Here is a 140,804-nt window from a genome sequence, read left to right on the forward strand (position 1 = left end):
CAATTAAGTTTGCAGAAGTTTTAATGTACTTATATTTAAAAGATAAATAAAAAAAATGTTTTATGTGTGCTTTTTAGATTGTATTACATAGTCGTATTTATACGATAAAGAAAAACTTCCTAGTACTGGTTGGAGGGGGTTATGGTGGGGTTAGGGGGGGGGGTAAAATGTATTTTTTTCATATTTCATGGAAAATATCATTAATATCGAAAAGTATTGTATGTACGAATTAAAGTAGACACAATTTCCTACAAAAAAGTTTATATGCATTTTTGTCATAAAACATACTATGTATGAGTTATGAGCTTCAAAAAGAGATTTTTAAAATATTTTTATTTACAGTTTTAATATATCGGGCTTATAATTTATACTAAAAGCATTTGAAATTATTTCCGTATGTCAGAGAATGATATTTAACACGATTTTTATAGTTGGAGTGATACACTAAAATCACATTTTATCTCATAGCAACCTATTCGTTCCCAATTTGAATAAACATTATGTGTACAATTACAAAGACTGACTTAAATTGATCTATTTTAGCCCAAACACCATTTAAAAACGTCGAATTTGGAAGAAAAATGAAAATATCCGCGTATTTACCCGCGGGTAGGTAAATATTGGGTATTTACCCGGTAAATACCCACCGTCGGGTATTTACCTGGGTAGTTACCCATCTCTAGGCGGACCGTATGCTTGTTTGCCACCTAAGTAGTATAAAACAAATCCTCTTCCCTTGTATCCACCTTCATATTTACTTCCGTCCGTCTTTACAGTTTTTTTGTAACATAGATTTCTAATACACTAACGAATATAAACGTTATACGTAGGAGCTAACTATGCACAGCTAAATACACTAGGAAATAATTTTAAAAAATATACCTCTAATAAAAAAGAAATAAAACAAAAACGAAACAAAACAAGCTGTTAGAAATAAAACAAAACCACAATATTTGCAATAAATCCTTTTTTTTAATGTTAATTAGCTCTTTATTTCCCTGTCCCAATTTTGACGACAAAAGGTTAACTTAAACATGGCAACAATTTTCTATGGAAATTGTTTTGTACCATTTTAACGTTCCAATCCACATTTACCGGTAACAGTGAAATGAACGACATTTGTTGTTGAGATAAAGTTTAAAATTGAATTAGGTACTATTTCATATGGATTTCTTCGACTTGGCCTGCTTGTTTACAATTCATAACTTTTCGTTGATTCTCATAATTACCGTAGGTACCTATACATATTAGAATTATTTATTTATTAGATTAGATTAGATTAGATTTCTTTATTTCATGATAAAAATTACACTATAAATTTGTTACATGCCAAAGTTATGTTTATCTTCTCATCATGATCGTCAAAAATTACATTATGAATTGAAAATAATAAAATGAATAGTTTCTCCCAATAAGGATCATCATTTACAAAGAGAAATACACAAAGCACAATAAAATTAACAAATGAAATAAAATCAGAAATGAAATACACAAAGCACAATAGAATTAACAAATGAAATAAAATCCGAAGTCAGTGTAATCAAATGCATGCTATCACAAATTCAATTCCATGTACTCATTTACAGAGTACAGAGGGTTATCTAACAAAAGGTTTCTCAATTTGCGCTTAAATGCTTCGTCACATGGCTCATTCCTAAGATCGGCAGGTAAGTGTTCGAAGTAAGTAGGGCCGATGACACGCGGGTTCTTTTTTGAAAGTGCCATGCGACGGGGGACTGTTCTCAGACGGCCTGTAGCTCGAAGCTGTTTGCCCGGACAGGCAACGCGAGCAAATTGAGATATATTTTGCTTAACAAATAACAGTATATCAAACATATATTGTGAGTAGTGCGTCATTATACGTTGAGAAATAAAGAGCTCTCTGCATTTAAACTTTATTGCACAGTAAAAAAACGTACAAAAGGCGAACTTAATGCTGATGCTTAATTATCAATAAATTGTCTTTAAAGATAAAGATATTATGTTTATTTGCAAAAATGTAGTGTTTCGATCGGTATTTAGCTTCAAAGATTGTCGACGTAACCTGCGGGCCTGACACACTAGCGCGATAAACTATTCGTAAGTGGGAAGGGGAGCTTATCACACAAAATGTTACGTATAGGCAGATGCCCGATTCTGACTTTTGTAAGTTGTTACGGGGTCGATTTGTTTTGATACGATCTTACAAAGTGTCGTGTCAAAACAATAACAAATTATTGACCTAAAACTATCTTCGTGTCTACGTGCAGCGTCTTCTCTAAATACTGAAAAACGTATCGGTTGGAAAACAAAAATGTCGGCCAATCAGTAGCCATTAATTATTATTAATATTTGTAGGTATAATTACCATCAATGTTCCTTTATTTATCTTCCTTCTTAAGTTAGGTTTTGTACAATATGAGTATAAAAGTAAAAAAAAAAAAAAAACACTTACAAAACAATATAAAACATATAAACACATTATAAAAAACCTAACCTAGGGTGCCGCCAGCAGCGGGGCAGGGCCCAAGCTGCCGGTTAATTACCATTAATTAATTATTATTATACTTGTAGGTCCTGAGCGATTTAATACTTTTTTCTCAAACATGGTATGAAATATTGATGTTATGTGCCTTATAATTGGCAGCGAAGTATGACGTTGCAGGTGCGGCTAGGACGATTGATAGATAATGGAATTTCATACAAACCTTGCAGGCCAAGGCCGGCAAAGTCCTCTTTTTTAATTTCCAAACACAGATAATTGTGACATAACATCCAGGTATTTAGCCAATTAAAAAAAAAACTATAAGGGGCTTTATAGACGTGCCGACTGCAACTGGTACGGGCCCTAGACAATATTTGATTTTGGGTGCGTTTTCATACAAAAAAAAATTTTTTCGTTTTTTTTTAAATTTTTTTTTAACTTTTTATTTTTTTATAAGCGTATACGGGGTTTCAAAGGGAAACGATTAATTTTGCGCTACGACGCACCGTTTAGGAGATACAGCCATCCAAAGTTACTATTTTCAGTAGACTTTATTTATTTCATACCATGTTTGAGAAAAGCACTATACATACCTCGGCGGGAAATGTCCCGGCCTCTGTAGTAATGTACTATTTTTGTATTACCGATTTCCACAGTCGCAAATTAGCCATAATTTTAAATTCTTAGAAGTATACTAATATTATAAATAAGGGAAGACTGGCTAACTTTGGAGGAGGCCTTTACCTGCAGAGGGGTTCTTGCAAAACCAATTTAAAAAAATAAATAATAATAAAAATAAATAGGTATATAGTTTATTAAGTAAAAAATTTAGTCACTTGTATGCAAGAAATAAAAGGCTTTTTTATTTTTTTTATTTTTTATTTTTATTAATATTATAAATGGGAAAGTGTGTGTGTCTGTTTGTTTGTCCGTCCTTCACGTCAAAACCACAAACCACATATATACAGACTAGTTCGTCCCGTACAACAAAATGCGACCGTCAAAACGAAACTCTATTGATTCCAGTGAGAATGATAGATGTCACTCATAGTGCCATTTGGCATTGATCTAAATTTAATAAATTTTGAAATGTGGCTAATTTTTAAATTTACATGTTAAGATCTAATTTTATTGACATCTTCTTCTATCTTAAATATATAAAAGAAGAAGCTGACTGACTGACTGACTGACTGACTGACTGACTGACATATCAACGCACAGCCGAAACCGCTGGTCCTAGAGATTTCAAATTTGGCACGTAGGTTCCTTATGTAGTGTAGAGGAGCACTAAGAAAGGATTTTCCAAAATTCACCTCCTAAGGGGGTCAAATGGGGGTTCAAAGTTTGTATGGGGAAACAAGATTAGTTTGACTATTTTATTCGAAACTTCACAGGAAGATTCCTTAAGACATATGACTGAATACGTGTTTCAGGTTTTTTGAAAATTTAATCCCTAAAAGGGTGAAAAGGGGGTGATAAAGTCAAAAAATCAATATGGGTATCGTTTTTATGATTTATCGGGTCGCTGATCACGATAAATACAACGTTTTTAAAATCTAACGAGGCGGAAGTGAAATACCTTCTCCCCTGTTGTGGTGCAATGGGGTTTAAATATCAAAAATATATATAAAAGAAGATATTGACTGACTGACTGACATATCAACGCACAGCCGAAACCGCTGGTCCTAGAGATTTCAAATTTGGCACGTAGGTTCCTTATGTAGTGTAGAGGAGCACTAAGAAAGGATTTTCCAAAATTCACCTCCTAAGGGGGTCAAATGGGCGTTCAAAGTTTGTATGGGGAAACAAGATTAGTTTGACTATTTTATTCGAAACTTCACAGGAAGATTCCTTAAGACATATGACTGAATACGTGTTTCAGGTTTTTTGAAAATTTAACCCCTAAAAGGGTGAAAAGGGGGTGATAAAGTCAAAAAATCAATATGGGTATCGTTTTTATGGTTTATCGGGTCGCTGATCAGGATAAATACAACGTTTTTAAAATCTAACGAGGCGGAAGTGAAATACCTTCTCCCCTGTTGTGGTGCAATGGGGTTTAAATATCAAAAATATATATAAAAGAAGATATTGACTGACTGACTGACATATCAACGCACAGCCGAAACCGCTGGTCCTAGAGATGTCAAATTTGGCACGTAGGTTCCTTATATAGTGTAGAGGAGCACTAAGAAAGGATTTTTTTTAAATTCGCCTGCTAAAGGGCTCAAATGGGGGTTCAAAGTTTGTATGGGGAAACAAGATTAGTTTGACTATTTTATACTAAACTTCACAGGAGGATTCCTAGGAGGATTCATAAGAGGAGCACTAAGAAAGGATTTTTCAAAGTTCACCTCCTAGCATGATAATTTGACAGGGACAGGGACAGGGACAGGGACAACTTCACAGGAGGATTCCTAAAGACATATGACTAAATACATGTTTCAGGTTTTTTGAAAATTTGACCCCTAAAGGAGGTAAAGTCAAAAACACAATATGGGTATCGTTTTTATGGTTTATCGGGTCGCTGATCACGATAAATACAACGATTTTAAAATCTAATGAGGTGGAAAAGATATTTTCTCCCCTGTTGTTGTGCAATGGGGTTAAAATATCCAAAATAGCCATAAGTGTAGGTTTAGTTTTTATCTATATTTCTGGTTCAAGATTTCAAATTGACACGGAAGTTCCTTATAGGAAGGATTTTTCAAAGTTCACCTCCTAGCATGATAATTTGACAGGGGCAAGGACAGGGACAGGGACAGGGACGGGGACGGGGACGGGATAGGGTTAGGGTTAGGGTTAGGGATAGGGATAGGGATAGGGATAGGGATAGGGATGGGGATAGGGATGGGGAGGGGATGGGGATAGGGATAGGGATGGGGATAGGGATAGGGATGGGGATAGGGATAGGGATAGGGATGGGGATAGGGATTGGGATGGGGATGGGGATAGGGATAGGGATGGGGATGGGGATAGGGATGGGGATGGGGATGGGGATGGGGATGGGGATGGGGATGGGGATGGGGATGGGGATGGGGGGATGGGGATGGGGATGGGGATGGCGATGGCGATGGGATGGGGATGGCGATGGCGATGGCGATGGGATGGGGATGGGGATGGGGATGGCGATGGGATGGGGATGGGATGGGGATGGGGATGGGGATGGCGGATGGGATAGGGATAGGGATAGGGATGGGGATGGGGATGGGGATGGGGATGGGGATGGGGATGGGGATGGGGATACGGATACGGATACGGATACGGATACGGATACGGATACGGATACGGATACGGATACGGATACGGATACGGATACGGATACGGATACGGATACGGATACGGATACGGATACGGATACGGATACGGATACGGATAGGGATAGGGATAGGGATAGGGATAGGGATAGGGATAGGGATAGGGATAGGAATTGGGATAAAAATAGGGGACGGGGATAGGGATAGGGGAGGGACAGGGACGGGACGGGGATGGGTACGGGGACAAGGATACAGATAGGGACGGGGATAAGAATAGGGATTGGGGTCGGAAATTATTCCGGTCGGTAATCGCTATCTAGGCAGTGTAAAATGCAGGTGGCTCAGCGGGAAGGGATTAGTAAGTAGGCATCGGCGAGTATCCTGCATCCGTGATAACTATTATATACAATGTGCTGTAAGAAGATCGTTGTTTGCTTGCCTTTTATATGTTTACATTTGCAGTAAGTATAAGCAAAATGGAAAAAATTGTAAGCGATAATGCAAGGAAGTACTTTTTACCCTACCGACCATAGCGTCGAGATACTGGCTATGTGGGTTGTATGAAGTTTCCCCAGTATAAATATTTATATAGGTAAAATACATACATATTCGTACCTACTACCTACGCTGTGGTCGCTGTGTAACAATTCTACAATCATTGCAAGAATTTCTTTTAAAACAATAGTAATATGTGTAAGGTACAGTCAGCCAAAAAACAGTGTAAGGTTCTTGGCTGACCGTACAGCAAATAGATCAGTTACAATGGCCCCCAGTCGAGAATTGCCCCGCTTTACCTTAATCGAAATAATCGCGGACAGATGTACCTACAAAGAAACCTACGGATCCCAATGAAAATCTTATTTTTTTGTAAACGTTTCAATAAGAATACTTTTATTACGCGGGCGAAGCCGCGGGTAAAAGCTAGTATAGTAATAACAAAAAAACAAAAAATCACTGGTATCTAAGCGGTTAAGATTTCAAATTTACCTGAACAATTTGACAAAATAGACGTTTAGCACATACAAATATGGTCGAATATTGAATATATAATAACCGAAGCCAAAAATTGGAACCGTGTACAATGAGAAGTAAACATTGTGAAAAAATTAATGGAATCTTGTGTTATTTTACTATATTAGACAATTTTGGACGATTGTGGTTATAACATTATCGCCAATAACATTAATATTGTTGTTTTCAGTGAGAAATTAACAAACTGGTGACTAAAACGGCGTTTCGTGCCATCACTCATGAAATCATTTTCCAACGAATAAAGGCAAGAAATTGGTTCTAGCTGGGCATTTTCTAGAGATTGAAGACATTATTCCACCATTTGTACTTATGTGCAATAAAGTATAAATAAATCATTGGCTTTTGAAATTGTTGATATGTCATTTTCATAGGATAACTGAAGGTATTATATCATTCAGGGACAGGGTACAGGGTTTATTGTAAAATAAAAAGAAACTAGCTATAATAACTTTTAATTATAATATACATTACAAAAACTTGTTTCATTTACTTGAAAATATTGGAGGTTTACCATATCACAACAAATATATAGTCATCAATGCGATGAAATAAGTTCTCAGGAAATTTATTTAAAATGTGATAAGCCTTTGGTGGATGGCCTGCTTCTGCTTTTCTTGTTTTCGTGCTCCTTCATCCCATTGAAACTTTGATATTTACGCATTTTTGTCAATCCGTTTCGATTTGTACACAGGAGCAGACATGAGGAAACAACTCAAATGATTTTGGAACATACTCGTAAATGGGATTGGCTTCCACATCGTAAATTCAATTCAATATTTTGTATCAAATGATTAAGGCCATTTCTCAAAATTTTGGCACCGACAGGTGAAAGATTTGCTTTTTTTTTAAATGTCGCATTTTAAAAAAAAATTGTAGGGATCGTTTGAATGCATCTCAAACATTTCAAAAATGTCAAAGGCACCGATATCAATTAATTATTTTAGAAGTTATAATCGATTAAAATTCAGGTGAACGACATCATGATCAGGTGAAGGATAAATATACACAGGTTATCGACAACAGCAGCAGGTTAACGACAAATTAATACAAATTTGTATGACACATTTGACAAGTTAACGACAAACGACAAGCGTCGCTAACCTGCGTCCGTAGTCGATCACCTGTAGTTTGGTGGTCATTCACCTGATATGGACGTCATTCACCTGCCCATCAGCATTATAATAGTTTTTAACCGCCGCCCAAATCTCAAGGAAGGGAGTCATTAATATTTTATACCCGACCTTTAAATAAAATTATAATATAATAGCTACTCTGAAGTATAATGAAGTGACTTCACTTCAAGCAATCACTTGCTTACTTACACGGTATTTAGACTATAATTAATATTTCATTTTTTAAAGGGGGCAAAAAACAAATGAAAAAATTAAAATATGTAAATAAATCACAGAAGAGTTACTTTTAATTATAAAAATATAAGGATACTCATTATTATTATTATCATAATACTCATATTCTAGATTATGTTTTAATACTCATTATCATTACTTATTGATCCGATTGATCGCCCCTCGTAATGGTTCATCTGGCTTATGACAAGTGATCGACGTGTCGGTTTCCTGTCACTGAGTCGTTCACCTGGCTTTATCGCACAGGTGAAGGACACACACCACAAAAAAGCAACAATCCTTTGAGAAATGCAGCCTAAACCGATATAACAGTAATACTTTTCTCATTTAACGCACAAAACAAATATTGAAGGTGTAAAAAAGTATTATTACGATTGTTAAATTTATCATTATTGTCATCACCCTGTCCCAAAATGTCGTTCACTTGCCTATTTTAGCCAGGTGAACGATGCACAGGTGACCGACAAAATGCCAGTTATTTCGCCAAAACTCAAAAAGTATTTGCCAAACGAACTAAATATTTAGGCGCCTAAAAATAAGCAACAAAATACGAAACATATGTTACAGTTAATGCATTATCTCAAACAATAACCAGTTTATGATTGACAGAATAACGACTACTTACCCGTTACAAAGTCCCGTTCGAGGTAATTAAAAATTTCTATTTTCTAATCAAGGCGTAGTGAGCACGTGCCGTTGCTTACAGGTGATGGCCGATACTGGCGGCTTCGATTCATGTGGGGTGGGGCGTCAGAGGTGGAGTAGGGATCGCACAGTGCTTGCGAGTTTGTCTCGACAGGTCAACGACAAAAACGGCCGTGGACAAACTTTAAAGCCAAATAACTTGGAACATAAGTGTAATATTACTATCAGATACTCTAGTTTTAAAAGTTAAGGATATATGCAAATAAAATACAGCAATAAAGGTAAGTAAAGTTAATAATTTGTGTACTTTTAACAACTCGAAACATGAGTACTCCGCGTTGGGACACGGAAGGTGAACGACAAAACTTAGTTACAATTATTATTTATTTCATTAATATAAAATAAATCGATTTCAAAGCATCAGGCCTCTATGTAAAAACTGTCTTTTAATATGTATTGATAATTTATTTATGAAGATATTGTATACTAAAAAAAAAGTTCTAATATAAACGTACTGACAGGTGGGGGTGGCAAAATTTTGAGAAATGACCTTATGCACTTTAAATAAAACTTCAGAGGTTAGATGACACTTTTCTTCTTACGGCAATCCACTTAAATGGTGGTTTCGTTTCCACCACGGTCTTGGAAATAGCTAGAATTTCGTCGCTATTTTTCTTGGTGTTATTACAATTCACCATAACAAATTTTACTAGGCCCATATTAAATTTATCTCGAAAATGTTTACTGCAATATGGATTTGACAGCGTAAGTCAGCGACAGGAATGTCAATTTTGGCCGTAGTGAGCGCTGTGATCCTTTTAGTTACCCCCTCCACCCGCTTTGCACCCTGCACCATGCCAATACAGTACAGACTTGTCATCCCATACATCCGTCTCACGTTTTTCTCTTCAATCATTTGACAGGTGCAACTTACTAACTTAAGTATTTACTTTTCAGCAGGAACATCGAAACGCCTGATACATTAGTGAAAGCTAGATGATGGCGAATTTCGGGCCAATTGTCAAGGCACGTTATGGTCTCGGTTGAAATTGGTTTGCTTAGAGAATAGAGAATAGAATAGAGAATTTATTTGCATACCAGGGTGAATTTCTCAGCGCAAAAAAAATGCGGCGGAGCTGAAATTGACAGTGTGGACTAATTGTATCATAGTGCTATTTTTTTCCTGAAAACCTAACACATATTATTATCTTAAGCCAAATCGCAAATTGTTATAAAAGCTATTGATATTTATTTAGAATTTTTTTAATGGCGCAATTATAATTTTGGTGGAGTGTCCTGAATCCATTTTGCTTGACTAATTTGTATGGTACATCAATGACATCCATTGATTTAACTCAAACACCACAAATTATTCCTCGTTATTAGTGTACGTATGTTATAATAAAATAATAGTAAGGAATTGTCCATAATTAGATACTTTAAACTAAGCATTAATAGTTGTCCGGGTAAATTTGTAAATTTTGGTGGTAAACATTGAAAATGGCTTTATGGTCGAACGAAATGCAACAAGGCTTAGAAACGTGTAGTAGCCTGTTAGTTAAGTTCTGTTCTTGCCCTGAACTATGACGTACGTGTCGTACGTCACTGGATCTGACCAGCAAACACGTAAGTACCTAATTTTGGTGTATTAAAATATTTTTTCATGCAATTTTGGTGGTATATCTAACTAATGACAAACAAGTAGTTATGTTTACGTAAACTGTTTTTAAAGCATGTTTATGGTTTCTTTAAAAAGTAATAAACTTGAAAGTGACGTGAATGAAATAGTTTATTTTTAAAATTTTTATTATGCAATGGTTCTAATTTTGGTGCATCAATTTTGGTGGTTTTGGTGGTAATTGGAAAGCCACCAAAATTGCTTAATGCCACCAAAATTGATACTTACGAGTATCCTGAGCTAAAACGAAGTATTTTATTTATTTGCTGTCATATATTTATACTTTTAGTTTACAATAATAATTGACTAAGTTGATTAAATACCAGTAACAACGAAAAACTTAAAAATAAACTATAATTTCACTTTTTGTAATAGAAAATAATTCATTTTTAGAATGGCTAACCAAAAAAGAAACAATCTAGAGAGGAGGTCCTTGAAAAGAAGAAACTTGCTGAGCGGAAACGAATAAGGAGAATTATGAGTAATCCCGAGAAAGCAGCAGATTTGCGAAGAAAAGAAGGGGAACGGTATCATCGTTAAAAAGCCCAAGGTAAGATTTTACCTCTAAGCAGCATGCAGCCTCGTGAAAGACGAAGAAAAAGGAATAGACAGAATTTCAGAGCATATTATAAAAGAAAAAAAAGGAAGGCTTCGTAATGAGCACAAGTATTAGCACCAGCAAGTGGGATTCCCACTTCGCCCCTGCCTGGTCCTTCTACGCCACAAAATCCTTGTCTCAGTCGCTCTCGTTCTCCGAGTCCTGAGCTTGACACAAACATCTCACGTCGACTACGCTCCCAAGCTGTCCATCGCAATGTGTCCAATAACCCATAGTTTCTGTGTTGTCAAATTCTTTATAGTCCATAATTTTATTTTTGCAGTTCAAACATATTCGTTGCAAGTTACAGTAATGACCTCACAACACAAACTTTTGTGTCTAGTAGGTACTGCTTTTATTGATGATAATTTTCATTTTTAATGCGGATTCTAACAACTCCATGTTCGCATGTATTTGACATAGACAGGTGTAAAGATTAGTCAGTTCTGCTTTTACAACCCAAAAGGGTTTCATTCTAGCGAAAGTTACGTACCTAACTGACTGGAGGATAGCCTGATTTTAAATAACTTTGGTGTAATTTTTTTATTGACGCATTCAGATATCTTTTTTGTTTTTTTTAGTCTCTTTTTCTTTAGTCAAAGTCTTCTTCTTTCTCGCAGTGTATACATTTGTGATGCTTTAGTTCTTTGATACCTTCGAATTATTTTTTTTATACTACGTTATAAAATGAAAAATATCATCAATAAAAGCAGTACCTACTATTCACGTTACGAAAAGTTTGTGTTGTGAGGTCATTACTGTCACTTGCAACGAAAATGTTTGAACTGCAAAAATAAAATTATGGACTATAAAGAATTTGACAACACAGAAACTATGGGTTATTGGACACATTACGATGGACAGCTTGGGAGTGTAGCCGACGTGAGATGTTTGTGTCAAGCTCAGGACTCGGAGAACGAGAGCGACTGAGACAAGGATTTTGTGGCGTAGAAGGACCAGGCGGGGCGAAGTGGGAATCCCACTTGCTGGTGCTAATACTTGTGCTCATTACAAAGCCTTCCTTTTTTTTTCTTTTATAATATGCTCTGAAATTCTGTCTATTCCTTTTTCTTCGTCTTTCACGAGGCTGCATGCTGCTTAGAGGTAAAATCTTACCTTGGGTTTTTAGGGTTCCGTAGTCAACTAGGAACCCTTATAGTTTCGCCATGTCTGTCTGTCCGTCCGTCCGTCCGTCCGTCCGCAGATAATCTCAGAAACCGTTAGCACTAGAAAGCTGAAATTTGGTACCAATATGTATATCAATCACGCCGACAAAGTGCAAAAATTAAAAATGGAAAAAAATTTTTTATTTGGGTACCCCCCCTACATGTAAAGTGGGGGCTGATATTTTTTTCATTCCAACCCCAACGTGTGATATATTGTTGGATAGGTATTTAAAAATGAATAAGGGTTTTCTAAGATAGTTTTTTGATAATATTAATATTTTCGGAAATAATCGCTCCTAAAGGAAAAAAAAGTGCGTCCCCCCCCCTCTAACTTTTGAACCATATGTTTAAAAAATATGAAAAAAATCACAAAAGTAGAACTTTATAAATACTTTCTAGGAAAATTGTTTTGAACTTGATAGGTTCAGTAGTTTTTGAGAAAAATACTGAAAACTACGGAACCCTACACTGAGCGTGGCCCGACACGCTCTTGGCCGGTTTTTTAACGATAATACCGATCCCTTTCTTTTCTTCGCAAATCTGCTGCTTTCTCGGGATCACTCATAATTCTCCTTTTTCGTTTCCGCTCAGCAAGTTTCTTCTTTTCAAGGACCTCCTCTCTCGATTGTTTCTTTTTTTGGTTAGCCATTCTAAAAGTGAATTATTTTCTATTACAAACAGTGAAATTATAGTTTATTTCTAGTATAGTCTCATACCTACACATCGATTTTAGCGACTTTGTTATAATCAGATAATCACTATAATAAAACGGATCATAAAACATCTGTCTTTGTTTCATTTTATAACTGATTAAATATAAATATACTACTAATGTGCAGAAATATCTAATTTTGGCGTGAATGAACAATTTTGGTGGCCAGTAAACCTAATTTTGGTGGGTGTACGCAATTTTGGTGGCAACCAAATTATTAAAACCATAATATCTCCAAAAATACTATGTGTATTACGGGGGCATTACTACACAATATACATTGGGACTAGTTACGTATAATCCATACATAATTTAGACATAAACTACAAAAATAAAAAATACCACCAAAATTAGTCAAATTTGGAACCTGTTGAAATTCACCCACCACATACAATACATATGTATTACATACATGGACCCCGATAAGGGTGTAGCAAAATACAGATGTGTCACTTAGGTACTAACAATACTAATAATTATACAGTTTGCTTATTTATAATATGTATGATCAGATGTACTATAAAATTACATTGTATCATCATCTAAAAAATCTGCTATTTTGTAGTAACATTTATCCACCAGTATAGATTTAAGTCGGCTTATAAATACTGAGTCTAGTTTTTCAGTTTTTAAGTGTGTGGGGATTTTATTATAGATATTGATGGCTCTGTAATATGGTCCGTTTTTAAATATTTCTAATTTAGGTTCTGGTAGTTCTAGATACTGATGGCGGCGAGGATTTTGACAAAATTTAAATAAATGCAGGTTTTTTCTAACAAATGATGCAACTTCCAGAATATACAGGGAAGGGAGAGTCAACAGGTTTAAGTTTTTGAAATGGGGTCTGCAGCTCTGGGGTTGATGTATGTTTGCTAGGATTCTAATACATTATTTTTTGCATAATAAAAACGTTTTGTATATCAGTGCTATGGCCCCACAGGAGGAGTCCATAGCGTAGCCAGGCGACTGCCTGCGAGTGATCACTAGTTCACTAGTTCAAATCCTGGCGGAGAGACACAAGTGAAGATAACAGTTTTTTTGGGTTTTATTTTTATTTTATTGTTTTTGATTTTTTTTTGCATAAGTTTTAACGATAATTCTGAATTTGAACGTACATTCCAGGATAGGAAAAATATGCTAGGTAAAATATTACAACTCTAAGTGCGTTTTCACATTATCCTATCCGCGATATCGGATGAAGGAAGAATTTTAAAGGCGAAAATCAAAGATGGCGGCTTAAATATATGGGATATCGATATCGGTCCTACATCTGATATCGGATCGGATAATGTGAAAACGCACTAAGACGGAAGTATTACTTTCTGATTATTTCATTTTTAGTAGTATAAAAATGTTTTACCACAAACAACTACATAATATCAGCACGACAGAGTCAGACGGCACTATGATCAGAATGAGACAAAAGTTGTCAAAATGATTTACGGATTTTTTAGATATTGTATATTAAAGGGGAATAAAACAATATATTAATAGGCCAATTATATTCACCAAATTCTTTGAAAAGTTTCTTCATTACCATAGGTACTAAGTGTTGGTCCAGATTGATAAAACATTGAATATTGGTAGTTCGGGGTGTAAAAACATGTCAAACCTGAGATATGAAATATTAGTACTTATTTTCCCATCAAATATAATGAATAAAAATAAATTAAACAAAGTATTAAAAAAATACAAAAAGATTCACAAAAAAGCCAGTGGTCTCCGGCGAGATTCGAACCTCTGACGCTTAAGTTATCGCAGCTAAAAAGCAGTATCTTTGACCGCCACACCAAACTTCTACCTAATCAGAGTGACGAAATTAGGTAACTTATAGGTATAATATGAGTAGTAAGTCATGAAGACTTTTAGCGACAAATTGAATGAATATTAAATGTTTTGTTACTTAAAAATGCAACGTTGCCAGACTGCAGACTGCAACGTCGCATAACTCTAGTTTGGTCGTAAACTGATTTAGACCTTACTACTACTACTTCACTGGCTCAGCGACCCAAAAAGGATCTTGGCCTCCGACACAAGAGATCGCCACTCTGCCCTATCCTGCACCACTTCACGCCAGTTGGGTACACCAAGTGCGGACAGGTCTTTCAGGGCTTCCTCGCACCAGCGATATCTGGGACGCCCACGCGGACGTTTTCCACCCGGGCGTCCCACATATGCTCTTCTCACACTACGATCCTCTCCCATCCTTTCCAGGTGGCCAAGCCAGCGGAGTCGTGTGGCTTTGATCTCGCCAATTATATTAGGCACCGCCATTAGCTCTTCCAGTTCTCTATTTCTCCTGCGCCTCCAGGTTCCATCTCCCTCTTTGATTGGCCCTAGAATCTTCCGCCAGATTTTCCTTTCCGCCACTAAAAGCTTGTTCTCTTCTTTCTGTGTCAGTATTTATTTATTTATTTTTTTCCGAGTTTGGAGCCAATTAAACCGAATAAGAACAGGTGTTGGAAACTGTGCTTACCACTGGAATAAATGGGGATGGTGTGACTCCCCCCAGTGCGAGTGTGGTAGCCCCGAGCAGACGGTCGAACACATAGTCCTGGAATGTCCCCTCACCAAATTCGAAGGACGAGTTGAAGACCTCATAAACCTCAGCGAAACGGCAATTGAGTATCTGAAGAGCACATTCATCAATCTCTAGTTTAAGATTTAATACTTAAGGAAACCATTATGTAATTGAAATCCAGTAAGACGTATAAATGCCATACGATAAATAAAATAAAAATAAATATCTGTGTCAGTGTCCAAGTTTCACACCCATACATCAAAATTGGTCTAATAACAGTCTTGTAGACTCGAATTTTGGTTGGTCTACTGATCAGCTTGGACACTAACACTCGGTGGAGCGCTGCCGAGCATCTTAGGGCGTTCTGGATCCGAATATCTATCTCCTCTTCCCTTTGGTTGGTATCAGTCAGATTTAGACCTTAGTAAATTATTATTAAAAATCAATTCAGAAATAGAAGATGATGGCTACACGGCGCTGGACTGATGGATGCGTTTTGTTATATAAAAAGAGTAGGTACATAATTCTGAAAATATTTTTATCTTCTTGCTATAAACTAAAAATCATCTTGATATTCATCAATTATCATCATTTTGATATTTTGATATTCGTATATAATTAATAACCTAGATACAAAAAGAACATAATATGTAAATGATACTTCGATATTTTACCAGTATCGAAACGCAGTATGTTGGCCATGACAGCCAGTGACAGTACTAGTACTGAGGGCTTATTGCTGTCACCTGGGTTAACACATTGCGGACATCTTTCTCTTTTACTCCTATCCAGGCATATAGAGTGACATATATAGCCACATAGCGCAAACTCTGGTGTTTGTGGAAAACCTCCTAGCTAGACTTGTCATTCATTCATTGTAAAACGATTATGACTCCAAAGACTAATGTTTAAGTGATTTTCAGTCTTATGTCAAAGCTGATTAAGACGTCGATGGCGGCAAAGCTTTTGTAAATACATATATTGAATCACGGAATTAAGCAACACAAGGCAATTTTTGTTATGTATTTATATTCCGCGTTTTGTTTAAGCCGTGAATTATATCGTTTTTCATAACAATGCGTAAATAATTTACACCTTAGTCTGTAACGTATACCTACGCAAAGGTTCCTGAGCGAAACCAAAATCGACAATATCCGCCTACACTCAAAAAAAATCTTTACTTATTTATTAATTATATTATAAAGCAACATCTGTTGACGGTTTGTAATTGTCGATATTAATATATCTAGACTAACTTTCAATGTGGTACATGCAACTGGACAACTGTCACTGTACATTTGTAATCCTTATTACAAGGGCATAACGTCTAGCGATGGTTAGCTAAGACAGAGTATTGCTGTTAGTAGGTACGATGGGTACGATGTTGAACCTTAGGTTACCTTCAATCAATACTAATACTGAAAGACAAGTTTTAAACTTATTGCATTACATGTGTCTAACAAAATTTCAATGAAATGGGTTGTGAATCTAATACTAAAAAAATCAATATTTAAAAAGAGAGGGTTGAAAAGGGTATAAAAGAATAAAAAAAAAAAGATTTTCACTGCCGAGGATCGAACCCACGACGTCGGGGCCGCGTCCATCGTCTTACGCTACTATAACTGAGCTATTTAAGCGATAGTAAGGGTGGCGAAATATTTACTAACTTTCAATATGGTACATGCATGGCGTTACGAGTCCTAAAACTCATTATATTCTTTTAAAGATTTATGTCTCGAAAATGACACTTAATGCCATCTAACAGTGATCTCAAGGCAACAAGAAATTTGTAGTAACGCCATCTACATTTGCCGTGCTTTTAGGCGGTCGCATTTTTTTGTATGGGACGGATATATCTACTAAATCCATAATCTCTGTCAAAACGGAGCGACGAATTGTCGTGATTTTTTAAGTGGAGATAGTTGAAGGGATGGAGAGTAATATAGGCTACTTTTCGTCTCTTTCTTACGCGAGCGAAGCCGCGGGCAAAAGCTAGTACTCCATAAATTTATTTATCTGCTTTCATAAAAGGGATGGTGAATGTGTCAAAGTGTGCAGTTTGCGGCAACCGGAAATCGGAAATCCGACAAAACGGGTACACCGGAAAAGTAAAACCGCTTTTCCTGCCTTTATATATCTTAAAAATAGTTCTTTACTCAAAAGTTTCTCTGAATATCCGGAAAAGCTCAAGAATTTTCCAAGAAAATGATGAAACAACGCCGGGTGAAATCATTTCCCATGTTTCACGTGCCCATAACCGACTGACCGAATATAAGCCTTATTTCAAAGGCTTAAACAATGCCTAGGATCAGTGAAACACGTACGTTCGTCACTCTGGTCGCGTGGATAATAAAAATAGGCGCATGTCACTCGCGTCGTAATGCAGTGGCGGGAGCGCGCAGGCGCGAGGGGGTTGCCAGGTGCGGCGATCGATAAACCTAGAATGTGTATACGATTGACTTATGCAGGAATTAATAGTACTTTATGCAATGAGGACGGAAATTAAATGTCAAGCACGTGAGTAAATTATATCGCAACGTCTTGCCGGAGCGATTTAAAGACTAACCCTTATTCATAAACCCTTTCTATCACACGAATGCACCCGGAAAGGTGGGCCAAAATGATTACAGACTGGGACCCGCGAAACACCATAGACGGGGCAGGCCGGGGTTCAGGCAGACCAAAAAGGAGATGGCGGGACGACCTGGACGCATTCTACCCAAAATGGTGTCAAAATGGCGACAACAGGGTCGAGTGGAGAAAGCGAGGGGAGGCCTTTTGCCCAGCAGTGGGACACAAAAGAGGCTAGTTAAAAAAAAAACACACCAATACGTCGGAAAGGGACAAACGAATAGGGATTGCAATCCGGTCTGATTCCCAATCCGGCCGGATCCGGCCGGATTTCGACCCCTGTTGTATATCCGGGTGCCTCAGGAGGATGGCAATTAATTAATACACAAATCACTTCTGAGAAACACACCAATATATTTTATATTAATTAATATAAAATATTACATTTCACTAGTTGTACAAAACTTGACTGAAGAGAGCATGTCAGCTAGAGAATATTCATACCGCGCAAGCGTGAACATTTAAATTAGGAAACTCAATATACTACACTCTTCCCCGCATAACAAATAAAAGTTACAAATTTAGTAATTAATGAATAAACAATGTTTAACTTTCAAACTAACAAATACTTAACTATCTAACAACATAAATCTTGTTTTAAAAGTAGGTCTTGGGATAGAGGATTCCAGATTTCTCTTCTCCCCTACATAAGTTTTGGTGGTGATACACACACCCATAGATGTTAAAAATGCTGACAAAAATATGGCATAATATTTAGTTCTAAATTCCGAAAATAACTGCTAATTCTTCTTTATCAAAACCACAATATTTACTATAAGCAAAATAGCTGTTATATATTTCAAAAACAATAGAGATTCCATCTTAATGAATTTTATATCCAAAAACTCCAATATTTTTTTGTAAAAATTTCCATTTTTGAGGTTTCAGTCTTATCTCTGAATCCTTTAATATTGAAAGTACAGCCTCTAAGGTATTGTACATATCAGTTAATTTTTTATTACACATATATATGTTTTCCATAAAAGCAATCAATTGCGTGTTTATGTTGTCAGTCAGGTTTTGTGAAACTGGATCCAACGGTGCTATTAAGTAGGCTTCTTTAAAATCTAGCTCACAGTAGTATACACTACTTTCAAGGGTCTGAAATATGCTATAAATATTTTCTAACAGCGTATCAATTTCATTTTTTTCTTGTTCCCTGAACTTATTTTTAATTCCTTGCACTGGATCACAAGTTTCATTCACCTTCTGATAACATATCTTATTTTCTAACTCTAGAGGCCACCGCCCAAAAGCCATTAACCAGCTTCTACCTAAAATAGTGGGTTTATCATTGCCCACGACATAGACATCAACCTGTTTTGTCATTACATTCCAACAAACATTAACATTTTTTACCATACCCACTGGTTGTGATAAACTTTGGTCAAAGTTTTTAAATGTAACATTACTTCTCTCACAAGGTTTACCTGGAAATAATGTATTATGTGTCTCAATTGTTATTGTGCTAACCTCAGAACCAGTATCTAACTCTAATTGAACAGGCTGTCCTTCAACAAATAAGGTAACATACTGTGGAGGCACTTTCTTATCATCAAAATTATTAAAAGAATACATACAGTACATCTCCCTGTCATCCTCAGCTTTAAACAATTTTTGTATGTCCTCGCCGATGTTGTCCTCACCAACCACGTCTACAGTTTTTGTTTGCCGCACACTACACACTCTAAAAATATGGCCCTGTTTACCGCACTCAGAGCAGAACTTATTTTTTAATGAACACTCAGACCTCACATGATTATCTTTACCACAAACAAAACATCTTATACCATTCTTCATAGCTGCATCTGCTTGTGTTGGCCTACTCCAACCATGCCTTTGTTTCGTTGATTGCACTTTGGATGTAGAAGTAGCATTCTGCTGACTAGCATAAAACATATCTTTCACTCCATGTGATAATTCGACGTGTTCATGTTCCACCTTTGACTGTTTTAAGGCGGCTTCTACCGTTCTAGCCAATACAATTAATTTCTCTAAAGAAACATCACCATTCTTCATAAGTTCAAATTTGATCAAAGGTTTGTTGACCCCATCAATAAACTTTTCTTTAACTTGGTCATCTATATCTTTGAACTCACAGCGTTTAGCTAATTTCTTTAACTCAATAACATAGTCTTCTATAGATTCATCTTTAGTTTGATTCCGTGAGCGAAATGCCGCTCTGTCCAAAATCTTGCATGATGATTTGGCATATCTGTTCTCCAATAAGTTAATCAAATCCTTGTATGACTTATTTATGGGCTTATCAGGCGCGCATAAATGATTGAGGGTTTGTAAAACCTTCGTAGTTAAATTTGTAATCAGTAATGGTGTCTGTTTCGTAGCCTCGATATCATTTAACGTAATAACACATTCTAATTGTTGTTCAAATAATTCAAAATTATCTCCATTGAATAATTCTATTCTCCCTATAAAATTATTCATTTTGACCGGTACTTTAATTGGGATTCTCCTAAGCGATTCAAACTTTTCAGTATCGTCTTCTTTCGAGTCCAAAATTGTCCGTAATTTTCCACTTTTGGTCAACTCACGAAGCGATTGTCTAAGTGATTCCACAGTTTCTTGATCAATATCCGATATTCCAATATCCTGAAATAAAATGACTAGCTCTTCCTTTTTTAATTGTTGTATCCAGCTAGTTTTATTTTGATTAATTTGCTCAATGAATTGCTGAACCACCATTTGAAAGTTTTCGCAATGACATTATTTTCAAACAAATGTGTCAAAGATGTCAACAATGAACGAACAGAATGAATGAATTTTATGATGAATGAATGAGAAACTGTCAATTCCAAGTAAATTCTGATTGATTTTGTTATCCAATCTGTGGTTCACCGTGCTCTTCCCGGGATATTCAAATAATCAGATTTATGATGGCTGTCAATTTTTTCACAAAGCTATGCAATTTTGATAACGCGTTTTATAAATTTTCCGGTTTTCTCGTCGCCAAATTGTTGTATATCCGGGTGCCTCAGGAGGATGGCAATTAATTAATACACAAATCACTTCTGAGAAACACACCAATATATTTTATATTAATTAATATAAAATATTACATTTCACTAGTTGTACAAAACTTGACTGAAGAGAGCATGTCAGCTAGAGAATATTCATACCGCGCAAGCGTGAACATTTAAATTAGGAAACTCAATATACTACAACCCCAATCCGGCGGATCCGGCCGGATCCGGCCGGATTGGCCTTGAGGACTAAAAGTACCCAAATAGTGCCTTTTTTGCATGTTTTCACCATAATATGACAAGTATGATGGTATTTTGCATCACGATTAATAAACTAACAGTTTAAAGGCTTAGAAATTAACTTGTTTACCAGTTAACAAGTAAATTTTACTATAATAATCAGTCGCAAATCAAATTATTTCGTTCTTTTGAAACTTTGATAGGATAACAAAATTATTATTAGTGTAACGATTTACAGTAATAGGTACCTATAGAGCTTTTAAGATACGATAAAGAGTGGACATTATAACATACCTACAAACATACATGCGTTATAAGATCAGTATTTAAAAAAAACCTGTATTGTGTTATTTTACAGTTAACTTTACTCACATGAAAAGAAGAACAAAAAAAAGTATCACAATCATATTAAGTAAGCATAACTATTAAAAGTCAGCGTTAACCTTTTCTCAGTCTCTATAAAAATATCCAGTATCGGTTAAGAAAAACTACAGTAACTAAATTAAAGCCAGCAAGAGTAATTGACCTTAGTGAGTATTATTTGCTATTGCTGAATCAACAATCTTACTGGTTACCTTTTAAAAATGTTAATTTTTAAGCTTTGAATTTTATTATTCTCGTAGCAATATGCTCTCATACTTCTCATATTATGCTGAAAACATGTTGTTGATCTTGAAGTCCTACGTCACCACAGAGGTGCAAAGGGCCTTCACGAGCTCGCGCCACGCTTTCCTATCTTCAGCTACCTCGTGGTCTCGCTCCAGCTCGAACCGGTCGCTCGTAGTCCATCCTCAACGGACCGTTTCCATGAGTTTCCAGGGCGCTCGGAGCCACGACTTGTATTTTGCGGTTTTCAGCCGAAAGCAATGGTTGCGTTATTTCATTCCCCTCTTTGAATAGTGTGCCATCCATGTTCCTTTTTTGTCGCGGTTAGCTGCTATATAGGTACTCCATAGGTCTCGATTTCGGATAGTGTCCCGTCAAGGCGGGAGCTGCGGCCACAACGGCAGAACAAAATAAGCGGCGCAAATATGCCGCCCTCGGCGAGGGCTATATATTTGCGCCGTTCGGCGTCGAAACTCTAGGACCGTGGGGGCCCAGCGCGAAATCTCTTTTTAAAGAGATATCCCAGCGCCTCGTGGATGCCTCAGGTGACCAGAGAGCTAGCAGCTACTTCGGCCAGAGATTAAGTCTGGCCATCCAAAGAGGTAACGCTGCCAGCCTTCTGGGCACCACAACATATAGTGACGACTTGGGGAGCATTTTTTATTTATAAGTTAATTTTAAGTTTGTACATAGTTTAGTTTAGTTAATGTATTTTCTTTAGTGTATATATTTCAATTTGTTTTTTGTTTTTATATTTCATTTTGTTTCGTTAAATAAAGCCTATCTATTAGTGACTAAAAAATTACAAGAGGTATTTTAGTTTATCCATAAGCTTTCAAAATTAATAGATATACTCAATTATTAAAAAAATAAATATTAAACTAACAAAAAAAAATCTGAACTATGAACTAATACACAATAAACTAACTTTATTACCCCAGAGTTTCGTTGCGCATACCATCTTTACGCCGATGATCTACAGTTCTACGACCAGTGCAAAGTGACCGATGTGTTGGCTACCATAGAGAAGTTAAACGAGGACCTCTCTCATATACAGCAATGGTCGGGAAAGTTTGGCCTGTTTGTAAATCCCGCAAAGTGCCAGGCCATTATCATCGGTAGCTCTAAACAACTTGCCAAGCTAGATCTACAGACGATAGGTCCAGTGCACTTCAATGGCACTCCTATTCCTTTCAGCTCGTGCGTTAAGGATCTGGGAGTGCACTTGGATAGCACTTTAAGCTGGAGACCGCAGATTGCCGAAATCAGTCGGAAGGTTACGGGCACTCTTCACGCACTCAACAAGCTCAAACACTTCTTGCCAGTCAAAACTAAAACACTGCTAGTTAACACCCTGATTTTACCCATTATCGACTATGGTGATGTATGCTGTCCTGACTTGAACGAGGAGCTTCTTGACAAATTGGACCGACTTCTTAACAATTGTATCCGATTCATCTTCTGTCTTCGAAAATTTGATCACGTGTCCGCATTTCGCTCACAGCTCGGCTGGCTTCCCATTCGTCAACGGCGTAATATTCGCATGCTCTGCACTCTTTATTCTATTCTTAATGATCCACACTCCCCTGGATATCTAAAATCTCTTTTTAATTTTTCTGATGCTTCGCGGGTCCGTCAGTTTCGCTCTACCGGCAATCTCACTCTTTCTATTCCTCTTCACCGTACGGGCTTCATGTCATACTCTTTCGCCATTCAGGTCATCCGCCTCTGGAACGGTCTACCACCTAACATTAGGAAATTACCCAACAAATACGTTTTTAAAAAATCAGTGCGCGACTTCTTTGCTGGCAGCTTAAGGTAGAATTGAATGTTATCTTCCTGACAGGTTAGTAATATATATATATATATATATATATATATATATATATATATATATATATATATATATATATATATATAATATATATATATTAAACTATAACTAAACTTGTTCTACCTATAAAATAAAACCCTATAAATGAAAAATAGAACCTAGGTCGGAGCCGGCCGATAGGGTGCCCAGAATGCTGGCGGCATTGCTGCGCTGAACAGCAATGCCGATGCGCTAGGCAAGATATGCTTCAGCCTTCCGGTCACCCGAACGCCTCTACATATTAAGCGATTGGCCAGCTCTGTAAAAATGCCGTGCGCGCCCTGACCCTACGGCCCAAGCGTCTCTACACCAAACGTTTATCCATAATGGTTATTGGCGCTGCATATAGTTTTATCGAAGGTGGTCCACTACCCGCTAGACCAGACCGGTCGTCAAAGACTACGAATTACGAATAACTTAACACTCCCGATATTTTCCTATTCCTGGCAACACCTTATTAAAATTGGCGCGCGCGCGAATCGCCCCCCAAGTCCAACATGGCCGCCGTTCGCACCGCGCGCCTCGCGTCCCAATAACCGTGCTAACAGTGTCCCAATAATGTTATAGTGCACAAAAGTGTCAGTTATTCCGTGTTCCAGTGCCGTTTAGTTTTTTGCATGATTGACCGGCATGGCGGCGACGGCCGAGACTCGCCGGCCAGCACGGAGCAGCTAACGTTAGTAGCAATTGATTTTTGTATTTCGAATGTGTTTTTAAATGTTTTTTAAGGTTTGGACGCGGATTGCAGCGCTTCGAGTTCTAGGTTTTTGAGCAATGTTTTAAGCGGTGTATTATAATTAATTTTTTTGTGTACATTTTCATGTACATTATTAGTATTACATCAATATTTCCACTTATTGAAACTATGTAATTTTTAGTAATTTAAGCATAAAAAATATTCCATAAAGATATCCTTGCGATAGTTATTAAGACTTAAAAGGATTGGTCCTTTAGGTATTCAATTAACCTAGAGGAATGCGTCTCTAGGTTAGTCGTCCGTCGCGGTTTTTCGCCATTCTTACTCTAAATTTTCATTCTATTATGTTCGTAAAAGGAAAAGTGGTACGAAAATAATAATATATCACATCTTAACACCATTTTGACACATATCTAATATGCTCTACTTTACAGCTTTGCCTGCGTGGCATGTCTGTTCTACATATATTATATCTTAAACAGCGCAATGTTTCCGGAACACGTCAAGTAGGGAAATGAGTGGATATTATATTATATATTTAAGGTTTTTAAACACGTATTTCTTAAAAAAAAGTAATAAGACTAATACTTTGTTACCAAAACTCCTTCGTTTGGAAATCGGGTAAAATGTGAATATAGGTTATGTTAACCGGAAGCTCCGGGGCGTATGTACCGAAACACCTCGTCGGACAAAAACTTAGGTACTTTTCGTACAGTATTTTTCTAAGTTGTATTATACAACAACTGGTAAAGATTCATGGTATTCCTTAAGAGGGCTTTCGTGTTAAAAATAGTGAAATCGCAACCGAGCGCTCGATCATACCGTGTGTGGTATCAAATTAAAGGGCTTTGCGAGTAGTTTATAAATATATATCACATTATAGGACTTTTTCTACTTGGTCTAACAAAATATGAGAAAATGTCCAAAAGTGGTAATAATTGTACCGGTGAAGGCTCGTTTTCAAAAAATTGGCAAAAATCAATAATAGCAATTTATAATCACTAAGGCATAACAGCAATTTAAGTAAACGTTGCAGATTAATTTAGTACAAAACTTACTTCGATGTGATGTAGATTTTCAAAGAAATTGTCACTTAATTTTAGGTAATTTCTGAAAAAAAATGAATTCGCCTTAGGCTAGTTTACTCTTTTTCAAAAACTTAAAATAAAAATCTAGTCTGAAATGATTGTGGTACAGGATATACGAATTATAAATTTACCCGTTTTAATATTCAAAATTGTCCAAATTTTACAAATAAGATCGACTGATTCAGCTCTATACGTGCGTTTTTCTAAACGTGCATTAGAGAAAAATTCATAATTAATTTAGTGAGTTAGTTTTCAAAAATCCAGTCTTATAAAAATCAAGATAATAAGATGCTCTAACTGGAACTTGAATTAAATAAATCTATTGGATAACGGAAAGTGTAGTATTTCACCGACTAAAACTATCAATTTTACATTCTTTTGTCGTTTTTTTTGAAAGCAGCCTTAAAGTCGCACCTATTCCTGAGTCAAAGGCTGCAATAATTTAAAATGCTATTTTTTACTGTTATTAAAAAAAACACAAAATTTTAATTTTAGTAATTTATGTCTATACACACTCACAAATGAAGACGATAGCCACAAATTATGATGTAAAATTACCACCTATTCTATCTTCATACAGAAATGCTTTCGTAATCTGCATTTTTATAAAAAAAAAAAACTTCTAACAACAAAATATAAGAAAACAAAGGTAATAAAACTCAATAGTATACCTACTGTACTAGACTCGAATTCTTGGGTAATATATAAACTAAATAAGTTTTTTTGTAAAAATTTCGTTTTTGGCACAACCTTTACCTTTCCCCAGTCATCTACTGCTCTCCGAGACGTTTCTAAAAACCCCTTACTCGACGATACGACATTTCATAACAGAGTTCCTATGACCACCTTTCTGCTCCATCATCAGATCAGCTCCATATGTACCATAATATTGCATTGTCACGTGATTTACATATCTGTGCAAATTTCAGCTCAATCGAAAGGCCGGCAACAGACAGTCTTAATTTTAATAATCTTAAAAAATCATAATCTTATAAAATAAGATTGACTGCCTTGCCACACACATTCTTAAAATTCAAATTATTCGCAATCTGTCAGATCAATCTGAAAAAAATCATAATCTTAAAAAATAAGACTGTGTGTGGACAGTTGCGAAATTGTATGGGAATCCGTGCACTCGATCTGATTTCATAAGATTATGATTTTTTTAAGATTATGAAATTTAAGACTGTCTGTTGCCGGCCATAATCGGGAAGTGGGTCAAATTTAGCCTCTACGTTTTGACCCAAACTAATGTACTAACAAGGCAAGTTGAATAAAAGCTTGTAAAAATAGGTTCAAAAACAAATGCAGAAAACGCATGAAGCGAAAATAAACATGTAAATATTTCCACAATATAGTGAGTGTTTTTAGAAAAACGTCCCACTGTCGGTTACCATTAAGGCGCATATGAATAAACTGACAAAGCGACTTTGTAGCAATCGACAAAGTGGGACATTTTCCCGTACACACTCACAACAAAACATACCTACTATACCTAGGTTATTTAAATTAAATAAGGTAAAAGCAAATATCACACTTGAAATGTAATATGAAACAGCAATATCTAATTTTGTCAAACTCAATTTTATTTTCACAAAAATTGAAATTCAATAACATAAGAGCATATTTCATACTTGAAATGCAATATTGAAGTCCTCGAAAACACTACGGCAAAAACGATGCGATTTCCAAGTCACAAGAGTACTTGAAATATTGGAAACATATTGATTGTATGAGCTCGGGGTGGAATCGATTCGGATTCAACAATTTAGGAATGGCTTTGATGTTATTTGATAGTTTGATACACTCTTGAAGATCGCTCATAGAAAATGCGAAATTAAACGAGAATAGGCGAGACGACTAAAAAAAACTAATTAGTCAGTTAGATTATCCTTTGATAATCTAACTGACTAATTAGTTAAAAGTAAATTCTTTAATTTTAGACACGTATTTTTTCATTTTTCTCGTAAACGAAAAATGACGACGGTACAGTGCGTTGAAGTTTCGCGTGACGTCACGCCTAGGTACAATTTTTACTTAGAAGTGACGTCACAGGCCCCCACTCCGGAACTTTGGTGCTCTATATCTTTGTATTTTTTCATTAATTAGAAAAAGCGAAAAATATGTGTTCAGTATTTTTGGACGATCTAACTGACGGACTAAACAGAATGCCATTTTTTTATCTAGTCGTCATCCCTATTGTGCGTAAGGCACAAAACCAATGATTAGTTTAGTATAAAATCAAGTTTTTTTTTTTAAATAAAGTTTTTTGTTGACAATGATATCAGGCGGGTATGAAATTGTACCAATCAAAGTTGGTAGCAATTTCAACAGCCCCGCGAGTACAAAAACCTATTATTTCAAAGTACCTAATAAAATTATGACGTTTACTTATACTTAACATACCACTACACACATCCGCAGTGTCAAAAGTGGCGTTTTTGTCAGAAAAAATGGCTTTTTTAACACTGATAAATATATCCCATCCATATTATCAAAATCTAATAACTGTCCTATAATAGTATTCGAATAGGGCCGAATACAAATACAAATACAATACAAATAATTAATTAATAAAAACATAATTGTACAGTGATTGTTCTTAAAGGCTAAGAATTGTTATACATATAAGAGAAATGTATTAAGTTAGTCCATACTAATATTATAAATGGGAAACTGTGTGTGTTTGTTTGTCCGTCTTTCACGGCAAAACGGAGCGACGAATAACGTGATTTTTTAAGTAGAGATAGTTGAAGAGATGGAGAGTGACATAGGCTACTTTTTGTCTCTTTCTAACGCGAGCGAAGCCGCGGGCAAAAGCTAGTAAAGAATGTTAGTAAAATATTAATTGTTTCGTAGCAGTCTACGAGGCTCGTAGAGGTCTCCCGGCCGTAGCTCCGTAGCGTGACGTCACAGTCAATTTATAACGTAAACGCGTTTATGACCAGTGATAATGTGTCTAATGTCTATGACAACAAATAAGCGCCTATTATCTTTTTTTAGGGTTCCGTAGTCAACTAGGAACCCTTATAGTTTCGCCATGTCTGTCTGTCCGTCCGTCCGTCCGTCCGTCCGTCCGTCCGCGGATAATCTCAGTAACCGTAAGCACTAGAAAGCTGAAATTTGGTACTAATATGTATATCAATTACGCCAACAAAGTGCAAAAATAAAAAATGGAAAAAAATGTTTTATTAGGGTACCCCCCCTACATGTAAAGTGGGGGCTGATATTTTTTTTCATTCTAACCCCAACGTGTGATATATTGTTGGGTAGGTATTTAAAAATGAATAAGGATTTCCTAAGATCGTTTGTTGATAATATTAATATTTTAGGAAATAATTGCTCCTAAAGGAAAAAAAAGTGCGTCCCTCTAACTTTTGAACCATATGTTTAAAAAATATGAAAAAAATCACAAAAGTAGAACTTTATAAAAACTTTCTAAAAAAATTGTTTTGAACTTGATAGGTTCAGTAGTTTTTGAGAAAAATACGGAAAACTACGGAACCCTACACTGAGCGTGGCCCGACAGCCCGACACGCTCTTGGCCGGTTTTTATATAGTTTATGGCCTGTTTATAACTGCTATTTGTGGTACATGAATATTTTTTTTTATGCGTAGTAGGGAAACGAGCAGACAAGTCTGAGATATAGATTTAAACCAAGGATTATTTATATAGGATTTGTAATCTTCACACTAAGAATTTTCTCGATTTTTTAGCGCCACCTATTGAATACTATCATAACTACACTGGTGATGCCTACAATTTTTTAATTAGTCTTTCTTTTTTCCGCTCATAAGGGTCGCAAGAAGACCCTAACTTAACTTAGCCCTCGCTTCGCTTCGGTCAGTAAATAGGTTTGTTATAACGTTGAAAACAATCGCTTTTTAACGCTTTTGGTGTGACCAGTGCCTTAGCTCGCTTGTACACATTTGGCGTTTATTTTCTCAAAATAAATGTTTCGTAGCAGCCTACGACGCTCGTAGAGGCCTCCCGTAGCACCGTAGCGTGACGTCACGTTAATTTGTAACGTAGACGTTTGAGTGACAGGCCAAAATGTGGGACAAAGCGGTAACGAGGGGCGGGTTTGACTTGGTTTAATACACATCGTGACATAACTTTCTTTAGGACAGTATGATGATGATGTAGCTCTAATGACTAAACTATGAGTGTACGTTTCGAATATTAATTAGTGATGGCGCGCGGCCAAACTAACGTTACGCAATTAGGGAACTAATTCTATTACTTTGGCCATTTAATGTTTGTTTATAATTATAATACCTATCAATAATAGTGTCAATACCTGTATTTTATGACTATGAGATTACACATGAGCATTAAGTACTATAGGACGTGTTAAAATTGTTCTCAAATTTTTGGAAGCGTGATAGAAATACAAAGCCTTTTATTGTGGTAGTATTGTCACGTTGGCTATGCTAACTGCGCGGGAAAAAATATGTCGTGTAAAGTAAGGTAACGCCTGACCAAATATATGACTACCATCTTTTGCCCGCGGCTTCGCTCGCGTTAGAAAGAGATAAAAAGTAGCCTATGTCACTCTCCATCCCTTCAACTATCTCCCCTTAAAAAATCACGTCAATTCGTCGCTCCGTTTTGCCGTGAAAGACGGACAAACAAACAGACACACACACTTTCCCATTTATAATATTTGTATGGATTGTCAGGAGGGCACTGTTATTCCGATGTATAGGATGACAGTTCAGTTTATTACGAGTGTGAAAAAAATAGTTCTAATGAAATTTCGCAACATGGGGCGTATATTGCGTATATTTCTGGCAAACAATCATGGTCGCGCGATAAATGATATATCATCCGGCCGTCCCTTTCGCAATATTTATAAGTGCGATAGGGACGGCCTGATATTTTACCGTCTATCGCGCGACCATGCTACCCGTGTTGGCAAGCAATCATGGTCGCGCGATAAATGATATAACATCGGGCCGTCCCTTTCGCAGTATTTGTAAGTGCGATAGGGACGGCCTGATGTTTTATCGATAATCGCGCGACCATGGTGTCGGTGCTGGTCAGTCAGGCTTTATGCATTCTACCACTCCTCTCTTTCTGTATAGGGGGCGTAGACAAGATGACATTGGTTCACGCTCAATTTCTCATATACTTTCAATCGCTATTCCATATTAGAGCGACAGAGCGTTTCGTTCGCCCAGGAGCGTTATCGATTGGCAACTAGTTGTCTTGTAAAAATCAGCTGAAATTTTGTAGTTCAAGGACGCGCGTAAATAAAAATGTGTATGTTTTGCCTTAATATTTACCGACAGTGTTCTCTTTGATCTATAAATACGTCAGTATTTGTGGCCCATTCACGTCTATAAATACACGTTCACGCTTGACTGTGTCGGACTTCGTCCCGTACGTAAGACAACGTTGTTTGAGGAAAATATAAAATATGCTTGTGAATGACGATCATATTTAATAGTATGACGTGTGACACGACGAAGCAGTGAGCACCAATATTTAATATTCAGAAAAATGTCTTCGTTAGGTATGTGTTTCGGTGGCTGCCTTTCTTCAACCCACCAACAAAGGGCCAGCTGACCTTCATGGCATAAAATAGTACCAGAAGTTCTCCAAAAGTGTGTACATAGCCAAGTCAGCAAATTTGAATTGATCCTATTTTGTTACCAACATTTAGTGATATACGTAAGATATATACAGGATAATTGTTGTAATTAAGAAAATATAGGTACTAGAGAACCTTAATGACAATAATGACCGAATAAAACTTACTAAAATCTCAGTTCATGAAATAAATCTTGGTAACAAAAAAGGAACAAAAAAAACAAATTTAACTTTTTCCTTACTTTTTGTACAAACTTCTGCTTGTATAATTTACAAAAGGGCACGAGCCAAGAGCGGCACTGTAACTTTAGCAGTTTCATTTGCTCTGCCTACTACTGTATGGGATACAGGCGTGATTGTATGTATGTATGATTTACAAAGATGCGATAATTTGAAAAATCTATCCTTGAATGGCTTGACAATACACATGAAGGCATTGTCCTTATGAGTGACCGGATCTATAGATGGTAAGCAAATCAAGGTGGCAAATTTGAAAAATGTAGGACTTGCCAGCCAATAGGGATGACGACTACATAAAAAAACCGGCCAAGAGCGTGTCGGGCCACGCTCAGTGTAGGGTTCCGTAGTTTTCCGTATTTTTCTCAAAAACTACTGAAACTATCAAGTTCAAAACAATTTTCCTAGAAAGTATTTATAAAGTTCTACTTTTGTGATTTTTTTCATATTTTTTAAACATATGGTTCAAAAGTTAGAGGGGGGGGACGCACTTTTTTTTCCTTTAGGAGCGATTATTTCCGAAAATATTAATATTATAAAAAAACGATCTTAGTAAACCCTTATTCATTTTTAAATACCTATCCAACAATATATCACACGTTGGGGTTGACATGAAAAAAAATATCAGCCCCCACTTTACATGTAGGGGGAGTACCCTAATAAAACATCTTTTTCCATTTTTTATTTTTGCACTTTGTTGGCGTGATTGATATACATATTGGTACCAAATTTCAGCATTCTAGTGCTTACGGTTACTGAGATTATCCGCGGACGGACGGACGGACGGACGGACGGACGGACGGACGGACAGACAGACATGGCGAAACTATAAGGGTTCCTAGTTGACTACGGAACCCTAAAAATGGCATTCTGTTTAGTCCGTCAGTTAGATTGTTCTAAAATACTGAACACATATTTTTCGCTTTTTCTAATTCATGAAAAAATACAAAGACGTAGAGCATCAACGTTCCGGAGTGGGGGCTTGTGACGTCACTTCTAAGTAAAATTTGTACCTAGACGTGACGTCACGCGAAACTTCAACGCACTGTACCGTCGTCATTTTCGTTTACGAGAAATAAGAAAAAAGACGTGTCTAAAATTCTTTGATAATCTAACTGACGGACTAATTCGTTTTTTTTAGTCGTTTCGCCTATTGTGTTCATAAAACGAGAGCCTTCCTAAACCTTGACGTTGGAGAGTTATCGACGAGCCATAAGACTTAAAAATTGTTTGAAAATGTTTATGGGGCGGTAGGCGATTTACTTGATATATTTCAATGATGTCTATATATTTAAAGTGACGAACAAATGGTTCTAAATTCTATAAAGTTCTATTTCAGTCTGTTTGACCTGACCTTCTACTATGAATCCAAAGTAAACAAGATAATATCAATATTGATATTGCATGAGTGCTATAAATGCCATTGGAGCGACAAATTAGATTTCAACTTCGACTTGACAGTCGATTCGAAGGAATTAATTGATCCTATTTGATTTCAACATTTCTGCTTCATCATCATTATAGCACAGTATAAAAAAGAGTATTATCATACAGTATGGCCACTTCCGCTCCCCACTGAAAGTGCCGCCCACCCCCTCTCGGTTACCTGACAGTTACCGCCTGTCAAAAACGCGAATAGTCGACCTGTCATATGTCACTCATACAAGCATAGTACGCGTTCACCTACACGAGCTTAGATTGTGTGCTAGGAACGCGCCTCTTTCATATATTTCATCGCCAGTGTCCGAGGTGTGATTATAGTGATATGTCACAAATAATAAAATAATTATCTTAACCTTAATATTATACTCAAAATATTAACCTAGGTACCTTATTAAATTTTGTGTTATATACTGGCCTTATTTATTTATAAGAAAATATGACGGTAAAGTTGCATTTTTAAGGTCAGAGATGCTGAATTATAAGTCTAGAAAAACACGGTTTTACTCGCTATTTTATTGATAAGTGTTGCAAAAAAAATATTACGAAACGAGTGCTCGCTATATTCCATAACTTGCTTTTGCCCGCGGCTTCCCACGCGTTAGAAAGAGACAAAAATAGCATATGTCACTCTCCATCCCTTCAACTATCTCCACTAAAAAAATCACGTGAATTCGTCGCTCCGTTTGGCCACAGTATAAAAAAGAGTATTATCATACAGTATGGCCACTTCCGCTCCCCACTGAAAGTGCCGCCCACCCCCTCTCGGTTACCTGACAGTTACCGCCTGTCAAAAACGCGAACAGTCGACCTGTCATATGTCACTCATACAAGCATAGTACGCGTTCACCTACACGAGCTTAGATTGTGTGCTAGGAACGCACCTCTTTCATATATTTCATCGCCAGTGTCCGAGGTGTGGTTTGGCCGTGAAAAACGGACTAACAAAACACACACTTTCCCACTTATAATATTAGTAATTAAGTATGGACTTTCCCATTTATAATATTAGAATAGATGATTTAACTAAGAAAGATATTGAATCTCAAGCGGGGTGAAAATGAGCGTCCTTTAAACGACATAGAAACCCAATACATTAAGCAAAGAGGATCGAGTATTATAGAGAGTTAAGTTACTGTCAAAGTAAAATGTGTAATCACAGTGCATAGACTGCCATCTCTCGACACAAGCTTAAAACTTTTGAACCTCAGTTTTGACAATTTGGCCCATATTGTTAGCTTGATATGTGTTGAAATGTAAAATATTAATATTAGCGCCATCTATCCGAGCGTTCCCCAAAGGTATAACGCCATCTAAAGTCAGTTCAACCTTACTTGTCCAATATAGTAAACAAACGAAACGTCAAATATGGTCAAAGACAATGACTAGTGATTGGAAGTGTCGATAAAATGATGTATTAGCGATAATTTCGCTGCTAACGTCATCACTGTCATCAGAGGATTTTCAATTTTACGTCACACAATATCTATGTTAAAACCAAAATTTAATTCTCTTTCGTCACATTTGCAATAATCCTGTGGAAAAGGCTTGTCTCACTTTCGCTTTCTTCAGAAACATGATTAAAATCGGATCATGGCTCTCGGAGTTATCGGTGAACATAATAAGTACATAAAACATAAATATGAAACTGAATACAGAACCTCCTCCATCTATGTAAAGAAGTCGGTTAAAAATCTGATAAATTATTGTAGTTAATATCAACGCATTTTTTCTAAGCTATACAAACTCAAACGTTAATATCGATCGTTCATAACGATAAGTTGTCATCCCAACATTACGACTCATAGACAATCTTCGTAATGTCAGGAGTTTTTTATGTCACCCGTTCGTAATTACAATTATTGATGAAAATCGTTTTAGAAATTATATTATTCAGTGGTTTTTTGATTGGTTTCAATACTTTGTGAGTTCATTTAAGTATATAATAACATTTTAAGTGATGGTTAATGTGTAATTCCAGAGAAAAATGAGATAATGTTTTCCATCAGTGTTTGTTTAAGACTTTAAGTACATGATTGGACAAGTAAGACTGAACTGAGTGTAGGCCACGGTACCTTATTCTCTAGGGCTTTGAGGTACGTTTTTTTCTTAGACTTTATCGGTCTAAGTATACGTTTTGCATTAAGGTTCGAATGTCTCAAGGACTTGTCTTATTTGTTCAGTGACATTGAGACGCGTCCTATTTGCGCTCCTTGTAATGCTCTTTGTGTTGGTAATACCCTGTTTTATTTGTAGACACCTAGACGGTGTTAGCAACACGTCTGTTACGAGAAAGAAGTATATTATCAGACGACGCAAGGGAGCTATGCTGTTACGTCGTCGCCTAAATAGAATATTGTTTTTTTTTCTCGTCTGTTTTTAATCTGTTTTTAAGCCCCGACGCAAAAACGACGGGGTGTCATAAGTTTCACGTGTCTGTCTGTCTGTTTGTGTGTCTGTCTTTCAGTCTGTCTGTGTGTGTGTGTCTGTCTGTGGCATCGTAGCTACCGAAGGGATGAAGCGATTTGGATTTAGTTTTTTTTGTCTGAAAGCTGAGTAAATCGGGAGTGTTCTTAGCCGCGTTTCATGAAAATCGGTCTACTATGTCGCGGTCGGGGGTTTTTTCAAAATTTTAATTATACTAGATTTTGCCTTCGGCTACGCTCGACTTTGAAAACTGCGGAATACTTCATACAAACTTCCACCCTCTCTATTTCAGGGAAGTAGGGGGGTTATAAAGGTTATTTTTTGGAACTAGGGAACAAATCAAATTATTTTATTTAATATTTTTGATTTGTTCTTTTTTTTTCGCGGCGGGCGGGTGTGTGGTCTAGTGGTAAAGACGTTAGCCGCGTAAGCTGAAGACCCAGGTTAGTTTTTTTCGTGTATGATATCTATTTCAATTTAGGTATGGATATGACTATTTTTTGCTTTTTGCTTGTTTCTATCGCATCGCTTATACGCCTTTGATGGGGCCAGTGCCTAAAGCATTGGTCCCACCGCGAGCTAGTAAACTATGAGCTATCGGCTATAAAAACGAACAGAAGATCATCACTCCCGTGTAAATAAAAGAGACACAGCGATGTTTATAGTTACTCGCCCAGCGGTGAGCTATCAAAATCGCCGTGTCTCTTTTATTTGCACGTGAGTAGCTTACTAGCTCGCGGGGGGACCAGTGCCTAAAGCTCGCTACAAATACAAGCCAGACAGGTGTCGTACCACCCACCGTCTGCGTCACACCCCCCTCCCAACATTATCGACCTAATGCCCAAGGGAATAAGTAACAAATTGCGCTGGTAATAGTACTGAGGCTAGACGTCATGGGTGTCATTGAGCGGTGTGACGCGACTTACGCACGAAATCTATATACTAATATTATAAATGGGAAAGTGTGTGTGTCTGTTTGCTTGTCCGTCTTTCACGGCAAAACGGAGCGACGAATCGACGTAATTTTTTAGGTGGAGATAGTTGAAGGCACGGAATAAAAAAAACAGTGGAAATGGCATAAGCCTCGACTACTATCAGAACCGGTGTCGTCAACACGCACACTGTCGTAACGTTAACACATAGACATACCGCACGTGATTGGTCGTAATATTTCATTATAATTTTAATAAGAACCAATGCCAGTTAGTACACTTTGAACCTTATGTGTACAACGTACTGTTTAGATTTGATTACATCAATTGTCAGTTATGATGTATTAAAACGAAAAATGATAATCGCATAGATAGTTCTGCCATCTAGCGTCGAGTAACCAAAGTAAAAAGCTCCGATAACAGAAAGTAGTTCCGCCACTCGACACTAGGTTGTAGCACTGTATATGCGCGATTAGCGTAGAAAATAGTGATGTGTGTCGCGTGCAGAGCGGGTTATCGATAAAAAGGTAGATGATGAAGCAGCGTAGGGCAAATAAAATTAATTTCGATGGAATAGAATAGAATACAATAGAATATGTTTATTTGTAATAATTGTACATGGCGGATAATTACTTTATAAACCGTATTTTATGCATCATAAATGAATAATAAATATTAGGGTACCTAGGCTGCGTCAGGGACGCAGCCGCGATTGTTAACGTGAAAAGTTTGTGTTGTGGACCACCGCTATTAAGAAGGGGACAGTAACTATATTGCGAAGGCCGAAGGCCGAGCTCCGCGTAGGGCCGAAGGTCCGGAGCGTCTCTGAGAGGTTCGCAAGTACCGGAGCGGCAGGCCGGAGGCCCGACGAGGAGCTTTGTAACCCAGCGAAGGCCGGAGGCCGAGCTCCGCAAATGGCCGAAGGCCCGGAGCGTCCCTGGGAGGCGCGCCGACGAACCGAGAAATTGGAGCTTAAACACGAATCAATAGTAAAAGTGGCTTAGAGAAGCGAAACGGCGGGCCGGAGGTCGCAGGCTGGTTACCCTATAACCCCCACAGTAACTATGCGTAGGGCCGAAGGCCCGGAGCAAGACTGAGAGGCTCCCAAGTATGCGAGGCCGCAGGCCGAGCAGCGGACCGACACTGCCACTCAGAACATAAAAATGTTTTCGAAACCCAGCGAAGGCCGAAGACCGAGCTCCGCGTAGGGCCGAAGGCCCGGAGCGTCCCTGAAAGGCGCACTGGCGGACTAGGAAGTTGGAGGCCGGGGAGGGCCGAAGGTCCACAGCGTCTTTCGCTTCTCTAAGCCACTTTTACTATTAGTTAGTGTTTAAGCTTCCATACATACAACCCCCTTCGCTAGTTAGTAATAAATACAATCTTGAATGAACAATGAACATTTGAAAACGACAAGATTCTCAAGCAGCCGTTGCAGGATCCAATGACCCGATGATAATAGGTATCATGGACTTCTTACACAGATTGACTGAGTCCCACGGTAAGCTCAAGAAGGCTGTGGGTACTTAGACAACGATATATAATAATATACAAATACTTATATACATAGAAAACTTCCATAGCTCAGGAACAAATACCTGTGCGCATCACACAAATGCCTGCCTGTACCAGGATTCGAACCCAGGACCGCGGCTTAGCAGGCAGGGTCACTACCCGCAAGGCCACACACACACACACACAAACCCGTTAATTATTAGTGGGATAGATAAATCAAATAGGGACTAATTCCAATAAGGCCTAGTTACCCTTCGAGTTGAAAGGTCAGATGGCAGTCGCTTTCGTAAAAACTAGTGTCTACGCCAAATCTTAGGATTAGTTGTCAAAGCGGACACCAGGCTCCCATGAGCCGTGGCAAATGCCGGGATAACGCAAGAAGGATGAGATAAATCAAATAGGAAATTCATGATTTACATCTTTATTTTGTGTAACGTGATTTAATGGAAACAGATAATAAGTAGGTAGGTACTCATAGTATCTATTCTTTACTTTAGCTTTAATTATTAATGATATACATGCAACAAATACACTTACACAGAACAGACCTACAACACGATAAAATAGTTAGATAAATATGACTTTTACTGTCCCTGAAATAAAACGTATTTGTTTAGCAATTGTCTTTTCGATATTTTTAATTTTAACTTCAGTAAATGATGTATCCGTACATTGAGATAGCGCGAGGTAACAGCTTTTATCAAATCTGTTACATGGTTAGAGGAGGGGAACTACCCCAACTGATGCATTGATATATCATCAAAAATGTTTGAACCGATAAATTGCCTGAGTATCTGAATCGTTAACTTTTCTTTGTTTATATTACCACCGTCTAAATTTTTTAGAAACTTTTCAGTCACTTGACATATTTTTATGACATCTTCGGACGGATACTGCAGTCCTCCTTTATCTTTGGCTATGATTAACTTATGAAGGTTTGGATCCTTTGATGTTATAAGTGCATTGGCACATATGTTGCAATTTATCGATTTAATCATTTTATTGACAATATATCCAGCTATATGCACGATAGCATGACGACTGAAGTCTGAAAATTGAAAATGGGGTTCATCATCAGAATGGTCAGGCCTTTCATTTTGGGTATCTTCTATGTTTAGCCCCGATGTTTTATTTATGCGTTCTTCAGCAGAAGAACAGTTCAAAATTGACAACTGTTCTAATGCTGTACAGTTCCCTGTATTCGTGTCCTTTAATTCAACATGGACCAACATCTTTTTATAGGCAGATATAAATTGCCTAGCTGTTGGATTATTATTGGATCCTCCATGGGATCTTATATTACAAAAGAGAAGTTCCAGGTGATCCTGGCTTAACTTGTAGAAGGGCAAGTAAATGAGAATATCTCTTTCAATCAAACTTGAGTATAAGTACTTCATAGCTTCAATGCAGTTCAGGAATCCAAGAAATCCAGTCTTTCGTAAGCTTTTGATGGCAAGAGTTCCGTCTGCAAGCTTTAAAGAAGATATGTATTGGAACGCCATGCTCAAAAACTCGAATACACTGCGTGCGTTTTTTTTGTTTAGTGCTTTTTTAAAGCCATGTTGGTGGAGATTTTTCGAGTTAAATATGTCAAATAAATTATTAAACACAACTAAAAACTTTTCTGTTGCCTGGCTGAAAGCAAAACTTTCTAGCTGTAGATCTTCTCTGCAAAATTGTATCGCTTTCGCAACGCTTAGACTAAAAAGTTGCGTAGCCAACTTCACTTTCATCCTTTCATTTTTGAAATTGATATGACGATCCTTTAACTTATTGGCCAAGTGAAATGTTTCACTATATTGAAGATTATTAAGTTGCTCTAAATATTTCCACTCTATTTTATTTCCTTCTGCGTCGAAGAAGGTTCGATAATTTTCGAAAGAGTTCCTTATCAACTTGATCATGTGGCACGGATCTAACACAACAACAACTTGATCATGGGTTACCGGATGATCAAATTTGATTTTATAATCTTGAATGCAGCAACCAAGATGTCCGGCCATTGAGACGTTTGCTGCGCAGCCGTCAAAGGTTAATGCCACAATTTTGATACCAGCAGCGTCTGCAAGTTGTAAACACTGTTTAACGAGTTCAGCACGCTGCATTCCGGTAACACCATCGACAAGGAAAAATCCCACAGGTACTTTGAAGTTACTATTAATCGCTGTTATTAAAAATACCAACGCCTCCTTTGCCTCTGCTAAATGATCACCCTCCAAACCTGTGCCCATGTCGACGTAACCGTGTAATTTTTGACCATCCCATTCAATGCGGCGTCGAATGCTCATTTCATCTATCACTAATGTAGCAACAAGTGGCGATTTTGATGACTCAGCTTTGCATTTTAAGGCAGCAAAAGCTTCTTTCGTAAATCCAGGGTCTCCGCCTATTTTGGAGTACCATTTTTTTAAGGTTCTTGGATGGGGCAAACTTGTGTCAAATATTCTTCGCACATATTCATACGCTTTTGGAGAATAGTAGTTTAGAGTAAGCGCAAAACTACGTAGAGCTGGGGAGTATCTTTTTTTAGACACGGTGTTGGCTGTGACATTGGCAATTTGTCGTCCGATTAAATCTTTGACCTGAATCATAAAAGTTAATAATAGTGTTATAATTATTTACTTCGGTTTACTTAGTTTAAGACTAATAAATAACAGTTATAACATGTACTAGTTACTTATACTACTTTACTTATACTACTTTACTCATACTACTTTACTCATACCTTTTATATAATATATACACTAACTCTACAAACTACAGATTTATTTTTTGGTGCATAATGAGAGGCATTAAAACATGAGTGTTGTTTTATGACAATTAGGAGCCGCTAGGCGAGTTAAATAATAAGATAACACGAATGTCTTAATGCCTAATAACAGGTGCATACATAACTTTATCTACATCCATATAATAACCTCCTAAGGCCCAGCCATACAATTAAAAAAAAGAATAACTGCCACTGACATTTTAATTTGTGGTGCAGAGAATAGAGTTTCTTTTATTATTTTGAAAATGGAATGCGACAAAACAAATGCAACTCTGTTCCAATTTAATCTGATTTGAATTTAATCGAAATTAATAAGTGCTACAGGTAGGACCTTGAGCATTAGGAGGATTTTTCAACACTATGTACATTTATATAAAGCCTATATTCACAAAAGAGGATCAACTACTGATTGAAAGTCACTTCACTTTTAAAACGTTCGATATTTGAAACGAAACACAATCGCAAATATGATTTTTTGTACTGAGCAGAACGTTCTAAATTTTAATGTCATTAAAGTATCGGTTGCCGATATCTTAATGTTTACATTATGATGCACTAGCGGATACCGATTTTTTTTATATCGCCCCTAAGCATATAATATAGAAATTATGATATGAATGTAGATAAAATCATACTAAATTACAGCTCTATCAGAGTTAAGAACTACTAGTATTTAATAACCACATTTAATCAACAATCTAAAATACACAAAAATACATTAAAAACATGCAAATGATCACATTAACAAACCTGCACATTAAGGTTTTGTAAAGTTGATATGTTCTCATTTGACATGGCAAACTTCTCTTTTAATTCTTTTAGAATATCTTCCATTTTATTTATTTTTCTTTTTAATCTGCGACTTTGGGTTTGCAACCTTTTAATTTTTAGTTTTTGTGTTTTCACCTTATTTTCAGCCCAACGCAACTTAGCACAAAGTTTTATTTTTCTCGGAGTAGAGTAAGTAAATTCCGGTAGTTGATCTGGATCTATTTTTGATCTTTTTGGACTTGTTTGACAGTCAGGGTTAAAATTACCAACTCGTTTTTTAGCATGACCTCGTATATCTTCTTCCATGCGCATTTTTTTATTAGTGACTGGATTACTCTCCATAAGTACATATGAACCACGTTTAAAAGAAATTCGTACGTCATCGTCTTTTCGTTTTTTTTATTACTCCGGGACTGTCCTCCTCAAGTACAGACGTACCCCGTTTAATTCCTGTTACCTGGATACTACTGCTACGACTTTTCTTCCGTGGTGTAAAGTCTAGGCTTTCTTCTGACACCCGCTTTGTTAAAGCTGTGGATTTGGTCATAACAGTTGTACTATGTGTCATTTCATTTATTTGTGTTTCTTTTTTCACATTTATATTACTTAACTCGTATATGTCTTGTTTTCTAGAAGGACCAGGCATATTATAAGGGATATCGAAACTTGCGTCTTCACTCGGTTCATAAGATTTTTTTGTACAGGGTCCAGAGTTGGAATCACAGTCATTACTGAAATCCGCCTTTCTTTTTTTAGATAGGTTTAGACTTGTTTCACCGCCGGTGCTTATATGCTAGAAATCAATTAAAATACGTATAGGTTGGATTTTAATAACAAACTTGCATAAAAATCAAAACTGTACCTACTAATACGCCTAATATACATTGTTCAAAATAAGACTGATAAATAAATGCGTTATATCCTCAAGTCATTTGCTTACTTAATTATTGCAGACATCACTAACACAGAGTAATTAATACAGTAAAAGTAAAAAAATATATACTTACATCATGGAATGTAACTATTTTCTTAATCGGGATTGCACTCTTAGCTAAATATCTGTAGCCTTTTGCCGTAATAAGAAAATCATTCTCGCTGAAATGAATCGAACATATGGTACTGGAATTCACTGGCATCCAATTCTGTCTCCCGGTAGCATCGATCCATTTTTCCTTTTGAAAAGGATCTTTAGGAAACCTAAAATAAGTGAAAAAGGATAAATATGATATCACCAAGTATTCTTTACTTATAGTTAACCGACGAACGGTTATATGTACAATAAACCACATTATTACATAAATTTAATTTGTATAAACTTGAAAACCACATAATTCAACTTACATTAATATCAAACACTGCACAAAAAGAATGTCGATAACTTTATCGACATTATCGACAACACCCCGTATCTATTTCTACGGGTCAACGGACGATCGAGTAGCGAATGTTCTAGTCTTTTGGCGATTTAGCTTTGCTTTTCGCTTAATGCGAATAGCGACTTTACTACATGATGATAGAGTTTATTTTTGTGAGGCTCATTAATAAAAAAGTGTCTCGCGTAAAATAAGTCACAAATCTATTAAAATAAAATTAAATAATGCTTACCGATGGTACGAAACGCCACCATGGGAGATATTTTTGGTGCTGCTTTTATTTTTGCACTCCAAAACGGAGCAAGTGGGCATGTTCACTAGTTTTTTCCTTTTTTTTCTTTAAGTGCACAGACAAACGTCACTCGCGAGTCACTCCGTCGAACTACGGCCGAGTCGCGCGGAGTTATGCCCGACTGGGCTTAACTGTGGCACACGCGCCACGCCCCCTTTACACTTCTACTGTTTTTTCTGTTCTGTGGTTGAAGGGATGGAGAGTGACATAGGCTACTTTTTGTCTCTTTCTAACGCGTGCGAAGCCGCGGGCAAAAGCTAGTTTACTATATTATTATAGTAGCGGTTTAGTACGTCATGTATTATTATTTAGGTACAGAGATGTTTTTACACACTAATTTGGAAGTTAAACTATTGTGAGACATATAGTAAACTAGCTTTTACCCGCGGCTTCGCTCGCGTTAAATTGCAGAATGCTCCGTACATATTTCCGCCCCCCATTTTAGGGAAGTCGGGGGGGGTTAGAAAAAGACTAGTAGCCTATGTCACTCTCCATTCCTTCAACTATCTCCATATAAAATATCACGTCAATTCGTCGCTCCGTTTTGCCATGAAAGACGGACAAACAAACAGACACACACTTTCCCATTTATAATATTACACTTTCCCATTTGTATTATTAGTATGGATGTTGAAAGGCTCGGATCTTTTTATCCCGCCAGGGCCGGATCTAGGGTAGAGCGAGTGGAGTGACTGCTCTAGGCGGCAAAATGGGCCCCTCTTATGCCAAAATGGTAAATGTTAAAAAAAACCGGCCAAGAGCGTGTCGGGCCACGCTCAGTGTAGGGTTCCGTAGTTTCCCATATTTTTCTCAAAAACTACTGAACCTATCAAGTTCAAAACAATTTTCCTAGAAAGTCTTTATAAAGTTCTACTTTTGTGATTTTTTTCATATTTTTTAAACATATGGTTCAAAAGTTAGAGGGGGGGGACGCACTTTTTTTTCCTTTAGGAGCGATTATTTCCGAAAATATTAATATTATCAAAAAACGATTTTAGTAAACCCTTATTAATGTTTAAATACCTATCCAACAATATATCACACGTTGGGGTTGGAATGAAAAAAAATATCAGCCCTCACTTTACATGTAGGGGGGGTACCCTAATAAAACATTTTTTTCCATTTTTTATTTTTGCACTTTGTTGGCGTGATTGATATACATATTGGTACCAAATTTCAGCTTTCTAGTACTTACGGTTACTGAGATTATCCGCGGACGGACGGACGGACGGACGGACGGACGGACGGACAGACAGACATGGCGAAACTATAAGGGTTCCTAGTTGACTACGGAACCCTAAAAACAGCCTTGTTTGCGAGTATGGTCAAAACAGGGCGCCATAATTCCATTTCAATCTACCCTGAATGCTTGGCTTGACGCTTGGCGATTAACCTGAATTGGTGATTTTTAATCAGGCGTTTTAATGAGTGGCACCCAATCTAGAGCCCTTTGGATAGAAAGTGAGATGGTTCAGAGTACCCCAGAATCTCATGACGGCGGCAAAAACCTGGAGTAACGTGGTAAGGTAAAGAAGTATTTTTGGGATATTGACAGAAACTCACATAACGTCACTACTTTTAAAAAATCACGTATCTCACGCTGCTCCTCAAAGTTAAAACGCAGTAAGTCTATATGCATTCCATACATACTTATTACAATTTTCTTTTCATTGAAAGACGAAGATACAAGTTTTTTTAAAAGTAGTGACGATAAGTTAACGGGTAAACGAAGCCTAAGAAATCGGCACATTATTGATTATGGTGCAATATTCAGCCGACCTTCGCAGGCGGCCGCTCGCCAACGCGAAGCGCCGGGCGGTCTAGAATGCAGGCCCCGTACCCGAATGGCGTTTCTGCGACGCTAAACGCTGCAGAAACGCCGCAGAAATGTAGCTCTGTCGCGGCAATACGCAAGAGCGATAGAGATAGATAGCTACGAAAGATATATATTATCGTGAGCGTTTCGTGAGCGTTTTTACGATACGAACACAGGATAGCTTGCAAACAGGCACTATAATAGGAAGTAGCAACCACAACTGCGATTGTAATTCAGCCAAAACTGCGAACAACAGAGATAGCGGTGTTGAGAAATTGCAACATATGTTTATGTGTAAGTGCACGGTCGTAGAAAAAGTATCGTATGCAACGGTGTTTAACTGAGTCAAAAAATACTCGTGCGTATTTATTAACAATATTCGGCTTCGCTTCACTCACTTGTTACTCACGCCACTCGTCTTTTTTGACCTCACTAACGCCATCGCCAGTTGCATAAAGTACTATAGCATCGCTAGAAGTGAAGTAGGTTTTTTTTTCGTCATTTTATATTATTCACGACTCTTAGTACAACCTAGGAATCTCTTTCTTAGCCTGAATATGTTTCAATAAGATTTTCGTCAGAATTTGTCAAGCATCCAACCAAAAAGGAAAGGCGTTGTTTTGGAACCAATAACTTTCTAACCTTGTTTGTATAAAATAGGGTCATCTGCTATAAGTGCTATGACCATAATTTGGATTTTAAGGGGTAGATATAGGGTAAATGTAGTCTCATCCATGTCTCATGTACCTATTACTTAATGTGAATTAAAACTGACACATAGCCACATTTCTAGACTTTTTTTTATTCCAATTAGGAACCTGCGATCCGCCTGCGAACATTAAACCGACCTCTTACGACTGAGCTACGCGGAGCCGATGCGCAGTCGGCGCAATTAACGACCATATTTTACGTTTAAAGTAGTAACGCCGAAAGAAAAACGAATAAAAACTCGAAAATTCGCGTTTTCCGGGATCTAATTCTACGCTAGATCGATTTTTCACCCCCGAAAACCCCTACATAACAAATTTCAGCGAAATCGTTAGAGCGGTTTCCGAGATCGTCGGTATATAAATAAATAAATAAATAGGTATACAAGAATTGCACGTTTAAAGGTATGAGATTTCTTTTGGAGTTTGGGATTAAATGAATCCAAAAGAATGAGAGTCCTTTAGGCACGGAGAGCCACAAACAAAGAATAATAATACTTACTGCCACAAATCATCATCCTCCTTGCGTTATCCCGGCACTTGCCACGGCTCATGGGAGCCTGGGGTCCGCTTTTGACAACTAATCCCAAGATTTGGCGTAGGCACTTTTACGAAAGCGCCTGCCATCTGACCTTCCAATCCGAAGGGTAACTAGACTAGACCTTATTGGAATTAGTCCGGTTTCCTCAAGATGTTTTCCTTCACCGAAAAGCGACTGGCAAATATCAAATGACAAATATCAAATGGTTCGAACCCGCGACCTCCGGAATGAAAGTCTTACCGCTAGGCTACCAGCGCTTACTCACTGCCACAAATATCCCCTAACGGCTCAGCCACGACAATGGTCTAAGCGCGACAGCGGTGAGCGGCGGCCATACATTGGAGCGAGACACAGCGATGGGACTTTTCATTCGCACGTATGGCTGCCGCTCACCGCTGTCGCGCTTAGTCCAATGTCGTGGCTGGACCGTAAAACCCTTTCGCGGCTCACGCACTTTTTGCCGCTAAACCAAAGTTTCAAGGACACGCTGGCGACGATCGATAGAAGTTCAACGATTGGAATTTGATTGTTTAAGGGCTTTGAACCAAAGGGAATGATTTTATTCTTTCCTTTGTGGAAACCTGATACCTGTGGCCCGTTTCTCGAAAGGTACAAGCCTTGTATTACAAGTGTGTTTCCATGACAACCCATACGATTTGACAGTTCGCGCACTTGTAGTACAAGGCTTGTACCTTTCGAGAAACGGGCCCCTGTACGTTGAAATATGATTATTTGCAATAGGGATGACGAGTACATAAAAAAAATCTGTTTAGTCCGTCAGTTAGATAGTCCAAAAATACTGAACACATATTTTTCGCTTTTTCTAATTAATGAAAAAATACAAAGATATAGAGCATCAAAGTTCCGGAGTGGGGGCTTGTGACGTCACTTCTAAGTAAAAATTGTACCTAGGCGTGACGTCACGCGAAACTTCAAAGCACTGTACTGTCGTCATTTTTTGTTTACGACAAAAAGAAAAAAATACGTGTCTAAAATTGTCTGATAATCTAACTGACTGACTAATTAGTTTTTTTAGTCGTCTCGCCTATTGCATAAAGCAAAGTCACTTCTCGCTGTCTGTTTATCTCTACGTATGCTTTGTAGTGTGTGTATCGTCTATGTGTCTTGCCTATTATATAAAAGCATATGTAACCTACTATTAAGTCAGTAATTAAAATTAAACACTTTTACTCCTGAATGGTTGTTTGCTTACGATTCGGCTGCCGCCTCCCTTATATGGCGACTCTGCCAGGAAAGCTCCCTGCTGTCCCTATGTCATTAAAACTACGTAATGGATGTTTACGCGAACGGATTTTAGGAAGGTTTTTACGTATAATACCCGTGCGAAGCAGGGGCGCGTCGATAGTAAATAATAAAGTTATAAACTCATGCGAAACTGACTGTCATCCAAACAGTTGACAAAAAGTGTGGTACCTATCGTCTACCGATTATGACAGTCAAAGCAGCCATTTTTGAAATAACCCGAAAGCACTAACTTCATAACAGAAAGCCAGCGTAAACCCCATAAACACCTTAGCTACAAAGCACAAGTACCTAACCATATTCTTAAATAAAGGTCGGGGCACACCTCCGCAGCGAAGGCCGCAATTGTATGCAGCGAAGGTTGTGTGATTAGGGTGTTTTTATGACGACATGCAGACATATGTTCACGTAGACTACACAAGGGGTATGTAAGGAATTATAGTCTACCGCTGTTCGGTACATATAGATTTATTGTAGTTTTCTGTGACAAAGTTTCAATATTTGCTTAGAAAAATAATCTTCGCTTATAACACTGAAAAATACGCTAAATAATATGTAGAGGTATTTGTACCTATTTATCTGGATCAGCTCACGTAATGCTTTGCAAATATAGTATATTCGTAGTAGTTAGTCTAAGTTGAACCACATCCCTAGAAATTACCCACCGCAATACCTCACTCCTTGGTGGTGCTAAAAGTGCAACCACCTGGTATTAATTGATTTGGTTTAATATAAAAATGGTAATTATATTGTCTTCTAGAATATCTCATGGTTCTAATTACATGCCATATAAAATAGTTGAAAACCATTCTCAGAAACCTTCCAATGTTCCGTGAACTTATAGGTATTTATTTATTCATGTGCAACTTCTGGTGCCGTAGGCGAATGGAATTTCTCCGACGCGAAACGCAAACGAAACGGCGCGAAAGGTAGTCTGGCTCTGTCGCGCCAATGCGCAAGAGCGATAGAGATAGATATCTACGAGCGTTTTGTTTCGTGAACGTTTTGCCATTCGGCTACGCACCCTGCTCTGATACGTAGGTTGTTTATAACCCATAGGATATCTATTAAGATACATATCTGTCGTAGAAGCAGGGTTGTTCTATAATTCATGCGCTGGGAATACCCGCTAAGACAGTCAATACAGTTAAAGTAGGTCCTATGTGAGGTCATTGGCTGTTACAAAACGGGCAGGCTATTTCTGCACTGAACTTATTTTTTTTCGAACCGAATAAATATTTAATTTAATTTTACCGTGCTCAAAAATTTGCTTTACAATGTCAATTACTTTTAAATTTTGATACTTTTGTATACTCTGTGGGTAACACCGCCATCTCTCGACACAGGATGAAAACTTTTGAGCCTCACTTTTGAATTCCTTGCCGGCGGCTATTTTCCGAGCTCATATAACCCGGCAACCTTCAAATCTAGGGTGAACAGGCATCTCCTGGCCGAGTTCACTCCATCGTAGGTTCGTAGGCCACGTATTGTTCTGTGATTGTAATTATAATATGTAAGCTTGACCTGTAATTGATATTATTAATAAATATGAGTATGAGTATGAGTATTTGCCTTTGCCTAGTCTGTGGTCAAGAGTAAGCCCATTTAAGTATAATAATAATAATTTAAGAAACCTTTTCACAATTTGGTCCAAACCTACCTAACTCGATATTTGTTAAAAGTGTCAAATATTAATAATAGGCGACCATAATTATATTTCATTGATTTTCTCGAGGTAAGTGTTTTCTTAGACTTTATTTGTCTTTAATAGGCTACTTGCCTCCTAATCAAATCAGCTTCTTTTTACCCCCGACGCAAAAACGACGGGGTGTTATAAGTTTGACGTGTCTGTCTGTCTGTCTGTGTGTGTGTCTGTCTGTGGCATCGTAGCTCCCGAACGAATGAACCGATTTAGATTTAGTTTTTTTGTTTGAAAGCTGAATTAGTCGGGAGTGTTCTTAGCCATGTTTCATGAAAATCGGTCTACTAGGTATGTAGCGGTCGGGGTTTTTTTCAAAATTTTAATTTTGTGGTTAGGTTATTAAGAACTGTCAAACCGAATTTGAACGATTTAATAATATTAATATAATAATAATATTATAGGACATTTACACAGATTGACTGAGGCCCACGGTAAGCTCAAGAAGGCTTTGTTGTGGGTACTCAGACAATGAAATATATAATATATAAATACTTATATACATAGAAAACATCCATGACTCAGGAACAAATATCTGTGCTCATCACACAAATAAATGCCCTTACCGGGATTCAAACCCGGGACCGCGGCGTAGCAGGCAGGGTCACTACCGACTGCGCCAGACCGGTTGTCAATATGGATTTGCTAATATGGAATTTATCTGAAATTTAATTGAGTGACGTCACGGTCAACTTAGTTACTTTATATATTTCTGCCTGACTTATTAAATAAAAATTGGATTTAAAAATAACTTCTGTCCATGTTTTTCTTATAATTATCTGGTGCTATATTTCGTACATGGTATAAAATATTTTATTTTTACTACAGTCAAAATCCCTATTACGGAGTTATACTCGCATGTTGATGATAGCCAAAAGCCAAACAGACAAAGTCAGAGGCAGAATCTAATACCTACTTGAAGGTTACATTTTCTGACACCACGTTGACCTTATGACCTCACCCATGAAATGTCAAATGTTATATAACTTGATATTCACTCCCATAGCACTAATACTAAATTATGAGCCAATTCTATCAGGCTAATAAGGGTGATAGAATTTGCATAATTGGATGGAGGGGCTTAGGTCAGTGTTTTGCTGGAATAATTGGAATATATTATGATTAGATGCCAACATACCGACTTGATAAAATGCATCATTAATTCAATTAATAATGTCACCACTCTCACCAGTGGGTGTCGTAGAAGTCGACTGTGGGATATGGGTTCAACTTGTGGCGTGGATTGGCAACCTGTCACTGCGGTATCTTTTAAATAGATTTCGTTTTCTTTCAACCCCTTGTCACTGAAACTTGTGCAGTTTCATGTACTCTGCCTACCCCGTTTGGGAATACAGGCTTGAGTTTATGAATATGGTAAATATTTCAATTATTAAAATTTTGTTAGACGACGAAGCCTGCATTGATTACGAACTATGAACTTTTACTTGCTTGATTCATACTTATTATGAAAGTGACGGTCTGTCTGTCTATACTACACCTACTTGTGACTTTAATTTTGAGTAAGAATACATTGAGACAGTTTGTTAGGTCTTTGTTTGTTTATTTTCTTTCTGACTCTTGGAGACCTAAAAAAAAAAAAAAGATTTAGTGTATTTATTATCTTTTTTTTTTTTAATGTTTTTAATTTATTTATTTATAACACTTAAATAAAAATTTGGTACAATAAATATTATAAACTAGGCAATAAAAAATAATAATAATAAAACTAAAAATCTAAGTCTAAAGAGGGACCCTGAGGCATAGTGCCCAAGATGCTGGCAGCATTTCCTCGCTGAATCGCAATACTTATACGTTGAGCGAGGAAGCTGCCAGCTCTTTTGTCCCCCGTAGTCTCAGTCAGCCGCTTCGCCAAGTCCCTGTATAAAATCTGGGCGCCCGGACCCCACGGACCGAGGGTCTCGACGCCAAAAGCAACAAAGTTGTAATTGGCGTCGAGACCTCCGTATTTACGTCTTTTATTCGTCTCTGCAGCCTCTGCAGCCGCGCCCGCTTTCTTTGTGGTACCGTGAAGATGAGACGGGGCCAGTGTGTCCACACAGGTTGCATCCCACACCAGCACTCGTCCCATCCTCCACGGTATCAGCGACATTCCGTCGGGTCTCTTACCATCATCCCGCGCTATACCGGTCGGCTCTAATATTGCGGGCACGTTTACAGAGGTAAGAGACCGTCGGTTTATTATCTTTAGTTGTGATATCTAGAGTCTTTTACTACTCTAAAGTTATTTTAGTTGTTCTTATTTTTTGTATCAGTTTGTATTTTTTTTTATTTATAGTAGCTTTTAAATTTTGTTGAATACGTATTATTTATTGTAATGTTGACAAGTAAAACTACCCCTGTGTCCTACTTACTGAATAAATGTTTTTGATTTTTTGTGTTACCTTTTCATGTTTGCTTAACCTGGGTGCGTAGCCGAATGGCACAAACGCTCACGAAACGAAACGCTCGTAGATATCTCTATCGCTCGTACGTATTGGCGCGACAGAGACAGACTACCTTTCGCGGCGTTTCGTTTTCGTTTCGCGTCGCAGAAATGCCATTCGGCTACAGCACCAGGCCCCGTAGCCGAATGCCATTTCTCCGACGCGAAACGAAAACGAAACGCAGTCTGGCTCTGTCGCGCCAATACGCAAGAGCGATAGAGATAGATATCTACTAGCGTTTCGTTTCGTGAGCGTTTGTGCCATTCGGCTACGCACCCAGGCCCCGTAGCCGAATGGCATTTCTCCGACGCCAAACGAAAGCGATACGCCGCTGGCTCTGTCGCGCCAATACGCAAGCGCGATAGAGATAGATATCTACTAGCGCTTCGTTTCGTGAGCGTTTCGTGAGCGATTGTGCCATTCGGCTAGCCAGCCGAATCTAGGATTACATTAAATAAACACCTTAATATACCAAACATTATAAATCTTCATCATTTGTTCCAAAGTGCTGTAGTGAAAGCTACTGAAAGTGCATTTTAAATGGATTAACTTAGATTCTGGGTCAAACCGGGGTGTGATTTCAGGCGCGCCCTTCACGAGGGGTCGCCACTTAGCGGAACATTAGGCAGAGGTAGGGTAGAAAAACAATGATTTTGTAACACAGGTCTGCTTGATCATAGAACATCATCATCCTCCTTGTGTTATCCCGGAATTTGCCACGGCTCATGGGAGCCTGGGGTCTGCTTTGACAACTAATCCCAAGATTTGGCGTAGCCACTAGTTTTACGAAAGCGACTTCCATCTGACCTTCCAACCCGAAGGAAAACTGGAACTTATTGGAATTAGTCCGGTTTCCTCACGATGTTTTCCTTCACCGAAAAGCGACTGGCAAATATCAAATGACATTTCGCACATAAGTCCCGAAAACTCATTAGTGCGAGCCGGGGTTCGAACCCGCGACCTCCGCTACCGCTAAGCTACCAGCGCGTCTGCTTGTTCTTAAAACAAATTAAATTATCTTCAAAATACTTGAAAGGTAAATAAAGTAGTCACGGTAAAACTACCTTTCATTGATTGTGCGTAGTGTGCCCTTAATCGAAAAACATGGATGCCGTAAAGCCAATACCCTGATCACACAATATAAACGGTGCCTTTTAATTAACTCGCTTTACGACAAACTGAGACGTCATAGCATTGATTGCCTCCGGTAGACTTCACATTAAACCATAGAGGAACAAGTAAGGGAAGAGTTGTAATTCCAAACATCAGTAAATGCGGGTTATTTGTATAGGCATAGTTAAGTCACAGAATAATAAAGAGTACTATCGTACAGTATGGCCACTCCCGCCCCCCGCTGAAAGTGCCGCCCACCCCCCTCTCGGTTACCTTACAGTTACCGCCTGTCAAAAACACGAACAGTCGACCTGTCATATTTCACTCATACAAGCATAGTACGCGTTCACCTACACGAGCTAAGACTGTGTGCTAGGAATGCGCCTCTTTCAATATATTTGATCGCCAGTGTCCGAGGTGTGGTTAAGTGACATCTAGCGACAATCACATGTCAAATAGCGTGAATTATCAGTACTACTACTCGATACTAACAGCCAGTAACAGCCAGTGTCGGAGGAGCATAACTCATGTTTTTAAACTTTTCCACACCACTCTGGTTTGAATACAACAGCTCATGAATGCTCTATCTAGGGGGCGAATGATTTGCGTCACAGCAATCAAGTCCGAAGGCCGAGGCCCTGACGCGCCCTGCAGCCCTGGACTTTGTTTTGTTGCCCCGCTCCGCCTACATTTCGTCAGATTTAAAGAGAATAGGCTAGTTTCCTATACTTAAAATAAAATATTGTATGCAGTGCACGAAATAAAGCACCACATAATTAGAAGAAAAATATGGACAGTAGTTATGTTTAAACATAATTTTTATTTAATAAGTAAAAGAGAAAGATATGAAGTAAATGAATTGACCGTGACGTCACTCCTCAGTATTTCATACTAATTCCAATATTAGCAAATCGTCTTGACAGTTCTTAAAAAGAAGCCAATTTGACTAGTAGGAAACTAGCCTATTGGTTTACTGAACTTGTCTCTCGTCTCGTTCAATCGCGGTGTGTTAAAATCGACAATTTTATCACGTGGATAACGATCGATATAAAGGTCACTTGTCACTGAAGTGTCGGGATCAGGGTGGCTAGCCGAATGCCACAAACGCTCACGAAACGCTCACGAAACGAAGCGCTAGTAGATATCTATCTCTATCGCGCTTGCGTATTGGCGCGACAGAGCCAGCGGCGTATCGCTTTCGTTTGGCGTCGGAGAAATGCCATTCGGCTACGGGGCCTGGCGCAAGCGCGATAGAGATAGATATCTACTAGCGCTTCGTTTCGTGAGCGTTTCGTGAGCGATTGTGCCATTCGGCTAGCCACCCTGAAGTATGACGTGCTTTATCGGGACGAGGGTTGTGCTGACAAATCTGGATGATTGAGAGTATACAATATGATGGATGCTATCCTAAGATTTGAATGATGATGAATGTTTATTTCAATATGTCTAAATTTAGAAATACCTGGTAGATACTTTTTATTTTTGAGGATATTGCGGGTATTAATAAAAAAAAACGTTGTAGAGTTGGTAGCCTAGCGGTAAGAGCGTGCGACTTTTGATCCGGAGGTCGCGGGTTCGAACACCGGTTCGTACCAATGAGTTTTTCAGAACTTATGTGTGAAATGTCATATGATATTTGCCAGTCACTTTTCGGCGAAGGAAAACATCGTGACGAAACCGGACTAATTTCAATAAGGCCTACGTTACCATTCGGGTTGGAAGGTCAGATGGCAGTCGCTTTCGTAAAACTAGTGCCTACGCCAAATCATGGGATTAGTTGTCAAAGCGAACCCCAGGCTCCCATGAGCCAAATGCCGGAATAACGCAAGGAGGATGATGATTGTGGGTATTATAATAAATATTCGGTTTCAATCACTTAATGGCCAAGAGTGACACTGAAAATTGAGTAAGTGGTAAACAAAGTCAAAGTCGTAGTCTATAGTCGTAGTCGTAGTCTAGGTTTATAAAGTTGTATATTTTTTTAAACATCGCGAAAAAACTTCCAACTTGCCTAAGTACTTACCTATCATTTATCCGAACTCTTCAAATATAAAGCGGTCTTGTCCGATTAGGAAGCCGTGCTCGCTGACGAGTCCGGCACGTGACGAGGGTTGAGCCGCGTTCAGCCGATAATACACGATGAGCCTTTAATTCGCAGAACATTTGGTGCCACACTTACGGATGACCAGGGGCGGCTCAATCCGCGATTCTGTCGCCGCGCTACAAGTACAAGCTGGCGCTGGCGTTCTCACGGAACGCACGTTCATACTTTCTATTGTTACTTTATGTTGTATGCTTTTTTTAAGGTTCATATGCGATGTCCGTGTGTGAATGGCTAATAATGCTTAGTTAAACGCACAGATCTACTATTGATTAAGCCCGCGGAAAAGTTCAATAAGGCGTGTGATGTTGGGACTTAAACAAAAATAAATCAATACTATCATCGTCGCTGCACACGTGCGGCTCGTTTCTTTGTTAAAATTTTGTAGACATTTTAAAGGCGGTATTTTCGTGAACCTCAAAGCAGTGGTGGGCCTTCTGTACTTGTACTATTACATATTCTGTGGGATGACTCACAAGTACAGATATTTTAAGTAAGTAGTAAAATTTTAGTATTTTGAACCCCCGACGCAAAAACGACGGGGTGTTATAAGTTTAACGTGTCTGTCTGTGTGTCTGTCTGTCTGCCTGTCTGTTTGTCTGTCTGTCTGTCTGTCTCTGTGTGTGTCTGTCTGTGGCATCGTAGCTCCCGAAAGGATGAACTGATTTCCATTTAGTTTCTTTGTTTGAAAGCTGAGTTAGTTGGGACTGTCGGGAGTTTTATGAAAATGTTTTATGAAAATGTTTCATGTTTTATGAAAATCGGTCCACTATATCGCGGTCTTTTTCTGTAGGTGACTATACTGTGGTATTTAGACTGTGCCCAGACATTTTCTCGCCCTTGGCATTTTGACGTTTCAGACGATAGCGAGTGTCGTAAAGCTGCCGGCAAAAACTGATTTTTTACTATTTTTACCATGCTCTCCCACGCGCCTCCAAAATGGGCAGAGCGGGAGGGATGAACCTCCAATCAATGCGGTTCTCCGCGAGTTCCATCTCCATATATGGACGATGAGCATCCAAGAACATGTAGAGGTCACGCATATAAAAATTGGCGCCAACAAAATTGGTTCCATTGTCCGAATACATGGAAAAAACTGATCAGCGAGAAAATGTTGTGGACATTAAATATGTACGATTGGAGAACTGTAACACATAATATTTTCATCAACTCTAGCTTTCGAATGGGGAAGTACTTTTATAATAGCTAATACTATATAGGCAGGACTACTTAACATATTTTTTAAAATGTAACTTGTACGAGTTATACTTATTTATACATTACCGTAACTTATTTATTAAACAGTTTGTAGATTTTTATTAGGTACAATATGAATATTACATGATTATATAATATCGTTACTATGTTGCATAGGTACACACACAATTTATCTTACTTATAATTATTCTGGAGAGCAATAGAGCATTCATATGTCATCTCTTATGTATATTTATTTGACGATCCGTTAAACACTATGACATATTTGCTAAGCATTCCATTGTTCTGTGCAACTGCAAATAATTAAATAGAACCAATTGCGTATTTCAAGTAGTTATCCGAGACAGTGAACACACAAATGGTGCAGAAAAACCTATTAATTCCGGCCTTACATAGTTTGAACAGATGAATCTGAAGAATTAAATGTAGTCTGGCTCTGTCGCGCCAATACGCAAGAGCGATAGAGATAGATAGCTACGAAAGAGATATTATCGTGAGCGTTTGAGCATTCGGCTACGCATACTTGTTACGATCTGAATTTACAACACGTTTTCTATTAAGCAACCTTTAAAAAACGAAAGTCCTAAACGCACTACAAATAAGTACTAGTACCCTAAACGCCTATACTTGCCGCAATACTAACTGGCGACTGAAGTCATATTGCTGTCTCTTTCATGCTAAAGGAGACCCAGTGAGATAGAAAGAGATATTACTATTACATCAGCGACTAAAACTTAGGACGTGAACTTTAGTCCTTTTGCAAAATGGCAAGGGCAGACTCCCTGGCGTCGGGGTTGGCATTTGTCCCAGAGAATGTAGGTTACTCGGGCAAAATGTAAGGAACCAGTTTAAACCGGTTTGGTAAGGAAAGTGGTCCGGAAAAATATTTAGTTTAAAAACTTTAGCTCGAAATATGCAGATAGATTTGTGAAAGAGAAATGTGGTCCATTTCCGCCATCTGTTGACAGATTTGTGGATTGCAAATCGGTCGTAAATTCGAAAAAATAGTGAATTGATTGACACCCCTTATATTAAATCTGTTTTTTTTTGCTTTGGATATACAAAATTGACTGTTACCATAAGAATTCTTTGTCGTATTCGGGTAGAAATAAAAACCTTACTACACACAAGTGTGTATCCTATGAGTATACCCAAAGTTGAAAGCTGTAAAGCCTTGGTTTTTGATTGATATTTTATTCACCACTAATATGCCGACGTATCTGTGATAACTTTATAACTTTACTAAGTATACAAAAACTTTGCTCACTACATATTGTTTAGTGTCAAACTTCTTGTTTTTAAATCTTTGTACCGCTAATAACATTTCGCAAAGTAATTTTGACTACCACAGCCATCCTTTCTCTAATCACAGTATAATAAAGAGTACTATCGTAATGTTATCATTTTGCTTTGTGTCAGAATATACTGCAATATACTTTATACCTCATCACGTGGTTGCACATTTATAGCAGCCACTCAGTCAAATCAGTCACGTCTCCGATGCAATCGGTCCTTATTGGTGTGATTGACAGTTTAATGACATCTGACTGGTACTAATGAGCTGGGTTGAACAATGAAATCCAAATCTGAATGTACTGATTCGCTAATCGGATACGTTGCTAATCTGTGTGCTGATGGTAGTCTAACCCCGCCTTTCGGCTCTGGAACCCTAGTACTACAGTGCTTTCATACCCCCTCCATGGTAGCGTTAATGATGTTTAATGTTTATATAAGGTTTTTTGGAACCTGGAAATGTTGAATGGAAAGTATTTTATTTCGAATACTTAGTCAAATAGTATTTTATAGCGAGAAACATTTAATTATAGTTACCAAAGGGCCCGAACATCGGTGTATATCAACAAACATCGTCATAACGATATTTCTCGTCACCTGCTGCGTGCCAGATTTACGACCAAACCACTTCCATTCTAAAACAATACAACACCATTGACATTTCCCAGCACATAAGCCCTTATTCCACTAATATATAAATTACAGAATCAACTGCAAAAGGACGTATAAGCTTAAAAATATAATGTGTTTAAGCTATTATTCTAATGAAGACTGATAGTGTAGGGAAATGGATTCGCGCCAAAAATGGACGGTTGCTTGGCCTTCACCTCGGGACGATCGCGTTGATAGAAAACGGTGGCAATGTATTTTAATAAAAATAAATAAAATACGGAACTGTGTAACTGGATCTTGTAGATAGTATTTAAACCATCGGCTTAAGGTTATTTCTAGAATTTGGCACTTATTGAATCTATTTCTCTTTTATTCCGGGAGCTAGATTGTTTTGTTTTAAATTTTAGAATCTGGGACATAAAATGCGAAGAGATTGATGGTGTGATTCGGACTTAAACATTAAACATGTACAGTAAACGGCCATAAAGAATGCACATCGATCTTTAAAAAGAGACAAGAGACAAAGAGACAAAACATTTTATGAAGACGAAAAACTGATGTGATTTGCGTTGCTATACACATCTGAGGATTGGAGACCTGGTGACACAGGTTCAACCTAATTTGGGCTCCAGTCTCCACCGCACACTTTTTGCAATTATTGTATTGTATTTATTGTATCAGTCTTTATGGCCGTTTACTGTACTGTACTGTGCTTTAATAACATATTTGGATAGGATTTTTACGAAGTGGCTGTATCCCTTAACCGCCAATATTTTTTATCACAAATGCCAATAATCTCGAGGTTTCATATGGTCATTCTATAACCATCACTATAACTGAGACACTAGTCTACCTAAAGATACAATATTATGTACTCTCTCTGTAGCCCTGATATCGATATCGGCATCAACACTATCAACAGTCCTTGAGCGAATCGATATACTACGCACTATCGCGATGAACACAAGTTCCCTAATAAAATGCCCCAATTTCTCTTTGCATTTCACTTGTGTAGGAGGTAGGGCATAGCGAATGATATTCCGCTTTGTGTGGTAGGGCACAGCACAGCGGATATCATCTAGCTCGAGTCTAGAGCAGAGACCAACTGGGGTAGTACCACCGCCGTACAGAAGACTGCAGCCAAATAGCACTAGACCCTACTCATAGTGTTGTGTTCCTGCCGGTGAGTAAGGCTGCCAGAGCTCAACGAGGGTGCGGTGTGCTGATGACGGGAGGACTTACGGAACTAACTTGTTTCGTCTATTGTCCTTTGAGTCGTCGGCAACCCGAACCCTCCTTAGAGCTTATACACTCCTTTTTGCTGTGTACTTATCACAGCAAAAGGGAGTGTACATGTTTCTAATGGGGTGGCAACGCGCATGTGACACTGTTTGAGTTGCAGGCGTCCATAGGTTACGGTGACCGCCTTACATCAGGCGGGCCGTATGCTTGTTTGCCACCGACGTAGTATAAAAAAAAACTCGCATCAATCAGCGTCGATCGTCAAGGACATATAAAAGCAAGATATTGTAAATAATTAATTGATCGCATTTAGACTCATGGGCTCCCAAGCAATAACTGCCTGAAACAGATGTAAGAAGCGCTTGGCACCCGTTGACTCGTTGGGTGGACGACATCGGGAAAATTGCTGGTCTCAACTGGACGAGACGACTGGGACAAGTGGCGTACTAGAAGAGAGGCCTATGCTTAGCTGTGGGCGATAAAGGGCTGATATGATGATGATGATGAAAGGTCTGATGTCGCATCCTGACATTACGATCATACGTAGAAACTGCACGCTGTTTGTATTTGTACGCTGAGTCGAATTGCAGTCCATTTGTACGCCCGTAAATGTAAAATGAAAAAATGTAAAATAGATGGCTATAAAATAAAAAATGTGATTTAACAATAGTAACGATAAATTAAATCACGTCCGAAGGGAGGGTTTTAAATCGACGTTTATTTCGGGAATTTCCACAAGTATCTACTTATATACTTTAAGAACTAGTGCGGAAAAAACACCATATACATACTTTAAATAATATTAAATTAGAAATTTCACGATAGCAGTAAAAATATCCATGTCAAAGTACAACGGACGGTAAATATTGGCCATTTGTTTCTTTTATGTTCGTTTTTCTGCGGCTCATAAAATGCTGACGAGTTTAACGACTGTGTTTGGCTCTGGCTAAATACCAGACGATAGTCTATTATTAACCTATTTCACACCTTGGATTTTTTCAAACTAGCGAAGACATAGTTTCTTTCGTACTAGCTAGGTAAGTATATCATATTCGATTCAAGCTCTAACGCCGTGGCTTGCGTGGGCGACGGTCGCGCGATGGTCGCGCGACGGCGATGCGACGCATACGAAATCAAACCTTATCGATATGGAAGTATGAGACGCGACGGCGACGGTCGCGCGACGGTCGCGCGACCGTCGCCCACGCAAGACACGGCGTAATAAAAAAAAACCTTGTACATTGTGTTTATGAACACAGGATTACGAACGAGAGGCTGTTTGAAAGTTTGTAATAATTGTAATCCATCAGCCGCTCGTAATATACACAATGTTTTTCATCACACTCGCGAAGTAATAACCAAATTTTATAAACTAAATATCTACGCTGACATTTCGAACATTCGTCCGCCATCTTGTAATTTTTGACAGATCGTGGAAGGCTGACCCAGGCATTGAGGTATAATGTACTAGAGAGGACACGGCGAACAAAAAGTTTGCGCCACGAACATAAGTCCAGTGGACTTCCCAACTAACAAAAATTAGTCTTATAGTGGCTTATAATGCCAAAAATAGTACTCTTATAATAACCTTGTAAACCCTTTACAAGAGGGCATTTGGGCACACCTTATAAGGCCAAAAACCTTATATCCCCCTTGTAGTTGCTATATTATTAGCTTTCTTATCTTGTACGTGTTTTATTATGGCATGCAATAAGAAAGTTAACCTTATAATGGCAAGAAAAGTGCTTTTAAAAGGCTAATGTACTAATAAGAATCATATTTAAAGCTTTAATAAAGGCAATTATACTTGTAAGAATCATATTCAAAGCTTTAATAAGGGCAATAGCTCTTGTACACGTTTTGTGATCATCAGATATAAGGGAGTAAAACTCATAACGGCGAAACAGGATGCTGTTTTAAAAGTTTTTGTTCTTTTCGTAGTGATTTATGTGTACATCATCATCAAGTCATCCATTTTGCAAGTTAGTAAACGGTAAGTTAACTTTTACATATTACAATTATTTGCTTATTTATTATGAAAACTGTGTGGGAATCCAATTTCATGGTGAAATGTGATATAAAATGTGTTGTATTATTAATGCGCCCTTGTATTTCAACGGTTTTGTACTAAAAATGCGGTTAATTAATTTTGACATGTCTTAAGCAAGGCTGTTATAAGAGTAAAAGCAGTAAGCACATCATTTACAAATACTCTATAAGAGTAAACACTTTATAATAGCCACCGGTGTTACTTATGATTCGCCATTTTATATATCTTTAGGGTTCCTTCTCACAATTAGTGAAATCCCGAACCTTAGGTACCATCTAGTTAAATATTTGTAACGGATACCAGTTAAAAATTCATAACGTTATCGTTAGAGAGCAGATTTCAGGTAGCGATTTAAATATTAATATGAATATGACTCGCATACAATATTTATTATTTTTTCTACACACGAAAAAATGTATAGGAACATAAAAGTAAAACCCTTTTTGGATGCTTTTGTGAATATTGGGCAAAAATTATAATGATAATAAATAAAAATAAAAAAAATATTTATTTATACTTATTTCTTTAATATTTCTTCTGCGCATTGCACAGTAAAAACTTCTATTATGGCTCAAAGAATATAAAAATGAAAATAATTCGCTTCTTATATATATGAAATAAAACTATGGAAACGGATTAAATCGCGTATAATGAATTTAAAATACATCCCGACGTTTCGAACTCTTTACAGCGTTCGTGGTCAACGGGTGACTGAGGAAAAATTAAAATCTTCTTATATATATTTAAATTGAAAGTCCGTTATTTAGAATAAAATACTTTAATTTATAAAATAAAAAATAACATTAATTTAATCTAATTATTCAGTGAAGTTTGTGGTGTGCGATGTAGGTAATAATAATAGATTATAAACCACATGACATGTATTTAAAAAATTGCACTAGTCATATCCATATTAATATTTAAATCGCTACCTGAAATCCGCTGTCTAGTTATCATGTACTTGGCGCAAAACTTTAAAAATTGCATTTTTGTTCGAAAGACCGTTCTTTTTAAACCGGTATTTTGGGGAACGCTTTGATAAAGGTTTGGTTCGATTAACCGGCATAAAACAAAATAAAACCGTGTAGTCCGCAGCATGTCAGGTAATACTGATATTTTCAATATTTCATTAGGAAGTTATACCTAGAATTTTCAATTTAAAACAAACTTGTGCTTCGGAATATTTAATCTTCTGGTGCCTTATTTTATTACTTTCTATTGATTTATTGTAAATGCTGAGTCAAATACTCTATTTGATATTTATTATTATGGTTATTGTTACAGAATCTGTGGATGAGATATATAGTCAGCCGTTTTTAGTGACGTGAAGATGACAAACTCTTCTCCTCCTCTTAGTAAGTGCTATTGAAAACCACAGACGATTTCAGTACCGCCATCACAATGGACTTTGTGTCGATAACTATAAACAGCCTAGCCTAAGACTTCAAATAAAATTTTTTTTTTTATTACAGATGAACTACAAAACGGCACATATTCAGATGGAGAAAATCAGTCACAATCATTACTTACACCCAAAAATAAGCCAGGAGTGGTGGATCAAAAAATATGCAAAATGGAAGAGGACGCAGGAAATAGTTTAGGTTGTAAGAAAATCACACCAAGCAAAGATGGCGCTGATAATTCAAAACAAGAAAACGAAAATCAATATATCTTTTGTGAATTTGATGAAGACCTCGATAAAAGAAACTACTTATTATTTTGGAAATTTACTGATAGGTTAATTACAATTTCTACTACCGTGTAGGCGCTCTGAAGAATATATTAATATTTTGAAGTATGTAGACTCATTGAAACAGCAACATCGTGAGCAATAGAACTGAAAATATTAATCTTATAAAGTTACTTGTATCGGTTTGGTTTCGTTGCACATAAATAAATATCTTAAAAACAGTGAGTTTGTCTTTATTTGTCCTCAATTTTAATCTGTCTTAGTCCCAAAAGGACTACATATAAAATCGGTTTCTTCTTAAAATAGCCGAACATTGTATTCACTTATTCAGATCGTCCAACATTTACAATGATAACCCGCAATAAAAGATTTTTATTTTATTTCAGATCAAAGTCCATAAAGTAAGGAATACACTTTTGGAACTTATTCTAATAAAGTGAATCTTAAAAATTAATATTAGTAGGTACTGATATGGATAAAAAACTGAGTGCCTTGGTAATAGTCTCTTATACGCTCAGTTATGTATAATTGGCCACCTCCGAGTGCATGCTAGTCTGGTATAACCGGTGGACACTCTATTTAATAATGTAAACATTGTAAAACATGGAAACAATGGACCAGTTACATTTGCCCTCCAGTCGAGATCTGCCCCGCGGCCCCGCTGTATATACCTTTACATTTTTCACCGCAGAGCTACAGACACCTTAAATAAGAACAAAAAATATAATTATTAAGCTAAATCCAAACTCAATTCATCATTTAACGATATACCTGTATTACTGTCACTGCTGCTTGCCTGCATATTCTTATAATTATTCCATAATGGCATCCTCTACGGAACCACTAATCGATAAGTTGGGATCAGATTGTTCACATTCGCTGGATTTTCAAAATGACGAATCAAGTTTTATAAAAACTTTTAATACGACACTTTCAAGAATAATGCCTTTATAATTATTATATAAGAGAAAATGTATTGCTTTAATTCTTTAAAACACTTTATAAAATGCTATAATTTGTTTGCTGGATAGACGTTTTATTATATGCTCCTATGAGGCATAAAGCATCATAGTTATCTTATGCATTACTTTTATAAGAATAATTGGCCATAACAAAAGCTTTTATAGTGCTTTGAATATTATAAAGCGAAAAGGCATTTTAAATGGCTTCTATAAGAATACATATTTTTTAACCCTTATTGCAGTCATATAAATTGGACTTATTAACGTGTACATGGCCAAGTTATAAGAGTAAATGTACTATTGGCCAAATCCTCTTATAATGAGCTACTATAAGAGTAAATATTTTTAAACCCTTATTGCAGTCATATAAATTGGACTTATTAACGTGTACATGGCCAAGTTATAAGAGTAAATGTACTATTGGCCAAATCCTCTTATAATGAGCTACTATAAGAGTAAATATTTTTAAACCCTTATTGCAGTCATATAAATTGGACTTATTAACGTGTACATGGCCAAGTTATAAGAGTAAATGTACTATTGGCCAAATCCTCTTATAATGAGCTACTATAAGAGTAAATATTTTTAAACCCTTATTGCAGTCATATAAATTTGACTTATTAACGTGTACATGGCCAAATTATAAGAGTAAATGTACTATTAGGCCAAATTCTCTTATAATGAGCCGCTATAAGGAACTCTGGCATAATGAATGCTATTTTAAAACTACTATGAGTGTTTAGCCCTTATAGATTGATTTTATAAGGATATTTTGTTTGTTGGGTTATGTTGCCTCAGTCAGTCTCTGCGCGTAGTGGGAGGAGGTTGTCTCTGACTGCACACAAATAAAATGAAAAAATGCCTTCCTGTGCTATAAGATACTGTTGAAGACATACGAGAAAATCTAATAAAAGTGACGGTGTCACATTTCATCGGTTAGTAGACAAGCTATTTTGATCTAACTTAATTAATTAAAAATTATTATAATGAAGGGACGGGCTCCTTAAACGCGATGCTATGGCCGCCATTTTGACAACTGGAATCATAGATGAATCGCGCAGACATGACATGTAGGTACAATAATTGTGATCATGTTCTGTTTTCAATATATAATATAAAAATATTTATTTCAATTTATAGTTTTGAATATTACACGGTTCTAATACGAATTTTAGTCGATAATATTATACAATAAGCATGATTTTGAATTATTTCTGAATTATAATTCTCATTATTGACGAAAAATAGTGACACCAAAACTGAAATAGTATTTAATGCAACCGGTGTTTAAGGGAGGTAAAACAAGATGAATGGCGCGATTATTATTCTGAGCGACAGAAACTTACAAAACTAATTTTATTCAAAGGAAATTAAAATTAATGAATAAAACAATTACTTATTTTTATTTCACTGAGTAGAAATTAAATATAACACAATATATAATAGTGCTAAAAGTAAACTACTTAGTATTTCACACACAAAGCAAGTATAAAACAAAGGTCTACACTAAAAGTGTCGCGTCTTGGTGGTCAAGTCTTACTCTATGACACGGTTCGCTTCACGCGCATGCGCGATGCGCCTCGCGCTGCCGCCGCTGCCGGTCGGCGCACAGAATATGTTCGAGTTGTCATCGTAGTACATAGTAGTTCAATGGACCCAGGTATAAACTTTGCCGCCCGTATAGGCGGCAAAATAGTTCATTACGTATCACTATGCAGGCACACAGGCACACCGTTTACGAGCGAGTGTGATGAAAATTTCAAATTCAAATTTAAAATCAGTGCAGATTTATGCCGGTTTAGGTGTGTATAGTAGTTAACTTCTCTTCTCGTCAGGTCGAAACTTAAGAGGACCATTTGTTGTATCTACTGAAAAATGTCGTACGATACTTACATATTGTGCATAGGGCTACCTAATGATTCTCCGACAATTTTTTAGCCGATTATTGATTCGCCGACAACGATTCGCCGAATGCCGTTTAGCCGAATAATCAAACTATCGCTGTCACTTTTGGTCGAATAACGTTACGTAGAATCTTGGTTCGCATACGGTTCAGTTCGCTTCTGTGCAAATTATCCGAACTATTATTGGACATTTTTCATTTAGCAAAGTAATATTTTCGTTTAGGCTATGTTTAATCAAATAACGTTTCACATTTTATACATTGTTAAAATATTTTCGAACGAATGAATTATCGCTGTTGTAAAAAAATTACGCACAAGACACTTTTTTTTTCTTACATACTATATAATCACGCCTGTAGCCCATAAAAGAGTAGGTAGAGCACATGAACTACTAAGTTTCAGTGCCACTCTTGGCAAAAAACCGGCCAAGAGCGTGTCGGGCCACGCTCAGTGTAGGGTTCCGTAGTTTTCTCAAAAACTACTTAACCTATCAAGTTCAAAACAATTTTCCTAGAAAGTCTTTATAAAGTTCTACTTTTGTGATTTTTTTCATATTTTTTAAACATATGGTTCAAAAGTTAGAGGGGGGGGACGCACTTTTTTTCCTTTAGGAGCGATTATTTCCTAAACTATTAATATTATCAAAAAACGATCTGACTAAACCCTTATTCATTTTTAAATACCTATCCAACAATATATTTGGGGTTGGCATGAAAAAAAAACATCAGTCCCCACTTTACATGTAGGGGGGGTACCCTAAGATTTTTTTTTTCCATTTTTTATTTTTGCACTTTGTTGGCGTGATTGATATACATATCGGTACCAAATTTCAGCTTTCTAGTGCTTACGGTTACTGAGATTACGTCGGACGGACAGACAGACATGGCGAAACTATAAGGGTTCCTAGTTGACTACGGAACCCTAAAAAGGGGTTGAAAGAAATCCATATTGTAACATTGCAGTGACAGCGCCACAATTTAACCCATGAAATGAAAGTTTTTTGCGTTTCGGTAATAATTTACATATACTGGCAACATTATGTCCTAGAAAAAATTTTGGTGAGTTGAAAACAACAATACCTAATTTACTAAAATTAATCCTTAGAATCAGAACATGATGATTAATATAAATAAGTAAATGAAATAAATGTAAAATACTCTTATAAACGATCTAACAACTAGATGTTTGAATCCGTAGAACACTTTGTACGCAAGTTCCAGGCTCCAGCCAACTTACCATAAAAAAATACCAAATGATCACTCGACCTATTGTGTTTCGACCAATTTATTGTCGGCCAATTTTTACAATGACTAAATGATTATTCGTCGAAAAGTAAATCGGCGTATCAAATTTCTGCCTACCGACTCCGTTTACGAACGAATATTATGCGAAATGAGAATCTTCCAATCGTTATTCGGCCAAAACAGACGTCGGCGAATCGTTGTCGGCGTACCGAAAATCGGCGTATTTTATTTCGGAATATCAATCGGGCACCTGTGCATAGTGCAAAAAGGAAATTCGTAACTCGTGTCAATTTTAAACACTCCTTTCGGTTGTACTTTAATTGATCGCCACTCGTTTCAAACTTTCTCTTTTCCGTATCTACTAGTTGTTTTCAATTCAAGGTTGAACGAAAATCAGCTCAAAGCTATAATTTTTTTTTTTTTTTTTTTTTAATAGCCTATATGGTGTCCCACTGCTGGGCAAAGGCCTCCCCTTCCTTTCTCCATTCCTCACGGTTTGATGCCCGCTCTTGCCAGTCTCTGCAAAATACGTCGAGGTCGTCCCGCCAAGCTATAATTATCAATAGTTATTTGTTACAACGGGGCAAAGTTGTATTTTAACGCCGAGTGTGGAATTGAAAAATGAGCAAGTGAAAGGATTCTATAGTTGAACCACGAGCGAAGCGAGTTTTTCAATACACGAGAAGTAAAATACATTTGCACCCGTGTGTAACACAAAACTTTTCCCCGCACTATAGCGAGGAAACTACGACGCAAAAAATGCGTTTATCGCTGCTTCCAGTAGTTCCACAGGTGTTAAATCATCTTCATTACTAGATTCACCTACTTTTATCAATTTTGAAGCAGTTAATTTGACTATATTCAAGGTCAAATTACTTTACTCACTAGTGGATAAACTGCGTTTTTACCCGCTGGTATTAAAGGATAAAACACGTGTTTCCGAGCTAGTGAGGGGAAAAATATTATACATATTGTAGTGTGTTTATTCTGCTTAGGATTACAGGGTGCGGCCTCTTAGGGTCCCCCCACATTTAGCGTCTCGCGAGCGTCGCGTCGGGCCAACTGTATGGAAAAAGACGTCGCGTCGACGCGGCGTCAGGCTTTGCCCATACAGTTGGCCCGACGCGACGCTCGCGAGACGCTTGATGTGGGGGGGGGGACCCTTATATAGTATGGGTAGGAGTTGTAGTGTGAGTGTGGCCTGTCACACTACAATATTATAACAATCAGGCTCCACGTCTAATGCTGATTTAATATTTTGATACAGTTTGCATTTATGCCCAGATGGCATAACAATTTAATTGGTCATTCGTTCACACCCCCTAGTGTGTCATTTATAAATGTTTATTTTGGTTTCGCTAATAGGTACAAAAGAGCGATGTGTATGTGCAAGTTGCGGATACTTTCCAAAAAAATTGAAAGTTTCACTAGAAATATGGGAAATTTAAATTTATGAAATGGAAAGTTACATAAATGAGGAAAGTTTCAAAGTTTTTCTATGTTGATAATCTGGCAAATTTGGAAAGTTTCTGTCGGCAGATTAATAAACGATAGAGATATAGAACGATACGTTACATTGGCCACTTGTCTAAATGTCTACGGTCTCTGAATTCCAATGACTACTTATGCCAACTATAAAAATTCCAGAAAAGCAAGTATTTCTCATATTCCTTTATGATTCTAAGTTGGAAAAGAAGCCTCCTAGGAATTTATTAGTTGCTGCATGTTTCGTAATGTATTAAAATGGAATATTTATAACGGTACTGAAGATAAAGGAATTTTAATAGATTTAGAATGTCTTTGCTTTTTACAGTATGATAGAGGTTATACTTTGATTCTAGGTATATATAAGTAATAGGAGACAAAAAATGTCCCAAAATTTTCATACATTTTTTTGCTCTCCTCTGAGTTACGATCAAACAAGTTCTATGAGAAATTGTAACTCAGTGGAAACAAAAAAGTAAGACATTTTTTTTCTCATGCGGAATCGAAAGAGCTCTTGATTCTGAGCAGAAAAAGTACAAAAATTCCCACATTTGGAAAAGAAAGGAAAACCGACAACAAAATAAAAATCCGCCCATTCACGAATTTCACGAGATTTTGCTTCTAGTCGCCAACGTATATAAACCTAGTAATTTAATTAAACTAATTGGATACTAAATAGGTAAGTATACCTAACATTTATTTATTTGACTGTGTGTTTAATAGGATTAAACGATAAAATATAGACAGGCGTTTGTTAAGTAGTTAACAAAAAAAAATGATAGTTTTCAGTATCATACCGGGGGCCCATTTCTCGAAGTTACAAGTTACAATTTACAAGTGGTTAGAAAGAGACAAAAAGTAGCCTATGTCACTCTCCATCCCTTCAACTATCTCCACTTAAAAAATCACGTCAATTCGTCGGTCTGTTTTGCGTTGAAAGACGGACAAAAAAACAGACACACTTTCCCATTTAATAATATTAGTATGGATACCAACCCTAATTTTATGAGAAGTTTGTAATATTTTTTTAAATTGCAAAAGTTTGAAAATTCTCATTACCCCAATGTTAATAAAATTCAGTCAGTTACTGTCTTCGGTTACCGCGATAGTTACTCATGAAATAAAACTATGGAAACGGATTAAATCGCGTATAATGAATTTACAATTGGACGTAGTTACGCAGAAACCTTCCAATCCATCTGAAATTGTCATTGAAATAAAAGACTTTTGTTTTTCATACAAGGCCTAAAACTTAATGACAATTTCATGTGGATTGGAACGTTTCTGCCAGTTTCTGCGTAACTACGTCCAATTCATCCCGACGTTTCCAACACTTTACAGCGTTCGTGGTCAACGGGTGACTCACTCTCTCCGTTGACCACGAACGCTGTAAAGTGTTCGAAACGTTGGGATGAATTAATTCATTATACGCGATTTCAGTCAGTTACATAATTTAAGTAATATGACAAATCAAAATCGATCGTTTTACCCTATAAAGCAGTTTATACTGTCCCTAGCGCGTCGGCCCTCCGGAAGTGAGTTCTGAGGGCGCGGTGCATATTGTATGACAGGGAGTTTATTCTGCAACACAGTTTATTGGATGCATATCCAATCCTTCAAATTACGTTCACATTATACACGTTAAACTTTCGTGAGACATATTCAAATAATTACTGAATCTACGGTTGTACTCACGTTATTATATCGCTATTGCTGCGACATGTTTCGGGCCAATTCGAAGGCCCCTCTTCAGGCATATAGGAGTTCACGCGACGGCTAAACTCCGTGAACTGGCCACGCCGCCCGCTGCGCGCGCGCTGATAGGACGGGGGTGGGGGGCGCAGAGCAGTCCGCAGATGTAGTTGCAGTGTAGAGTTCTGGTAGCGCGGCTGTGTCGACCGACGAAGGTAAGTACACTGCATTCACTGTGTCCACTGTGTCGCAGCAATAGCGATATAATAACGTGAGTACAACCGTAGATTCAGTAATTACGTTCACATTATTTTATTACGAACTGTAAAGTTTTAATTATTCTTTGACATAGTTTATTTATTTATATAGTACTAACTATTGCCCGCGGCTTCGCTCCCGTTAAATTCTAAAATTGCGATGCTCCATACAAACTTCCATCCGCAATTTTAGGGAAGTGGGGGGTTACAAACAGTCAAAACTCCATCCCTTTAACTAACTCCACATAAAAAATCACGTCAAATCGTTGCTCTGTTTTGCCGTGAAAGGCGGACAAATAAACAGACACACACACTTTCCCATTTATAATATTACTAGCTTTTGACCGCGGCTTCGCTCGCGTTAGTAAGGGACAAAAAGTAGCCTATGTCACTCTCCATTCCTTCAACTATCTCCACTCAAAAAATCACGTCAATTCGTCGCTCCGTTTTGCCGTGAAAGACGGACAAATAAACAGACACACACACTTTACCATTTATAATATTAGTATGGATAATGAAACTAACAAAACAGATCACCCAAATATCAAACTAATTTCAATCACCTTGTCACTGTGCGAGAATAGCCCCCAGTTAAAATACATGACAGCGGCGCCAGGGGGGCTCTCGTTAGGGCCGCTAATAATCACTCACTGTAAAGGTAGGGCTACACACGCATTAAAGGTAGAAGTTAACTGCACGTATGCGTTCAATTACTGGGTTATTGTTGCACGCAATGGGGAAACTGTTAAATAAAGATTTGACATAGGTCGTTTAACGATAGTACATTACGATACAAGTGCGTAAAAAAAGGAAGTTCGAAATGAGTGGCGATAAATTAAAACACGACCGAAGGGAGTGTTTTAAATCGACACGAGTTACGAATTTCCTTTCGCACGTGTATCGTACGACGTTTTTCAGTACAGATGGCCCTCTGAAGTGACCTGACATATAATAAACCATTTCTCGCACTAGTGCTTAAAAAAAATACAATCTGTACTGAAAAAAGTTGTTCAGTTTAGTATGAAGAAAATAGTTCTAATGAAATTACGCAAGATGGCGCGTAGTCATATATTTCTGGTCCGGCTTTATGTTTCTGGATTGAAGGATATGAAAATGACGGTAACCCTTCTTGTTACAGAAAATGCGAAAAAGGCGCCGGCACGCCCGACTGCGTGGCGGCGGGCAGCCGGCTGCGCGGAAGCATGGGCTCCCGGCCGCCAGCGAGATTCTGGCCGCAGCTCTGGGCCACCACTGTCAGAAACCTGCTGCTGAAGAAGAGGGACACTAGGAAGACCTTGGCTGTAAGTACAGGCTTCTAACACCATGTCCTAATATGGAAAAAGAGAAAGGATTAGGACGTTTGAACACCATGAAACATTTTAATCCTGGTCGCGGCACCAATTGTAATGGTACATTCAATGTTATGTGCTATCTTTGTCAGTTTAGATATTGGCTAGAAGTTGGGCTCTTCAACTATTGAAAGAGATTGCAAAATATTACACGATGGCTAAGCGTTCTGCACTTACAAAGTGACTTTATAGACCGATAGTGTATTAACCGCGGCCACATGGGCTTGCGGCCGGTCGCTCGTTTCTGGCCCTAAATCTGGGCCACCACTGTCAGAAACCTGCTGCTGAAGAAGAGGGACACTAGGAAGACCTTGGCTGTAAGTGGTCATCTCAAAATCTGCCATGAAACATGATTAGGACGTTTGAACACTTGGGTAAATGTAAATCCTGGTCACGGCACCAATTGTGAAGGTATACTATTATGTACTCTCCATGTTAATTATAATATTAATTTATACATGTTATTTAGATATTCAAGAATTCTCAGATTGAAAGTATATTACACGAAAGTCACGAAACCTTCTGCATTGATAAAGTGGCTTTACTAGTAAACTGCGACAGCAAGAGTTAGTAATACACCTGTGTCATCAAATGTGACGGAACATTTTTCTGTTCAAATGCGCTGAATGTTACTTCATTAGATACCAGTAACTTCTGATAATCAATACTATGACTCTACAGAAGTAAAACAGGAACTAAACAGGCTAAAATGCATAAAGAATAAGTCGTAAGTTATTTATTGGTAAAGCTAATTTACACGTTATACTTAATATAATTATAATTCATAGAACATATTTAAAAGTCTACAAATTTTCTAGTAGTATTTTACTCGTATCGTACTGTCCTTTAATTTAGTTTTTATCTTCTCTCACAGGAGGTGCTAGTGCCACTATACTCGCTGGGCGTTCTCATATTCCTGAAGATGCTGGTACCGAACCCCAACTTCCCTGAAGTCACCAAACCTGGTCGGACGGTCCGAGTGCACTATGACTCCTTTCCTGCCAACCATTCAGTAGCTGTCGTCGCTGATTGGCTGAATGATAATGGGACTATGGTAAGTACATAAGATGAAGACATTGTGCTTATGAAAAATTTACTAAGCTAGCTAGTAGTTTTAATAGCTTATCAAGTTATCATATATCGCAGTAGTATGGCTTTTGCGTTTTTGTTTGTGTTCTTGAAATTCTTGACCGTTCTCATTTCAAAACAAAAATTGTTATCATGAAAGTAAATTTCATTGTTTTCAATAATAATATACTCTTTTAGTCAACAGCTTTAATTGATAATTAATTCAAATAAGTACTTAAAAAAGTATTATAATTGTATTTAAAATATTTTAAACGGGTTACTACTTAACGTATGACTCGTAAGTCGATATAACGCTCGACATGTTTCGATCCATTTCCGAGGATATTTCAAAGAGTATAATTGTAGCTATTGTTTAAATTATCTGTAGTGCAGTAAAACACCATTTTCGTATGAACTTGAATCAAATCAAGCATTTTTTAACAAGATCGTTATCCCATTGCAGGCATTCCTCGAAGAGCTAAACGAGATGCTGCTAGAGTCCCACCAGCAGCCGCTCCGATGGGTACGATATAACAACACCACGGAGCTGAACGACGCCTACCACAGCGACGCCAAGAACTTCCCCATCGCCGTCATTTTCCACACCGACCCCACCAGCTTCGGGGAGCCACTTAGGTACACTATTCTTCATTTCTATACATATCTTTGATTTCTCTTCTCTCTACGATTCATTGTCGAACATGACTTTTTATAAACTTAACGTAGCGACATGTAAAAAAAATGTTTTATCAAAGTTTGAAAGTCAGTTTTGGCCCAATTCACCCCAAATTACGGTAGATCTTTTTCCGATAATCACTGCCAGCTACGCGTACAATGTAAGTTGATTGGAATATAAGCTGTAGATTCTTATTTCTTAGGTATATTTTGGCAACACATTGAATTCCCTTTCGCTGTTTTATTACGTGTGCTCTTTAGGTAGAACACGGATGCCAGAAGAAATATTTTCATTAGCTACTCGTTATAAAATTGGTCACATTGGTTGATATCATTTTACAATATTGTGATGGATAAGTACCCTCCTCCAACTAAGGGGGGACTGAAATTTTCTCGAGGATGAGGCGTAGGGTTAGAGCCGACGTAATATACCTACTTGAAAAACAAATTATCTTTATTAAGAAACATTCTTTCTTAAATTCTTTATTAAAAAACAAGTTCTCTTTCTCCAGGTACACCATCCGCACAAACCCCTCAAACTTCGGGACGCCCTCAACCCGAACCCTCTTCACATCCGACGCATTCTGCCGAGAGGCACCTCCGAAAGGCGACTGGTCAACAGACTGGTCGCGTGGCGGCCAGTTAATCCCACTTTCTGAGATGCATAGTGAAGATACCTGTCCGGTGCTGCAGTATTATTATTCTGGGTTTCTGGCGCTGCAGACTTTGATCGATTTTACGAAGATTAAGGTAAGAGTCGTTTGTGACGCCTTCAGTCGTTAAGCTCCTCCAAAAGGGTCATACTTTAGTCACTTGCGACGCATCTGCTCGAAATACGACTGGTCTTCCGACTGGTCACGAGGCGGACAGTTAATACCACTGTCGGAGATGCATTGTGAAGACACGTGTTCCATGCTGCAGTATTTTACTACTCCGGGTTCCTTGCGATGCAGACTTCGTCAATTGCGACCCCGCTCCATTAATTAATGCTCCATAATTTACCATTATCAATGATTTTTATCTATTTTTATTAAATTTCAGCTGGACACCGGTACACCCTTCCCCCCACCCCGAGTAGACCTCACCCAGTTCCCCAAACGCCAGCACACCGGCGACTGGCTGGTGATCTTCCGAGTCATCATGCCCATGTACATGGTGATGACGCTCAGCCAGTTCATCACCTACCTGCTTATGTTCGTCGTGGGAGAGAAAGAGAAGAAGATTAGGGAGGGGATGAGGATTATGGGACTGAAGGACTCTGTTTACTGGTGAGTTTTTGAGGATACAACTCAGCTCCATAACCGCCAGCATGCCGGCTGGTCATTTTGTGATATCAAATAAGACATAACAATGTCCGGTTCTACATTACAAGTACTGAGGTAAATATGATCAACTTTTAAAATTCATTTTATTTTCCAGGGCATCATGGTTCCTCATCTATGCAGTCTTCGTTACCATCTTATCAGTCTTCAGCACTGTTCTGCTATTTGCCCTAAAGGTAATATGGTTATGTTATGAATAATGCAAAATTTATTATAGTACCTAGTTAAAATGTGAAGGCATCATGAATTTGCATCTTTTTCAGGTGTTCCAGCATTCATCGTACATCCTGATCTTTCTCCTGATGCTGCTATTTGGCTTCACGATCATCACTTTTGCCTTCATGTTAACACCATTCTTCGACAAAGCTAGGGTGAGTATGTCGAGTATGTATGGTCTCTAAATCTTACATCTATAATGTTTCTCTTTGTACTTAATATGTCAATTGGTGCTGTTCAAGAGCTTACTTGCTGATTGGTTCCAAAATGCTGCTGGTGAATTTCAGACAACTGAATTAATGCATCATTTTCGCCTACAGACTGCCGGTATCCTGGGAAGCTTCGCAGTGAACCTGATGAGCGGCCTCTACTTCATACAAGTGTTTGTCCAGAACGCTGACTCCCTTGCTTTCTGGTTCGTCTCTCTCATCAGCTCCAGTGCTTACGCGTTGGCTATGGATAAGGTAAGTTAGCAGGCATCAGGACTTTTCTCTGGAATACCAATTCCTGGAAACCCGAACTGTTTTGGAGACAATTTGTACCTCTCGGTACAAATCTTTGGGTGTCCGAGGGCAGATCCAGCTTCGTACTCAAGGGGTGGGGGGAGGGTCACGTGATCAATATGTGTGCCTAGCAGAGGCCCCAGGAAAGGGGGGGAAGTCACGTGGTCACTTTGTATGGCCAACCAATGCTCCAGGGGGGAAGGGGAGGGGTATTGAGTCTCATTATTCATCTTTTTAACCGACTTCAAAAAAGGAGGAGGTTGTCAATTCGACTGAATGTTTTCTTTCGCTTCAATTCCATATGTCAAAACTTTAATTACCAAATAACTTTGTTTGAGCCCGAGGACAAAATTCTTCGAAAGAATGACATGTCCTTAAAATATATACCACGAAGTATCACTGATTCCCACTAGGTGTCGCTAAGTGACATTATATTCCTTAGAATGGAGAGGAAACTGTTAATTTGCTCTAAACGCAATAACATATGTATTCCAGGCGCTGGTTCTGGACATGCAGGGGCAGGGTGTGACATGGGAAAGCCTCTGGAGCGGGCCTGGCGTCCCCTTCGGCGGCAGTCTCATCATGATGGCCGTGGATACTGTTCTCTACGCCCTTATCGCTTATTGGCTTGATGCTGTGATGCCTAGTACGTACACCACAAAACTCTTTAAATTAATGCATTTGACAGTATTTAGTAGGAGCATAATTTCTGACTGTTACAAAAAGTCTCAATTAGAAACTAGACTGTCTGACTGAAGAAGCAAGTGGGAAAAGATAGCCGAAGAAAAGGTGGATAGACTGTGTGAGAGATGATATGAAACGAATGCAAACGAAGGATGAGATGATCCGATAGAGAGGTATGGAAGAACAAGATATGCTGCGCCGACCAGGTAATTGGTATAAGGGCAAGCGAATGATGTGTACGCTGATTTGGATTCTCAGTATATTCGATCTCATTACAAACCAATGCTAATATAGTTGATTCTCCACATCCGTGGACAGCTAGGTAGCCTAATCTGACTGTATTCTTTCATCTATCATCCTCCTTGCGTTATCCCGGAATTTGCCACGGCTCATGGAAGCCTGGGGTCTGCTTTGACAACTAATCCCAAGATTTGGCGTAGGCCCTAGTTTTTACGAAAGCGACTGCCATCTGACCTTCAACCCGAAGGGTAAACTAGACCTTATTGGAATTAGTCCGGTTTACTTACGATGTTTGGCAAATATCAAAGGACATTTCGCACATAAATTCCGAAAAACTCATTGGCGCGAGTCGGGATTCGAACCCGCGACCGCGACCTCCGGAACGAAAGTCGCACGTACTTACCGCTAGGCTATCAGCGCTTGTATTCTTTCATCTATGTCTTGGTAAAACAGCTTCTCCTTCCAGGTGAATACGGTATAAAGCAGAAGCCGTGGTTCTGCCTGCTGCCCTCCTACTGGCTCGGCAGCAGGCGCGGCCGAGTGTCCGCCGTGCACTTCCACTCTAACGGGGACACGCAGCATAATAAGGATATTGAGCCTGTGCCTAGGTAAGTAAGTGAATTAAACCACTCCTTTAGAAATTTCTTTCACATTGTTTATGACTAATGAATTTCAGAAAGAAGTGTCCAAGTCACTTTTTTCCGTAAAATATAGCTACTATTTCCTCTAAAGTCTTAATCGCAATCATTTCATTCAGCAAACTTTATCAAAATTCAATGCAACAATCAACTGATTTTGCCGTCTCGGACGATATTAACCGTGAACCCGAAAGTAATTTTATGGGGTCCAACGACTTTCTGACCATCTAAATGTTAAGTACTAAAATATCTGTCAAGCAGATATTGTACTCCTTTTAACCTTATAAACCACTATACTACTTTTTCAACAGAGAACTTCAAGATAAAGAAGCAATCCGTATCGTCGGCCTCCAGAAATCCTTCCGCCACTGCCGCCGACCAGAGATCAAAGCCATAGACAATATAGAGCTGAGCATCTACGAAGGACAAATCACAGCGGTTCTGGGGCACAACGGGGCGGGGAAATCTACTCTGTTCAATATACTGACCGGGCTGACCGCTCCTACTGCTGGGACGGCGTATGTTTATGGACTGGATGTTAGGTAAGCTGTGTTTTAGGTGTTTTATACTTATAAAATTATAATTTTGGATACTTAGGTATCCAAGAGTCAAAGCCATAGATAAACTAGGTCTCTAAGAATCAAAGTCATAAACTTAGAAAGCATCTACGAGGGACAGATCACGATCACACATTTGGACATGTATGAGCCTGTTAAGAGTACAGCTATAAGGGGACCAGCACGGGAAGCATGGTCGCGCGATAAATGATAAAACATCTGACCGTCCCTATCGCACTCACTAATAGTGCGATAGGGACGGCCTGATATTTTATCGTCTATCGCGCGACCATGCTTCCCGTGCTGATCGACAATAAACGAGCAGTTTTGGAAGGCTATAAAAAGAAATAACAAGTCGTGGTGCCAATTCTGATTTCAGTAAGATTTTTTGACTCTCGGTGACAGTAATATACCTCTAGTAAAGCAGCATCAACAAAGCCTCAAGTGTCAAATAGGCAATATATTATGTGAAACTCCATCTCAATCCCAAACTTGATATGTGACGGTATCTGGGTAAAGGGACCTTATTTTCGATGGCTCTTACGTCCCGCAGTGTCGTATTTGTATACGAACATCGCGCATAACGCCGTAAGCGCCATCGACAATAAGGTGCCTTTACCCAGATGACGTCACATATTTTGTAACTAAATAGAAAAGAAGATTCGCTTCGAACTGTTCCCCGAACCTAAAAGAAAAATTTCTGGCACTTGAGAAAAGTTTTGTAAGTTAAAAGAGGCAATCCCGACTTCTGAGTAGGCTTGTGCCGTTTCGTTCGTTGATCGGAGCGCTCCGATCTCGTTCAATCGCTCCCACGAACTAGTTCGCTCTTTTAGGTCTTTTGCTCATTTAGTTCAGCCAGACCAGCGACCACTGCGGTCGGAAAGATCAGAACGAATGGGACCGAATAGTGTCAAAATGATACGAATAGTCCACAGATAGTAACATTCCGGGCCGAAAGGTTGTAAGTAACCGAAGTTTAATATGAAAACTTGATTTTTTTTGTTGCTCTGCTAAATAACTCTCGCTCTCGGTCGGCGCAGTCACACACTCGTTCTCGATCCAAACCGCTCGCGCTCGATACAAAGACCGATTCTCAGAGCACGGAAAGATTCAGTTCATTTCGGTCATTGATGGGATTTTATTCCTAACAGTTCATAGTTCGTGAACGACACAAGCCTACTTCTGAGTCCTCCTGACTCCTGAATCCTGATTTCAAGTAATTGGGATATTTTCCTTCTTTACATGTGTTCAGCAATTTTAACATTTGACAACATTTTCAGGGATCCCAATGACATGCACGAGATCCGGCAGATGATCGGCGTCTGTCCGCAGCAGGATGTGCTGTTTGATCTGCTGACTGTGCGGGAACATCTCCAATTCTTCGCTGCTATCAAGGTGAGTTCCGTCAAATTTTGTCTACAGCTCTGACTCAGACCAGTGCAGCGAATGAACTACCTGGTTGATATTTTAAAATATTTTAAGCGAGTTACTCACGTGTGAAGTCGAAGTAAGGTTCGACATGTTTCGATCCGTTTCCGAGGATCTTTCTCAAGATACCCTGCCTTTACATGTCTGCCCGCCCTCAGGCGCGCACACAGAGCAAGCGCCCGCAGTATGCGTCGCGCTCTCGACATGTTAAGACGGGATCGCTACTCTTGAGAAAGATCCTCGGAAATGGATCAAAACATGTCGAACGTTATATCGACTTAACACGTGAGTAACCCGCTTAAAATATGTTTGAGTCTCACGGGAGTTTTATACCTGGTTGTTATTTGTAGCGCTTTGGCTATCAATGTTTCGCAGCGTTTCAAAATATCGACAACGACAAGTTACTGTAGGTAATTACATACTACTGTAGTTACTGATGTAGGCTATCTACCTACATAGATTCTCTTAGCATTTGCCCCTTATTCGGAAGATGTGCTCTTCTTTTGTTCTACTTAGTATAAAATTCTACTAACAATGTTACATTTTTGTAGAAAAAGATTGATTAAAGTAACTAGAAGAACCTAATGGAAAAAGTGCAGTTTCGATCAACAATTTGTCCTCAGTGCCAATGTAGAGAACATCTATTTTAATGTCCTTTTTTTCTACCAGGGTATACCACGCAAGCGTCACAGTGAAGAGATCAGCAAAGCTATGGGTGACGTCGGTTTGACAGACCAGGCTAACGTGTTCTCCAAACATCTGTCTGGGGGACAGAAGAGGAAGCTCAGCATCGCTATAGCTTGCATAGGAGACCCCAAGGTAATTCGATTTGATGTCCCTCTCACAATGATCTAAATCCATCACTCGGCAAAGCGATGGGCGATGTCGGTCTTACAGACCAGGCCTCGTAGCCGAATGGCATTTCTGCGACGCGAAACGAAATCGAAACGCCGCAGAAAGGTAGTCTGGCTCTGTCGCACCAATACGCAAGAGCGATAGAGATAGATAGCTATGAAAGAGATATTATCGTGAGCGTTTCGTGAGCGTTTGTGTATTCGGCTACGCACACAGGCCAAACATCTCTCTGGGGGACAGAAGAGGAAGCTCAGCATCGCTATAGCTTGCATAGGGGATCCCAAGGTAATTCGATGTGCTGTAGCTGCCCCTCTAATAATGGCCTAAATCAAGGCAAAGCAATGGGCGATGTCCGTCTTACAGACCAGGCTAACGTGTTTTCTATACATCTCTCTGGAGGACAAAAAGGGAGCTCAGTGTTGCTATAGCTTGCATAGGAGATCTCAAGGTAATAATTATACTTATTTTCCCCTTTACATCATCATTCTTGTTTTTATCCTCTTCATCTTGTTACAGTACAGTGAGTACATTTAGGAGTAAAACTGGACAGATTCTTGGTTTAACAGTTAGGGGCTAACCGCTACAGCCACCATACTAGTCTCCATATTAATGGCATCCATATTAATGGCATCCATATTGATGGTATCCATATTAATGGCATCCATATTAATGGCATCCATATTAATGGTATCCATATTAATGACATCTAATATATATTAATGGCACTTCAAATTTAGGGAGCCCCTATCAACCAAGAATGCCGATTCGATGTATTTCATTGAGATCGGAATAGTATTCGAATGCCATTTTCTGTTTCTATTCTAAAAAAAGCTTTTAAGATTAACTCAAAAACGATTACTTAATAACACTTTTAATTATTAATTATTAAATATTACTTGTTTAATTTTGTTACTAACATAGATAATAAGCGACTTAACTAACACATTTCTTGGACCATTTGATGTCTGAATTGAATAAATAAATTAAATTAAATTAATCATTTAACACAATAATTCCCAGATAATAATCCTGGACGAGCCAACAGCCGGCGTGGATCCCGTGTCTCGAAGACAAACATGGCGGATTCTGCAGCGCGCCAAAAAGGGGAAGGTCCTCCTTCTGACTACACACTTTATGGACGAGGCGGACATTTTGGGAGATCGGAAGGCTGTTATTAGTAAAGGAAGGGTGAGTAGAGGGGCAAACGGGGGTAAATTATGTTATAATTAAACGTTATGTGGATATCAGTCATGATTGATACAGTAAAACATGTTCTAATATTTGATTGCTCTATTGTATTTCAATTGTCATTAAAATGACTGAGTTTTAAATAATTTTGTTGCAGGTGAGATGTGCTGGCACATCATTATTCCTTAAGAATAAATTCGGTATTGGATACCACCTTACACTAGTATTAGATGGTGAGTATTTTTCATTACCACATATATAACATCAATATTAATTAAAGAGCGTACACCCACTTACACGCCGGCAACGTACCTCCAACCCTTTTGGTGTTTCGTGTGTCCATCGGCAGCAGTGAACGCTTACCATCAGGCCCGTTTGCCTCCTATCGCATTTTTTCTTTTATCTTTAAAATAGTGTGTTCTAGAAACATGTAAAGTTGACGTCAAATTTATGACTAACTTTGTGCACGTTACGCATTACTGCTCCGTAGTAAGGTGAAATTTGTTATTTTGTTTGGTAAGTCGACCAAAATATTTATAAATTTGTTGTTATCCAGGAGCGTGCCGGGAGCACCAAATAACGCGGCTGGTCCGCGGTCACGTGCCCCGGGCAGAAAAAGCTCGAAGACACGGTCGAGAGCTGTCCTACATCCTTCCCCATTACGCAGTTCATCTGTTCCCACCTCTATTCCTGGCTATTGAGCAGGAAATACGAGAAAAAACTAACAGATTAGGTAAGTTTTAGGGAAAACACTAACAGATTGGGTAGGTTAACAATACCAAATACCATCTAGTGTCATATTATAGAATTATTCAACAACGCCATCTAGCGGTGTCAAACAGATGTCTCGAGTTGAAAAGCAGGAAGGCACGGTCGATAGCTATCTTAGATCCTTTCACAATGTCCACATTACGCTGTACATCTGTTCCCCATCTATTCCTGGCTATTGAGCAGGAAATACGGGGAAAGACGAACAGATTAGGTAAGTTAACAGTACCACTTAGTGATGTATTTTAGATCTGACTGTCTAGTGGTGTATTTTAGAACTACTATCTAGTGGTGTGTACAGGTATCCTGAGTTGACAAGCTCGAAGGCACGGGCGAGCGTTGCCTATCATCCTTCTTGTCTACGTCGTTTAGCTGTTCCTTTGGGTTGCTTCAGTTCACATTATTCTGACGCTGTTCCATGTAAGCATAGTTATATATGAAGATCATCATACCATCCCATACATTAAAATGCGACCGCCTAAGAACCGCACAAAAAATGCCTTGTTGCCATCGATTATTTGTAGATTGGCGTGAAGTGTCACTTTCGCCATAAATCTATGTCAAAAGTGACACTTAACGCCATCTAAAAGTATAATCGAAAGCTACAAGACATTTTGTGTGTGGCGCCATCTATGTGTGGTGTAGTGTATGCGCGTTCTTAGGCGGTTGCATTTTAATGTATGGGATGGTAAGATCTTCTTATATTTAATTTATGATGTAAGCCCATAATAATATGGAAAAGTTTCGCAGAATATTAATGTGGTTTGTTCGGTCAGATAGCAGAGCATCAAAATATACTCTGTCAAACAAGTCTGTCAGTACGTTAAACTTTCGTGAGACATATTCAAATAATTAATTAAAATACGGTTGTTCTCACGTTATTATCGCTATCTGCGGAGTTTAACCGTCGCGTGCATCCTCCGAATTTCGAAACATTCGCAGCAATAGGTGCTAGAGATAAAAGGATACTATATGCATCCTTTTCTTTATAGAGAAAAGATATATATTTTTTGTTCTTATTTACTGACAGACTTGTTTGACAGAGTTTAGTGATCCAGAGGATTTTTCCCAATCTCAATTCCTTCAGTAAATCCATAACTTCTCATTATCTATTTTCCAGGAGTCACAAGTTATGGTGTATCCATGACGACTCTAGAAGAGGTGTTCCTAAGTCTGGAAGGCGAGAACGCCGAAGAGATTGAAGCAGTCGAAGGGGTGTCGTCAGTGAAGCTGGTCAGAGCTCGAGCCCTTTCGAGGAGTTTGTCGCTGCAGAGCAAGACGTTGAGTTACCAGGTATGATGGAACTGCCATAAAGATAAATACGAGAACATAGTCAACAAAAGAGTATCAAATTTAAAATAAACTAGAAAAGCCTAACGGTTACTGCTAGATTACAGAAAAACTGTGATAATCAGGGCCCGTAACTTTCATGCCGATGACATCAATTTGACGTCACGCTGCATATAGGTGATTCAAATAATTTTATTGTAATAATTAATCAATATTCATCAATCAATTTAATCATGTACAAATGACTTCAAAAGTGAGCTACTCATATGTGAAATAATTAATACCTACTTGATACGTGAAACGAAAAGGAAACAATTTTGTTTTGTTTTTATAATTTAAGTATTGAAATATGGTAACAAAACTATTTAATAAAAGGTATGTATAAAAATAAACAAATAATTTAATTTACTATTCACGTATCAAGTAGGTATTAATTATTTTACGTATGAATAGATTACCCATACAACCATTTCAGTCACAAAATCTTCAAATCAGTAACTAACTGTCAAATGTGACATAACGCGTGGTAACGTCGTGCAAACAATGCGACCGTATTGATACAATAACAAAATGTAGTCGTCGTGTGCACTCGTTACGGTAACAAAATGTGTACGAATTTGTGGCTGTCAATGTCACTGTCAGAATGACTTTTAACGACACTTTATTAGTCGACGTTTGCACACATAACGGTAACAACATGTGGACGAATTTGTGGCTGTCATTGTCACTGTCAGAACGGTTTCTGACAGTGACATTGACAGAATTTGTACACACATGTGTAGGTCTGATTACCGAACTGCTCCTAAACCACTGTATCCGCAAATGACAATCTGAAATACGAAGGTTTCTCAAACTGTCTTGTGAAGTTGTGGACTGGTTGCTTTGAATCATTTAAATATGAGTGAATTAAATAATAATAAACGACGACGACCATTTAAGCACTCTTCGACATTTTATAGAAATGTGGGAAAGTTAAGAAAAGTGCAGAATGATAATACAAATAGATAAGCACTTTATAGTTACTTAATGTATTAAATATATAATTTTTAATTCTTATTGATAAAAATGAAGTGTAGTGTTGCTTTACACAGTAAAAGTAGGAATCAAATGAAATAGAGTATTTACTGTGATATTAATAGAATTTCTGTTGCGCAATGATAGTTTTTTTCAGTACAGATGCTGCTTTTTTTAACGCAGTAGTGCGAGCAAATCAAGCAATGATTCATTTCTTGTCTGGTCGAAACTCTTAGCTTAGATTTAGGTACTGAAAATCGTCGTACGATACACGTGCGAAAAGGACATTCACAACTCGTGTCGATTTAAAACACACGTTCGTGTATTAATTTATCGCTACTCGTATCGATTTTCCTCTTTTCCGCACTCGTATCTACAAGTATTTTGTTTGGGTTACAAAAAAACACATTATTTACTCTACTACGTTTTATTTGTCTCTTTAACATTACAAATTTGTAGACAGTTATCTATACAAAAATCTTGACAAAAGAAGTACAGATCGCTGAAATTAATGTTGATAGTAATATTAATGACGACTACTTCAACAAGTGTCAATTGTGAAATGCCGCAAAATACTAGTTGCTCTATAGAAGACCATAATAATATGATCCCCGATCCTTTACAACTCAGCAGCTCGATACGCACGTTACAATTTTTTTTTAATCTTCTTTAGTGAGGGCAACTGAGTACGACGGCATATTTAATTGTTTATAAAGTTTGAGGATACCTGGAAAAAATGAATACAAGAAGCCATTTTGAAAATATAATAAATATTCACTGCTTTCGGTCACGCGTGTACGCTGCGACCATTTTGCGACCGTTTGTCGGCCGTTTGGTGACCGTTTGGCGACTGTTTTTTACATGGAATATTACCGTCTTAATCCATATTTTAACAACTTTATTGGTTTTCTAGGCATTATTTTTATTATTTCAGTATAGTTTATGCACCGGAGCACTAAAACTTCACCAATCAATATACATAACACGCAAACACCGAGTAGTCAATAATATTATTACTGGTTAAACTGAGGTAAATTGATGGCGCGTTGATAAATTTAGACTTATTTTATGAAATCACTCGAGCAATTTAATTGGCCATGGTAATTAGCCCCCATTATATTACAAATGCAAACAATATATTTTATCTTTAACAAATTCTTACGCCATTACATTTTAATGTCAAATGATTTTATTTCTTTTTTAATTTGACGTCTCTGACAGTCGCCCTTTGAAAAGAATGAAATGAACGAATGATTTTGGGAAAGTAGTCGCCAAACGGTAACAATGTGTGCACGCGTAGTGCACACTTCTGTCACTTCTGTGACCATTTGTGCCTGTTACCAATCGTCCCCATTTGGGTCGCCGCGACTAAACGTCGACCGTACTGCGACTAAGCATTGAGACCCGAAGACCTGTGTGTACACAAAATAGGAGGATTTGCGTAGGAACGGCGACCGATTATGGTTATATGGGTAGTATTGAAGTCATGATTAAAATGATTGATGAATAATGATTAATTATTAAATAAAACCCTTGAATCATCCTATATGCAGCGTGACGTCAAATTTATGTCATCGGCATGAAAATTACGGGCCCTGGTGATAATAATAAATATACAAAGTCACTGACCATTTTTCGGGTTTTAAAAAGAGGGTAAGAAAAACAATTAATGAGAATCCTATGGTGCCATGAGCACATTTATTTAAACTATGTTATCATATCCTACCTACAATCCATAAGTGACCTAATGAATTATTTTCTTCAAGTATCCATTATGCAAGCAGAGTTAGCTCACATGACACCTGTTGGATTATGTAGTATCCAGGGACAATACATGACACATGATACAATGCAAGCAGAGTTAGTTCACATGACAACTCTTGGATAAGCTAGTATCCAAGGACAATACATGACACATGATACATGCAAGCAGAGTTAGCTCACATGACACCTGTTGGATTAGCTAGTATCCAATACATGACACATGATACATGCAAGCAGAGTTAGCTCACATGACACCTGTTGGATTAGCTAGTATCCAGGAACAATACATAACACATGATACAATGCAAGCAGAGTTAGCTCACATGACAACTCTTGGATTAGCTAGTATCCAAGGACAATACATGACACATGATACAATGCAAGCAGAGTTAGCTCACATGACAACTGTTGGATAAGCTAGTATCCAGGGACAATACATGACACGATACAATGCAAGCAGAGTTAGCTCACATGACACCTGTTGGATTAGCTAGTATCCAGGGACAATACATGACAGATGATACAATGCAAGCAGAGTTAGCTCACATGACACCTGTTGGATTAGCTAGTATCCAAGGACAATACATGACACATGATACAAAATGTATGTTTCAGGAATTAAACGACAAGGACAACCAAAAGGCGACGTCCCTTCCAACGCAGGCATCGCATGCGCTACACTCAACCACGCACGGCGTGGAACATGTCAAGGTACTGGTATGATCATCCGTATTTAAACATTTTCAATGTTATTTTAACTATAAAACTCCCGTGAGACTCAAAACATATTTAAAAATATTTTAGCGGGATACATGTCGAACGTTATATCGACTTAACACGTGAGTAACCCGCTTAAAATATTTTTAAATACATTTTCAATATTGTTCGGTGGCACACGTCCTTACCCATACTTGGCCCATAACTACGCTCCATAAAATAACTGGTCCCGGAAAAAATCTATTTCTATTTACAAGCCATATTCTTAATTATTTTGTGCAATGGATTATTTGCTTAGTAAGCACAAACGTCCTGCAACCAACCGTTTTATAAATTTGAAAATTAGTGCCTAGGTCTAGTCTGAACTTGAACTCGTGATCCCCAGTTTTAAATTGAATAAATTTTAACCCCCTTATTCATAATCGTACTCTAATGTTATCAAGCCGATAAAGTTCGATTGTCCTTTTCTATCACACCAATACGTCGGAAAGGGACAAATGAACTTTATCGGCTTGATAACTTCAGAGTACGTTTATGAATAAGGGGGGAAAGGTTTGCAATACAATATTATATTTTGCCTCAGGTGACCCCAGAAGCCCCAATCTCAGTGGACACGTTGGGAGACGTGGTAAAAACTAACCCATCTTGCTGGCGGACCTTCTGCGCGTTAGTGTACATCCGGACTGTTCGGATGATCCGGGACCCGTACAAGCTGTATGTCATGATCTTCATGCCTATCAGTAAGTGCTCTTTTTTATGTAAGTCTTCTTCTTCCTTGGTGTCTCGTGACTGGAGGTCGCGACTAGATAAAGTAGTTTTGGACCAAAACTCCCAGAGAATCCGCTGGAACTGCTGGAAGCAACGTTATGTAAATATTGAATTTTAAATGATGGAAAAATCTGAAGAGCATCTCCTCCTGTGGTCGAAATATCTACGCGTTAGTAGATCCTTGCAAAGGTACATCATGATATTGATGCCAGTTAAGTGCTTTTTCTTATGTATGTACGTATTGCACCTTACATGAGTAAATACGAGAGATACTCGTAATCTGAAAACCAAGCCATCCTGCTGGCGGACCTTGGACTGTTCGGATGATCCGGGACCCGTACAAGCTATATGTCATGCCTATTAGTAAGTGCTCTTGTCATTGTAAGTCTTGTTCGTTCTCCTTCGTTTCTCACGACTGAGGGTCGCAAGTTGCGACCTGATCAAGTCATTTTGCACCGAATCCTGATAAAGGATCAAAAGTCCTGTCATGTCAGATCCTAACGTATGTATCTATGTTCATTAAAATAATGAATATTGCTGTCTATAACATCACCCAAATTCTCAAAACGGTTTATTCGAAGATGTCAAAATAATGTTTTTAAATGTACGGATTAAACAGTGTCGTGTGGTTTTTTAAATGGAAAGTTCGTATTGTGTTACATTTAAACGATTGTTTCCTTTTGCAGTATCATGCGCTCTTGGTCTCTACATCAAGTCGAAGCAGATAGTATTCTTCAGGATGCAGCCATTGAAATTGGATCCTTATGCATATCAAAACAAGACTCCAATCGCTTTATTCAGCGAGCAAAATAACACTAGAGACCTTCTGGATTTGAGGAGTTCTTTAGAAGTTTTAGGAGCTTCACCAATCGGAGGTAAAAAAACAGCTGCTTTTCTTTCGTAATGTGCTATCGCATTCTTACATCACACGTCTACACACAGTCATTCAAATCAAAGCAACACACATCTATCGTTTGGCCTACTACTGTTACTGACTCCATCTTGAATCTTGATGCACACCTTATAGTATACTCTTACAACTCTTCTGGTCGAGCTGACCTGACTACTGTGCTCCGTGCTGCCAGACTTTCAAGACCAAATTCGGATTTGCAAGTCACGATCGTGCTCATGCACGTAACGATTTAGTTTCATAAATTGTCAGTTCAATAAATAAAAATAATATATTAGTAAATTGTCAGGATGTCGCCGTCGACGGAAACGTCTGGGAGGACACCATCATCATCATTTACCGTGGAATTTAGATTGATAGATAATATTTCACTGCCCTCTAACGGCTTATAGTTAAACTATACTACTCTGTTAACCGACTTAGAATTTATTATTTTCCCCGCTTATGTTTCCAGGTTACGATGGTAACTTCTCAAGCTTGCTAAAAATGGAAAACCTGGGAGCCTTCAGCGTGCGAGACAGCGTGATCCCGTACGGGAAAATTACGGCCTACTACAACACCACCCTCACACACGGCCTGCCGATCATTATCAATCTGCTGGACAATAGTATATTTCGGTAAGTTTACTTTTAATTCATGGCTGACTGTTAAAATATCCTAATGCTGGAATAAACGTGAATGAACTGCGATTTTTGGAGCGCAACTTACAAATGCGGTTAGTTTAGGTCGGAACAGACCATTAAATAATAAATTTGGGGTACACCTCATACGCCTGTTTACACAGATCGACCTAGCTCTAAACTAAGCACAGCTCATATATAGGTGCTCACTGTGCTCAGTAAACCTAAGAACAGACGCCCTTACCGGGATTCGAACACAGGATCATTGAATTCGCCACTATCACTTGGTCAGACTGGTCATCTATGTTTTTATAATTAATCTTCCAGAATCCTAATGCACACTTCCGGCCAGCCTGAAAACTTCAGACCAATCGAAGTGTTCGCCCACCCATTCCAACAAACAGAACAGCCAGAAGAGTTCAACCTGGGAAACTTGGTCTGCGCCATCTTCATGGGAATGATATTCGCGCTGGTGCCTGTCACGCTGGCTGTGGACATTGTATATGATAGAGAGGTGGGTTGGACATAGTGTAATTTCCATATGGTAAAAATATCATTACAAATTGGTTAAACAATAATACGGAGTATAGGAAGCGTCAAAGACGACTCGCAAAAAACTTGTCACAAAATAAAGCCGTGATGTGTAATGAGTAATTCGCTAAATAAAAACAAATATGTTTTATTCTAACAACTGTTTGTATGAAATTACAGAAAAAATATCAAAATAAAATTGTTTTAGCAGAAGAGATTACTAATTCATTATCACTATAACGAAAATCGTAAATAGTGGTTACGTTTCACATCGTCCAGTCTGGAGCTTTGAAGCTAAGCTTTATACATCGAGACGTTTACTAGATTTAGAGTTTTGAATGATTCACGGTTATTTTTATTAGACTTATATTGACGGGGATGTAGACCGTGATCATGATGCATACTGTAACTGCGTCGAAATATCGGGAGATCGATAAAAATCTAAATGGTTTACTAGATTGACTAAATTTCATGACGTGCTTCAATTTTCAGATTAAAGCCAAGAATCAATTGCGCGTGAACGGACTGTCGATGAGCATGTACTTTCTCACGTACTTTACTATCCTGATCTTCATTATGATTGTTACGAGCATCGGCGTTCTGCTTTTGGTAAGTTAATATAATTTATTTTTTTGTTGCTCAAACAACAGAGATAAAAGATCTTGGATCGTTCTTAGTAGATACAATGAAAGTGTTTGTTTAAGAGAATTTATTAATGTATTTACAACAGCGGCAATGTTTGTGTGTTAATTTGACTACGTTTAGGTTAGGTTAGTACAACAACTTGCTAAAAATACTTTGCCGTGGCCCAATAGGACAATAAAAGAATTATCAAAAAAGGGATTAAAGAATTAAGCACCTCTAGGTATTGTTGCTGAACTAGTTAAGAGTTGACCATAATCAAAAGTTTCCGGCCGTGCTCCGTGAGCCGGGGGAAAGGAAGGTTTTTCAGGTTTTCCCTCATATCTCGGAAACTATGCATCGGGAACTAGCGTCATGATGACTATGAAATAATGCCTAATGCCTAAATAGTTTCACTTTTTAATTGGTCATATTAACTTCCTTATTTCAGGTGATCCTCAACGACATTCCAAGCCTAACCAACGGCTCAGCGATCACCATGCTGTCCTTCCTGCTAGCTCTGTACGCACCGTCCGCCATTTTGTTCAACACGTGCCTGTCATACGTGTTGACAAGATGGACTCCGCGCAGAGCATCATGCCCAACATTACTACTTGGGTCGGCGTAGTGCCGTTTGTGCTGGTTGCCGTTGTTGAGAAGTTCACTAGAGGTCAGTATACATCATCATCCTCCTTGCTTTATCCCGGCATTTGCCACGGCTCATGAGAGCCTGGAGTCCGCTTTGACAACTAATCCCAAGATTTGACGTACGCGCTAGTTTTACGAAAGCGACTGCCATCTGACCTTCCAACCCGAAGGGTAACTAGGCCTTATTGGGATTAGTCCGTTCCTCACGATGTTTTCCTTCACCGAAAAGTGACTGGCAAATATCAAATGACATTTCGCATATAAGTTCCGAAAAACTCCTTGGTACGAGCTGAAGTTCGAACTTGCGACATCCGGATCGAAAATCGCACGGTCTTACCGCTAGGCCACATGTGCACTAGAGGTCAGAATACAAAAATACATTAAAAAAATTCTCCTACACTTACCCCACATTGAATCGTCCTCCACAGTCACCAAACCCGTTGTCGAAACAGCAATGCGTAAATCGTCTGCAATAGACGCAGAGGCCTGTGATGATGATCCCACATTATGAGGGGTCGGTACCACTTGTCTTTCTGTTCCTTTCTCTTCTATCTTGGGTCGTCTCACCTCCTTCTTTCACATAATTATCCTTCCGCACAATCATGGTTCCTTTCAAATTTTAATGGCTGGATGCCGACTGGATGGATGTATGTTGTCACTTAAATTTCTACTTCTAATTGTGACTGAATAAAATTATAAATTGAAATATATATAAATAATAGATAATTTGATTTGTTCCCTAGTTGTATAGTTGCCTAGTTGTGACTGTGAAATACACATTTTTTTATTGTTTCAGGCAACGATGTGGCGTTTTGGCTGCACTTCATATTCAGTTTCGTGAACGTGTTGTACATACCGTACGCCATCATTTACTACGTTGATAGGTAAGACAAACCGAATTCTGATTCTATGTTTTAGTTTGCGCGATGAATCAGAATTTTTCTCCTCTTGGGAGTCTTGGCCTCCAACATAAAGAAGGACTTCATCGATTCGAACCCTGAATTTACTTTCGATTTATAGGAACAAATCATGACCATAGGTTCAAAGTTTACTCAAAACAATAGTATATGGTATTATGGGACTTATGAGATCGACGTATTTATTGATAACTATTTTATTTATTTTAAACACACAAAAACTATGGATTAAATTGTGGTATAATGCAATGAACTGGCAACCTGTCACTGAAATATCACAATTACTTTTTCTTTTAACCCCTTAATTTGCTAAGTGGCGCTGAAACATAATCAGTTTCATGTGCTCTGTCTGTCCTTTTTGGGAATACAGGCGTAAGTTTATGTATGTATGTGTATCCCTATTCTTCCAGGGTGTACGTGACATGCAACCTTCGCGGCCTCTGCACCACACCAGCTCTATGGAGCTACTTCACGGCTGAGGTGTGGGTTCTCATCGTGGCCATGATCTTTCACGTGCCAGTCTGCGGGGCTGCGTTACTGGCAGCTGACAGACTCAAGTCTGGAGGACGGCTCTGCAAGGTACTTAAGAAGAAATAAAAATAAAACGCAAGATACGATTTAGCTTTAAAGTCTACAAAGTTACTTTCCGGTTGACACAACGAATACCAGTAATCTTTTGAACTGGTTTATTTCTAAGGTACATGACATCAGTTTTTTTAAGAATAAGTCAAAATAATAAGACGTGCAAAAGTGCATACAACATATTAAAGTAAATTCGGGCGTAACAACAATAGAATTTCAAAGTATGTGACCGAATAAATAATACCTAAGTCGTTGACGTTTATTAATAAAATCGTAATCAATATAAAGTCGTATGCGGAAATTTCTGCTTGATACCAAAATTAGTTTACATAATTATGTGGCCAAATAATTCGGACGTATGATTTTAATATGTAGATCTGATTTTCAACCAACAAACTGTTATTACAGAAAAGAGCCAGTGAACCCCAAGAGCCTCCCGACCCTGAAATAGAAGCAGGAGGCGAAGCAGGGGAAGATGAAGACGTGAGACGAGAGCGGCGGAGGGTCGCCGCCATTTTGCAGAACAAGGGCAAAGCGGCGCCGGCACTGGTGGTGCATGTAAGTACACAACGGCAGGGGGAGGACTTACCACCGACACCTATATAATCATGAGGGGTATAGTAACACAACACCTTTAAGAAGAAAGCTAGGTGTTTTTTCTCCAATTATGGACGGCAGTTCTCCAGTAATGGATCCCCCATTATGGACAGTGAAATAAGTTTAAAATTTTACTTTTAAAGCCAACTGTTACTCAATGAGGGGGGGCGGGAGATGAGAACGTGAGACGGGAGCGGCGAAGGGTCGCCGCCATCTTACAGAAGTAGCAACCTCACTGGTGGTATGCACATGAAAGTACATTTATCTATTTTTACAAAAATCATTAATTGTAAGATCACCATTTTGTAGTAAAATATAGGATCTAAGAAACATTTCTTTTATAAGTAATCGCATTTAAAACGACACATCAGTTGGATAGCTATACATTTTGTCACAGAGAAGAGTATTGTAATTCACACACAGTTTGGTGAATATGACACCGACATCTTCATAATAATGGGGAGGGCTATTGACATAGACATAGACATAGACATTTTATTAATAATATTATAAATATTACACGTTCATCAATAAAATTATTTAACAGCAATTAAATTAAGATTAATACAATTTCATTCTAATTATAATTTCGAATATTTAATTGAAAGATGCATTCATTGATTATATTACATATGATATGTCATTTAGATTTGTTACACAAAAACCTCATGTGCACCAAAAAATCTTTTTATCAGGACCTAATTGCACTTGAATTGTGAAAGAAAACTGCTGTGAAGAAAAACCATACCACTGAATGTGTGTCGATTTTTTCCAGAATCTCCGCAAAGAGTTCAAAGTCCGCGGCACGGGCGAGGCCTCCTGCTGCGGCCCGAGCGACGTGCCGGCGCGCAAGGCGGGCGTGGCGCGCCTCAGCCTCGCTGTAGAAGGGGGGGAGGTGTTCGGTCTACTGGGACATAATGGGGCTGGAAAAACTACCACTATGAAGATCATTACGGCTGAGACAAGACCGACATGTGGCTCGGTAAGTACCCACTGAGAGGAGGTTAAAGGGAGGCGGGCGTGACGTGCGTCAAGTGGGTTGTAGAAGGGGAGAGATGTTAGGTCTACTGGGGCATAAGGGAGCAGGGAAGACTACCACTATGAAGATTATTACGGCTGAGACCAGACCGACCTGTGACTCAATAAGTGCAATGATTCAAAATTTTCTAAAGTATGACAAGGAGATTAGATCAAGGTATAGCTTGGTGCTGTGGTAATGTATCCTTGAAGCAATCTGCTTTGAGAAATCAAGTCACAAGGTTGGTTTCCCTGTGTTTTTATATTTCCAAAAGAGATAACGCCTTTGTTTTTAAATCTCCTGGTCTGATTGCAGGTGATGCTGGGCGGCCAGAGCGTCTGCGACAATGCGGCATCAGCCTTTCAGGTCCTCGGTTACTGTCCGCAGCATGACGCTCTGTGGAAAAACGTCACCATACGCGAGCATATTGAATGCTACGCAGCTATCAGAGGCGTCAGCAAGTCTGACACACCCAAGTAAGATGCAGTAAAAATAACTGGAGGATCCGCCTGCTTTCCACTCAAGAGCTGATGTACCTAATAAAATTGAGAGACCGTTGAATTGTCGATTGACTTTAGAAAGAACCTCTTTTAACTACTATCTAGTTAGTAATGATATGTTTTACATCAATGATGCTCCCAAACGATTATCCTTCCGCCCTCAACCCTCTATTTTCAATCAGAAGTTTCATGCTCAGAAGTTTTTTATCATTGCTTATTCGTGTTGCAAAGCGAATCATAAGTTAAAAAAAATTCTAGTCAATTCGATGTCTTCTAAAACTCGTCCAAAACGGACAAAAATCACACCTAATTCAATACCTCTCCTTTCAGGATAGTAGACGCATACCTAAACGGTCTCCAAATAATGGATCACGCGAACAAAAACGCCGAAGAATGCTCAGGGGGGACGCGAAGGAAGCTCTCCTTCGCTTTAGCTATGGTTGGGGGGCCCAGAGTGGTCCTGCTGGACGAACCTAGTACAGGCATGGACCCCAGGTCCAAGCGGTTCTTATGGAACACCATCCTGGCCAGCTTCCAGGTTTGTAAATATACTATATACAATTAATCTCGCTAGATAAGAACAAGGTCTCTTAAGGTCTCTCAAGGTCTCAAGGTCTGCATCGAATAATACTCAGGCGGGACCCGAAGGAAACTCCCCTTTACTTTTGCTATGGTTGGGGGGCCCAGAGTGGTCCTGCTGGACGAACCTAGCACAGGCATGGACCCCAGGTCCAAGCGGTTCTTATGGAACACCATCTCAGTAACTGAAATATTTGCACCGAAGAATAGGGGAATAAAAACACATAATTTAACTTTGTTTGAATGTCTTCGCCTGTTATTCAAGGTAAATTCTCTGTAAGACCTGGGAGTCCTTGTATTGAAGAGGGTCTTAGGAATATGATGGCCCTGATAAATGTGATTGACACATAGCTCCAACAAATTAAATACGCTTACTACGCTTATTACGCTTATGACCTGGGCACTCTGATACTATAATACTTTGGTTTGATTTTATAATACTTTGGTTTTTTCGCAGGGTAAAAAGGGTGCTATTCTCACAACACATTCCATGGAAGAGGCTGATGCTTTATGTTCTAGAGTTGGGATTATGGTTAAAGGTGGCCTTAGGTAAGTTAAAAGAACCTTCATCTTGAATGTATTTGTTATAATTCCTTGACTTAATCGATTTCTATATTTATTTCCTTATTTTAGGTGTATTGGTTCAACGCAACATCTGAAGAATTTGTACGGAGCGGGTTATACGTTAGAAATGAAAATTGGACAGCCGTATCAAAAATCGGTATTTATTCAAACTCTTACATTACAAATGTATTTCTCACATGACAAGAATCATAATCATAATCATAATTAAAAAATAATAATAATTAGAAAAAAGTAGAAACCTTGGCGTGTGACGACTATCCAAAAGCTAAGCTGTAAGATTTTACAATTTGCTAACAGTAGCCACGCTATTATAGTCAAGACTTAAGAAACAAATTCGGGCTTTTTTATAATATGCTAAATTATGATTATTTTTTGTTCTAGGTGCTAGAGTCAGAGTCCTTATCGCCTTCCCCACTGAGGTCGACGGAAAATTCACCGTCTTTAGGAGAAGCTGATGAAGGTAATATATGTACCATTTGATCAATTGAATATATTTGAAGTAGGTAAATTTATTTTGAGCAAATTCTCTTGACTGACTAGACTAGACTCATAAATTGTTTACAACTATTCTAAGAATGTTAAAAACTAATTCTAAAGGTGATATTTAAGTATGAATGTCTATTAAGTACCTACCTAATCAGCCAAAAAAAAATGTTTAATGGATTGACAAAACATAAATAAGATTTGAAAGAAACACGTGTAAATACAAAACCAAATGAGAGATCAATATAACGAACGCCTTGACGTAAAATAAAACTGTGGAAACGGATTATATCGCGTATAATGAATTTACAGTTCATCCCAACGTTCGGACACTTTACAGCATTCGTGGTCAACGGGAGACTTGACGTAGTTCTTAAGTTACTGTTATATGTATTTATAGGGAACTCGCGAACAGGGTCAATGTGCCCCGAAGGAGCGGAAGCGGAGGCGGAGGCGGAAACCGTGGACGTCAGCATACACACGCCGCTGGTGGCGGGCACGCCAATGCGACACCAGACACACCAAAGGTAGGATATGAACTACCTAATATTAAAGATGGCTTGCGAGAGTTGCAAGACACAAATAGTCAGAACATTCTGCGCGTCACATTTTTGTTCTTGTTCAGTTTTTTAGGGTTCCGTACCAAAAAGGTACAAAAGGAACCCTTATGGTACCGCTCTGTCCGTGTGTCTGTCTGTCACATTACTAATGAATATCTCGAGTACTACTCATGCTATCGATATGAAATTCGGAATAGTTATGAACATTATTAACCTCTACCTACAAATTGGAAGTATTATTACTGTCAGCAACCACTAAAAGAAAAGTGGGTAGCAATTTTTTTCTTTAAAATATTTAACTATACCTCAATCGTCAAATGCTGGATCCTACGAAAGTTTCTTTAAGCTCTGTTACAAATGAATTTCCTTTGGCTGAGCTTAATTTAGAAAATACTGCGAGAGATATTGTCCAAGGGTTGATTTTTGCAGGGGCTAAAGACTTGCATTATTCTGGGCAGAATATACGCCAGATCCTGTAAACTATGGATGTTTTTTTATGTATAAGGCACTGGGTCCCACCGAGAGAAAACGAACAAAAGATAAGCACTCCCGTGCAAATAAAAGAGACACGGCGATATTGATAGCTCACCGCTGGGCGAGTAACTATAAACATCGCCGTATCTCTTTTATTTACGCGGGAGTGATTATCTTTTGTTCGTTTTTATAGCCGATAGCTCATAGCTAGAAATAATTTTTATTTATTATTATTATTATTTATTATTATTTATTTGATACACTAGCAGCTCTTCGAGCTGATGCGTGTATATCACTGCACTTGTGTTTATTTTGCACTCTTCAAAGTTCTAATATAATTGTCCAGTCTATTTTTGAAACAGTTCACTGACGGCGCGCTAATAACAGTTTCTGGTAGAGAGTTCCACATATTGACTATGCGATTCGGCAGGAAGTGTTTCTTAGGGTTGCTAGCACATGGAGGTTTGATAAGCTTTTTAGAATGCCCTCTTAGTTTTGAGTTCTGGCTTAGTATATATAGGTCTTTCATATTATTCACATTGTAGTGTCCAGACAAGATTTTGTAAGTCTCAATGAGATCACCACGCTTTCTTCTATCCTCCAATGATGTAAGACCTAATTCCTGAAGCCGTTCGTTGTATGGCTTATCTTTCAGTGAAGCGACCATTTTAGTAGCTCTTCTCTGGACTTTTTCTAATAGTGTAATATCCTTTTTGAAGTAGGGGGACCATACCTGAAAAGCGTATTCAAGCAAAGGACGTAGGTATGTCTTGTAAATCCCAACAAAAAGATCCTTAGTGATCACATGGAATGCCTTTCGAATCATATACAGCATAGAATTTGCTTTCTTCGTTATATTGGTGATATGCGTGCCCCATTTCAGGTCATGCGAAACAGTGATGCCCAGGTCTCTTTGACTGGTAACAGCTTGCAGGGGAACAGAATCAATGTTGTAACCTAGTTTCGGGTTGGTTTTCCCAATGTGAAGAACTGTGCATTTGTCAGGATTTAGCGATATGAGCCAGTCTTTAGTCCACTGGACTATGCGGTCTAAGTCACTTTGGATAATGTTATTAGTTATAAGTGGATTACCCATAACTTTGGTATCGTCAGCAAATATTGATAGTTCTGATTGCACTACACTCTTTAGGTCTGTTATAAATATGCCGAACAGAATTGGTCCGAGCACTGAGCCCTGCGGGACACCACTATAGACATTGTGAGCACTAGATAAAGTTTCTCCTACTCTTACTTTAAATATCCTGTGAGATAAAAAGTCCGATATCCATTCAAGGAGTTGACCACGAATCCCAAAGTGCTCCAATTTAGCAATAAGCCTTCTAATAGGTACACGGTCGAATGCCTTCTCGTAGTCTAAGTATATAACGTCCGTAGGCTGACGATTGTCCCAGTCACGTGTCCACTTATCAAGGCATAGAAGAAGATTCGTTACGGTAGATCTCTTGGGTACGAAGCCATGCTGCTCATCGATTATTACATTCTCCTTATTGATAAAATTCCTCAACTCAGTGACTATAATTTTCTCCATGGTTTTGCAGACTATGCTTGTGAGGCTGATAGGACGGTAGTTAGCAGCAACAAACTTATCACCTTTCTTGTAAATAGGAGTTACATGGGCTTCCTTCCAGTCTCGCGGTAGTTTTCCATTCTTGAGGGATAAATTCATTATAAGAGTCAGCTCATCAACAAGCACGCTCCTGCACTTTTTAAGAAAAATTGAGGGCAAACTATCTGGGCCCATTGATGTAGAGTCACTGAATGTTACTAACGCTTTTGCCACATTCTCAGGCGTGAAGCATACTGACTCTATTGAATTCTCCACTCGCGGCAGCTGAACGTCTGGAATGCTGATGTGTGGTGGTTCACAAACAAAATTTATCATAGCAACACTTATTGTTCTCATATAAAAGTGACGCAGTAATTAGTTGCCACATGCCCCTATTAATGTCTAAATTTTTTTGCAAAAACAGTAATTTTTTTTTACCCATTAGTAAGAAATCAAAGCTTTCAATTCATGAGATCTTTTGAACATAAACTGTAATCATGATTCCATACTCCTTAAGTGCGCATTCAAGTATAAATATAAAGAGAATAGAATTTCATTAAATATTAGATATTAGCGTCTCACCGCCGCGATGTTGGTAGTCCCGTTTTTCCCCACCTGCAACACAAGGCCCCCGCGCCCCGACTCGCCACCAGCTACCCTCATTGTTTCGTCGAACGCCGAAGTGACCGGTTGTCGCGTATTCCGTTCGAACATTTTTACAGCATGGTGTCTCGAAATTAATCTTTTAGTTTCTATTTCCTTGTTATTTTTGGTCAAACCAGAGTTATTCGTGTTTTTATTTAAAAAGTGGCTTATAACGTTTCGGAATTATGAAATTTTTCAATTTCATCCGTCAATTCTTTCTTCCCTTTTAATTTGCGCTCGTTCGTCTTGAATAATGAGATATATTATGCCTCGCTAGCGATCATTATTCGTCTTTCGGGGTTCTCACTATAGAAATGAACGAGCGGTGCTTTATGATTCTACCCACTTTTTTGTAAGAAAGTTCCATGCTGCAAAAATCGTTACCGTTAATCAGTTTTCTTTTTAAACTATTCGCATTTCCGAGACTAAAGTAGGAAGTGTTATCCGCGTATTAAAAGTTTCGCGCGAGAATATAAGCGGTAACGTAGGTAAGTTGCTCCGCCGGGGACCACGTGCTCCGGGGACCACGTGCTTCGCGACCGCGTGCTGCGCGACCTGCGGGCTGCGGCGGCGGCGGCGGCGGGCGCGGTGGAGGAATACCGCGCTTCAAGGAGGTTTGAATTTCTCCGACGAATGGGTGAGCAGATTCATATTATTTTAGAAAGAATATGTTCGGTTTCCGATTCGGTGCGGAGGCCCCAAGCCACGTGTCGGCGCCGAAACTTACTGTAGCGCTGCGATAGCGCCGCTGACCGCGGCAGTGTTGTCCGCCGCGTCGGCGCCGCCGAGGTTGCGTAGAAGTTGCCTCCTCGTTAACGATGGCCATCTCTGCGGTGCCGCCGAACAACGTTGTGGCCGCCGCATAGGCGTTGCGTGCGACGCTGTAAGTATGTCTGCTGCTGCCCCGACGCGAGCGCCGTGCCGTTAGTGATCAGTCGTCAATACGCAGGCTACCAGCGCGGCCACCTTCTGCCCCCGCCACAACGCCGCGAGCCTGCTGAAGCTGTCCACCAGTATCGCTGGCCGCCACGCTTATGCTGGCGCCTCGATGGTGATGCAGAGCGTTCGTCTGCCGTGACAACGCCGCGATCCTGCTGAAGCTGTCCACCAGTATCGCTGGCCGCCACGCTTATGCTGGCGCCTCGATGGTGATGCAGAGCGTTCGTCTGCCGTGACAACGCCGCGATCCTGCTGAAGCTGTCCACCAATATCGCTGGCCGCCACGCTTATGCTGGCGCCTCGATGGTGATGCAGAGCGTTCGTCTGCCGTGACAACGCCGCGATCCTGCTGAAGCTGTCCACCAGTATCGCTGGCCGCCACGCTTATGCTGGTGCCTCGATGGTGATGCAGAGCGTTCGTCTGCCGTGACAACGCCGCGATCCTGCTGAAGCTGTCCACCAGTATCACTGGCCGCCACGCTTATGCTGGCGCCTCGATGGTGATGCAGAGCGTTCGTCTGCCGTGACAACGCCGCGATCCTGCTGAAGCTGTCCACCAGTATCGCTGGCCGCCACGCTTATGCTGGCGCCTCGATGGTGACGATGCAGAGCGTTCGTCTGCCGTGACAACGCCGCGATCCTGCTGAAGCTGTCCACCAGTATCGCTGGCCGCCACGCTTATGCTGGCGCCTCGATGGTGATGCAGAGCGTGCGTCTGCCTTGACAACGCCGCGAGCCTGCTGAAGCTGTCCACCAATATCGCTGGCCGCCACGCTTATGCTGGCGCCTCGATGGTGATGTAGAGCGTTCATATGCCGTGACAACGACGCGAGACGCGACCCTGCCGAAGCTGTCCACCAGTATTGCTGGCCGCCACGCTTATGCTGGCGCCTCAGTGGTGATGCGGAGCGTAATACTGTTAACCGCTGCACAGGCGTCGCAATCCTTCTGCTGCGTCTGCCGTGACAACGCCGCAAGCTACTTGAAGTTTTCCACCGGTGTCGTCGGCCGACACGCTCATGCTGGCGCCTTGATGTCGCCTCGATCGCACGAGGTAAGATTGCAGACGCGGCGACCTTCATCGCGCCACCGAGCGCAATACTGCGGCTGCCGCGAAGGCGTCGCTAATTTTCCTGCCGCGTTTGCCGTGACGACGCCGCGAACTCTGTTGATGCTGTTCACCGATGTAGCTGACTGCCACGCTGGCGCCGGTGCCTCCCGCGCTGACGGCGGCGACCTCGAGAGGGCCACCGAGCACGATACTGCGCGACGCGACAGGGCATCGAGACGCCTTTCGAGCTGACGACGGCCGTCTCAATCTCACCGCCGAACATAACAGCGTCTGCTGCAGTGACAAGCTGGTAAGATTGCTGATGTGGGCCCTTGGTGCTGCTAGCCGCCACGCTGATAACGCCCGTCGCGCCTAAGATGTCACGCTCACCGCGAACACTGTCTTCCCCTACAATGGTGCCACGACCACGACTATCCAGGCTCCGTCTGCTACGGTATCGTTGCAGACTCTGTTGCTGACCAGGCTGATACTACCCTCCAATGTGACGCCGGGCGCCGCTATCAGCTGACATCCCGTACACTATGGTATCCACTCTTCTCTTTCCAGTTCCCGTGAAGTACGACTGTATTTACACTCTATTTTGACCAAGGACTCCTCCGTCGCCGAAGTGAGAACAGATAAATTCTTAAGATGCTACGTCCTAACGTGGTTTGGAGACCCATAGTTGAACGAGGTAAGACGTCAATAACCGGACGAGGAGCCGCACTGCTGCGAGGGTGTCCTGACGATGTTCGCGAGCTATCTAATCGGAGAGGCGCCTCGCGAGAAGACCCTGTGATTCCTGTACATCGCTCATTGTGTAGGTCAAAGACATCGTAAAGGTTTGCGGAATTAAAAAAAAAATCCCTTTCAGAATGTCCAGATCTGAATTCGAGCCAGCGTCCTGCATCCTGAGCGTGCGTCTGTTTACCGGGCGGACACCAAAACCGATCGGCAATCTGGCCGCGGGGGTTCCAAGTACACGACGATTTCCCGGAGGCTTGTGGCGCCCCCTGTCCATTCGAGAGATTAACTTATTCGCCGAGCCTCTAATAAACAAATTGGGAAAAATAAACCTGCTTCGCCTTAGTGAACTTCAGATTCCAGCTCAAAGCGAAAGGGGCCAGGAACTCAGGAGTACTTCAGTAGTTATCATCTGGCTCGACTATACTCAATTAATATAGTGCTTGATTCGATCGTAGAACCTGATTTCATAAATTTCACAACTTTCGTGGTCTACAGAGGAAGGTTGCACCGCTGCAGTTTCCAGCATTACCTCGTACAGCTGCCGATAGCTGTAGGCCAATCGCCCCTGTTTTGCTTGCATCTGCAGCCCGATAAGACCTTCAATAATCGGAACATTGTACGAAGTAAAGCTCTTCCGATGGAGAATAATCTTCAACAGGCGGTGGCGCTGGCGACTGAAGTGACATGCAGCCGGCTTAAGGTTCGCATAGCACTATATGCTATGCACAGTTCAGTTGTATGTTATGTTATGCTGTACGATGGCAGGACTACATCTCTTCTGTTACGAGTAACTACGACAGTAACTGCTGACTCCAACAGACTGTCGTACGAGGTCAGTATGCACCCCCTGGGAGCCAAGTAAGTGACCTTCGGTGACCTCGCCTTCTTCTGCTTCGCCCGTCATCGTACCTCTTCGTCTGCGAGAGCCCTGCATTACGCCGTACAACGGTACGTATTAAGCCTCCGCCACACATAAAGCGCATTCCGCTTCGCTATCAGCGCGCTGAATGCGCGTGCATTCCGCTCGCGTCCCGCGCGCGTTGCGCTCGCTATCAGCGCTCGTTCGTTCCCGCTAGCGCCCACTGGGCGCAACGCCAGCGTTAGTGCGGTGCACCGCCATTATTGCGCTCCGCCTACGCTCTTAAAGCGCGCATGTGTGGCGGTGTTAAATTCACCCTTGACCTGCTACCACGACGTGTTCAGCAACCACCAGCGATGCGACACTGACGTCTCCACCTCTCAGTCTACTCTGTCGACCTTCATTGCACGAAGTAGAAATCCGTCGCATCGGGTTTTGGATTAGGTAATGGATTACCCTAAGAGTCAATGACTGACTTAAAGAAATCGACTGATACCTCCGTCCAGTGTAGTAGCAATCGACAGCGCTCGTACTTTTCATCTTCTAGGCTAGTCTTACCGAGCGATCGGTATCCTCAAATGCCCTCACTAAAAAGAGTTCAGAGTTCAGGAGTCTCGCTTGCAACCGCGCTCGCTTGACGCGAAATAGTCTGATCGAAAATACCAGTATTGTAACAAATAGCCCTTGGGCACGTGAGTGATGACCTTTTTCTGTGTTTGATATGGACGTAAGACGTTGGACTTTAAATAGTCATATCAAAGCTAATATTGATTTAGATAATTTTTACGAAGGGTTGACAAAAGCAGTATCAATTACGTTACCCTGCTACAGTACAGATAGTTACACTACTTTTACAGTTAATTTCCACACTTTGTGTCTGAAATTGGGTTTATAACCTGATAAAATAACGTGTCTGTTAATAATAATAGTGTATCTAAGGTTTTTTGTATCTTGTTCAAGTCAGCCTCGCCTACATTTTTTTTTGGTTTTGATCTGCGATGTATAATAATGTCATTTCTCTAACTATTCGCTGACTAAAGCTAAACGTCATCACGAAAATCTCTTTATGCGTTTCTGGCACCGAGATATTCGCGGATCGAAGGCTATTTCGACTGATACATCTGTCAAATCGGTTCAACTGATTCACTTATTCTTCTATGCTATGCCAATAGGGCTACCAAAGGCTTGCGCGCCAGCTGACTCGCCACCAGGAGATAATAAACAGGTCTCTATAAAGACCTCGGATATACAAACGGCACAAATAATATAAAAATTTTACCTTCCAATAAAATTTGTATTATTTTGCCTGGTATATCCGAGGTCTGAGTGATGCCTTCCTGGTAGGCTTAATATACCGTCGGCACTTCTCCTCAACAATGAGGGTAGCTGGTGGCGAGTCGGGGCGCGGGGGGCCTTGTGTTGCAGGTGGGGAAAAACGGGACTACCAACATCGCGGCGGTGAGACGCCGGAGCGACTTACAACGAACGATGGCGCCATCTATCGGTCCGATGCGACGTCTACGACGTACTCTCTATAAAGACCTCGGATATACCAGGCAAAATAATACAAATTTTATTGGAAGGTAAAATTTTTATATTAACTTATCAAAATTAAAATTGGCGCCCAACGTGTAACCTGGTAAACGTAATATTGGCGCCCAAACGTGGGACTTGACTTTTAACCAGTCAACTTAAATGTTTGCACTGAGACCGTTACTGGAGAGTTCTAATACCCACATAGTGCGTTACACATCTTTCTGTTTGGAACTCGAGCATCTTAGACCATTATGTATTTTTGTCCCGTGTTGGGTGTCAGTCTATATTATAACAAATTAAAATAGAGCACATCAAAAGTTAAGAAAGTTAAATATGTTTTTAATGAATATAATATTACGTAACATACAATCACGCCTGTATCCCGTAAAGAGGTAGGCAGAGCACATGAAACTACTCAAGTTTCAGTGCTACTCTTAGCAATTAAGGAGCTGAAATAAAACGAAGTTGACAGTGACAGGTTGCCAGCCTCTCGCCTACGTCACAATTTACCCCCTATCCCACAGTCAAAAAATAATAATATTTTGTTTTTTCAGCGAAAGAAAAACTAAATATCATAGAGTACAGCTTCAGTCAAACGACGTTAGAGCAGGTGTTCCTCAAGTTCGCGCAGTCGGAGAGCCACGACCGAGACTCGGACCAAAAGGCAGATTAGGGCTAGTTGTTCCGAAACGCAGCTGGCAACACTGACCTGGTCTCCGAACTTTGAGGCATTTTTTTTGTAAAGTGTGCATATACATATACAAAAATAAATGTACTCATCGGTTATTCGGCAGCTACGTTTAATGACGAAACATTTTGTTGTCTGGCCAGCTCTTGTGTTTGTCTTACGAGTGTAATATACACGTTTTTAAATTCAAGTAGGTATCCATAAAAATATCTTTACTTCGGCTTTTCTGTTTTAAGAAAGCACTCATGAAATAAAACATCCGTTCATGCTATAGAATGATTAAAAATAAATAAAAGGTGGTAAAGTATTAAAAATTGGGTAAATGTTGTTTTGTATTGAAGTGGAGAATTCAACTAGGAAAATTATATACCCTTCTCTTATATTGAAAATCTTAGATCTAATCAAATATTTACTTATAGTTTTGCTAATAAAAAAAATAGGCGTTCAAAATTCAAAGCTTTGTTTTGCAACCATTTTTTAATGTTTCAAACTTTTTTTTTTTACCAATCAGTGTTGCCAGCTGTTAAATCGGTTGGTGTTAAATATGGATAAATATTAGTCTAAGCGCGATGGTGAGCGATGTTAAAGCTTTATTTTATTTGTAAGCTGTTTGTGGCTGACTATCCTTAAGGAAATCGTAATATTTATGTGATATTATCCGTGAAAGTATTCGTAAGATTCGTTTAGTAGTTTTTAATAGTTTTTTTTTAATCTTCGAAATAGGTAACACAAATGACAGTTCAGTTTACGCTTTAAAAGGTAGAAATAAGTCGAGTCCAACTTGAGCTTTTGGATGACTGTATTATAAAAAATGCTTCAATATTTTTTTATGTTATTATTTTTGTGTTTTAGGCTTTTTGTAAGTGTTTCCATTTGATGAGAGAATATTGTATCTAGTCGTGTTAGTAATATCTAGGTCGAAAGTGACTTGTGATTTTTTTATAATTTAATACTTTAGTAGCCAGTTTTATACATAACAAAGTAGACTTGTTGCATTATGTTTGTTATATGTGACTTTTAGAAAGTTATTACCAATTTAAATGTTATAGATAGTCTGCTTTTTAATAAGGAGTAATGAGTACATACTTATACTTATCAAAATTCCTTTTTAAGCCTCGTTCATACTTACAATATATATTGTATAGACTAGGTACTAAGTCACATACAACAGATATAGTGTATTAAATGTAAATACATATATAATTATATCACCAGTACATACGGTCTAACAGTGCCTATGACCACTTTTGTCAGTCCCACATATATGACATATGTTGTGTATTTTAAGTGATACAAAATAGACATGACTGTTACTAGGTACTCATTACCAGGAGCAACTTTCTTTCGTAAAAATAATAAAAAAATCCATATTAAAGTAAAGAACCAATTTTTTTGTGGTTTCAGAGTAAAAAGTTGTTCATAGTTATGAGTGTATATTTTGTATTACCTTTAAAATTACACCACATATATACTTTCTTGTTTGTATATTTTGGCGCTAAATTTGTATGTAGTTGAAATAAATGTTCACCAGTACATATAATTATGTTTAATTTATGTGATGTTGTTTGCTAGTCAGGAATATTGTATATAGCGTATGTACATAATTCCGGTAAGTCTTTAGGAATACATAGTTTTACAAGTACCTACACTTTTTTGAAGAATAATCATACATTAACAGAATAGTGTAACTTGATCTTCAGTTGTACCATTTTTTTTACTGCTGTATTTCGAAAATATTCCATTAAAATAAATGATTATTTTTCTTTACGAATATTATACTTCTTAATGAATCTTGAAATTTCTATTTGACCTGTTCCTTCATGTCTCATACTGCGATATAAATAAACTTGTACAAAACTATGTGTTTCTTCTAGACTTCTTTTTTCAGATTTTTGTTAATACAGATATCATGTATATTTCTAATGTTGAAACTGTCATATAATCCATAGGTACGTTAATACATAAAACTATTCCAAGGATAAAGGAATGACTGGGATGTAAATTAGGTATGGAATGTACTATACACATGTTAATTTTTAACCCTTTCACCCTTATAGTTAATTTAATACTTATAGAAAGATCACATTAAGTTTTGTCAAAAAATCGCGACAAAATGTGTTCGCATATTTTGACTAACACACATAAGAACTTTTTTATGAGAACCAATGTTTTTCGCGTGTTGGTCCCATAAGTAGTATAGCCGAGTTTAAGGCCTTAATACTCAAAAGCCATGAAAAATTAAGGTAAGGGTTAAAAAATCACCCGGTAAAAATCGGACACCAAAACACCTAAAAGTGCTTTTAGCGAGGGGGTCCTTGCCAGCGTATCTTGAAATGTTTTTTTTTTCACTTTCCTGCGCTTAATGTTACCATAGTCGAAAATAAATATTCCGCCGCAGGTTAGTGGCCAAATATGGGAAATGTGACGATATGTAATACTTTGATATTAATTAGCTTTAGACTTTTTTTGTGAGATTTAGATTTATTTTAAATATATTTGCTGTTCAGGTACTGGTAGAAACGAAAAGATTTGTACAGCAAATAAACAAAATGTTTTTTTTTTACATTTGCTGTTTAGAAATCTTATGCCAAAAATACTATATAAATATCAAACCCCATTTCTTGTAATATTTAATCATAACTAAAAGCGAAAAGCGCGGAAGCGTGGAAGCGCTGGTAGCCTAGCGGGAAGTACGTGCGACTTTCGTTCCGGAGGTCGCGGGTTCGAATCGAACCCGGCTTGCACCAATGAGTTTTTCGGAATGTATGTGCGAAATGTCATTTGATATTTGCCAGTCGCTTTTCGGTGAAGGAAAAAATCGTGAGGAAACCGGACTAATTCCAATAAGGTCTAGTTTACCCTTCGGGTTGGAAGGTCAGATGGCAGTCGCTTTCGTAAAAACTAGTGCCTACGCCAAATCCTGTGATTAGTTGTCAAAGCGGACCCCAGGCTCCCATAAGCCGTGGCAAATGCCGGGATAACGCAAGAAGGATGATGATTTAATCATAACTAGGTGAACAGTATATTTACTTTTGATTGACAAATAGTAGCAGCCTTAACAATAACGTTATCATCTTATCTAGATAAGTACTCCCTGACTTTCGCAGAAATAATTTATGTCTATTAACTAGAACATGTAAACAATATTAATGGGGCAGTTTTTTTATGAATTCTTCACTTTTTTATTAGATTATTTTCATAAAAAAAGTGTAGCAGCGTACATACCCACGCATGATTGTCTGCATGGTGGAAAAAAGTCTGCGCGATATGTCATTATTCTGTTCTATGTCATCCAAAATTAAAATTGACATAAATTAATTTACCTACATGTTTAAATTTCGGGCCCTAAAAAAGTAACAGTGTTCTAGTAGTTTTTTTTCCACTTTATTTCTGGATATAATCTCATCATGTCAATATGGTCACATTTTCCCATATTAACACTCGAGGAAATTTGGCGGTAATTTCTATACCGTCAAACCCCCCCTAACTATAGTCCAATACTGCAACTATTGTCTACAATTTAAAAAATAATTTAAGTTTCATTAAATGGTCCTTTCCGTTGAGTCTAGTATTTTCATTAATTTATTTAATTAGTCAGCCTAAGTCTGTTTTCACATTATCCGATCGAATGTCGGAAGGATTTCAATGGAAAAAATCCAAGATGGCGCCTGTAATGTACCTATGGGATGTCGGTCCTACATCCGATATCGGATCGGATAATGTGAAGACGCACTTAGACCTACAAATAATATAATAAAAGGAACACCTGAACGAAATATTTACATATAGGAAATAGACCGGATTGTTATATTTTATGTACTTAGTTATAAGAATGCCCTGTTTCTTTTAATATATGTGTACCATATTGCAATACCCTGTAGGGTATCATGTTGCCATGTAACCATTGTACCTAGTGTAAGATCTGTACACCAACATGAGAGCAATAAAATTCTATTCTATTCTATATTTACTTACTTACAGTTAATTTTGAACCATATTTGCGAAATTTGGACTGTAGTTGGGAGTTTTACGGTACTTATAGAAATATCCATTGTTTCAGGAGTAATAAGGCTAGAAAAATAAATAATAATATCATAAGCTCCAGATATATACATAATACATATTTATTATGTACGTGATAGGGGCTCCAGTAGGTAAGTGTTTAAAGAACAAATTGTTTCATAATATACTGAAATTTTATGAAAATACTAGTGACTTTTGAAAAATGAAACAGTCAAATATTTCATGTTAGTTTAGACTTTAACATTCGTCGTAAATGTATTTTTGAAGAACAATAATAAAATAATATTCATCAACATTTTTTAAATAATTTAGACAAATGACTCTTCGCAAAATAAGCCAGAGTAATAAACTTTATTTATGTAATTTAGTCTAATGTACCTACAGTAAAAATAAAACAATTTTGGTCTTGGTGAATTTAATACAAAATTCATGAAAGTAATTATTTCAGAAAAACTATTTGAGAAAATGTAGGTATGTCGGGTCATTTTAAAAATACATACATACATATTTATGTAGGTACCTATTTGGTCCGACGTTCAAATAGCTACTCTTACAGTGCAATGCAATGTTTTTCTGCTGATATACCTACTTTGAGCTGAAGCATGGAAAAGGGAATGGAAAATTTATAGTTGATAAGTATATAAAGTGCTTGACAAGATAGCTAAGGTTTTTATGCTTGTTTCACTCTGTTGATAATTTAAATCGACGATCTAGTACTAAAATCGGTGTTTTTGAGTATTTTGAAAAAAAAAAAGAGAAATACTTCAATTACACGAATGAAACACACGAAATGAGATAGTATTGAACAACATAACTCTCTTAGTCTCTTAGATAGATTTCAATGCTCTTGCGAACAAAAAAGACCATGAATATACGTATACGTAACCTGTAGTGTAGTATGTATCATTACCATTAGGTATCAATGGGCTCCTTATGCCCGTTGAGGGTAATTTAAAACATTACACGGCCAAATAAGATGGTCAAAGAGTGGTTGTTCAGTGACAGATCCACTTGGTTTTTGTATTTAGCCGGTTAACTGACAACTACCCGAAAATGCAAATTATTTGTTTCCGTTCTTTTAAATACCTACCTAAAACTGCAGATTATAGTCATGGTCTTTTAAAAAGACCCTAATTAGGTAAAGTTGTGCGTCGAAATAGAATAAATTTACAATTAAAAGAAATATTGGGTTTATAAAAAGAACATTGTTACTTGTGGTTTAGAAGCTAGATCGTCGAGTGAAATTAGGCTTCGCATTCGACATGAAACGTGTACGGGAGCGATTTTAAAGACAATCGGAATTTGTAAATAATTAAAAAAAATCATAATTATAACATAAATAATTTTATTAAAAATTACGACGCGATGGCGCCCAAGCTGCCAAGTTTTCCTCAATTATTATTTAAAGTGAAGGTATTTCTCTTTCTTAATTAAAGAATTTATTTTAATTTAACTATTAGTGCGCGCAGTAACATTTCGCATGAATAATGAAAACACTAAATAATAAGTTTATTTAAACTACAAACATATTTTATACATTTATTTTTATCGATCTATGTGGTATTTACCTACAGATTCCAATTGTCTTTAATATTAATTTGTTATCACTTTTTACTATAAAGGTACAGAATATTTACCTAGTACAGATTAAAATTAATTTCTAACTAGACCTTCATTTTCGCTAAATGTAAACAAAAAAATGTTACGGTATTAAGTAAAAAAACTCAGAAAAAATAGTCCAGATATAAATTAAATTCAAATCTTTAACTTCATTATAAGTACGATATAGGACATTAACAGCAACTTAGTTCTAACAAATATTTTTTTACCAATTTTGGTTACACAGCACTGTCTAGTCTAGCACATTACCCACAATTGAAAGTACGGCAAATAATAAGTACCTATACTAGGTATGTTTGAATCCATACTAATATTGAGAAATGAAATAGGTCAGATGGCAGTCGCTTTCGTAAAACTAGTGCCTACGCCAAATCTTGGATTAGTTGTCAAAGCGGACCCCAGGCTCCCATGAGCCGTGGCAAAATGCCGGGATAACGCAAGGAGGATGACGACTAATATTGAGAAATGAGAAATGTTTTTTTAAGTGGAAATAGTTGAAGGGATTGAGAGTGACATAGGCTACTTTTTGTCTCTTTCTAACGCGAGCGAAGCCGCGGGAAAAAGCTAATAGTTAGGTACATATTTTTATTTGTTATATACCTTTATATGAATTAGGATAAAGTATATATTTTAATATTGTCTTCGGTTACCGCGATAGTTACTCATGAAATAAAACTATGGAAACGGATTAAATCATATATATATTTTAGTTAATTGAAATTTATTTAGATTTAGCGGATAAGCGTACTTAATGAAATATTATAAATATGTATATATGTTATTTCAAAAATGCTGTAAATGTCCATCGTATGTATGAAAGCAAAATGCAGTTTGTACAAATGCGCTTGGTTCCTGTACCCATTAAGTTTGGTTTGTGAATTTTAGTCAATTAATTTAGTACAGAATAAAACAACCGACACGTACATCTGGTTTTTATTCAACACCTAAAAAAATAACGATACTAGTGCGTAAAAAAAATAAAACCGCCTTCAAAAATAATCGCGTTACAAAACACGGAGAAACTAAAAGCAAAAAATAATAAACCTTTGAATTCAGATTTCTTATCGTATTGCAATAATCTAAACATCCAAATTATAAATAAATCAATTATTTTTGCAGTCGGTACCAGACCTGTTCGTCGCCTTGCTATTGCCTGTTTGCCCCACCCAACCATACGCAGGCTGGCACCGACTCCAAAAATAATTGATTTATTTATAATTTGGATGTTTAGATTATTGCAATACGATAAGAAATCTGAATTCAAAGGTTTATTATTTTTTGCTTTTTAGTTTCTCCGTGTTTTGTAACGCGCTTATTTTTGAAGGCGGTTTTATTTTTTGTTAAAAAGTTTATTTATTTGTTGATTTTTAGTGGTTCCTATTGATATTATACGTATCAGTCCGAATACATGTACACTAGTGAAAGAATTATCCTTTAACTCCTAACCATTGAGGAGTTGACCTTCCATCATCAGCTCAGCCACATAAAATTATTACTATCAGGCGTAAATACTGGTTTACCTTTGAAAAATACACTAAAAACATTACATGTGCCTATAACATTTGAAGAGTTCCCTCGATTTCTCCAGGATCCCATCATCAGACCCTGACTTGGTGCCAATGGGACCATCTCGGGGTTATACCCGTTCGATCAAAAAAAAAATTTGAAAATCGGTCCACAATTCTCGGAGATATCGAGGAACATACATACAAAAAAATAAAAAAAAATAAAAAAATAAAAACATTCAGTCGAATTGAGAACCTCCTCCTTTTTTGAAGTCGGTTAAAAAAGGAAGTTCGAAACGAGTGGCGATAAATAAAAAAAAAGACCGAAGGGAGTGTTTTAAATCGACACGAGTTACGAATTTCCTTTTCGCACGTGTATTGTACGATGTTTTTCAGTACAGATGACTCTCCGAAGTTTCTACCTGACATATAATAAACCACTTCTCGCACTACAACACCATCAAAAACACCATCTGTACTGAGAACATAAATAGGTACTTACCTACTTTAGATATTATGTAGATTCTATGTATATTTATTGGCAAATACGTGGCCTATGGAGAGTATGGAGTGAGCTCGCCCAGGAGATGCCTGTTCACCCTAAATTTGAAGGTTGCCGGGTTATATTTATGTGCTCGGAAATATAGCCGCCGGCAAGGAATTCCACTCCTCAACAACCATCAACCAAATCTTCTCAACAAAAAAGGCAAATTTGAAAAATGTAGGACTCGCACGCCAATTGTCTTCATAAATCGCGTTCTTTCCTAAACTGTGAATTTGGCGGAATCATCGACACGCCACAGCACTTCAAAAATGATTAAAATGTAGTGGCGAAGGATTAATTCCCACAGATTTTTTGGAGCTAAGTTTTGGTTGACTATCTATTAAATAGGTCGACTGTATTTTATAACAATGTTTTATAATCAATCATCAGCACGCAAGTATAATTTGTACCGTGAGAAAAAAAAGAACAATTATATATATTGACTAAGTTAATCTTCAGAACAATTCATTCATAAAAAATATAAATAAAAAATAAATATAAATATTATTAGACATACACAGATTGACTGAGTCCCACGGTCCATCTCTTGGGAAGCCGAGCGTAGCGAGGTGTTTTATGAAAATAAAAAAAAATCCTTCTTTTTATCATATCGTCTGATTTTCACAAAACGTATCTCAAATGAAAGGTATTGCTTCATGTAATATAAATATATATATATATTATAAAAAAAAGTAACAAAAAAATTTAAAAAAGTTAATTTACGTATCGCACTGAATAACTTCAAAGAATGGCAGACAAAATTTACAATGTTGATATATGAGTTTTTTTTTAAATCAAAGACAGATATCGACAGAAATCGGATTAGCATTTTTTAAGATACAAGTTGCCAAAGTTGGGAAAGTTTGCTGTATATGGCCACTTTTTTTTATAGATATATATCTATCTAATGATCAACATTTGTTCGGCGACTTTTAAAAATAACTTAAATATATTTATTAAATATTAAATTAAACACAAAACCATATAAACTAGTAATACCTAAAACAATAACATGAAAACTAAACTAAACCTATGAATAAAATTAAACCTATAAATAAAACTAAATAACAAACTAAAACTTACCTATAAAAATACCCCTGTTATAAAAAGAAAACCCCTTCTAATAGGTCGGACTGCGGCATGGACCCCATGACGCTGGCGGCGTTTCCTCTTTGAAATTCATAATATCAATTTATTAGACTTATATTGACCGGGATACAGACCTTGTTTTGTTTTTGTCCAGCGCCCTATACTTCAATAAAAAGATAGTACTCATGTTCTCTATCCCGGTCAACATAAGTCTTGAGACTTGAGGGCGGATCCAGCCTCATTCTCAGGGGGGGGGGGGGCGGTTATCATCAAGTGGTTAATTTCTATGGTCAGCAACCCCCCTCCTGAGTTGAGCCTAATTGTTTCTCTAACCTTTGCTTTCGCGCAAAAGCAGCCGGTTTTCTTACTACGCATTGTAGCCTAAATTTATCGTTTCATTTGAATATTTATGTGTAGAGTCATTGACCAAAAAGTAGTAAAAATGTAAGTAGTAAAATATAAATCGCGTGATTATCACGCCGTTACTTTATACTTTAATAAAAGAAAACTGTTCAACTCTAACTGTCTGTTACTAAATATATTATACCTAAGTAACTAGGTGTCACTGACACAGAGAGAAGAGAGCAAGCTCTTAGTGGCGGATAGGAAAATCTAGCGGAAAATTCTAGGGCCAATCAAAGAGGGAGATGGAACCTGGAGGCGTAGGAAAAATAGAGAGCTGGAAGAGCTAATGGCGGTGCCTAATATAATTGACGAGATCAAAGCCACACGACTCCTCTGGCTCGGCCACCTGGAAAAGATGGGAGAGGATCGTGGCCTCGATCGTGGATCGAAATGGCCTCATCGGAAGACCAGCGCTGGAAGTCGCCAGCAACATGCTGAGATGAGACCATTTCGTGGCACTTTTGTCTGTTAGCCTTTGTGTGTATGGTTACTTGTTTGTGTGTCGTTAATTTTTGTGTATATTATATTGTTATCGTCGTTGTTAAGTGCTTACGAATAAAAAAATATTCTATTCTATTCTATTCTATCGTGGTGTGAGAAGAGCATATGTGGGGCACCCGGGTGGAAAACGTCCGCGTGGGCTTCCCAGATATCGCTGGTGCGAGGAAGCCCTGAAAGACCTGTCCGCAGTCCGCACTCGGTGTACCCAACTGCCGTAAAGTGGCGCCGGATAGGGCAGAGTGGCGATCTCTTGTGTCGGAGGTATCCTTTTTGGGTCGCTGAGCCAGTAAAGTAAGTAACTAGGTACCAGCAGCGGCTGGTCCATACAAGCCGATTCCCACCGGCTTGCCTAAAATTGATTACTAGTAAAGTACCTAATGTTAAGGTAGGTTTCTTTTTGCTCAGTGTTGCCAAGCAGAAATTTTCAGCAGCCGCCACTGCCAGGTACTATTTTTAGTCCCGGTCGGGAGGCCCAGGTACCGATGGGTCGATGAGGTCCAGAAAGACCTGTGTGACCTTCAAGCGGCTGAGTAGCATCATATCGCACAGGGCAGGAGCGAATGGCGAAATCTAGTGTCAGTGGCCAAAATCCACTTCGGGTCGCGGAGCCAGTGCAGCAAGTTAGTTTTAGTCCCAGTATGAGATTTTTATACTTATTTTGCTCAATAAAAGTGCAATTCCCGTTTAGTTTGTACATTTGGATCACGTCTCCGATTTGGATAAGAATTGGTAGGCTGATAGAGTCCATGATGCTGAGCAAGATCCACTAGGTTTCCCAAAATGTCCTATGTAGTTTGTATGAAACCTTCCTTTTTTGTTACCAGATTTCTATAGATACATTTTCGGTAAAGTAGGGTACGCTCTTTTGTTGATGGTTTATACTCGTAATAGGCCTTTAGATCTATAACAGATGATTTAAGCAGCATCCGAAGAGGTGTATTAGGTGTATGCTCGGGGGAGCGAATACACGAGGCCTATACACGAGGCCTCCAACCCCCTCCCACCTGGGGAGGTGGGAGGGGGTTGGAGGCCTCGTGACGCCTCATGCGTATATCTCTCAAAGAGGAAAACCAGGCATTGTCGTGCTGGGATTGACCGTCATGGACAACACGGCGCCACGTGGGTCAGTCTTCGGCCAGTTATACACCATTAAAAAAATCCATTCCATAGTTACGCCGTGTCTTGCGTAGGCGACGGTCGCACGACCGCCGTCGCGTCTCATCGTATCGTCTACTTCCATATCGATAAGGTTTGATTTCGTATGCGTCGCATCGCCGTCGCGCGACCGTCGCCCACGCAAGCCACGGCGTTAAAGGATTATTTATATAGGACTAGCTTTTGCCAGCGGCTTCACTCGCGTTAGAAAAAGACAAAAAGTAGCCTATGGCACTCTCCATCCTTTAACTATCTCCACTTAAAAAAATCAAGTCAATTCGTGGCTCCGTTTTGCCATGAAAGACGGACAAACAAACAGACACAAACACTTTCCCAATAATAATATTAGTATGGAGTATACTCCATAATATACTGAGGTACATAATATTAAATACTATCATAACTACACTGATGATCCCTACAATTTTTTTTTTAATGTGTATTGACGTCTTATAACGATTTTAAAATAAAGAAATATGTTATTTGTTCTTATAGAAAATAAAAACACGCAAAAATATTTGGGGAAATATAATTTTGGCCACTTCCAGGCTGCGAAACAGCGCCATCTAGTTTTAAGCCTAAAAGGCCCATACATTTCAGGGGTACCTTTTTTTGTACCTATGGGCTTTGTCAGTCCATTAATCGTTCTTGACGAATACTCTAGAAATGTGTACATTTACTTTGAAATTAAAATAATACTGTAAGAAACCGCACATTCTTGTAATGCAGTAATTATACAAACAAATGAGTAACTGAATATTTTCATAGACAATAGAGTTATGATATGAATTCCACAAATGTGGAAGTAATATTTATTTTTTTAGTTAAATTATAAAATTGTACTTGGGAAGTTATTTTTCATTCCGAGTCTTAAAGGCAAGTTATCCAAATTGGTACGTTACTCAATTAGGATTATGTTTTGAAATATTTTAGCAGTTGCTGGCACTTTTTAGCATATGAGGTGCATTAGGGTAATTTCGAAAGTCGTCTAATTTCGAAAGTCGCATTAAAAATCACCATTATTTCCATCATATCAAGATTCCCGTTTCGAAATTACCCGAGCATTTCTGTCATTCGAAAGTTACCCTAATGCACCCCCTAATTATGTCATTTGTAACAGTTTTTTATTGATTTAAAATTGACTATTTTTATAAGCTTTTATTAAACTTGCCTTGTTAGTACATATTATGTCAGTTTGGGTCAAAACTTAGAAGCTAAATTTGACCCACTTCCCGGTTTCCGATTGAGCTGAAATTTTGCACACATAATATGTAAATCACGTGACAATGCAATATTATGGTATCATGGAGCTGATCTGATAATGGAGCAGAAAGGTGGTCACAGGAATTCTATTATGATTCATAACTTATGAAACGTCGTATCTCCATCGAGTGGGGTTTTTAGAAATGTCTCGGAGAGCAGCAGATGACTGTTGAAAAAAGGACAGTCGGCTTTATCAACGAAAATTTTCACCCCACGCCACTGGTGTACAGTGACCAATACCATAATTTCATATACTATACATATACTGTGCCATATAACACTTTACCAGGTTGCACTGGCGCGACCACGGCCAGTGCAACCTGGCCGAAACGTTGGGAAAAAAGGTAAAAATAATGTTAATTAATCGCGTTCGACCTGTGTGTGACTTTAAATATATATACTGTGCCATTAAAAGTGTGTGCAGATTGCAGATTTAACTTGGTTCGACTACCCGAGAAACAGCTAAAAGACCACATCGCAAACTTGACGAATGTTGAAAACAATTAAGAATTAAAAAAATAATTAATATAAGTATCTTATTTATTTTTATCATTAAATTACGAAGCCTTACACAATGGTAAGTAGCTGGCAGCTGTCGGAAAATCAGTGTCTTTCCTCGCAAAAGGGTCTTTATACGTTTAGTGCAATAAGAACGTTTTCAACTGAGAATTTAATAGGTCAAGTTCAAGTTCTTTATTTGCAATCATGTTGTATAAATAGGTATAAAATTATGACAATGAATGTTTCAAACATGGAATGGACCTCAGACCATAGAGAGCGGACATGTCACTTATTGAACATACAGTTGTCGTTGTGTGCGTGCGTGATGCCACAACTCACTGGTCGTTCGCATGATAGGTATCTAATAAGGATTCTGCGAAGAGGACATGCAGTAGAAGGAAATGGCGGAACACGCTAGGGAGATCGCCCCAATGGCCGACCAACGGACGCAAGCGTGCTCGACGCAGACGAGTCGCACACGACCGCCGCCTGCCTCCGTAGGTTGATCGCAGGATGACAGGCACGGGGACGTCTGCCATCCATTGCACACGCGGGCCCTGAGAGGCCGACCGTACTGGATACGGTCCACTTGTGTCCGATGCTATCAAGGGCCTCCGGAGGTGGTGCTCTGCAAAGCGGACTGGTTCTGGTGGTGCTGTAGATGTAAAGCGCGAGCGTACCTGCAGCCCACCGTTACAGAACAATGGCGGCAGATGGAGGGGTTGTTTAGTGGGTAGACTTGGGGTCTCATTAGCCCTTAACAAGGAGTCCCACATAACCACTTGGGTCCTTCCCCGCACCCGAGTGGTATGCGTAATGTATTTATTCCCCTCCTAAACAAAAAAAACGGGTATCTAATAAGGACATTGAATTGAGGACCCCTTAGACTTGGAACGCCACAAACACGTCATATTTTAACAACTGTTTGCACAATTAACTCTTGTTGATAATTTTATAAGATAGTGTTTTAGTGATAGTTAGACGTTACGTGTTATCACTATACAATTTATCACGAACGTCATAAAATAAAGATGCATTTTAGTAAGTATGATGTTAGAAAACGATTTTAAAAATGGTGTTTTTCTCTCGGTTTCAAGGACGAAAAGAAAGGAAATGACACCACAAAGTCGGAAAGTCACATGAAAAGTTGGCGTAACTTAATAATAGATGGCGCTGCATTCGAAAATCTTGACTGATAACTCTAATTATACCATACTATTCAATATACTCTATGCTTTGGCCTTTGTTGAAGTCCCTGGGAGGTGGGGAAAACTCAAAACCAACACACTAAATGTTTCTCCAAGTTTAATCTTATATCAGCTACCTCAATATTTTACCGTGAAACTTATCTTTATGAATGGCACTGTGTACAGAAGGTAAACACCGGTAGTCGTGTGATGAGATGGCAAATCCATACTAATATTATAAATGGGAGAGTGTGTGTGTCTGTTTGTTTGTCCGTCTTTCACGGCAAAACTAAGCGACGAAATGACGTGATTTTTTAAGTGGGGATAGTTGAAGGGATGGAGAGTGACATAGGCTATTTTTTATCTGTTTCTAACCCCCACTTCCCTAAAATAGGGGGTGGAAGTTTGTATGGACCATGGAGCAATTTTCGAATTTAACGCGAGCGAAGCCGCGGGCAAAAGCTAGTACAGTATAATGATAAGATTATTTCACCTTCAGGTTGGTGAGAGGAATATTATGGGCAAAAACTGAACTAAGGTAACGGACCCAATCATGGACAGTTTAAGAAAAAATTTCGCCTGTTTTTGATATTCATATAAATTCTACCGCTAAGCGTGTTAAATCTTGAATGTCCTATCCTTCTTTTACATTTCAAGCGTATTGCAGAATAGATACTCCTATTGGTTTCTTCATAGTTAACAAATTAAAACTAAGAAGGTGTTTTTTCTCCAATTATGGACGGCAGTTCTCCAGTAATGGATCCCCCATTATGGACAGTGAAATAAGTTTAAAATTTTACTTTTAAAGCCAACTGATACTCAATGAGTCAATTTTATATACCATAAATACAATTAGTTTGGCTTATTTTAACATAGGATTGTTTCTTGTAAATTTTGGTTTTGTAAATTGTTCCTTGTCCATCATAGGAGGTACGCAGTTTTTCGGTTCCAGTAATGGACACTCGCAAAATAACGCCATTTCTTTATATCTTTGGAGCAACAAACTAGTATGTGTTATACCTTATCTCATGCTTAATGCAGTAAGTAAAACGCATTCAAGTTCTTCTTATCGTGTGAAGGGATCATAAGTTATTCGTCTATATCGTCTTGATATTTTTTTCAGTAAACTGGTGAATTTTTGTTGTCGCCAAATCCTTCAGAAATAACCGAATTAATTGAAACTTCAAAATGAAATAGCTCTACAACTCTAGTTTATGGTACATAATCGTCAGTTTTTAGAAACTTATTTTAGATACTTATTTTTAGGTATTTTAGATATTTAAGGATTTGTGTTTTTTTGTCCATAATGGCATCACCGTCCATTATGGGGTATTTTACCTTAAAGCGAAATTAAAAATAGAGATGTTCCCACATCTCGGTAAATGTAAGATGATGGGAAGATGTATTTTTAGTAAGTAAGTAATATTAAACCTAAGTGACGTTGTAGATATTAGGGTAGACCGGGGACAACTGAAACAATTTATACTTAAAAATCGCTTGTAGCATTTTAATTTGAATAGTTAGGAAGATAAGAAAGTTATTTTTAAGAAGGAAATTTACTAGGCTTTTAAACAAAATTAGTTTTAAAGGTATGTTGCCCATGGTTATCTTGTATTATGAAATTAAAGAGGAAGCGGGAGAGTGGTTCAATTGACCCCATATGGTTGTCAATTGAAACACTATGCGAGGTCATTTGAAACACCCCTTATAAATTTGGGAAAAATAAAGAAATGTTTTTATTCATATCTTTATTAATGACTGCCGTGTTACAAAAACAGACCACCAAAAGATCACTTTTGTAGAAGACACTATACAATAAATATCAGCGCCTGAAGATTCTTTCAATATCTTGACATAAGAAACGTATGTAAAAAAAGAAATACTTGACTTTTAATCTTCTTTGTTTCGGTAACTTCTTACATATAAATTTAACATTTTGGTTATTATGAAACAGTAAGATATAATTCTATGGAATAGTCATAAAAAAATATTAATGTGTTTCATACAAAAGTGGGTGTTTCAATTATAACCTTGTTTCAATCATAACCAGTCCGTAGAACAACGGTGTGCAGTGTATGTAGACATTTTTGAAGATCTGTTGGTCACATTCTTCTGTTGTCAGGCCAGAGTTAAACGTAGATATTGCTACTTTTATTCGTGGAATTTGCACGTCGTTATACTTACAAAAAACAGAACCCGATTGCATTGATAGTTGGTTACTTGTGGGGACGATTAAAACACAGGGACATTTGAAACGTTTCAATCGTCCACAAGGACGTTGTTTCTATTGTCACCACAACACATGTTTGATTTCAAAGTCAATTATTTACCAATTAATGACACTCCATCACTGTTTCATGGCACTTAAAATATTATAGAATCCACACTCATATCACTTAGCGAATTAAAATTTTCATACTACACGGGTACACAAAATTAGACAAAAATATACGAAAGCACCAATAGTTACTTTTTTGGTCGAAAATTTTCATCGGCTCCCTGTCACTGCCATGTCACTCGCGAGCCCGATCGTTATTGGTTCAAACTTGCAAAATGGTCGACCTCGTATCGTGAGTATTGCGTATTCCACGTAGGTATTGTAGTTTTAGAGAAATTTGACTTGTTTCAATCGTAACGTGTTTCTATTGTCCCCGGTCTACCCTAGAGTATTGTAATTACAAATATGTATTCTAATTAACTCAAGTCAAATTATATTATACAGGGTGTAAACCTAATACGGGCGAACCTCTTAACGGTGGTGAGTATAGGACATAAAAAATGGAATTAGATAATTTTTACTTAACATTGAAATATTTTTTTTATCCATACAAATTAATTCGGCCCGCAACGTAATGCAAACACATTCGCGTTAAACGCTCGTTGACAGTTGTCATTGATTGTCATCGCAACCACGTTTACAGTACATTGCTGCTGGGAAATTTTTCAAAAATTCATTATGGGGTGAAAATTAAGAGTAACTCAAAAACACCTCTTAATTAATGATAACAATATTGAATTATATGCCTGGTTTCATTTATCGCCCTTATTAGGTTTACGCGCTGTATTCTATTGAAGAGGGCGCTACGAGTCCTTGTATAGATTACTCATATGAGAGATAATTTCAACTTCGAAAGAAAATGTCAAAATATATACCGCTGCCCGCAAATAATTTTAATTTCCAATTTAACTACCCTTGCGGATGTATATCATACTCCAATTTCACACGAGATTTTACGTAAAAAAAATTCTTTCGAATAAAATAAAAACTGTCGAAATCGGTCAACATTATAAAGAATTATCCCTGCAAAACCAATATACTGTACAAATTAGTCAGCGAATTCCCCGAGAGGTGGCGCTATACCGATACTTCTAGTCAAGTCTTTAGAATTATATGCGAAACATGAGATTATTTTAACTATTGAAATTTGTACGGATGCGGAACCCTCGGTGGGCCAGTCCGACTCACACTTGGCCGGTTTTTAGGGTTCCGTAATCAACTAGGAACCCTTATAGTTTCGCCATGTCTGTCTGTCCGTCCGTCCGTCCGTCCGTCCGCGGATAATCTCAGTGACCGTTAGCACTAGAAAGCTGAAATTTGGTACCAATATGTATATCAATCACGCCGACAAAGTGCAAAAATAAAAAGTGGAAAAAAATGTTTAATTAGGGTACCGCCCCTACATGTAAAGCGGGGCTGATATTTTTTTTCATTCCAACCCCAACGTGTGATATATTGTTGGATAGGTATTTAAAAATGAATAAGGGTTTACTAAGATTGTTTTTTGATAATATTAATATTTTTGGAAATAATCGCTCCTAAAGGAAAAAAAAATGCGTCCCCCCCCCTCTAACTTTTGAACCATATAATCGTAAATTAGAACTTTCCTATGCTAATCCGCGAATAGATCCACTCCACTATTCGCGGATTAGCAAAGGAAAGTTCTAGTTTACGATTAGCATGGATTTCCGCAAAGTAACGCCTGATTCCATCGATTATTTGAACCATATGTTTAAAAAATATGAAAAAATCACAAAACTAGAACTTTATAAGAATAAGAACTTTCTAGGAAAATTGTTTTGAACTTGATAGGTTCAGTAGGTTTTGAGAAAAATACGGAAAACTACAGAACCCTACACTGAGCGTGGCCTGACACGCTCTTGGCCGGTTTTTTTTTATTTACCTACACTTATTTGAAAGATAACATTGTATGTGTAGATACAGGTACCTAATAACTTGATCTGTAAAGAGGAACTATTAATATGGAATTTGACAGCTGACAGCCCACTAACCCTGAGTTAAGTGGTTGGTGCAAGTGGGCCTAAGTCGATCAAGTAACCCATTGAGGGAACCAGTCGACTAGTATGTGATAAACTAAACCGGGTACCTAGCTACCATCACAGTCGCTTACTTGTAAGCATCGCAGCTATTGTCCCAGAGCTGTAAGAACCTCTTTTTGACACATGACAGCGTCCACAAAACGTAAACTCGCGCAACCTAATGAAATTTTAAATAAAATCCTGTAATAATATTTAAAAAAATATCAAGTACCTACTTAAAAACAATATTTCGCTTACTTTAAACATAATCTAACAACACATGCTAACATTTTTGCGGATCTTCGTTAGTGAGTATTTTACGATATTAATTTATCACGCAAGATTTACTTATTATGTCATTTATCATTCATTTTTCTCTGTCATTTTCAAATGACATTTCAGTAAGTTGACATAAATCGTATATTTGTTTAAGCGCCTGCTTTTGCATAGGGCCTAATCGATTCAACCAATTTGAAAGTAATCGTTAGATTTGGCAAACGATACGTCTTAGCCACATCGCAACATACTTGAAAACAAATGTGTCAAAAATGTGAACTTACGGGGGGCCGATTTTTGATTCTCACTGTTACTAAAGTACCGGTTGAAAACGGTGAATTGCCTATTATTTTCAGTGACAATTTTCTGAATTCGAACGCCGCGAGACTCAAAGATCGGCCCCCAGGGTGGCTAGCCGAATGGCACAATCGCTCACGAAACGCTCACGAAACGAAGCGCTAGTAGATATCTATCTCTATCGCGCTTGCGTATTGGCGCGACAGAGCCAGCGGCGTATCGCTTTCGTTTGGCGTCGGAGAAATGCCATTCGGCTACGGGGCCAGATCCGGGACAACTCTCTCTATCGCTCTTCAGAATGACTTTGACTTGGCCTATGGTTTACTTTTACGCTAGTGTCTGTCATGATTACTCACGTAAAATATTGAGATTTTACTACAAACTATCGAATAGTTCTGGTGCTATTGACTTCATACAGTTAGAAAGAGAGCGCTTTAGCTCTGAAGTTAGGAACGTATTGAAAACTCGGAGTTAGTAACTTGTGGTACTGATGAAAATTTTAGTACATGTGCGTTTCCGCTTGGAGCGCTGTTCAGTTTTTCCATACATTTTGTGTAAATTTCACTGAAAACGTAACGTATTTTTTATTACAAGCTTTTATTTAACTTGCCTTGTTAGTATGTTTGGCTCAAAACGTAGAAGCTAAATTTGACCCACTTCCCGGTTTCTGATTGATCTGAAATTTTGAAATTTTGGTGCAGAAAGGTGGTCATAGGAACTCTATTATGAAACGTCGTATACCCATCGAAGAAGGGGTTTTTAGAAACGCCTCGGAAAGCAGCAGAAGACTGTTGAAAGAAAGGTACAGTCGGCTTTAAAAGCTAAGCTAAGCTAAAAAAATAAAATAAAAGTCCCCATTCTACCATCGGACTCTTAGACGCACGGCCGGTCTCCATCCTTACTTGGTGGATATTCCACGAATCCGCACGAAGCGCTTTGCTTCTTCTTTTCTTATGCGCACTGCCAAGGAGTGGAATTCCTTGCCGGCGGCTATATTTCCGAGCTCATATAACCCGGCAACCTTCAAATCAAGAGTGAACAGGCATCTTCTGGGCGAGCTCACTCCATCGTAGGCCACGTCTTTGCCTTTGGCTAGTCTGTGGTCAAGAGTAAGCCCATTTATAATAATAAAAAAATAAAAATGGGCCAAATATTTCTCTAACCCTCTTCTTAATTAGTGCGACAGAGCCAGTTGCGTATATTATTAAAGTATGTAATGTATACTCAGGGCCGCATAGTTTGGGAATCCCTGACCTTCATTGACAAGACCAGTCGACTAGTATGCGATAACCGCAACCGGCCGCCACCGGCAGATCGGACAAGTTTGCTAAAGCCGTTGACCCTTTTACTACAGTCACCGGCATAAATAGGATACTGTTCAAGGGCCACAATGATATGGGAAAGTTTCAATTTGGGTCCTCCCAATTAGCGTAAGTTGTTAACAAAAATGAACTCGCTGTAAGTTTTGTGACCACAAATTAAGCATAAAATCTGTCTAAAATTTACTTTTTTCACATTCTGTAGATTATCACTTAAAGTTTATGTAATTAACACAAAAAGCGCTGCGAAAAGATCAGCGCTGGAAGTCACCAGCAACACGCTGAGATGAGGCCATTTCGTGGCACTTCATTCCTTTCTGTCTTGTTGTTATTATGTGTATTTTGTCTTACCTGTGTTCACGAATAAACGTTTATTCTATTCTATTCTATTCTATTCTAAAAACAATATTTTTATTGAAATGTCATTTTTCATTATCGTCACAAAACGGTCACTGAGTTAATTTTTGTTAACAACTTACGCTAATTGGGGGGCCCCAAATGGCCCAAATTCTGTAAATGCCCATCATAAGTGACACAATCTTCATCATCCTCCTTACGTTTTTCCGGCATTTGCCACTTATCTTCGAAAATACGGTATTTAGCATTTTGTAAGGTACAGCGGGACAATTTTGACTGGAGGGCAAATGCAACTGATCAATTTTTTTTTCCGTTTTACAATAAATAAATAAATAAATAAAATATTGTAGGACATTCTTACACAGATTGACTGAGGCCCACGGTAAGCTCAAGAAGGCTTGTGTTGTGGGTACTCAGCAACGATATATATAATCAGAGGGCGGAATTGCTCATGGCAAAAATCAAACGTCAATAGGGTTGGAACGTTAAATTTTATCGACTATCGATTAAACTGAAATTATCAGTATATTATTCAGTTGTTTTCATCGTATGTAAGATAAGGATATTAAGGATACTTCTTTATGCATTTGTTGACTGTTTCGTTTTGGAATAGGTAACCATTTTTTCAAACGTGAATTAGTTGCAAAAGGACTAGTGACAGAAACGGTAATCAAATGTCAAATCAAATCAAATCAATTTACTTTTAATCTAATCAAAGAGGTCAAAATCAAATGGTCGAATACCTAATCAAAGGTCAACGTTAAAGTCAAAAATGTAAAAAGTGACTGAATTTATCGATAGATGAAAATGTCGATAAAATTTAACGTTCCAACCCTATTGACGTTTGATTTTTGCCATGAGCAATTCCGCCCTCTGTATATAATATATAAATACTTATATACACAGAAAACATCCATGACTCAGGAACAAATATCTGTGCTCATCACACAAATAAATGCCCTTACCGGGATTCGAACCCGGGACCGCGGCGTAGCAGGCAGGGTCTTATCTTATCTTATCTTAAATCTGCGGGGGCCCTTACGGATACACTTCGACCCATCGGGATCTTTTGTGCAATTACCCCCTACGATCCTAAGATCCTTCAGCTATTCAGGAGCTTCTCGACCATCTCCACGTATCGGATGATGAGGCTCATGGGTAGCTCTCTGAAGTCCTTCGGTGCCAGGTAGCCTGCTCCAAAGTTCTTCATTCTTTGTCTGGCGAGGGCGTGACATTCACACATTAAATGTCTGACGGTCTCTTCCTCTTCGCCACACATGCGACAATCAGTGTTGTCGGCGTGTCCCATCTTGGCCAAAATTCCTTTGACCCCGTAATGGCCTGTGAACACCCCCGTTATAATATTATAATTTGTTTCAAATGTACAATCGCCCTCGAGTAGGGAAATTGTAGTTGAGAAAGTCTAACGATCTATGCCAGTGAAAGCGAATCAAATCGAAAGGCCAACTCACCCTGTCTCCGCTCGGCGAACAGCTGGTAGGTACCGACTCTCCTCGATGGCGGGCTGCTGCTGGAGACGTCGCGGTGAGGGCCTTGATCACCTCAATCGACAATTTTAGCGAGTTTTTGATTTTCGCGACGAACGAGCTTGCGATGCGGGCAATGAGCAGCCATCAAATTCGATCTACCTTCAACTGGCTTTTATAAATGTCAAATTAATTCGAAGAAACTACCCTACGTACTGTCGCTAATAGATTTGCGTTCCATTTTACGATATAAGAGAAAGGACATGAATTCAAAAATACCTAAATATATACCTAAACTAAAGTGAGTATGGTGTCCGGATCGATCATTCCGCCCACCAAATACGAAGTATTTTAAGAATAAGCTAGTCTATGGGTAAAGGGCACACCTTTACCAGAGGTCGTTGTATTAGACCTGACTGTGACCGAAGTGTGGCTACGCGGGAGGTTCCGTCCTTGCCCGGATGCAACGATACTATACGACCAAGTGACCAATGAAGCGGTTTCAGTTGTTCATCTTTAATTAATACTAATGCACCGAGCTTGGACTCATCAATATCTGAATGCCATTTTGCGCGTTGATTCAACGTATGCAAGTACTCTAAATGCCATCGCTTCCAAAAATCGCGGTGAAGTTTCTGTACTAGCTGCCAGCGATTTGAGATGGACATATTCGTTTCGATGGTTGAAGTGTCTACGAGCGAAGTCAAGGGCTCTAAGGTGAGAAAATGTCCCGGCGTTAGCACGGACATGTCATTAGGATCAGAGCTCATCTCACAGAGTGGCCGTGAGTTGAGCGTTGACTCGATTTGAGCTGCCACCGTCAGAAATTCTTCGTAAGTTAAGATTTGGTTTCCTACAACGCGAGCGAGATGTGTTTTAAATGATTTAATATTAGATTCCCACAGGCCGCCGAAATGGGATGCGGCTGGTGGATTGAAAGAGAATTCGATATTCTCACGAGAAACCGCCTCTTGCATGAGTGGCAGCAATGCGTTATAAGCTCCTACGAAATTCGTACCCCGGTCACAATGTATGCGCTGGCAACGGCCACGACGAGCGATAAATCGACGCAAGGCAGCGAGAAAGGCTTCTGTGGTTAGTCCTATAACAAGTTCGATATGAGAGGCCTTAGTCGCGAAACATATGAATAAACATACGTGTGTTTTAAAGGGCCTGGCTCCACGATAACGTTTAATGTACGTGGGAAAGGGACCCGCGAAGTCGACACCTATACACGAGAAAGACTTTACTTGCGAAATTCGAGTCTTAGGGAGATCTGCCATGCGAGGCACCAAAGGTTTTGGATTAGCGCGAAAGCATTTTATACATTTCGATAGGCGAGAACTAATTACACGTTTAGATGCGAGGATCCAAAAATTTTGTGCGATCAGGAAATGGAGTGTGCGTAACCCCGGATGTTGATTATCATTGTGTACTTGGTCGACAACGAGGTGCGTCATACGGTCCTGGCTGGGGAGAAGTAAGGGGTGCTTGCAATCATAATCAAGTTCGGAGTGAACCAGTCTACCGCCCACCCTCAACAAGCCTGACCTATCGATAAAGACGCTTAGTTTTTTGAATTGCTTGGGCAATTTTTTACCTGTTTTTAAGGCATTAAACTCGTCAGAAAATGACTTTTCTTGAGTTAGTTTTACTAGATGTGTAAGAGCACCGTCGAGTTCCGATTGAACAAGCGGGCCGAAACGTCTACTGTCAGGGGAGCGACAGTTATTTACGAAACGAAGAATGTAAGCGACGACGCGCTTAGTTTTATTCAGACTTGAATGTCTGGATAAGAAATCGTCAAGCTGATTGACAGCACAGACAGTGTGGTCTGCTTGAGAACACTTCGTTCTTCCGATAGATCCGATTGCGATTCGATGGTTGATGGTGGCTTTGGCCAACAGCTACTGTCAAGTGCTAACCAAGCGGGGCCTGTCCACCATAAAGGGTGGTTTACAAGTTCTCGGACGGTTACTCCGCGAGAGGCACAATCGGCAGGATTGGTTTCTGACGTGACATGGCGCCAATGACCAGCCGGTATTTTGTCCTGTATGTGGCTTACGCGATTACTGACGTAAGTCTTCCAACGATGCGATGGCGAGCGTAACCAAGAGAGTGTTACGGTAGAATCTGACCAACAGAATACGTCTTCAAATTTGATGTCTCTGTCGTAGATCTCCTTTACGTGTACAACGAGGTCTGTCAGCAAAACTGCAGCGCAAAGTTCCAGTCGAGGAATAGAGGTTTTTTTTAATTTGTTGTTTGTTATAATTTGGAGTTGTCTTTTGCCTAGCTTCCCTAGCTTTTTGCTCCATCCAGAGTCTACCCTCTGCATAAAGAGCTTTGAATGCTTCAGACCAACCAGGGCATCCCACTCTTTTTGGTGACTAGCCTTTGTTTGGTCTTTCATAGCCGTTCTGATGGTTCCTTGTGAAAGGCCCACATAAGGTTCCGGACCTATGAAGTTGTCTTCAGATCCGGCCTTGGCAAGTTCATCAGCGTTTTCATTGCCAATGAAGCCTTCGTGCCCCGGTATCCATACCAGTTGCACCTTGTTTTGCCTTCCAAGCTTGTTAAGAGCTTGGAGGCAGGGTCACTACCGACTACGCCAGACCGGTTGTCAATGTTTGCATCATTAATTAGAGTGTCCACTGGTTTATATATATATATGGTAGGCGTGTTCAGTGGATACATGTAGAACTCAACTTCATAGTGTAATAATGGAAAAAATGGATCAGTTACAATTACAATTTCCCTCCAGTCACACCTCGGACACTGGCGATTAAATATATGAAAGAGGCGCGTTCCTAGCACACAGTCTAAGCTCGTGTAGGTGAACGCGTACCATGCTTGTATGAGTGAGATATGACAGGTCAACTGTTCGCGTTTTTGACAGGCGGTAACTGTCAGGTAACCGAGAGGGGGTGGGTGGCACTTTCAGCGGGGAGCGGGAGTGGCCATACTGTACGATAGTACTCTTTATTATACTGTGCTCCAGTCGAGATTTACCCCGCTGTACCTTACCTTTTATTGTTATACAAAAGATTGTTTAAAAATATACCACGTAAACTTGAGATTTGGTATGGAACATACAATGACACAGCCTTCAATCAATTTAGTTTTGTTTTACATAATTTGGATTTGTTACACTAATTAAACTTCGTAAATAATGTTGTGTAACTTAATACAGTGATAGGCCAGTCTATTGAGTTATTTTTAATCCTCGAAGCAAAAACGACGGGGTGTTATAAGTTTGACGTGACGATACAAGTGCGTAAAAAATTTCCTTTTGCACGAGTATCGTACGACGTTTTTCAGTACAGATGGACCTCCGAAGTTTCGACCTGACAAGAAATGAATCACTTCTCGCACTAGTGCGTAAAAAAACACCGTCTGTAGGATAAGGATCCATCATTTGCTATAAGAAAGGTTATACATATGGAAACGCACTAGTGCGAGAAGTTCATTTCTTGACAGGTCGAAACTTCGGAGGGCCATCTGTACTGAAAAACGTCGTACGATACTCGTGCGAAAAGGAAATTTTACGCACTTGTATCGTAAAATCGTAAAATAGTAATTTTATCCGTGAGAAGTGGAAGAAGGAAGGCCTCCGCCTTTGCCCAGCAGTGGGATACAATTTATGCTAAAAAAATCTAATTTGACTGGTCTATAAAATATTGACATTCAGGATGACGACCCCTAAATCACCCATATTATTTTGGCAAAGGTAGACGTCCGCGCTGTGCATTAATATGACTTTTTTAAGACCAAGGTGAATAAGTACATAAATAAAATAGTACATTACGATACAAGTGCGAAAAAAAGGAAGTTCGAAACGAGTGGCGATAGATTAAAACACGACCGAAGCGAAGGGAGTGTTTTAAATCGACACGAGTTACGAATTTCCTTTTCGCACGTGTATCGTACGACGTTTTTCAGTACAGATGGCACTCCGAAGTTTCGACCTGGCATATACCTAATGAACCACTTCTCGCACTAGTGCGTAAAAAAAACACCATCTGTACTGAAATAGTACATTACGGTACAAGTGCGAAAAAGAGGAAGTTAACGAGTGGCGATAAATGAACACACGACTACGACCATACACGACCAAAGGGAGTGTTTTAAATCGACACGAGTTACGACTTTCCTATTCGCACGTGTATCGTACAAAATGGCCTCCGAAGCGCATCGCATTTTTGTATGGGATACTTATAAAATGGCCTAAGTATTATCAAAGACCTATATAAGTTTCGTAAAGACCTGCTAAGAAAAAAAGAAACCGCATCGCATCGCATTTTAATGTATGGGATGGTATGATCTTATATGTATTTGATCTATGGTGTTACTAAGTGTTATTTTATTGTTAGTTACGCTAATGTGGACATGCGTAATGAAATGAGGTAAGTAGTAATCCGCAGTTGCGCGTGCGACTGCTATCCTTATCAAACGTTTACTTTAATAATATTCCCATCCGACTGTGAAATCAAATAAACTTTAATAAACTGCGTAAATGATATTTTACCGATATTTTGTTTAGGTGAATAGGCTCCATCAGCGGCTGGTCCATATAAGCCGATTCCCACCGGCTTGCCTAAAATTGAGTAAAGTACCTTAATGTTAAGGTAGGTTTCTTTTTGCTCAGTGTTGCCTATCAGAAATTTACGCCAGCCGCCACTGATACATACAAACATACATATAATCACGCCTGTTCCCATAAAAGGGTAGGCAGAGCACATGAATACTAAGTTTTAGGTACTCTTGGCAAAAAGGGGTTGAAAGAAATCCAAATTGTGACATTGCAGTGACAGGTTGCCAGCCCTCGCCTACGCCACAATTTACCCAAACCCATAAACCCATTTACAATAAACCCATATCCCACAGTCGACTTCTACGACACCCACGGGAAGAAAGGGGGTGGTATAAGGGGATGTTTTTAACTGGACTATAATCTGCATCTTTAGGTATTTAAATCATAAATAAGTAAGGTGTATTCGGGTAATGCCGTTAATCGGATTATTCCGAAATTCAAATGATAATCACCCGTGATTCCATAGTAATAATGGTCCCTTTTCGGAATTTACCGACGGTTTTTGACGTTCGGAATTACCCGAGTATACCTGTATATGTAAACCAAATCTACCGTCAATAGGCTCCTTTTGCCACTTGAGAGTAATTTAAAACATTACAGGTAGGAGGTAGGGCATAGCGAATGATATTCCGCTTTGTGTGGTAGGGCACAGCACAGCGGATATCGTCTCGCTCGAATCTAGAGCAGAGCCCTACGAGGGTAGTACCTCCGTCTAGATTACAGAAGACCGCAGCCAAATAGCACTAGACCCTACTCAGTTCATAGTGTTGTGTTCCTGCCGGTGAGTAAGGCTGCCAGAGCTCAACCAGGGTGCGGTGTGCTGATGACGGGAGGACTTACGGAACTAACTTGTTCCGTTCCGTCTATTGTCCTTTGAGTCGTCGGCAACCCGAACCCTCCTTAGAACTTGTGCACTCCTTTTTGCTGCGTACTTAACACAGCAAAAGGGAATGTACAAGTTTCTAATAGGGTGGCAACGCGCATGTGACACTGTTTGAGTTGCAGGCGTCCATAGGTTACGGTGACCGCTTTACATCAGGCGGGCCGTATGCTTGTTTGCCACCGACGTAGTATAAAAAAAAAGCATTACACGACCAAATAAGAAGGTTTAAGCCCGGTTGCTCAGTGACAGATCAACTTGGATTTTGTATTTGGTTGGTTAACCGACAAAATGTTGTAACTACCCGCAAATGCTCGAATTATTTGTTTACTCAGAGTATAATAATTATAATAAAGCCTATTTAAGGTTGACTTGTGTATGGAAAATTTTGGTACCGCCAACAATAGCCTAAATGACTGGTAGAGAATGCTGCTTGGCATTAAGTCCGCCTTTTTTACTACACGTTTTCTTTCTTAGTGTACAATAAAGGGTAAATAAATAAATACCTCCTCGCACTAGTGCGCAAAGTAGTACTTTTTGTGCCCAAGTTGAAACTTCAAGGGGTCGTGTCGTCGTCGTCTTCGATCCAACAATACACGTGCGAAATAAAAAAAATTCCATCGCGACGCTCAGTATTCAGGTACTACTATCCCCTCTGAGTACTTACCAGTTTGTCTAAAGCGGCCATCGAAGCCTATGGATGTGACACAGTCACAAGATTTAGTATCAACTAATTAGGTACCTAGTTCAAGCTCAAATAAGCCTTTCCTCTCGTGTCAGGTTTATGTAACGGTTTACTATTGGCTGCAAGTCACAAGCGGTGGCGTTTTTAAACACGGAACTTTTGAAGGATAATTTTTACACTTTAAATTCCAAGGGGGCTAAAGAAACCCCCCCTGGATCCGGAATATAGCGGCGGCGTTTGAAATAAATACGCGGAATAAATAAATAAATATTACATTCAGATTGATTGAGTCCCACGGTAAGCTCAAGAAGGCTTGTGTTTTGGGTACTCAGACAACGATATATATAATATACAAATACTTATATACATATAAAGATTGGCTTAACCCCTCAAACGCCCTATCTCGTATCCAACACAGACATTTTAAAGCATAATTGAAAAATTGAACGTTATTAATTCAGTAGCAAAATTTTGACAACGGCGTTCCAGGATTTAAGTGACTAGACCAATAGAGGCTACCCAAACACAAGTATACTTTGTGTCAAATTTATATTAAAAAAATCACGTTTTCTGGGGCGTTGCTATTTGCCAAACTTTGTAACATTCACAGTATAAAAAAAAATATTGGCAGGCTATATAATACACTACTACTGTCCTATACCACTATAGGGTACCGAGACGAAAATGTAGACGCGGAATCGAGTGTCAAGGATCGCCTCAATCACTCACCGCTTGTCCCTCTTGCTTGTCGTATTGCCCGGTATTGCTACATTTATCTAGATACGGAAGTATTCGCTGGCGGCTGTGGGTAGGTAGCAGCAGGATCAATCTACTTTCACAATTGCATCGGAAATCTAATTTTGCAATCAGCTTTGGTATTGAATAACAGAATTTGCAGTTACGGACTGAATAGACGTGTTAGACAGAATCAAATTATTTAACACAGACTTTCCCAAAGTGTAAGAGTGTCGGCCTATGACAGTTTGACGTTTATAATCCATCCATATTATCCATATATTTATTTAACATTATCAATGGGAAAGTCTATGTGTCTGTTTGTTTGTCCATCTTTCGCAGCAAAACGGAGCGACGAATGAACGTGATTTTTTAACCTGAGATAGTTGAAGGAATGGAGAGTGACATAGGCTACTTTTTGTCTCTTTCCAACGCCTCCACTTCCCTAATATGGGGGTGGAAGATTGTATGGCGCATTTCGCAATTTTCGTATTTAAATTTCGAAAGGAGAATCTTGATATGATGGAAATAATGGTGATTTTTATGTGACTGTCGAAATTATCCCAATGTGCCCCGCGATATAAAACAACGGTGTTTGGCCGAATATTACACTTTTTTTTTCAGAGTTTGGGCAAAATCCCACCGGTCGCTCATCGCTTGGCCTCTCCATATCACCCGCTATCGCATACATGTTGTATCGCTCAGTTGTGCGCAGGCGCGATGATCGATAACCGAACGGCGCGAAACTGTGCGAAAATAACGTGAAGTGTTAGTGTTAAGTAAGCAGGTAAGTTTCATGGTTCGTATAATACCTACATAGGTTAAATTAATCAATCAATCAATTATTTATTAGTGATAACTAAAAACATATACAAGTACAAAAACAGAAACAAGAATTAAAATAAATAAAACATATAATATAAGTTACCACGAAATGGTCCCGACTCAGCATAACTAACCCGAGAATCAGCGCTGGTCTTGGTAATTAAGAAATCAGGGGAGTGTTTAAAAAAAATCAGAAATAATTTATTTGCCATGACTCATAGGGATTTTATAACATGGGTAATTCAATCTTGGATCAATACGCTCGGCACTATAACCTACCTTGTACATACCTAAATATTGTATTAATGAATAATAATAATCCTAAAAACTGACTGTGTGTTGATCCGGGTTTCAAATTGAGCCATTTTTTTATTCGGGAATATTTATTACTTTATCACTTACAAAATATTTCCTTAAAACCTAGCCACTTACATTCTAATTTTATCCTATTAATCGCATTTTATCCACAAGAGTGCAAAGTAATTTCAACAAATTTTAACTTGATCTTAAGATGGCTGGTAGAATTTACTCAAATGATGATTTTGAATCCTAAATATTGAATAAATTTTTGATGGATTTCATTTAGTTTGATGTTTTATAGTCAGTATGTTGTTCGTGTTGGTGCGGTGAAAAATGTTGTGTTTCACTCGGCGGCAAAGTTTGTTTAACCTTCGTGCCTAGAAACCCTTGCCCTCAAGATTCCACTTTTTGAACCACTCACTACGCTCGCGATTCAATATTGAAATATTTCTCTTGCCCGGATATCAATATTTGTCACGTGTGGTTAAACAACCACTTTGCCCCCTTGTAAAACAAATAACTATTTATAGTGCCAGAAAAAGTGTTTAATAACTTTCAAGGCACGAAGGTTAAACAAACTTTGCCCCGAGTGAAACACAAAATTTTTACCATACCAACACGAACAAAATACTGACTATAAAACATCAAACTAAATGAAATTGGGCGTTTTTCAAATTAAATCCCGAATATCGAATTTCACCAGATCTGGACGTATAATTGGGCTCATTCTTCTTAGAATCACGAGGGGGCGATTTTTGAATCTCACGGCGTTCGAATTCAGAAAATTGTCACCGAAATTGCCTACTATTTTCAGTGACAATTTTCTGAATTCGAACGCCGTGAGATTCAAAAATCGGCCCCCTGATTCGATCCCGACGATAAAAAAATGTGTCCCAAATTTTCCATACAAAATTAGAGTTTCCAATACGTCACGCTCGTAGTCTTATGTAAACATACAATTTATGGCAAATAAATGAAATGAAATGAAATAAAGTTCATTCTAAAATCGTGACGTAAAAGGAAAAAAAATAGGACACATTTTTTTTATTGTCGGGATCGAATCAGCTCGTGATTCTGAGAAGAATGAGCCCAAACACGTCCAGATCTGGTGAAATTCGATATTCGGGATTTAATTTGGAAAACGCCCATTTTATACATCAATTTATTTAATATTTATGATTCAAAATCATCAATTATAGGTAAATTCTACCATCCAGCTTAATACATCAAGTTAAAATTTGTATGAAATGACTTTGCACTCTTGTGGATAAAATGCGATTTTGATATCTGTTTTCGAATAGCAAAGTAAGCCTTTACCAGTTGGTGTGGTAAAAACAAAACTATTAAACTGTTTTGGTCGAATAGTGCTGGTCAAAAAATAATTCCCTGAACCACAAGTAACAGTATATTGCGCTCTCTTCCAAAGTCAAGGGTAAGTTTATCAACATTATGCAACTCTAGTGCAGCAAGGTTGCACATGCACATATCACGTCTGTTTCCGGCCCGAAATCGGAACTGATCGATAAAACCTTCACTTTAATGTTAATGCCCTAAATGACAATATTTATCGTATGGCTTTTACTTATCAAAGACGATTATAACTCCGTCAATAGGTACCAATAAAGTCTAAAATACCTATTACACACGGTACTCGTAGTAAAAATTGATTATTTAAAGATATATGCTACCCGTCTGCCGCATGCATCCTGAGACCAAGTGGATGCCACAAATAAGTAGAGCGCGGACGCGGCAGGCCCAGGAGATGGAGGGACGACCTAGACACCTCACCTTCCTCACAAGAGGAAGAGGCACTAAACCGGGAGTCATGGAGGTTAAGGGGAGGGGCCTTTGCCCGGCAATGAGACATCCATTATAGCAGAAAAAATGCTACCTACCATAAAAAGATGATAAGGTAGGCTTCGGAAAATCAGAACATCACAGAGAGATTTACATATCACAGTTATCAGTGACTTGACAAGTTAAATAACCCGAAACGTAGACATCCTTGTTTACCCAGCGAACTGTTTTTCTCTTCATTGAGAAAACATTAAATACCTATCATACCTACCAATTATTTTACCACACCGTTAATACTCCATTAGGATACAAGTGCGGAAATTCGTAACTCGTGTCGATTTAAACTCCCTGCGAGTAACGGCGACATTATCGTCATTCGTTTCGAACCTCCACTTTTCCGCACTTGTATCGTGATGTGATATTTCATCAAGAGGGATGTGAATACTAATCTTGTCACTAAAAAAAGGCAAATTTGAAAAATGTAGGGGGCGAAGGTTTATCGTCACAATTTATGGAAAATTTGAATTTCGCGTCTTGTTTAGTGATTAGATTTTAGTCTGCTTCTAAGCCAGTGGAAGGCAAAGTACTGCCCGCGGGCATATCAGGGTGGCTAGCCGAATGGCACAATCGCTCACGAAACGCTCACGAAACGAAGCGCTAGTAGATATCTATCTCTATCGCGCTTGCGTATTGGCGCGACAGAGCCAGCGGCGTATCGCTTTCGTTTGGCGTCGGAGAAATGCCATTCGGCTACGGGGCCTGGCCCGCCATCCGACCGTCAAAATATTGTGTGGTATGCCAGCACTGTAGCACAGTATATTAAAGAGTACTATGGTACAGTATGGCCACTCCCGCTCCCCGCTGAAAGGGCCACCCACCCCCTCTCAGTTACCTCACAGTTACCGTCTGTCAAAAACGCGACCAGTTGACCAGACATATCTCACTCATACAAGCATGGTACGCGTTTACATACACGAGCTTAGACTGTGCTAGGAACGCGCTTCTTTTCATATATTTGATCGCCAGTGTCGAGGTGCGACTGTAGAAAAAATGCATTTTTTGGTGTAAATCTGGCCTGCCTCTTAAATTCCTTTATATTTGGCCCCAAATGAAAAAAGTTTGCTCTAAGCACACCCGTGTTCCCCACACTTATTTTTTTTGCCCACATTTATTTTGAAATAACTTTGCTATACATTTTATCGAAGGAGTTTTAAGGTTACAATGTGAACAACTGAATATTAACAGAACATTTATTATTCAACGTTAACAATACTATTCTTAATTTAAAACTATATCTAGGTGTATATGTATAAATAAATAAACAATATAAGGTATATTCAGGTCATTAGAGATTCAGAATTACCCGAATACACTTTAAATAACAGATCATTTCAATGAAATTCGTTTCAATATCAACAAAATATTGGGTCCATTATTATGGCATATAATATATGTAATAAACTAATAAATATCCTCCATTAAATACTTGAAAGTTGACTGGAAGAAAAGAGGCAAGGCCTAAAGCTTTGTTCAGCGCCCAAAAAATTTTTTTTTATTTACCTTTTATCAAATTTAAATTTCAAAATATTTATTTCATTAAGTCCTGTAAGACTTGTAGGTACAGTTGAATTCATAATACATATTATGTATTATATCGTCAGTACTTTGAAAAAATCTCGTATCTCACTTTCCTACTCAATGTTAAAACGCAGTAACTCCATATGCAGCCCATATATAAGTTACTACATTTGTCTTTAAATTGACACAAGAAGATACGAGATTTTTTCAAAGTAGTGACGATATGTATATCTTATGTAGGTAGTTTTTGACATGACTTTCTACCGCGTAAGCGTTCTCTACATTTTGCATTTTTTACTAATTTGACAAAATCTAATTGCATTTTCGATTTATTTCTATAATAAATTACATGTTTTTGCATGTTCTACAATACCACGTCTACAGATGAACCTATTCAGCATTCTGCGATAGATAGGTGTGGCAACACCTATAAAGATTACAAAAAAAACTATAGACTGTCAACCAAATACTGGCATTTAAAAAAAGGCTGCTATTTGAAAAACATAGGCCAATTAAAAAAAACGTAATAATATTCAGAAGAATTTGTCCAAAATACAATTAATCGACGACCCCCACACTAGGCTAAGCCTGTAACGTGGAATTCAGTTACATGCGTGACCGTGCGTGGAAATTGTCTTCATAAAACGCGTGAATTCCTAAACCTTGGCGTTGGCAGAATCATCGACGAGCCAAAACACTTAAAAACTGATTGAAAATGCAGGGGCGAAAGTTTAATTCCCATAGGAAATTTGAAATTCACGCCTTTTTATAGTGCAACGTTTTGATTGAACGTCTATAGTCAAACATCAACATATTTCATTAGCGTCTCTAAACCTATGGAATCATTCAAATTATCACAGCAATTACTAATAAGAGAGCAGAGATAATAAATCCATACTAATATTATAAATGGGAAAGTGTGTGTGTCTGTTTGTTTGTCCGTCTTTCACGGCAAAGCGGAGCGACAAATTGACGTGATTTTTTAAGTGGAGATAGTTAGTAGGGATGGAAAGTGACATAGGCTGCTTTTTGTCTCTTTCTAACGCGAGCAAAGCCGCGGGCAAAAACTCCTCTGTACTCTCTTCTACGAAAAATTCTAAAATAGTTACTAAGTTGCCCGTAACGGCGCTAGTGTCTACATTTTGCGATCACTTTAAGCGATTTAATTATTTTTTCTAAACTAAAGCTAAGTATGGCAGTGTTACATTACATAAGCATATATTATTTTTGAAATAACGTATTTAATCATTTTGCTCTCTTTGTTAGCATACAAAAAGTAATCCTTCAAGAAGATTAGAACGGGCGAGCTCACTCCATCGCAGGCCACGTCTTTGTCTTTTGCTAATCTGTGGCCAAGGTAAGCCCATTTCTATTTTTTAATGCTGAGTTAGGCTAGATCCTATTCTAGGCCATGGTACACCAGACCATCACAGGGGTTTTGAGTAGATTAAAGAACGAAATCAAGTATTAGTTTTGACAACCAAGAACCCGCCTGGCACTTTGAACTTTGTTCAGATGCCGAACCCACTGGAATCCTACCTAGATTGTATTTTAAGGCCACTTACAAGAAAATTTATTCCAATAATATTAAAATTATAGCACTTTTGTTTACAGAATTCTTTAGGAAAATAAGATTTAATTATGTACTTACCCGTGACCTTAGCTTTGCTTTGATTTAATTTTACAACGCATTTAATTAGCGCTACTGTAATGACGTCGATTAATTATGGGTAATTTTTGAAATTAGCCAATATATTCAAGTCAGAATAAAACTGCCAGAATACACAATCCATTCCATCAAATGTTTTGAGGCTTTTTAGTTGACAGGCAAATTTTTATTTCTTACAAATTGCTCGTACAAAACTGACAGGCACTTACAAGTGTGGAAAAATATATTGTAATCGTATGTACGTAGATACCTAGTAATATTGTTATTATTAGGTGATGGAGCGCATCCAAAACATTTCATTCTTAAGTTAAATTAAAAAAAAGTCGTAACTTTTTAAAAATATGTGATACTAGAACTCGTATTAATATCTTATTGAATCACTATGAATATGCCTGTTAGATTATCTGTACCTATTGTTTTTGTACATCGTGGTCCGTCCATTTCATTGAATTTTACGAAGCGTGGGCTAAAATGTGTATGTAATTCAAGCTTTTAAGCAATTCTTAGCGCATATCTAAAATTCTAAATGTTCCGAAATGCTATCGACTAAAATCAGAAGATTCGGATTGTTGACTGTTACCGGGGCGAACAGGTGACTTTCTTAAGTTTTTCACCTATACTGGGCCGCCGCTTAACCCATCGTATGCTCTGGCCCGGATCCCCGCGTAAAATTAGGTCATCTTTACACCGCCTACAATCTTCTCTGCTTTGCCCAAAGGTTGACTAGTAGAGAATGCCTCATGGCATTAAGTTCGCCTTTTGTACATTAAGTTGTTCTTTTGTGCAATAAATTTTTGCATATTTTTTCGGAACGATTTTTTTTGCTCTACATGTCATAGCCGAGGTTGGAACCTACAGTTTTTTGACGCATCCGCATACGACGGGTTAAGGCTCGTCCTTTGTGTAGATTATTAGATTATCTAGCTTAGTGACGGTGTCCAAAGACGAGACTGTAGGA

At 38.5% G+C, this 140,804-nt stretch overlaps 1 protein-coding gene across 1 annotated transcript; it reads left to right on the forward strand.

Moving 5' to 3' along the window:
* Positions 1–24,325: 24,325 nt before the first annotated feature.
* On the forward strand, positions 24,326–96,640 carry LOC125236455 (cholesterol transporter ABCA5-like). Its single transcript, XM_048143266.1, is given in 36 exon segments — positions 24,326–24,444; positions 71,375–71,537; positions 72,460–72,639; positions 73,117–73,289; positions 73,841–74,078; positions 74,370–74,596; positions 74,748–74,826; positions 74,914–75,021; positions 75,187–75,330; positions 75,865–76,015; positions 76,760–76,901; positions 77,243–77,473; positions 78,769–78,883; positions 79,586–79,735; positions 80,792–80,959; positions 81,117–81,192; positions 81,516–81,692; positions 82,848–83,020; positions 86,411–86,506; positions 87,096–87,252; positions 87,967–88,155; positions 88,645–88,807; positions 89,138–89,324; positions 89,834–89,950; positions 90,414–90,528; positions 90,531–90,632; positions 91,407–91,494; positions 91,938–92,106; positions 92,518–92,667; positions 93,482–93,688; positions 94,040–94,200; positions 94,555–94,762; positions 95,261–95,352; positions 95,437–95,524; positions 95,770–95,848; positions 96,272–96,640. Coding segments are annotated over 36 exon segments (5,253 nt in total). The 5' UTR covers positions 24,326–24,385; the 3' UTR covers positions 96,403–96,640.
* The last annotated feature ends 44,164 nt before the right edge of the window (positions 96,641–140,804 follow it).

This window comes from Leguminivora glycinivorella, chromosome 19, assembly GCF_023078275.1.
Source record: "Leguminivora glycinivorella isolate SPB_JAAS2020 chromosome 19, LegGlyc_1.1, whole genome shotgun sequence".
Lineage (NCBI taxonomy): Eukaryota > Metazoa > Arthropoda > Insecta > Lepidoptera > Tortricidae > Leguminivora > Leguminivora glycinivorella.